Source organism: Siphateles boraxobius, unplaced genomic scaffold (assembly GCF_051911475.1).
Source record: "Siphateles boraxobius isolate OS27281-9 unplaced genomic scaffold, OSU_SipBor_1 65, whole genome shotgun sequence".
Classification (NCBI taxonomy): Eukaryota; Metazoa; Chordata; class Actinopteri; order Cypriniformes; family Leuciscidae; genus Siphateles; species Siphateles boraxobius.
Window position 1 is genome coordinate 5999524 of NW_027509192.1, and position 127184 is coordinate 6126707.

The 127184-nt window shown below is 37.1% G+C and overlaps 4 protein-coding genes and 1 long non-coding RNA gene across 6 annotated transcripts; 2 read left to right on the top strand and 3 right to left on the bottom strand.

Moving 5' to 3' along the window:
* Window positions 1-7291: 7291 nt before the first annotated feature.
* On the top strand, window positions 7292-13190 carry map1lc3b (microtubule-associated protein 1 light chain 3 beta). Its single transcript, XM_077210444.1, has 4 exons — window positions 7292-7581; window positions 9920-9975; window positions 11505-11611; window positions 11716-13190. Exons 1-4 carry the CDS (start codon window positions 7542-7544, stop codon window positions 11888-11890), a joined length of 378 nt encoding a protein of 125 aa, XP_077066559.1. The 5' UTR covers window positions 7292-7541; the 3' UTR covers window positions 11891-13190.
* Window positions 13191-13593: 403 nt separating this feature from the next.
* On the bottom strand, window positions 13594-56461 carry zcchc14 (zinc finger, CCHC domain containing 14). The gene is made up of 13 exons (XM_077210422.1): window positions 55072-56461; window positions 43775-43901; window positions 33748-33818; window positions 33497-33568; window positions 33132-33217; window positions 28702-28796; window positions 27275-27311; window positions 26909-27194; window positions 26637-26725; window positions 18597-18718; window positions 18296-18439; window positions 16736-17845; window positions 13594-15117 (listed from the first exon to the last, which is right to left on the bottom strand). Exons 1-13 carry the CDS (start codon window positions 55711-55713, stop codon window positions 15062-15064), a joined length of 2937 nt encoding a protein of 978 aa, XP_077066537.1. The 5' UTR covers window positions 55714-56461; the 3' UTR covers window positions 13594-15061.
* jph3b (junctophilin 3b) lies at window positions 55541-99434 on the top strand. Of its 2 annotated transcripts, XM_077210426.1 has the most exons (6): window positions 55541-55671; window positions 63856-65703; window positions 75978-76785; window positions 90355-90479; window positions 92300-93276; window positions 96409-99434. In XM_077210426.1, the coding sequence occupies exons 2-6, from the start codon at window positions 65322-65324 to the stop codon at window positions 96487-96489; spliced, it is 2373 nt and encodes a 790-aa protein (XP_077066541.1). In that variant the 5' UTR covers window positions 55541-55671; window positions 63856-65321; the 3' UTR covers window positions 96490-99434. The 2 variants fall into 2 exon arrangements, with proteins under 2 accessions (XP_077066541.1, XP_077066542.1); XM_077210427.1 differs by lacking the exons at window positions 75978-76785; window positions 90355-90479; window positions 92300-93276; window positions 96409-99434 and adding an exon at window positions 66096-66219.
* LOC143720709 (uncharacterized) lies at window positions 63437-87811 on the bottom strand. Its single transcript, XR_013196621.1, has 11 exons — window positions 87406-87811; window positions 80473-80626; window positions 75959-76240; window positions 74238-74443; window positions 73244-73276; window positions 71404-71587; window positions 70778-70962; window positions 68028-68203; window positions 66050-66208; window positions 63628-63701; window positions 63437-63495 (listed from the first exon to the last, which is right to left on the bottom strand). It is a non-coding gene; the product is annotated as an uncharacterized LOC143720709 (long non-coding RNA).
* Window positions 99435-104761: 5327 nt separating the features above from the next.
* On the bottom strand, window positions 104762-116961 carry klhdc4 (kelch domain containing 4). Its single transcript, XM_077210445.1, has 12 exons — window positions 116762-116961; window positions 116583-116674; window positions 116417-116495; window positions 115503-115601; window positions 115155-115291; window positions 110213-110305; window positions 109717-109879; window positions 107193-107271; window positions 106862-107070; window positions 106319-106727; window positions 105772-105882; window positions 104762-105147 (listed from the first exon to the last, which is right to left on the bottom strand). Exons 1-12 carry the CDS (start codon window positions 116858-116860, stop codon window positions 104969-104971), a joined length of 1749 nt encoding a protein of 582 aa, XP_077066560.1. The 5' UTR covers window positions 116861-116961; the 3' UTR covers window positions 104762-104968.
* Between the last annotated feature and the right edge of the window lie 10223 nt (window positions 116962-127184).

Here is a 127184-nt window from a genome sequence, read left to right on the forward strand (position 1 = left end):
TTTTTTTTTAAACACATTTTGAATATTCAAACAGCGCTGTTAGCCATGTCTTTTGTTTTGTATGTGTAAATGCGAAAATATTCATCTGAGAGTTGGAATTTATTTCTGCTGTTGCGAACGTAGCCCTGTAGGACGCGATTGCGCGGACCAACTTAAGGTGAATGTTTTTGTGTAGGAGGGTGATGTGTTTCAAGGCCTCAAGCTCTGAGTTTATCTTTTATTCATGCAAACCTTGTACACTTCTGATGAAGCAATTATCTCAGAAGCAAATCGCTTTTGTTCCGCCTGTTAAACGATATGCAATTGCATCAATATTTTCTTTCAAACTGATTAAAAACGTCATCCTGATACCTGCCTGAGTCCTGAGTTTTTTTTCTTCTCTACACAAGTTTGACTGAAACAAACCACGGAGAAAATGTAATTGTGCTTCCACACAAATCAGATGCACTCCTGTTGCTTTATTAATCAAATCAGCTGAGGTTATTAATCTAGTCCCTCTTAATTAAGAGGCCATAGATAGGTGAATTGCAGCATTTGTAATGGTATTGTGCAGCTGATGGATACACAGACCAATAAAAGCCTTCGGTAATGGCTTCGCTGTGTCTATGAATATGCATTAGCCCAGCGAACGATGAACAATGAGAGTGGGTGTTACCTTCAACTCTCAGCGAATGGTGTAGGATGTTTCCATGGCGACCACCATGGCAACGCTGTGCTGAATTACTAGCCTCGGCCTTGAGAGGGGCTGTTGTCGACAATACTCGCCGCCTGCTTTTATCATGCTAAAACTATAGAGTGCACTAGGTTATTACGACTCCATTACTTTAAGAGTAATTCATTTAATAAGATATTGCTCCTCCCAAAAAAGCCCATTCAGGGTCATCCACGGATTGATCCGAATGAACTCGTTCAGTGTTATTCAAGGGGGAAAAATGGGTTGGAGATTGAGAGAGCGCACAATTTTCATTTGCAATGATGCTTTACATTATGATCAAATCTTTCCCTCTGTCCTCCGGCCCTGGTGATGGGTCAAAGGATTTCAATTACTGCCACACAAGCTCTCAACATCCTGGTCTACAGAGCAGGGTTCAACAGGTTCATCAGCTTATCATTTCCGATTGCACCAATAAGACCTTGCTTTAATATTTTAGGAAGTAAACAGCATTTTCATTCTGAAACGTACTGCACTGGACTTAAGATGACCCTAGAGGTTTATTCGAAATTATTAGATCACAAAGGGAAAACAAAAATGAATAATCCTTTTTACTTCAAAACAATACATGTACACACACACACATGCATATATATATATATATATATATATATATATATATATATAATCTCAATCGCATCTAACACAAAAGTTTGTATGTATGTGTGTATAGCTATATATTTCTTGTTAGAGAGTTGCTCACCTGTCCACTGCAATACAAAATGGTAGCATCACCACTTTCATCAGAAACTTTGAATGCATAAAAAATGCAATCAATAAATGAATTAAAATGATTAAATCATCAAAGGCATAAAACCCCCAATGACATATAAAGAGGATATAAGGGTCAAAGCTAAAGGTTTGTAAGTAAAATCACACTGTACGCATCATGTGGGTTAGCCTACATTTTGTTTCATAGTGCACGTGTAACACTGTGCTTAAGAAAATCTATAATGCATCGTGTTTTTTTCTCCCTTAAAAGATCACAATGATAAATGCTAATAAAATCAGATTGTACAGTTGAGAACAGGGTGCACAATGCCAATAAATTATACGCTGTATGCAAGAACGATTCTACGTTATGCGTTCTGGATCATAAATGTTAGAATTACAGGATTAAATCTTTTGTGTTTCGTGGCAGCTTTTATGTTTCTGAAAGCCGAAAGCAGCCTTGTTGTTTGAGAGGACGTGTCAGAAATAGCAGACTGCCTCTCTCACACACACAGTCCCTTGAGAAGCCTCACTGTAATCCTGACGGGCAGTGATTGTGTAAGAGCGCCACCTGCTGTACGCTGGAAAACCCTACAGCTCACTTATGACGTCATGCCACGCAGACGCCCAAGCCGAGTATGGACAATTATGAGGCTAATTGCGATTTTATAATTAATACAATTACGAAACACCTTATTATGCTGCGATTTAACAAGATTCTACACATTTTTGGATCAACCCGAAGTTGGGACTAAAAACTGAACTCCGAAATATTGAATATGTATACCATGACACGATGCCAAGGCGAGATAACGGAGAGACATCGCAGATAAACCCGTGCCAACTGCACTTCCTACAGGACAGCTGCCATCAGTTGAGTGCCCAGCCGTGAGTGAGCCTGCCCACCATCTGATGACTGGGAGGATGACAGGAACACGGAGTGTGACTGGGAGTGATCCATAATAACACACACACACACACACACACACACACACACACACACACACACACACACACACACACACACACACACAGAGTTGTGTTTTCATGTTTACTTTCCATAGACATAATGATTTAAATACTGTACTAACTCTATACTCTATCCTCTTATACTAACCCAAGCATCACATAAAACTTTCTGCATTTTTACATTTTAAAAAAAAATCACATACTAGGCTATAATTTATATGCCGTTATCCTCATGGGGACCCAAAAATGTCCACACAAGGACAAGGATTTCGTATATTGCCATCTCGATGGGGACTTTTTGTCCCTGTAATGTAGGGTTTATCAGGCCACACACTCACCCACAGATCAATGCACATCTCTTTACATCAATGTCATGTGGTTGGTAAGAAAATTGAGATGTGAATATAAATGAACTTCTTGGATTTACTTCAATTTGCTTTACTGTCATGTTGCTAGTCTCTGTCTTTCTACAATTTTAAATGGAGACTCATAGGCTGTAGACTATACTAAGTGGATTAGATTTTGTTTTAGCCAACTTAATATTCTTAAATTCTAATGCAACGTTTCCGATATAGGCCTACTCTTTATTTTTAAGTCGAACCAACAAGCAAAGCACGTGAATTAGATTCAGTTTTTTTTCAGGCATAAACTGGAAACATTTGTGGAGCCCGATTGCCCCTCTTGAATAATTGGGCATTGTTTGACTGTTTGACAATTTAATTTACACTTTTTAATTTTGTCATCACATTTACTATCGTGTGTGATAACAGAATTGGGTTTTCCTTATAATGCAACCATACATTATAGGTTTTTAGGTGGGTTTCAAACATTTCAGTAAAGATTGTGCATTGAAAATTACTTTTCATTTACTTTTAAAGATTAACCTACCAATTCCTGAGGTTTTTGTGTGCCATTTTAAAATATTCCAACCATGTTTCATCTCAGAAGCCCCTAATAGAAAACCTGAGATTAAAAACATAATATTGAAAAAAATTAGAACAGCTGTTACGCTTTAAAGAATTAAAAGTCTAAAGTGCTATATCTGAATAATTTGTAAGTATTTTTACACAGACGTTGCCAGATATTATTTTCCAGAGGTTCCTCTGAACATCTGGGTGGTTTTAATTTGAGTTCTAACCTCCAAGAAAACAGGTTTTTACAGCAGAAATACTCATAGAATATGGATGACAATGTGTTGGATGGGATTTTTTCCCCAGTCATATCTCACCGATGCATCTGTTGTTCAAATAATGATATAATAGTTATAATAATACTTTTTATGCATTGTCTTTATGCATCTTAAAGTCTCCAAATAGCCAGTAGTTTGAACTGTGGTATGAATTTCAGAAAAACATATTTTTATTTTCCTTTCCTTTGTCAAAAATATATATGCTAATGTGTAATTATAGCACAGATGTTCCAGTTACAAGTGAACCGCATCCAACAAAACAGAAGGTTAATGGGAAAATCTGTGTGAGAGGGGGGAAAAAGCGCTCATATGTTTACCTATTAATAGCCTGTTGGTTAATTATCTTGTCCACTGTGCAAAATGTTTGAGCACTGATGTCATTTGAATCATAAAATGTAAAAAAACAAAATAAAAAAGTAGTCTATTATGTGACTCATGGCAAGTTCAAAACAACAACAACAACAACAAAAAACGTATGGTGATTAGGCCAAATTCCCCTCTAACTCTATTTTGTATTTTTCACATAATAATGCTCCGCTGTTATTAATATTCTGCCGCAATTCATACAATCCACTCAGTATTCAAGAGTTTCAATTTGATTCTATTAATCATTTTACAGCATGGCTCATTGAAGCCTAGCAGCTAACAATGCTGAAATGTCAGTATTGTTTCACTTTCATTTTCAAGGTCCCTCTAACAACACTGATGAACATACCTGGGGCCTATACCATGATGGTAGTTGAACAAACTCAGGGTTACTACAGGATTAGTTTCGAGTTGACAAATCCAAACCAATCCAACCAGGCTTTGTTAGTACCATGATGATGATTTATTTCTTCAACTCAGGCTTTGATCCTGACTTTAGGTAGGAGTTTTGGAGTGACATCAGTAGCGAACAGCCAATCACATGCTAAGAAAGAATGAAACTGCGATTCATTTCCCACGAGAGAAGCAGAGCGATTCACTTGTCTCTTCTGCAGAATATTACAAGATTGAAAAATATTAAGAATTTAAACAAACTTACACAGCAAGAAGAAAAAAGCTGTCTATGAAACACAACAACTAAAAGAAAAAGTTTTGCTATATCAGTGCAAGTAAAAGTTTTGAAGTTAGTTTATACAGTTGATAAAAGTATTTAAGCTCACATGTAGTCATTTATAGCTTTATCTATTGATTCTAAAGTGTATTTATATTACCTTTTATATAAAAAAGGTAATATAAACTAATATTGTACATGTGTGATCAATCAATAATGACATAATATCTAAATCATACAAAATTAATATTCTAAATAAGCGTTACTAAAAGCCAGACGATTTTGTCTTTAAAAATAATTTGCAATGTAGTGACCTTTAATTTGGAGGTGAAACAGGTGGAGTGACTTTATCCTTTGCTCACAGATGATTGGTCCAATTTCGGTTTGAGATCTCTTAACTGGAACATAACCTGCCCCGGACCAGGTTAGCCGTGGAGCATAAGTTACTATGGCGATGAAAACTGCTAAAAGCCAAACCACTTTCATGGAGCCTAAAACCCAGGGTTGGCGCAAACTAAACTGAAACATACCTGGCTATAGGCACCTAAACCGCCTTCATGGAATAGGGCCCAGGGCTTGGCAAAGCAGGCCTTGTCAAGCCCAGTAACTCAGTAACTTTATCACATATGCTAGTTATTTACATCTGTACTACAAAATCTCTAAAAAAAATTACACCAATAAAGCAAAAGTAAAAATAATTGTATACAACAATTTGGCTCCATGTGTTTTTTTAGGCATCAGATCGCTGCTTTTAAAATTTTATGTCATAAGTTAACATAGGGGCTTCATGGCTTTGGTTTAACTACACTAATTCTGTATTATTTGATATTGCTACAGTATTGTTGCTATACACATGTTTACAGTACCAACAAAACATGACATTTATGTCTGGCATTATAAACTAAGCCTATCTATTCTGAAACATTTCTGAAAGACAATCTAATAAAGTGGCTGCTTACATACAAGAAAAAAAGGGGGGAAAAACATAAATAAAAGCCACAAATCTATTTTCTTGAAATTATCTATGATTCAGACTCCACCCCTGTCTGACTCCTCTCTGCACTACTTAAACCACAGGATTATTGCGTAATCTGGAAAAGCATAGGATAATGCACACTATAGCTTGTGTTAACTGTCAAAATCACAATTGTTTTGCTGTTTAAATACTGTTTGAAAAGCCTGTTTCATGGAAAGGCCATTGCAACAAACTGAACCCATATCAACAACATGCCCCAACGTGTTAAAGGGATAGAAATAAGCCCATGATTTACTCACCCTGAAGCCATCCTAGGTGTATATGACATTATTCTTTCAGACAAATACAATCGGAGTTATATTAAAAAATGTCCTGGCTCTTCCAAGCTTTATAATGGGAGTGAATGGGTATATTTTTTTGGAAATCCATTAAAAAGCTTAACCATCCATGATAAAAATGCTCCACACGGCTCTGGAGGGTTAATAAAGGCCTTCTGAAGTGAAGAGATGCGTTAGTGTAATCGACTAAAATAACAAGCTTCCGGCAGACGGCCGTACTCATCGATTTACGGCAAAAGAGTAACCCTTGAACTTGACGCACAACGTAATGATTCGAACACGGTTACCTATCCCTCTTTGTTTGAACTGCGAGAGGAGTCAAAGCTTAAAGTGATAGGACGAGAATACTTTTTGTGCGCAAAAAAAAACAAAAATAACGACTTTATTTCAACTATTAATTTCCTTCTCTCTGGGCCTCGAGTCAATTCACTAGTGTAATACATTACACGCATCACACACATGACCAGCGTCGGCCAATAGTGAGGCTACGTGTGACCTAGCACTATATATACGCTATCACACTAAGTTAACTGACTAAAGGCCCACAGAGAAGGAAATAAATAGTTGAAATAAAGTCGTAATTTTTGTTTGTTTTGCGCACAAAAAGTATTCTCATTGCTTGATAAACTTAAGATTGAGCCACTGTAGTCACTTGGACTATTTTAACGATTTCTTTAATAACTTTTCAGGGCTGGCAAGTTTCAATCCCTTAAAAGCCTATGGAGGAGTGATCCAGCTCTCAGATTTAATCAAAAATATCTTACTTCATGTTCTGAAGATGAACGAAGGTCTTACGGGGTTGGAACAACATGAGGGTGAGTAATTACTAACAGAATTTTCATTTTTGGGTGAACTGTTTGCCGTAAGTCGACTTGCGTATAGGCAGCCTGCCAGAAGCTAGTTATTTTAGTCGATAAATTTTTAAATATGGATATTTTTGTATATTGTATTAAAAAATATATATGGCCAATCACTGCCATTATAATGCTTGGAAGAACCAGGACATTTTTTAATATAGGCCTAACTCCGATTGTAATTTGTCTGAAAGAAGAATGTCATGTACACCCAGGATGGCTTCAGGGTGAATAAAACATGGCCTAATTTTCATTTTTGGGTGAACTATCCCTTTAAGGGAATGTTAAGCTGTCCTGAGAAATATTCAGTTGACAGGCTATTATCTTTCTATAACGACTTGAAAACAGCTTTTGTACAAATCAAGATAATTCAGATTATGAATTCAGTAAGCCTATAAAATAAAAAAGAAATGCCAAAGACACAACATGTCCTAAAAAAAATATGTATAAGTAAATGAAAATATGTATTATGCATATAGACTGTATAAAACCAGCAGTGCGAGATCAGAGAGTGACTAACCTCATCACGGCATGAGCTTTCCTCCATCACGGCATAAGCGCCGTGACGTCATAGACCAGCTGACTGGTTTGTTTTGCTGGGTAAGACAGACTTCACAGGACGAAGCAACGACACGCAACTGAATTATACGATTTCGCATTATAAAACACATTACAGATTAGATCTGTTCAGGGAAATAAAATAAACCAAAGTAGGCAGATTTGCCTAAAAAAACGGTGTCTAATCTAATTTTAAACATGCCTTCGGAGAAGACATTTAAACAAAGGAGGACATTTGGTAAGTGCATCGAGTTAATATCATCACTTTCCCATTTGTACTGTATTTCTTACATAAAACCCTCAGTATTGACTTTACAGCATGACACTTTACATTAGACTATATTCAGGGAAAGTTCATGGTTGTCCTTTATTTATTAACGTGTATAACGTTACAGTAGTACTTAGTCCAGTATTATTATATTGAAGTATTTATAAATGCGATACACGCATATTCTATGATAATCGAATATGAATTGCGCTAAAGAAAAAAAGGTCTTGTTGCTCTGTAGTCGGGTTGTAAGGGTGTCGGCCGGGTATAACAGTCGCTATCTTAATGTTCAGACTGTACAACCATAGAGACTATAGACTCAAAACAAACAACATAACTAATTAATCTTACTTTATTTTCAAGGTACCACCATCAAAACATATGTCGCAATGTCTTTGTTTGTGGGCAGATGTTAGCTAAACTCCGCGCTGCAGGATTGGGGGATGGGACTCGTCGTTTAAGGTTATTTGGAAGGACTCGAGTAAACAATCGATGCCGAATGGTTATTAGGTATATTTCATTTAGCGACTGTTCAAATAACTTCGACAGTTTAAAAAAATAATTATATTATTGCGAATATTTTCATCGTTGCGCTCAGTTACAGGCCTGTTTGAAGGCGAAGTAACGACTTTTTCCTAACCGTTTGGCTACTACGGTCCACTCTTATCATGTTTCTATCCCGTTTTGGGACTGAAGTGGAAAATACCTAGGCTAGTCCGAGACTTAAAAGGATAGTTCACCCAAAAAAGACAATTCTGCCGTCAGTTACTCGTTCATATGTTGTTCCAAACCTGTACGAGTTTCTTTCGTTTGTTGAACACTGAAGAAGATATTTTGAAGAATGTTTGTAACCAGACAGTTGACGGCACCCATTGACTTCCATAGTTTTTTTCCTACTATGGAAATGAATGGCTACCATCAACTGTTTGGTTACAAACATTCTTCAAAATATCTTCTTTTTAGTTCAACAGAAGAAAGAAACCCATACGGGTTTATAACAACATAAGGGTGAGTAAATAAAGACAATTTTCATTTTTGGGTAAACTATCCATTTCATCTGACAACATATTGGGCTTTGCATTCATAATGTAGCCTACTTTTTTGATCGATACTTTTAGAGAATATTTGAGATTTTACAAAGGCTTCTATTTCTTGTTGTAAATAGGTATAAAACAAATAATTTATCAGCCCGTAAATGACCCAATTCATCTCAACCAATGTTGGGATAACCAGCCCAAGCAAGAACATGTTAGCAGCGATGTAACTCACAAATGTAAGCCTTATAATAATGAATTAATTCAATGAATCAAACCAAACTTGATGTTGATGAATCGGACTCAGTAACACTTAATCGAGTCGGTCGAACATGTTTTAACTCGCAGTGATTCGAAAATTCAAAATGTTTATGACTTAATTGTATTACAGTTTTATGAACACGCATATCAAACATAATTTTAATGAATGTCATTTTACCTCAGTAATGTATAAAGGTTCTAAATTGCTTAGTTGTTATAAGAACTGAAGAATCTTGACTTCAACCATCTGAACTGCTCCACATTAAGCTACAGTGAATATACTCTTGTTAATAAAATGTCATCAAAAGGATGAACCAGGTCTTTGAAACGAAACTAAAGGACGAGTTTCACGGAAATGAGTGTGGTTAGTTGTCAAGCCTCCTAAAGTTACCACAGTTGCTCAATGTGCACGTGTCATTAGCAACACGTGCTGTCATGAACATCACTCACACACACATTTCCTAAAATTTTATGGTTGTTGTAGATACTGTCTTGCGATCTCATGCTGAGTCATGTCTTTTGTTCAAAGTCTAGTTAGCATGGTACACAAAGGACTTCCTTGTTTGTTCTTCATTTCTGTTCAACTCATTAAGAGAAAATTATGTGGAACAAATGCTTATACAACACAGAAATAAACTAATATTCTAAGCGATTTAACTCAGAAGAACAGACATAAACACAGGAGTTTTGTTTTTGAGTGTGTCCTTAAAGGGATAGCTGACCAAAAATGAATATTCTGTCATTATTTACACAGTCTTGTATGCCAACAGACCAGTTTCATCTGGATAAGAGCCTTCATTGCATCGATGACCTTACTTGTTCGGTTGAAACTGAACTACAGAAAAGAGTTGACAAGTTTAATGTTGACCTGTTAAACACAATTTAGCTTGGTCCATTAGAGAATGGATTGATACTTGAGACCCATATCCAGCCCAGTAAAATGTCTGTGGTTTAATGCGTCCTGTATTGTGATCTGCCTGTATCTAATATCAGCTCCTACTTATTCTCTACAGAGCAGCGGGTGGAGGATGTTCGGCTGATCCGGGAACAGCATCCAAACAAGATCCCGGTAAGCAGATGTGTGTGTCTGTGGAGCTAGAGATGAAAATTAAACTTGATAACCAATTAAAAAGGCTTCCACACTTAGCATGGGAGACGTTTTTACCAGTATAGATCTTGAAATGATAAGTAAGTAAATGTAAATTTAGTGGAATTGTTATTAGTCTATGGTCACATTTTTCCTGTTTGTCCTAGGTGTGCCTTTTTTGAGGAAGTAAAATAGAATAACTCATTTGCATCCTATCAATTTTTTTACCAACACGAAACACTGATGGATTCACTCACTCAAAAATGAAAATCTGTCATCATTTACTCATCCTCATATGTTCTTTTTCTGCGTAACACAAAAAAGATATAAAGTAAACGTAAAATTAAGTAAATGGCCCAAAACAGATGGCCTCAGGATCAAGGCCATTATGTAAAAGTTTAAAACATGCTCAGCTGTGTGAATTGGACAGAATAGGTTAATCTTTTGGATAATCTCAAAAGGAAGGTTGTCAATAGACCTAGTTAAACAACTAGCATATGAATGGCTGCGTTTGCATGTATGTATAGGGTCTTTATCAACCTCTTAAAGACCAGTCATTGGTATTGTCACCTAACAGCGCCTCAGGGTTACCAGAACCAATTGTTATTCAAGCGGATCAGGATAGAGTGGTCAACTTCCCTTCTGCTGAACACACACAAACCCCCACCCAAAGCAGCTCTTTTCAGTGGGAAACTCTGGACACACAAATATTAAACTTTAAATGTTTCAATGTTTTTTTTTTTTTTAAATGGACCAGAAAGTGTTGTAAAACAGATAACATTATAAATATTTAAATCTAATAAAAAAAATGATGGTTTAAAAGTTTTAGGGTAAGTTTATTTTATTTTAAATAAATTCATATTTTTATTCGGCAAGAGTGCATTAAATTGAACAAATGTGACAGTAAATACATTTATAAAGTTACAAAAGATTTCTATATTAAATAAATGCTATTCTTTCGAACCTTATTGAGCAGCACAAATGTTCTCAACATTTATAAGATAAGAAATGTTTTTTAAGCACCAGATCAGCATATTAGAATGATTCTTGAAGGATCATGTGACACTGAAGACTGGAGTAATGATGCTGAAAATTCAGTTTTGCATCACAGGAATAATTAACATTATTTATATGTATATGTTTATTTATATGTATATAGAAAATTTCAATTGTAATAATATCTCACAATATGGCATTTTACTGAATTCCGGATCAAATAAATGGAGCCATGCTGAGCTTACGACAATATTTTAAAACATTAAAAATCTTACAGATATATACAGTATATATTACATTTTATTAGAGCTGTCAAATCGATTAATCGCATCTACCTTAAAAGTTTGTGTATATATATATATATATATATATATATATATATATATATATTATGTGTGTGTGTGTGTGTGTGTGTGTGTGTGTGTGTGTGTGTGTGTATATATTCCTTCACTATTTAAAAATAAAATAAATTATATTCATGCATATATAATAAGTTTCAAATGATTCTGTTTCAGGTCATCATTGAGAGATACAAGGGAGAGAAGCAACTGCCGATTCTTGACAAAACTAAGTTTTTAGTTCCTGACCACGTAAACATGAGCGAACTTATTAAGATAATCAGGTAATGTCTTTTACTCTTGCCTTTCGTTATTTGTTATATCTCTTTCATTATTTTTTTGGGGGGGAAAAAAATCAACTTTGCTAATGCATTTCTGGTTTTAATAGGAGACGCCTCCAGCTCAACTCCAACCAGGCTTTCTTCCTGCTTGTCAACGGACACAGCATGGTCTCTGTGTCCACTGCCATCTCTGAGGTCTACGAACGCGAGCGAGACGAGGACGGCTTCCTGTACATGGTCTACGCATCCCAGGAGACATTTGGATCTGCGCGTCCTCTGTAAAAAAGGGCAAAACGATTGGCTTTCACTCTTTTGGACAATGATACAACCTACCCTGAACTCTAGACCTTTCCTCGACATATATCCATATCTACTTTCCCGCCTGCCATCCAGACAGGAACCATCTGAACTTTTAGTCATTTGGCTCGAATCCCTCACCAATCCCAGACATTATCCAAAGCGCAATCCCAACTTCCAGTCTCAGCCCCTTAACCTCAACTCCCTTCAGTTCATTTGTGTTTTCATAATGGATGAGGAGTAATTTTGTTTAGGCTGTAGGACAGGTTATGGTAAGATGGACTAATGCTTCAGGTTTACTCAACACAAATCTTGAACGAAAGACTTCTGTGTGTAATGATGGAATCATCTGTTTAACTTAGCGGTTACATTTCCGAAATGGCATCTAGTGTAACGTTAGGCGGCCAAATAGTTTTGAAGGTTATTCGTTAGGTCCATTTCATTACATGTTGCTGCCAGCGCGCTCTGGTGACCTTTAACCCCTCCTGTTGTCCGTCGAATCTCTTTATTTGTGGAGTTTGGCAGTCTTTCCGTACCTGTGTGTTTTCTACTGTTCCATTTTCCTGTTTGAAGCAATTCAGTCTTTTCACCTCCCCCTCGAGCTTTTTGCTAATTGGGTCATGAGCGTGGAGAGGTTCTCAGATTTCACAACTCTTTGGGTAAGTCAAGGTTCAAAACGCCGTCTTACTTGCGTTGACATTTGAAGTATGCTCCAGTGGGACGTACCCGAGGAAAATAAATAGTAAGCAATTTACAATACAAGAAATTCTGCTTTGATTGTAGTGTGAAGCTTTGAAAGTGCAAGCTTAGGAAGGAAAATAGAATTATAATCAATGGTACATTGAGCGAATGAATGTGGCTTTAGCGATTGTGGCCTCAATCCATGGACAAGGGTGCTGCCCGAACATCATTGCTCTTGTAGATGCACGCTTTTTAGACTTTCAATTTTATTAGAAGATTAATTACGCCTTTATAAATGCATAACCGTGAGCTGTCGTACCTCTTTCCATCTGTATGTCTTACAGTAATCTGTACAGATAAGCTTAGATGCCTTTTCTCCTGAGCATTTATTTGCTCTTATTTAAAATGTTTTTCCCCCCCTGTTTTTTTCATGTAAAAAACATTCATATGTGATACTATTGTGCAATTTACGAAAGTGACTGTTTGAATGAGAGTTTAACTCATTATCGAACTAAGCTCATTTCTGTGTTACTCCTGCTCAGATTTACAGCAATATTACACTTCTATTTCTGTTGATATTTAAAAAATAAAAGAGGAATATGCATCCTGTTTGGCCTTTTCTTTGAAGTTTTCCCTCAAAATTATTTAATATGGGAAACGTCACTGCATTTAAAGGTTATTTTGTATTGGTTAGGTATAGGAAAATTATGACTAATTTATTAAGTAAAACATACATACATTACCGTTAAACCAATATTTTGTCTTTTTTCTATTATATACTCTTTTGAAAGAAATTAATACTTTTATTCAACAAGGATGCATTAAATTGATCAAAAGTGACAGTGAAGACTTTTATAATGTAAAAGATGGGGGTGGGGGGGAGGAAATGTGTCCTGGAAAAAAAGAAAAATGCTGAAAACTGTTTGCAACATTGATAAGAAGAAATTTTCTTGAGCAGCAAATCAGCATATTAGATTTCTAAAGGATCATATGACAGAAGACTGGAGTAATGATGCTGGAAATTCAGCTTTATCATCACAGGAATAAATTACAATGTTAAATATATTCAAGTAGAAAACATATTATTTTAAATTGTAATAATATTTCATAATATTATTGCATAACAATGTTTTTACATAACCTTGACCGGTTAAATCAATCTGCTTAAATCGGAATTCTCAAAAACATTTTTAATTCATTTTAAAAAGTGACAAATTGATACAAAAATTCAACAATCAATCTTCAATGAACATTCACCTCTGAATATAAAATGGCTGCGTCAGCATTGTCGTTTTAGGTCAAAAGCTTTCCTGCGATAATAATACTACACATAATATATACAGCACGTAGTAATTCATTATCAGGCAACATGCATATCCAGCAACTGCAAGATCTATAATTAAAAACAGAAATGTGCTGTAAAAGGCAGCTAGACACTGAAAAACACTGATCATAGATATCGCCATTTGCTTTGAAACAGCAACAATGGAATGGCATCTATTGGCTAAATGGGTCTCATTGTGTAAGTCTGACCCTTTTCAATACTGGAAAAATGGTATGCCCATGTAATTGAGAAACAATGTGGAAAAACCCACTGTTTTAACCTTTTAGTGTGACATACTAAAAATGGATTCCTCTAGTGTTCAGTTCTCAGTTCAGAAGCTGAAATTCATACATCTGGGAAGCAATTTCTTCTTTTTCATTACAGTTTTAATACCGCTAGTAAATTAAAAAGTTTGACTTCAATGGTCTCGAGTGCTTTGACTGTATAAACGTCTTTTATTTTAGTGTCACGCTGACATGGCACCTTTATTGCGAAGAGAACATGGAACATGTAATAAAACTACAATTCAAAAGTAGCAAAAACCGGGACATTAACAAATATACCATGATTACAACAAACAGGAACATCACACATGATGATTAAGAAGACGTTCGGAAGTCAAAAGGCTAAAAATTACCTCGTAAGATGGAAAACAACACTTCCACTTCCTCAATTGTCAGTTTGTTCTTTCCTTTATGAATGTACAGGAAAATTTTCCTGTAATTTGGTACAGGAGTATTTTATTCCCAAAGGTTGACTTGTCACACCAAGAGCAAAAAGACTTGGCCATCATTGCACGTTATTTGGCTAGCAGAATCTGTCATTTTACCTCTTTGTTTTGCTTCCAAGAATGACATGTGCGATAAATGTTGACTGATACACTGTAGGATGCTCCACAGTGACTTGATCAAGCGAGTCTTAAGTGAAACAAACAGTGTGAAGAGTATGAAGAACACACTTCTTTGAGCATCCCCTTTACAAAGATCCACTGTGAAGTGATTTTTTGGCACAAGGCTTTCATCGGAAGCCATAAGTGATCAAACTCGGTCTTCCTGTAAAGAGATACTGTCTTTGCTCAGCGGGGGTCTCACATTAAGTATGTTTACACACACTGAGGAAGGTGCATGTCCAAACCAGTCCATACTCATCGTTTAGTCCCCTGAGTCCTGGCTGTCTGATTGCGGAGAATATTTCAGACGAAATGTCCCTGCAAAAACAAAACATGTTCTTTTTTTCTTCAAAAAATAACTATTTTTACAAGTTCTGGAGAATATGTGAGTAATGCTTGTGCGCACACACACACACACACACACACACACACACACACACACACACACACACACACACACACACACACACACACACACACACACACACACACACACACACACACACACACACAGTGTTGTCAAATAGATTTGTGTAACTAAAATATACTGTGTGTGTGTGTGTGTATGTATGTGTATATATGTATATACTCATATATATATATATATATATATATATATATATATATATATTTACTTTTATGTTAGAAGTGATTAATCATGAATCGGTTTGACAGCAATTAAAAATAAATATATATATACCATTTGTTACCAATCAACATTTATTTTTATAACACATAGGAAAGGTTTTTATGTTTCTAAGTTTAAGTATTTTTCCCTATTATATTTATACTTTATTTCAGCTTTATTTTTTTAATTAATAAATATATTTAATTAATTAATATAATAAATGTATAATTATTAATTAGGTTGCAAATGTCTTCTGGATGTTTTTTAGCAAGTTTCTCTGCATTTGTTAGAATGTTGTGAGTGGTTTCCAAGTTGTTTCTTTGTGGTTGTTAAGGATTTATGAATGTTGTTTTGTTTTGTCGTTGTTAGAGTGTTCTGAGTAGTTGCTACAGTTAGGCCCCGTGTCCACCAAAGCATTTTTTAACACGACTGGCGTATTTTTCCAATTGTTTTCAATGGGAGCACCGCGTTTTTAATACGCCAGGAGGGTAACGAGGCGCTAAGTGTCTATTTCACGCTGAAGCACTCTGTGTTTTTTAACAGTTGCCGAAAGTTGAAGAATGTTTAACTTTGGGTAAAACGCAGTGCTCTTCACTGTCACTTTTTACCTAGCTGTCCAATCACAGTAGAGAAGGGGCTGGAAAATACCATACCGACCAACCGTCACATTCTGCTTGTACAACGTCAACAGATGACAACAACAAGCATAATAACGGAACAAATTAATTTAAAACAAGAGCCAGAGCAAATACTTAATCGACATTTTTATATAGAAACAAGACAGAAACAAATTATCTGAAATGAGATACCAGTAACACTTCCGCGGATTTTCCGCATCGTAGCAAGCAAAGCGCCCACAGCTAGGCATTTTCAGCTGGCTAAAAACACTTTGGTGGACACGAGACCTTCTTCTAGACAGTTGCAAGAGTATCAGGATGGCTGCTAGGGTGTTCTGGAGCATTGCAAGGGCTCTTACCTATGTGCTTGCTTGGGTTTTTTGGTACACTGCTCTATGGTTGATAGGGTCTACTATATTGTTGTTAGGGTGGTTCCTGAGGTTTGTGGAGTGGTTTTACAGCACATTCCTCCATTTTTCCTAGTGCGTTTGTAGGTTGGTGCAAAAGGTATTCTGGCTTTTAGCAAGTTGTTCTACATTTGTTGGGATGTTCTAGGCCGCATTTCCTGTGTGGTTTTGGGTGGTTGCATGGGCATTGCTAATTTGATGTTAGTGTGTTCTAGGTCTAGGTTCTAGGCTGCTTATGTGTTAGGAGTCAATTAGCGAGTTGTACTAATAAATAATGCTGTTACCTTGTTGTGCAGAGTCCATTGCTGGCTGCTTGCAGTCTTGTGCACGATGCCCACTCAGCCCACAGTTATAGCAGGATACATTCCCTGTTTTCTTATGCCCAGAGCTTCCGTTTCCCATGATTCCATGGGGCTGATACACACCACCCCCTCCTCCAAGAAAACCCTGCACTGGCGGAAGCACAAGATTCTGTTGAGAGTCATGTGATAGGCTGCTGCTGTAGATAGGCGGGGCCACCACAGGGTAGGAAAAAGGGGAGGCAGTACCACTTCCTGTGAGGAGCGGGCTGAAATGAAGCAAAGGACCTAACGTGAACACTGACGTTCCGGAGAACGGATGTGGAAAGTAGCCGGCGTAGCTAGCTGGAAGTGCCCCGTAGGAGCCACAGTTCCGGCTACACCCGCAAGAGCTACAAACGCACAATGAGGAACCGGAGTTAATGCTGTTGGCTTGCACCGAGGCGTAGACGCTATTCTCTGTGGACACTGGGCTAGAACTGTGCGTGACCACAGGTGTGCTGTTTACACAGTAGGTATTGCCAGGTACTGCCGCCATGGGAACGCTGCTAGCTGGTGAGAAAGAGGGTCTGGTGGAGGAACATGATGACAGGCAGGAGGACGGGGTAGAGAAATGGTACGATCCTGTACTTGGAACAGAAGAAGACACTTGTAAGTGTAAGGGTGGATGAGAGACGTGGTGGAGGGTGTTAGATGTGGCGGTGAGAGCAGTGCTGGTCTCCACCATGAGACCTGGAGGGGAACGAAGCACCGTGAGGGGCCCACGGGGAGACGACATGTCCTGGTGTACTGGGGAACCGTCAAGACTCAGCCCAGGGAAAATGTTCTCAAGTCGGACACCCAGAGCAACCCCGGATCCCACTGGTTTAGGACGTTCTTCTGAACAGAGAGGGGGTGGGCGAGGTTTGCGGGGGGAGTTGAGAACCCGGCCTGGGGAGAGGAGGGGTAGTGAGGGAGGGGGCAAACTCATTTGGGAGGGATCATTCTGGACTGGGAGGACTTGGGCAGTGGGACGGCTAGAACCGGTGGATACCGCATTATTGAGGAGAAAGCATGACCGCTCTTTCTCGCCAGGATCCAAACCAGATTCCAAACCTGATAGAAGATAAAGAACAAAAGTGAAATATGCAATAATTATTTTCAGAAATATCATGATTATAATAATAAAACTAAAAATATTTAAAGTTTTAATATGTATTAATTGTCATTCTTAATAATTTTAATAAATGTATCATTTTCACTGCATGCTAGTTTTCAATATACTTAATAGTCCAATTACCAACTACATTTGCCAAATGTGCAGTATACAGAAGTAATCAGACTAGTGGGTACTGCATCCCATAATCCGCTATTAGATACTTTAAATATCCCTTTCTTGATTTATTATATATTGACACAAGCAAATGTAATTAAAATATGTAATACATAAAAAAATAAATCATAGTGTCATAGTGCACTATATGTACACTTATTGTAGACAATTTAATTTCCGTTCTAAAAATGCTTATGGCAAAAAAAAAAAAAAAAAAAAAAAAGAGTTCTTACGTCTGTGAGGGTCTCTGACCCTGTCGAAGGAAGTGTCACGTGATAAAGGGGTCATTGGACTGGAAGTAGCACTGGAATAGCCCGAGGAGGAACTGCTGTCCCGTGGAATGGGCAACGAGCTGTTCTCGACGTCTACCCGTAACTCTTAACATACACACATACAAAAAAATACAAAATAAGATCAAAACCTCTTGCAGTGTTGAACTTCAAAAAATTAGGTGGCATTACTTTAATCTTTTGGATATTTTCATTTAAATGCAAAACATATTTAATTAGTATGATTTTTCAGGAGTGTGTGTACCAGTGCCACTTCCAGAGTGTATGTGTGTCAGGGGTCCGATGTGACTGGAAGGGGTCACTCTGGCAACCCCACCACATGAAACAGGAAAGTGAGACACCACATATCTTTTCTCCAGCTTCTCTCTGACAGAAAAAATAAATACATTTTTAAATATACCATTTGATTATAAACAATGACTGTATCCTAAATGTCAAAGTTTTTTTTATAGAACATAATTTCCCAGCAATGACACCTAGATGGCGCTGTGTACAAAAACATCCCAGCACTCAATACATGTGCATAATTCTGGCAGTGCATCAGGTTAAATCTGATCATCTATGTAGATACTGACAAATTTGGTTCAAGTGGGATTTTAGAAAGAGTTGTCTGATTTGCAAGACATATTTTTAAAATATAGTCAATACGGCTAGGTATTGTGTCAGTGAGAACTTTTTAATTGAGAATGAGATCCGTGAACCAGTATAACCCTTGCATTTGTTGTTGTTTCCAGGCATGGAAAAGCTGTGGATTATTTCCTGTTATCTGTTTGATATCTTTGCTCCCACACCTCTACCTGAGCAATGGAAACTTGCTGATGTGAGAAATGGAAGAATAATTAGAATGGTGTGTTTTCACAAAGGAGTAGTGGTTTACGCAACTTCCGTGCTGACAGTGAACTCTCAACACCAAACTCTTATCTGAAAACGATCTGCTCTGCAACAGTGTAAGTTGTCCATTTACCAACATGTTAATTGCTTGAAAATTCACAGATTGTTAACATGCTACAAATACGTTTCAACAAACGTGTCATAATTTACTCCCCATCATGTCGTTCCAAACCTACATGCTGTTATTTTTTCTCACTAGGAAAAAAGTAACTATTTCTTTAATGGTACATTAATGTTTTAAATAAAATCTACATGCTTTACTGTTCAAAAGTTTGGGGTTGGTATTGATGTTTTTGAAAGAAGTCTCTTCAGCTCACCAAGGCTGCATTTATATTGATGAGCCAAAAAATTATGACCAGTCACAAGTGAAGCAAATATCATTGATCATCTCCTAACAAGGCCACATATTAAGGACTGTGTAGATTAGATGGAAGGCAAACAATCAGTTCTTGTAATGTCTCCTGCGTCCTGTAGGATAAAGGAGAAATGGGCAGGAATAAAGATCTGAGTGACTTTGACAAGGACCTTATTTTTATGGCAAGGCGACTGGGTCGGAGTATCTCTGAAACAGCAAGGCTTGTGGGTTGCTCCGGGTCAGCAGTGGGGAGAATTAACAAACAGAGGTCCAAAGAGGGACAAACCACAAACTGGTGCCCAAGGCTCATCAATGCATAAGGGCAACGAAGGCTATCCCGTCTGGTCCGAGCCAGCAAAAGGTCTACTTGTGGCATACAGTCAAACAAAATTTGAATGATGGTTATAGGAGGAATGTGTCACAACTGCTGCTTATGGGGCTGCGAAGCCACAGACCAATCAGACTGCCTATGATGACCCCTGTCCGCCGTCGAAAGCGCAGACAATGGACACATGAGCGTCAGAACTGGACTGTGGAGCAGTGGAAGAAGGTCATCTGGTCTTGTTTCCTTTTACATCACGTGGATGGCCGTACATGTGCGCCGTTTACCATGGGAAGTGATGGCACCATGATGCACTGTGGGACAAGGACAAGCCAGTGGAGAAGTGATGATCTGGGACATGTGTTACTTACCTAAACATTGTTGCAGACCAGGTACACCCCTTCATACCAATGATGTTCCCTGGTGGAAGTTGCCTCTTGCAGTGGCCACTGCAGACATTGCTCAGGAATTGTTTAAGGAACATGAAGAAGAGTTCAAGGTGTTGTCCTGGCCTCCAAATTCCCCAGATCTCAAGCATCTGGGGGATGTGCTGGACCAACAAGTTCAAACCAACCTACTGGACTTGAAGGATCTCCTGGTAACGTCTTGGTGCAAAATACCACAGGACACCTTGAGGGGTCTTGTAGAGTCCACGCCTCGGCGGGTCGGCACTGTTTTGGCAGCACGCGGAGGGCCAACAGCATATTAGGCAGGTGGTCATAATATTTTGGCTCATCTGTGTTTGATAAGGTGCTAAATGTGATAACTGGGACTTCCGGTTATGGCGGTGGCGTGACAAGTCGCAGATTTCAACCCTCGTGCATTAGGCTAGAATCAATCCTTCTAAACCCACTTAAGATACTTAATTTAAGTTGGTGGAATAGCTAAAGCAATTACTAAAACAATGCCGTCGAAGAAAAAGATAAAAAATAAAGGGAGATTGGAAGCGGAATCACAAATTATGCCATCCGAACCTGAAAGCCTGAGCGAGCACGAAGAGACGGAGGATGAAGGGGAGAGGCCTCAAACGAGAATCCTAGTAACGCGGAGATGATGAAGGCCTTTAAAGCAAAGGAAGGACAAGTAAGCGGCAAGGTGGATGAAATTCTTTCGGCGGTCGTGGATGTCAAAGTGAGATTGACAGAGGCGGAGGAACGAATTTCAGGGACAGAGGACGAAATCGTCCAACTGAAGGTCAGAAATGATACGCTGGAAAAACAGATGAAATCAATGGCTGATAAGGTAATTGACCTTGGAGAACAGAAGTACGAGGAATAATCTTAGGTTGGTTGGCTTGCCGGAGAAAGAAGAGGGATCGGATGTGTGTGCTTTTCTGGAAAAGTTTCTACCAGAGACTTTGGAGTTGGGAGAAAGCGTTACGTCATTGATAATAGAGAGAGCCCATCGAATACCCAGCTCAGGTCAAAAAAATGGACAAGATGGTAAAGTGCAGCCGAGGACTGTCATAATGAAGTTCCTCAATTTCAAACAGAAGGAACAGGTTCTAAAGGCTACAAAGAGTAAGGGAGAAATTGCATACAAAGGTTCCAATCTTCGTTTTTTTCCGGATTTGTCGGCAGAGCTTCACAGGCAACAAAGAAAGTACGATGCTATCCGTAAAAAATTGCGTGACAAAGGAATCAACCGACACAGAGTAATCTTTCCTGCTCGATTGCTTCTTACACATGGAGACCGTACTGTGATTATGAACAGCCCAGAAGAAGTGGAGAAATGTATGCAGCAGGTCGAGGACAAGTGAACTGAGGTATCGAGTCCAGAAGAAATGGATAAAGAGATGCAACAAATTGAGAACAAGTAAACTGAGGTATTAATGCGAGGTACTGGGGACTAAATTTAAAATTGTAGTTTTTTTTCTTTGTCGGTAGGTTGTAGCCTATATTCATCCAAAGTGGATATTTAGTTTTGTTTTAATAAGGGTAACAAGTTAATTATTTGACGTTTAAGTTAATTCATTTAAGGGTTCAAAAGAGAGCGCTTTTGTTATAATATTTGAAAAAAGAAAAGACACAAAGTGAAAGTTTGACTTTATTTTAAGATAATAGTTTGAAGATATTAGGTTAATATAATGTGTATAGTTGGAAAGATGTTACTTGGAGATATAAGACTGACAGATTGTCAGCGTATTTCTTGTTTTTTTCTTTCTTTCTTTTTTCTTCTTTGAGGTAATAGTATTTTATTGGACAAGTCATGGCTTGGTTAAAATATGTGGGTATAAAAATAGATAAGAGGGTTGAAACGGGAACGATGGATAGAGGTGTTGGTGTTCATTTTTTTTGAACAACAGAACAAATAGGAAAAGACCATTTAAGAAGTAGAGTTTACGGAAGGGGGTTACTGATACAGATGGTATCAGTGAAGCATGGAAAATGCTGGTGTAAGTTCATATTTTATGTTATTAGTTTTGTTTTAGTTATTTTAGGTTTGGCCTCTTATATTTTGGCAAATATATGGTTCAAGGTAATGAGGATGGTTAAAACAAAAAATGGCACAGACAGGAGGGATTAAGCTTCTATCATGGAATTGCAGGGGGCTGGGGAAACTAAAAAAGATTAAACAGGTGATGACTAGAATTAAGCAGATACAGGCAAATGTGGTATTCTTGCAAGAGTCACACATGACTAAGGAGGAAGTGATCAAAATTGGAAGAAGGTGGCAAGGACAGGTATTTTCGGCATGTTTTACTACACAAGCCAGAGGGGTAATTACATTAATATATAAAGCTGTGCCATTTTAAGTAAATAATGTTATTAAGGAACCCAGCTGGCAGATTTGTGATTATTCAGGGAAGATTGGTAACAGAGATAATAAATTTAGTAAATATCTATGGTCCTAATAAGGATGACTCTATATTTTATAGCAACATATTTCTGATGGTGGCTTCATTACCAGGTCAGGTTATAATGGCGGGGGATATGAATTGTACACTTAATCCAGGAAAAGATAGATCTACGGGCGTTGATACCGCACATGTGAATTCTAGAAAACAGATTCTACATTTTATAGAAGAGCTTAATCTAGTGGATATATGGAGGAATCTTAATCCAAAACAGACTGCATATTCATACTATTCGGCAACACACCAAACTTACTCTAGAATAGACTACTTTCTTGTGTCAGCCCAATTACTTTCAAAATGTATAGACTGTCATTACCTTAGTATTGTCATTTCTGATCATGCACCAGTGTCTTTGTCGTATGTCGATTCAAAATTAGTTAAAGATCCCCCTAAATGGCGATTCCAGCAAAGTTGGCTTAAGGATGCGTCATTTGTAGAGTTCTTGAGCAATCAAATTGACAATTACTTTGAAACAAATCAATTGGAAACTTCAGCAGGAATTCGGTGGGAGGCATTTGAATGTTTTATTCGGGGACAAATTATTCGTTTTTGTAGTTCTAAAAGTAAAAAATCTCGACAGGAGTTAAAAGATTTGGAAAAAGAGATTAAAGAGCTGGAAAATGAAGTATATCATAGTAATTCGATATGTGCAGATAAACATAAACAGCTATTAATGCTTCAATCTAAATATAATACACTTTCTGCAAATAAAACTGTAGCTAAGTTATTAAAGCTGAAACAAACATTTTATGATCAAGGCGAAAAAACAGGTAAAGTGTTGGAATGGCAAATAAAAAAAAAGCAAATGGAGAGGGCTGTGGATTCGATTGAAGAGTCAGATGGTAATATCATTGTTGATCCACAAGAAATTAATAATTTATTTAGATCATATTATATGAACCTGTATAATTCTGAATGTACTTCGGGTTCAGAAATACAAAAAGCGTTTTTGGATAATTTTGAGTTACCTAGTATACCAGAAAAACATAAAGATGAAATAGGAAAAGAAATTAGTTTACAAGAGTTGGTAGAGGCGATCGATCTGATGAAAGCGGGGAAGGCGGCAGGACCTGATGTTCTCCCCATAGATATATATAAAAAATGTAAAGATAAATTAGTAAGACCTATGTTGAACATGCTAGTAGAAGCCTTTGCGGAGATTAAACTTCCGATGTCTTTGAATGAAGCTATAATTACCTTATTGCCTAAACCAGGAAAACCTAACAATAAATGTGAAAATTTTCGACCTATAAGTTTACTAAACTCAGACACTAAAATCCTGAGCAAAATATTGGCAAGAAGATTAGAAACTGTAGCATCGTACGTCATAGGGATGGATCAGAATGGTTTTATGATAAATAGACAAGGATGTCACAATGTAAGAAGAGTGCTAAATATCCTGCATCAACAAAAGGGGGGAAAAGATACTGCATTACTAGCACTAGATGCAGAAAAGGCATTCGACACGGTGGAATGGGACTTCTGTTTGATGTTTTAATTCGGTTTGGATTTGGAGAAAAATACTGCAAATGGGTTAATTTGTTGTACCAGAATCTTTCGACAGAGGTCTTAACAAATAATTTTATATCAAAATCATTGAATATTTCTAGGGGATGTAGACAGGGATCGTCTCTTTCCCCTCTCCTTTTTCTGATGGCTATTGAACCCTTAGCAGTTGCTATCAGAAAAGAAAGGGATATAAAAGGTATAGAAATGTTTGGCAGTGAACATAAAATAGCGCTGTTTGCTGACGACGTTATATTATTTTTAAAGAAATTAGACTCAACCATTCCGGCTTTAATTCAAATCATAGAGACATTTGGGAAAATCTCAGGGTATCGGATCAATAATTCAAAATCTTCAGTTATGTTGCTGAATGAAGAAGAAAGGAAAAGTTCTATCAGTAAGGTAGATATGTTTAATAATGTGGAAATTTTTACATATTTGGGAATTAAAATTACTCCAAAACTGGAAGGCATAGTAACAAAAAATTATAATTCAATTTTTGAGAATACAGTGACGCTGGTTGAAAGATGGGCTTCTTTACCGTTGTCTTTAATAGGAAGAATTAATATTTTAAAAATTATAATTATAATATAATATAATTATAATTATAGTTAATTATTAAATTCATATGGAACAATAGAAGATCCAGAATTAGATTATCTCTTTTATATTTGCCATTTGATAGGGGGGGGGGGGGGGGGGGGGGCTTCAATGCCCTAATTTTAAAGGGTATTATACTGCTGCTCAGTTAAGATCTATTATGTTTTTCTTCTCAAACATCTAATGAACAACCCGTATGGGTAGAAATGGAAAAAAACTCTATTCCGAATAAAATACCCTTGGAATCATATTTATATGATTTAGATCGTAAAATTTTACAGAAAATGAAGGGTAATGTTACGAATCCATTTGTTTTAAATATGGTAAGGGTATGGCATGAGACGCAGATATATTTGAATATCTCCTATAAAAATTAGATATCTCGCTACTGTCCAATATGGGGAAATCTTATGTTTAGTCCCGGAAAAGTAGATGTAGGTTTTAAGACGTGGGCAGAAAAAGGTATTAAAAGTATAAAAGATTTATATAAGGAAGACAATCTTATGTAATTTCAAGAATTGAGTAATACATTTGATATACCTAAAAGTCATTTTTTTAGGTACTTACAGATAAGAGGTTTCATTTTATCATTTCAAAAAAGTACTGGAAATATACCACCATAATCAGTTTTGGAAAGAGAAGTCACCAAAGATTGTTATGATAAAGGTCGGATTTCACTTCTGTACAATATGTTGGTAGAGGGCTCTTCTAGCTCTCGTTTAGGAGCATGGAGTAAGGATCTTAACGAGGAGATCACAGCAGGTGAATGGAGTGAGATTTGTCAAGATGCTCAAGTACAAACAGTTAATACAAGATTAAAGTTGTTGCAATATAATTGGCTTATGCGTATATACATAACTCCAGTATTATCAAACAAATTTAATGAAAATATACCAGATACATGTCCCAAGTGTAATGTTTGTAAAGGTACCTATTTCCATTGTAAATGGGAAAGTGAAGAAATATCGAAATTCTGGAAAGAAGTGCATAATATGATTGGTAAAATTATAAATGTGAGTCTTCCTTTTGGACCAAGGATTTTTCTACTGCATTTGTATCCTAAGCTTAAGTCAAAGGAATGTATCTTTATTTCTATGTGCATCTTACAAGCTAAACGCCTCATTGCAGTACAATGGAAGAATCTAGAACCACCCAGCATAAAAAGGTGGCTCAGGGAGATGGTACTGAATATGTCAATGGAGAAAATAACATATATTATTAAAGGAAACGGTAAGACTTTTGAAGAAGTTTGGAATCCCTTTAGATCTTTCATAGAGAAGGAGGATTGTGACATGTTTAAAGAGACAATTGAAGATATGTGAGATTATAGGATGTATTTGTATTAGGAGGCCTTAATAGTTTGTATTTTTTTTTTTTAGTTCATTAGTCTTGAGGATGTGAGTCCTGTACAAATTGAGATATGCTAAGTTGTAATGATGCGAAAGCAATCAATATGTGTCTATACTGCATTTTGTATTTTTGTTCCTGGTGTGTGTGTAATATATGTTGTTAAAAAGTTGATAAATATATAAAAAAAAAAGTAAAAAAAAAAAAAAAAAAAAAAATGTGCTAACCGGTTGCGGTTTTTACACCCATGGAAAACAAATGTAAAAGAGATGTTTGAATGCATTTCCTATTTATCATAGCAATAACTGCGTTTAAACACATCTGAATGTTTCTAAGGTGGTTTATGGCACGATACACACAGATTTAAATGTGTCAGTGTCATATTATGAGCACAAATCACACTCACTTCTGAAGCTCCAGCTGAGTCTTTAGTTTCTTCTTGGCCCCCTGAGTGAGGTCGTACTTGTTGAGATCCTCTTCTGTGAGAGCGAGGAACTGAGAAAGTGAATAAAGAGATCATAATTTAGATAAGTTGTAGAGGGAGAGATTTGTTAGGAAGGACAGATGTATTTCTTGGCTGCAATATCCGAAATCTGTTCCCTGAACCTAAATAAATTTAATCTCTTATCTGAGAGATGATTCTCATACCAAGGGAAAGAGCCACTTTAAGTCACGTACCTCCTCCATGGTTAGCTGTTTGAAGACAGGGTAATATTTATGCAACCGCAGTTTACGGAGCCAGTCCAGGATGCCGTTCTGCTCCGGGCTGGGGTGCTGGGATAGGGGTCCGGGGTTTATGAGGTGCGTCTGTGGTGGACTGCCCTCCCCCATTGGTACAGCAGTGCCGGGGAGGATGGCCACCGCTGTCTGAGGGGGGAGAGGGGGCAGGTGGGCAGAGGTGCTCTGCGGGAGGGGGGCATGGACGCTTAGGACAGGCTGGATGCTGGCGACGCCACAAATGGGCCTGGGACAGAGTGATAGAGGATTATGGATGGAGAGAAGAGAGATGTATTAGTGTTTGGGGTGAGGGGTTGTTAAACTCACCTGCTCGCTCCCCTATACTGAAGCAAACAGCCCAGATCTGAAAAACATGGAAGTGACAAAGTGAGATTAAGGAGTATAGGATGATTTGACATGAAAAGATCCATGTCAAAAAAGAAAAGAAAAATGTCAGAAAAGAAATTGAATGGGAAAATCTCACATACACGTCACTTTTCACATCAAAATGAAAAAATATGTAATTAATTTGAATAATTCTTTTAAATATATATTTATATAAATAAATAAAAATATAATTTTTTTATAGACAAAATGACCATTAATATTTATTTTAAGTTGAATGTATTTTTTAAATGAGATTAAAAATAAAATGAATTAAAAAAAAATTGTTTTCTTAATTTAAAAAAATATATATAATTTGTAACAAAATAATGCCTATTTAGGACCTTTAAAATTAATTTAAAAAAAATATTAATTAAGGACATTTTACCCCCAAAAACCATAATGGACCCAACAGTTTTTTGGATTGTTTAGATTATGATTTTAAAATAGATTTTTTATTAGATCCATATTGAATTCATATAAATTACTGTAATGTAAATAAAAAACAAATACTACAATAATATATATTATTGTTTATATATAAAACTGTTTTTGTTCTTTATATATATTGCTGTTTTAATTTTTTATTTCATATTGCAGTAATGATTTTTTGCATTACAGTAGTGAGAATTGGGGGGTTTATGTCTCCCTAAGATTTTGGGGTGAAATATGAACCCAGATTTTTTTTGACAGGTTTTGTGAGCTTTCGTTTTATCTCGGTATGAAATTGTCTAATCAAATGGCCAGACACATTTTTATTTCCCCTCTTACCATGACTTATCCTTACGTACACAAACTTTTTTTGCGTTTTTTCCCTCATGAGCCCAATTCAAGGGGAAGGCTATAAAACCGACATTTTAAAGCTATAAAAGCGGTACCGGCCCAGCACTGCACCAAATGGCCAATTTGCACTGATATTATTTCAACTACCGGCTACTGAGTTGTAAACAATCGTAATATTAACAATAATAATAATAGTGTCCATAATGATTTGTTTGCTTATTGCAGAGCCCTCTCTTATTGTATTTGATGGCTAATATAGGTGAAAAATGTATCTGCTATGACTATTCTACCACATTATCAAGAAATAAGAATTTTGCACTTATTTCTATCCAGTCTGTCCCTTCCCCCACCACTAAAAATAACATCACAGATACACATCTAGGTCCTAGTGGCCTTTCGCCCTATTAATAGTTTCCCAAGATGAGGTCACTTCTGAAGCATCTCAACACAAGCAGGACAAATCAAATTCCATCTGAGCTGATATAAACTCCAACCCTGTTTCCCCAAGAAATGGTGTGGTCCTGAAACAAACCTCTATGGTGAAGTGGCAGGGATGAACCATTGCAAGGGGGAAATAAGGGGCTTACTTGTGCTAGTAGGGAGCTGTGGTGTGGGCGAAGTGCTGAAGAAGAAACAGACTTTGTCGTGTTTGAGAACATGAGGCGGAAAAGAGGTCAAGCATCTGTGGGATTGAGGAAAAATCCATAAATTTAATACAATTTTGATTAGGTTTTGATATAGCAAAAACCAAGGCTGGACGATCTACAAAACAAAATATGATATACAAAATGAATAAATAAATGTAAAAAAATAAATCAATGATTATGTATATATATATATATGGCTAATCAATAAGCTTTTAACTGTTTTAACCACAAATTATCGGTCAATAATTAGCTAAACTTAAGCAAATGCACTACTTAAAAACCATTGCTGTCTCAGAAAAACAGTTTTTGGCAGAATATAGGAAGTTTGATTCAGAGTGGCTCAGCAGAGTTGTGGGGGGAATTGTGAGAACTTTGATGAATCACAATGAAACATGAGTTAGAAGGTGATTTTTAAAAATCTTGTGAGAAATAGAACAAAAAATGCATCCCTAGCACAGTGAAGCATGGAGGAAGAGTGTCATTATGAGAGGAGCTTTTTAGCTGTTGTTATTGGTGAGCTACTTCAGTGTGAAAAGTAATTTAATACTTTTGGAGTACAGGAGAATATTGCAGAATTGCTTGCTCCTCACAAATGAAAAGTTGTTATCTAAAGAGGAATAATCAGATGCTATTTTTCAACAAGACAATGTTCCTGCCCAAGGCCACGTCCACACGAAGCCAGAGCTTTCCCTATCCGATCTTTTTTTTCCTCGTTCTAAAAAAAATTCCGTAAACATGGCGCCGTCTCAAGAAATATCTGCGTACACACGAAACCACTGAAAACGATGTAGTATACATGCTAGACAAGTATGAGGCGCTGTATTTCTGACACAGATACACTAAAAACAGAGAAGAAGACTTGTGCATAAACCTTGCACGCTGTATACAATAATATTAGGAACTGTTGCTTCTTATTTTTTCTTTTTTTTTAACCAAGAACTTTATTGAACAATATGAAAAACCATAAATGGCCTGGTACAAAATAGGAATGAGTCACGATATTCGATTAGTTAGCAGACGCATAAAGCTTGCCACAAAGAACCGAAAAATAGCCTAATCATTATGAATGTGTCAAATTTAGCAAGGAGACATTTTATTTATTTATTAATATAGCCTACTAGTGTTTTCTGTGACGATGCTGACTCGCCACCTTGGCAGTAGCCTAGGTGAAGGTGCTTATAGAGATAAATGCACACTTCATACGGATTATAAGAGAGTTGTCTGTTTCTTTTCGTTTTGAATTGTTTTGTTTAAAAGTAGACATTTCAAGATTAGATATATTTCTGAGTTTCTGTTCATTTATGAGATAAGCTCCAGTTCACGTGGGATGCAAGTTATATCGCGTCGGCGCCTCCGTGTCCTGATGGCTATTGTCTGCTATATTTGCTTCTTATTTATTAAATCCAGGCAAGTGGTTGATGAAACATTGATTAAAATTAAGATACAATTTATACAAAACAAAATTCACTTTAAAGAAAGGCTTTATATAAAACAAAACTTAATGAAGTGGTCAAAATGATGTGTCTCGATATTGCGCATCTTATGATTAGGCTTCTCACGCTGTTCACTTTTCATATAATCAACATATATGAAATGGAAAAAATAACATATTATTTAAACATAAATATGAAACTAACTTTTCTTTAATGGGTACAAAATGTAGGCCTACAGTACAGAGAAATTTAACATCGTTTCACAAAATATACGGATTGGCCATACACACGAAGACGCAAGGGTGTCGTTTTTAGATTTATCCACCCTGGGACCCGGTTTAAAAAAATAGCGGTTTCGGTCTCCCAAAACGCCGGATCCGTCTGGACGAAACGCCGATCCGATAAAATTTGTTTACGTATACAGCTAAACGCCTCTCCGTGTGGACAGGGCCCAAATTGCAAAGACAATCAAGAAGTTGCATGAGAACAAGTCCATCAGGCTGATGTTTTCGCCTGGTCATTTGGTCTCAAACTTTTGGTCTTAAACGTAAACTGGGAGACATTTTTACCTACTAATGAACTATTTGAAGCCATAAACATGGAGTGGAACAACAATACTGACTCTTCTTCCTGTACACACACACACATATATATATATATATATATATATATATATACAGGTCCTTCTCAAAAAATTAGCATATTGTGATAAAGTTCATTATTTTCCATAATGTAATGATAAAAATTAAACTTTCATATATTTTAGATTCATTGCACACCAACTGAAATATTTCAGGTCTTTTATTGTTTTAATACTGATGATTTTGGCATACAGCTCATGAAAACCCAAAATTCCTATCTCAAAAAATTAGCATATTTCATCCGACCAATAAAAAAAGTGTTTTTAATACAAAAAAAATGTCAACCTTCAAATAATTATGTTCAGTTATGCACTCAATACTTGGTTGGGAATCCTTTAGCAGAAATGACTGCTTCAATGCGGCGTGGCATGGAGGCAATCAGCCTGTGGCACTGCTGAGGTGTTATGGAGGCCCAGGATGCTTCGATAGCGGCCTTAAGCTCATCCAGAGTGTTGGGTCTTGCGTCTCTCAACTTTCTCTTCTCAATATCCCACAGATTCTCTATGGGGTTCAGGTCAGGAGAGTTGGCAGGCCAATTGAGCACAGTAATACCATGGTCAGTAAACCATTTAGCAGTGGTTTTGGCACTGTGAGCAGGTGCCAGGTCGTGCTGAAAAATGAAATCTTCATCTCCATAAAGCTTTTCAGCAGATGGAAGCATGAAGTGCTCCAAAATCTCCTGATAGCTAGCTGCATTGACCCTGCCCTTGATAAAACACAGTGGACCAACACCAGCAGCTGACATGGCACCCCAGACCATCACTGACTGTGGGTACTTGACACTGGACTTCAGGCATTTTGGCATTTCCTTCTCCCCAGTCTTCCTCCAGACTCTGGCACCTTGATTTCCGAATGACATGCAAAATTTGCTTTCATCCGAAAAAAGTACTTTGGACCACTGAGCAACAGTCCAGTGCTGCTTCTCTGTAGCCCAGGTCAGGCGCTTCTGCCGCTGTTTCTGGTTCAAAAGTGGCTTGACCTGGGGAATGCGGCACCTGTAGCCCATTTCCTGCACACGCCTGTGCACGGTGGCTCTGGATGTTTCTACTCCAGACTCAGTCCACTGCATCCACAGGTCCCCCAAGGTCTGGAATCGGTCCTTCTCCACAATCTTCCTCAGGGTCTGGTCACCTCTTCTTGTTGTGCAGCGTTTTTTCCCACACTTTTTCCTTCCCACAGACTTCCCACTGAGGTGCCTTGATACAGCACTCTGGGAACAGCCTATTTGTTCAGAAATTTCTTTCTGTGTCTTACCCTCTTGCTTGAGGGTGTCAATGATGGCTTTCTGGACAGCAGTCAGGTCGGCAGTCTTTCCCATGATTGCGGTTTTGAGTAATGAAACAGGCTGGGAATTTTTAAAAGCCTCAGGAATCTTTTGCAGGTGTTTAGAGTTAATTAGTTGATTCAGATGATTAGGTTAATAGCTCGTTTAGAGACCCTTTTCATGATATGCTAATTTTTTGAGATAGGAATTTTGGGTTTTCATGAGCTGTATGCCAAAATCATCAGTATTAAAACAATAAAAGACCTGAAATATTTCAGTTGGTGTGCAATGAATCTAAAATATATGAAAGTTTAATTTTTATCATTACATTATGGAAAATAATGAACTTTATCACAATATGCTAATTTTTTGAGAAGGACCTGTATATATATATATATATATATATATATATATATATATATATATATATATATATATATCAATTTATTTATTTTGTTAGATTTTTGTTAGACACAAGAAGCATTTCATTATCAATGAAAACAGTGCTACCTTTTTTGTCAGGATTCTTTGATCAATAGAAAGTAAAAAACAGAATTTATTTTAGTTTATATATAAAAATTCTTTAGTCCTTTTTGATTAATTAATGAATCCTTGCTGGATAAAACTATTAATTTCTTTGAATGATAGTATATAGAGAGAATGTTATATCTATATCAATCTATCTATCTATCTATCTATCTATCTATCTATCTATCTATCTATCTATCTATCTATCTATATATATATATATATATATATATATATAATAAAATTAGGTTATTTTATTAAATCGGCATTTTAACTTATAATAATATAGAATAATAAACAACAATAGATCCCCACATATATATTTACTAACCATTTTAAAACATAAAAAATCTCTTTTTTTTGCAACTGCATTTTAAAAACTATCTGTCAGCAAATATATTGCAAATATAACATTTATAACCCATCCCTGATAAAAACATTGTATAAATGAGAATTAGTGTATCTGTTTGCGCATTTCTTGTTAGGATTCAGAAGCAGAAATACCGAGGATCTAGTTCATGAGTGGAATCAAGTCCAGGCATCTGAGGCAGAAGTTTCTCCAGACATTCATCAGGAAAGAGCTGAGAGAGCTGAAAAGAGAGAACAGAGACACAATCACACTTCACAGTTCATTGTTGAGTGCTGACAGGTTGTAAAGATTCACTGGTTTTCAGCTTTACAGCATTGATTATTCTTCAGTCAAAGTCAAAGCATTTTTCGACTACGCAACTTTCCGGCGGTTCCAGTGATGGGCAAGAAATTAGGATGAACAGGAATGCTAATGTTTTATTTTTAAGACTTTTGGTCTTTACACACAGGTTCAACATTTCTAACACGCATGTAACGACACACACATGACTGTCAGTCACCTGGGAGATGAACTCCAGCACTTCCTGAGGGGTTTTGCTGACAGTCGACAAAGTGGAGTCGGACCACAAGGCCTTCAACCAAGACAAAAGTATGACAAACATATAACATGCCAACTACATTTTACATTTTGGCTACAATTATTCTGTAAAACACATGACACAACTATAGAAAGGACCTCTTTTTACTTATAATATGAAGGAGATTTTGATCAGCGGTTACTGTTTTTACAACAAACTGACACAAAACTCACCTCCAGGATGTATTCTGTTGGTTTGTCTGAATTGGGGTTAACTCCTCTTAGTTCAATTCTTTCAACATAAACTGAAAAAAAAAGCACAAAAAAGACAAGAAAGGTTAAAATCTGTTTGGTTACAGAAGACTTTTACATTGTTGCATTAAATGCTGTTCTTTTCAACTTTCTATTAATCAAAAAATCCTTTTTTTTAATGCATCATCTAACACCACAAAATTGTATGATAATAAGAAATGGTTCTTGAGCACCAAATCAGCACATCATGCAGAATATATGAAATCATATTCGCCAACAAAGTTGAGATTTGTCTTGAAATGCTGGATTGTTGCACAAAATATAGTTACATTTACTCAAAATAACAGAATGAGTTACATTCACACCCCAAGCTTTGAATAAGTATTACACACATACTCTCCATAATGAATTATGGTTGTATTATCACAGACTGTTTGGATTCTAAAAGAGGAGAAGAGTATGTGAGAAAATCCTCCAGAACTTAAAAACCTCTCTGACGGTTTCTGGCAGGTTAGAACACATTGGAGCAGATTTAGCTAAGGAGGAAGAACCTGAGAGAAGCCTCCAGGCAGTTCATTTCACAACATATTTTGGTGGCAAACCAGGGAAGTTCAAAACAGACAGTAAAGTTAAACAAGAGCATCAGAGAGAAAAATAAGGAGCGACAGAAGACAATATATATTGTTTCGTAACTTTGTCATATTTAAATGGTTTGATGTTAAAAAGTTTGGGGTTAGTGAGATTCCTTTGAAAGAAAGTTAATACTTTTATTCAGCAAGGATGCATTATATTGATCAAAAGTGAGAGTGAATACATTTAAAATGGTACAACATTTATTTTTCAAATGCTGTTCTCCTGAACTTTCTATTCATCAAAGAGTCCTGAAATAAAATGGATCACAGTTTCTACAAAAATATTAAGCAACACAACTGTTTTCAACATTGATAATAAGATAAAAAGAAATGTTGTTTAAGCAAAGAATGATTTCTAAAGGATCATGTGACACTGAAGACTGGAGTAATGATGCTGAAAATTCAACTCTGCAACACGTATATAAATTACATTTGAAAATATATTCAAATACAAAACCGCTATTTTAAATTGTAATAATATTTCACAATATTACTGTAATATGCTGTTTTACTGTGCTTTTCACTCGAAAAAAAGCAGCCTTGGTGAGCATAAGAGAATTCTTTCAAGTTCAACTCCAAGCTTTGGTATGGTAGTGTTCGTGATATTCACATATTATAAGTGAGACTCAAGTGTCCTGCTTAAGTGTGTACATATGCCACACACACACACACACACACACACGTTCGCACACAAGCGAGCAGGAACACATCCGGAGTCTGCTCACCGTAAACATGGGGGACCGTGTTAAATATACCCTGCAGAGTCAGCACTTCCTGTAGTGTGTGTGTGTGTGTGTGTGTGTGTGTGTGTGTGTGTGTGTGTGTGTGTGTGTGTGTGTGTGTGTGTGTGTGTGTGTGTTTGTGTGTGTGTGTGTGTGTGTGTGGACAAAGAGAGCTGAATGTAATTCTGTGAGTTCTACACATCCAAGAGCAGAAGATCGCCTTCAATTCTCTCATTCACTGAGATAAATATTTTAGACATTTCTAAATATAAGATTTATAAAAAAATGTGTGCTCCTCAAAAAAGAAACTATAAGCCATACAGATTTGAAACGACATGAGTTAGTAGTCGATCGCAGAACTTTCTTTGTTGTTGCACAGACTTTAGGGCTTTCTCATGGTCTCATCTCCGGCAGGCGAGTGTGAGCTCATCTGGAATGTTCTGGAGAGCAAGAGGCTTTTCCCTTCGGCAAAGAGAGATGCCTGTCTGCTCCTCCCAATCCACCCACCAAACCCCTCATTACACTGTGTGTTTTTATATGTGTGTGTGTGTGTATTTGTGTGTGAGTGTGCGCCGTGGAGTGAAAGTGAACCACAAACCCAGAGAGAGGTCAGTGCCAGAGGAGGAAGAGATTTGTGAAGTGGTTTGAGATGACAGACGGACAAAGACAAATGTGTAAAGTACAAACGGGATGAGATGTTAAGTATTTTTAATCTGAAGGGAAAAAATCATTTTAGAGTATTTGCTCAAGTACAATATCACTAAAACATTCCATGCCGGATGTTGCAATTATTACATTCATGTGTTTTGATGATGTTTACGATAAGGATTGCATGGGATTATACACAATATGTGATGCTTAAAAAAGAACGTGATGCTTTCCGTGATAGGTTTTCCTTTAGAAGATGTCATTTTAGAGTATTTTGCTCTGAAACACTCTTCTATCACACTAAAATATTTAACTACATCAGTTCTCCAGTAGGGTATGCATTTTTACACTACTGTTGTAACAAAGCAGACTATAAACAATTTAAATTATTCATGAATCACAGAGCCCAAAATCAGCACATAAAACATGAAAATCCTGAGAACAGAAAGGCAAATTGGTGTAAATTTGACACATTATTGTTGTATTTTATATTCATTTAAAAATATGAATAATAGCAATAATAATATGTTAATGTATAATACATTTATTTTTATATAGAAATAATAATTAATAATTATTATTATTGCTATATAAAAAGCATATATTACAAAAATACATGTTATTAATGATACAATTACTATATTTCTAAAAAAATATATTGAAATAATATATAGTACCAACATATTAAAATATACTATTGATATAAATTATATATAAATATATATATATTAAAATATTATTAATAATAATTATTATTATTATTATTATAATATAGGTCTTTTTCAGTCTATGCTCCAAAACTTTGGAACACACTACCTTTACCAAGCTTCTCCTACATTAAACGTTTTTAAGCATCAATTAAAACCTACCTTTTTTTCTCAAGCTTATTAAAAAAATTGTTTTAATGATCTATGCATTTTGTAAATGCTATGGGGTTGCAGTTTTTGTGATGTTGCCAGGATTGACTTCTTTTACTTATTATACATCTTCTGTTTTATTTTTTTAGGTCTATTTGGTTTGAATTTTTGTTATGTTCTGTTTTACTGTATGTGTATTTTTGATTTACTTGTGAAGCACTTTGGTCAACATCCGTGTTGTTAAAAGGTGCTATAGAAATAAACTTTGACCTTGATTATCATAGCTATTTAAAAATTGGTGTAATATTAAGTGAGTGAAAAATACAGCAATTATATTATTATATTTATATAAAATATATTTAACTAATATATAGTACCAACACATTAAAATATACTACTTGATATATATATTATATGTAAAAGATATATAAATATAAATAAAAATATTATTATATTATTAATAAGAATAAGAATAATTTTTATTATCATTGCTATTTAATATTTGGTGTAATATTAAGTGAGTGAAAGTACAGCAATAATATTCGAGGACACAGCACAAATACATTGTTCATTGTCCTCCCCCTCCCTTTGACCTTTCACTGCAGGCATCATTGCACTTTTCAAGCTTTGCTCACTGCAAAGGGGCATTATGGGAACACACCTGCCATCTCTCCTGTCCTCCCACGTGAGTTTTCAGCACTGGGCTCTAATAACTCATGGATATGCACAGGTGCAGATGACCTGAACAAGTTGTTTTCTTTCATCTGTCACTTTTTGCTTCTTTCTTTCTTCACCTCTCCTTTCTGAACCTCCTGAAATGATAGAGGTTGGTTTTCTATACGGTTATTTCATTTTGCGTTGAATGTTTCAGATAACGTTATGGAAACGTTTCTTGATAAAAACAGCTCCATTCAATGGTTTGATAAAGTAAGACTAAAAAAAATGAAATGTGCATTAAATTGTCAAAAGTGACAGTAAATACTTTTACATGGTTACAAAAAAAGAAAAAAGAAAAATTTTATTTTCAACGTTCGATTTATCAGAGAATTCTGGGAAAATACAACATTGATAACAATAACAAATGTGTCTTGAACATAAAATCAGTATATTATAATGATTATGAAGGATCATGTGACATCTTTGCATCACAGGAATAAATTACATTTTAAAATATTTTAAAATACAAAACAGCTATTTTAAATTGTAATAATATTTCATAATGTTAACTGCATTTTTGATCAAATAAATGCATCCTTGGTAAGCAGAAGAGACTTATTTTAAAAACATTAAAAAACAGTTTTTTAATTATACGTTTCAGTATGAATTATGAATCATACATAAAACATAAATATGATTATATAAATATTAGGAATGCCACCTATAAAAGTATATATTTTATCATTAATACTATATACAGTTCATTATATTTAAAATAATTAACTTTCATTTTATGAGGAAACATTTAATTTCCCAAAAAAGTAATTATCTACACCAAGTTTCTTTGTCAATATTGATTTTAATAAAGTTTGAAAACAATGTGATCTGTTATAAACTTTTTTGATGTGACTGAACTTAGATGAGAGAGAAATATGTATAATCCATGCATACAAAAATATTACAAATATTAAACAAAAAGATAAGAATAATTAGTTAAAACTAATGATGTGATGATTATTTGTGTTTCGTCACAAAACGTTGGAGTAACTGCACTGAATTTCTTTGAAATGAAATTCAGTAATTTCCTTTTCCTTTCATTCGAATTCAAAGTCAACATCCTGTCAAGCCAATTCAATCACTTGTGAAAAGTCTGTTCATGGTCAGAAGGAGGAACTTCAAGTTTTCTTAGAAAACTGCAGGATGGGTTTCCATAATACCACACAAAATAACTATTAGTTTTTTAGATATTGGATTGGGATCTCTCTAGTTTTAATTCTCTTTTCAAATAGCACAAGATGCCTGCAGTGCTTCAAACAATCTGTCAATCAAAAGACAACAAATTTAGCTTTAGTTTCATTCAACAAATGTCAAAGTAAATGAGAAAAAATCTTAAAGAGTCTTAAAGTACATTTGTGAAACTGATCTTTTGAATTCTGCCCTAAAAGTTCCTGTTAACAACCCATCACGTTTGAACATACAGTAGGGTTGTCAAGGTACCGAAATATCATGGTTTTCGGTAACAATTTAGATACCACAGGAAAAACTGTTGAATTAAATACTTTTAAAATGTCCAGTTTGTCTCGTCCGTTGGTTATCACTGTCAATCATCGCAGTTTCTGATTCAATCGCACATTTAAATACGGTTATCAATCCAAAAACTTTGCCTTGTACTTAGCAGCATGAAAAACTAAACTTGTATTCAGATTGTGAATGGTTCATAAACAGAAAGCAAAAGAAGAACCTCCCATTATGATCACTAAGGTTGTCAATCTCTAAAGCGCAAGCTCACTGAATTCTCCACTCTCACGAAAACTCCCATTATAAAAAAAGCGGTCTTAATTGCACAAAGAATCCCTTCTTTAAATCGTGTTTAATCTTTGTTGGTTATAATGAAAGGATTAAGCGGTTAAGGTTAAGCGGATTCCGACTAACGTACTGCCTAGCACCTCTGATTGGCCATTGCGGTCATGAGCTCTACAGATATGATTGTTATTGGCTACAATACTCAACGCTTGTAAAAACACGGTGTAAACAGAAACCTTTGACGCTCAGAGAGTGCTCAAACAAACACGAACGAGAGCGTTTAAAAGCAGCGTCTATCAGCGGTTACCGAATATACCCGGTATTTTGTTGATCCTGGAACAACACTCCTGTCCGAAAATTTAGTCCTAACCTTATCCCTACCCCTAAACCTAACCCTACCCATAACTTATCCCTAAAATCAAAGGGAAATGATAGATGAATAAGAATGGTGTAGAAGCCCCTAACCCTTGCTGTAAGACAAAACTTGACATACACTGTTAACTGATTGGTTGATTGGAATGTTGTTACTTGATGAAATCCCGTTCAGAACCCTAAAACATCTTTCTTTGTCTCTTTGTATCTGACAAACAAAACACATTTCTATACTTTTTTAATACACTCTCACACACATACCTTCCTCTCTATGCTCTGTATACTTTGGATGCCCTGAGGCTTGCAGTTGCCGCATACCTGATGCCAGGCCCGGTAATCCGAGGCATTCTCCCATTCTTACAGCTCTAGTTACCCAGCGAGCATTATAATGCACACATAATAACTCCACACACACGGACAAACATTCAAGAAGAGACAAGCAGATCTAGAGTCATGGATGCATACACATCCTTTCCAACATCAACTCGACAAACAGCCGAACTCGGCCGAGCTTCTGGTAAAATGTCGTTATCATTGTGAGATCCTGTGAAGAACAGTGTATATGTATATAAACCTCACAGGTTTTAACAAAGTCAATATCCAATGGGAATGGAGTATGTTCAATTAAACCCAATAAATATGAATGTGTGTGTGTGTTTGAGGGTGTTGACGGATTGCTACGGCTCGTGCTGAAGGTATGCGGTGAAGCCATGAGGTAATGCAGCAGAGAAGCATTAAATTACCAGCAGACAAAACAACAGTCTATCTCTGCTCTGTTCGATTCCAATGGCCAATGCCTTCAGCACACCCGCTGAGCACAAAAGCCTTCCTGAACTGACATTTACATTACGTTATGGTATAGATATGCAATGAACGGAGCAATATGATCCCAGGTCATAAGAATGAGCTATATACACAACCGATCATATATTTTAACTTCAGGCATCTTAGTTTTATATATACACAAACACATGGTTCAACATGTCAAACGTCACTGACATTTTCTTTTGCAAATGTACACTGAGATAAGCTGAGAATATGCATGACATTCTAGTATGCAAGTGTTTTCTGGGGAAAAAAAGAGCAGTTTGTGTATTCCTGTTGTTTTGCTATCCAGAATCAGGTAACCTGTCTTCCTTTTGTGCTAGTTTTTCAAAGCAAAATTGGATTGGATCACCTTAATCCAGATATATACTTTTTCACATTACCAAATCTGAATTACAGTAAATGGGATCACAATGACTACGTTTACATGGACAGCAGTAATCTAATTATTGACCTTATTCTGAATAAGACAATATTCTGATTAAGGTGTTTACATGAGTTGCTTTTAGAATATTCATGTTCTCGTTTGACATGTTGACCATGCCACCGAGGCCGTCCGACGTTCCGTCCAGAACTTCACGTATCAACATACAGTTCGTCTTCGTTATGGTACCATATACAGATTTGGGTGTTTCATTTTTAATTTCACAAAAGCTTCAAGTGCAGATAATTATTTGTCATGACGTGCTAATAGACGGCGGCAGATACATATTCTGCAGCCAGATTTCTTGTTTGCTGTCAAACGGTTGACAATTTGTGTATGTGTCCTGTCGTAAAATGCGGCGAAAACTCACACACAACGTTGATTAAGGTGTGTACATGTCTATAATGCACTTCGATAATAAGACTAAAATGTCTTAATTCGATTTGTGTTCACTTCGAGTATGACTTTAGCCGGATTAAGGTAACCAGAAATCCCTGTTTAAATGGTAGTTTCTTAATCAGAGTATTGTCTTAATCGGCTTAATATCGTAATATTGTTCTCTATGTATACATACTGAATGTAGGCTACTAACTATGTAAAGAACAACAGGTAGAATAGTCCATGTGGGGTCACTTTAATCTGCCCTGCTGGTGCTACTGTTGCATTAGCCAACAGCGAGACAAAATAGGACCACAAATACACACTTATGCTCACAACAGAGCATAATTCAAGAAATGAGAGCACACATCCCAGAAAAACTTGTGTGGACATGTGAGTCTATGTAAAATGTAGTAGGTTTTGTATCTAATATTCTCCTCAGGATTAAAACCGAAAACTACACAGTCTTTTAATAACACACAAACCAGTCTTGAAAAGTGCCAGGCCAAGATATTCCATTAAACATGAGGCAAACTCTCTCATGTTCCACAAGTTAAGAATGCAAACTCTGGGGACTCATACCCATGTGTATTTAAAGTCTATCTACAATAAGACCCAAAAGTTCACACAGAGTGCAGAGTCCACCTGAGCAAATGATCAAAAATCTCATAACTACAGCTAAAGAACCTATTAAACCTGATAAGCAGACCCTTATGAGTGAGGCTCAATCTTCAACCAGATATGGAATTCATAATAAATGGATTTCATGTAGCATGCATTTCTGTTTTAATAACAATAGAAAAACATTGCATTCCAAACCCCATAAAGCAATGTTAAAACTCTGGAAATGAAAACTGAAAATAAACTATATTGCAGTCGGGGTGAAACCTTGTATCTTCAAAACCTCAAGAAATGGAAAAAACACTGTATATTTTTAAATAATTAAACACTGTGCTTTATATATGTTTAGACACTTGCATTTGTCATTAGATTATTAACATTTTACCGAAATCAAGCTCAAATGGAGTTACGAAGTTTTTGACCAGCACATTTTTGGAGAATTTCGGACATACGCGTTGTTTCCGTCAATAAAATGGCCGCATCTGAGGCACTAAGTGCATTGCGTTTCCATCAACTTACAGGTTATAAAGTTTACTGCAGCTAAGTGGGCGCTCAGTTTTTTCTGTCATTTGGCCAAAATCTCATGTAATAAAAAAGTCCTTCACACAGGCTATTTAAGAGAGAATTGGATATGACTATGTGACAAATCAGACTAAGACACTCTTCTCTGCTCCTCAAATACTTGAGTAAAGAAAACGCAGTACTCATTCAAAGAGTTATTTATTTTCCATTGCATTGCAAACAAGCAAAGACGGTCCAAACAGTGCACTTCACTTCGGCACCTCGGCACTTCATTCAAGATTGAGCTGGAGTCGAGGTTTTACTGACAGTTTGAGGATCCAATGGAGTTACAAAGTTTAGTCACAAGCTCTTTTTAATACTTTTCATTGGTTAAATATTTGTACAAAAACAAACAAAAAAAACATACAGATGTAAAGGGTGACCAATAGTAATGATTTATGAAAGAAAAGAAAAATGACGGAATATGGAGAGCCCAACAGCGAAAAATAAACACAACAACTCTCCATAATCTGTTGTAAATGCAATTTCTTCAACATTATTTAATAATACCTTCTATATTCAGTACAACAAAGCCCTTGCTTCTGAGATACTGCTTATTTAGTCTTTGCAGATCTGTGTGTGTGGGTATCAACTTAATTCTGTTTGGGCACCTGATACAAGCCCCTGCCAGCATCATATAAATCTCCTGTCTGGGAACATTCTTGCTTCCCAATACGTTACATTAGCGATGGTCAAAAACACGTGGACAAAACAGTCACTCTTTGTAAACTTTGTTCGATGCGAGTGCTGCTTGCTCTAATATAACCAGTCATTTATGCCGTCAATCATCACCCGGGTGTTTATAGCTTGCGGACACAGACAGGTGAGGACGAAACAGCACACATTTCCTTCTGTTTAAACAAGCACTCAAGAGTTAATTCGAACAGGCACAAAACAATGATAAAAGCTCTGAGCATAAGGACTGCCCGATGGCCCGTGGCCAGCTTGAAAGATGCTTGGGACAGTTGACGGAGCTGTCACTGCCCGATTTACTTAAAACGAGGGAACGAATTAGTAAAACATGCTGACGTAGTAAGTCGTGGGTGCAAATTGGTAATTCGTGGCCACGATATACATATTTTTTCCTGCATGTTGTCATGTGTTGGCTCCATATGAAAGTACAAAGCATACAAAAAAAATTAACTTCTACTACATATGGACATCACAAGAGGTCACCTCATGGTTGTTCTAGGCCGACAACTACCAATTGAAACGGTTCAGGTCAAAAACTGACTACAGGCTAGATATAACAGATCTTGGATTACAACCTAAAACTAATCTCTTTCTGCAAACTAACTGTCACTCTGATTAATTTATCCTCCTCTGCTGGAAAAGGCCTGAGAGGAGGGGAGAACATATTTTCAACCAGCTGTCTCACATGAATGAAACTTTGGTTTAAAAGATTTTAGCCTGTGCATTCTTGTTCCAGCTTCTGTATTAGCATGTCTTGCATCCAACAACGTGGAGTGCGTTTGTGAATCGTATTGTAACTTAAGTTGTGGAACTCACCTTTGCTGGGTTTTCGGACGTGCACTTTGTGTGGCATTTCCTGGCACAAGAGCGACTGACTTGACGGCACCATTTCAGGACCTAAGGTTTCATCTGTCTGTCCTCCTGTGACCTCTCGTTGTACAGTCTGGAAAAGAAGTCAAAGGTTAAACAACGTAAGTCAGGTTGAACAAGAGCGTACTGTCTAGGCTTGGGCGGTATCCAAATTTTGATACCGTCAAACCTCCTCCCTATTTTACCGGGATATACGGTATTACCGTGACTAATTAAAAATTATGACATAAGGCTCAGACAGCGTCACCAAACTGTTGGCTTGTGCCTACACCGTTCAGAAACTGAATACCAGATCGGGCAAAAAAACAAAACAAAAAAATCAAGGCCAACCCGTGCACGTTGTGTCTGATCGACTATTTTTAATACGTGGGCTGTTATAATATGGTGGCGCCAAATAATTTTTTAACCCAGGTGCTGAGGGGGTGGTAGATATAAATACTATTTATAAATGAGCAAAAATGGGACAATTAATAATATTTAATTATTTTAATTATGACAATTGTATTCATTTTATTAACTAATTTAAATTAAATTAACAAGCAACAAGCAAGAAGTGCATTTGTAAATCCGGTGACACGCGTCCATTGATTTTTATTAATACAACTTTTCTGTCAGTGTCTGTTGCAAAGATTAAGTTGACGATCGCCATCTCCTAGTGAACGCGCATATATAGAGAGAAATGCAAATCATGGATTACATAATCAGAAGGTATAGGCTAGCCTTTTTCTTTTCGTTTTGAATTGTTTCGTTTAAAGAAATTGATGATTGATATCTCCGTAGTGAACGCTCCTATAGAGAGAAATGCACATCATGGATTAATCAGAGAGAATGCTGCCTATATTTCTTTTCCTTTTGAATTGTTTCGTTTAAAGAAATTGACGAATCGCCATCTCCATAGTGAACGATATAGAGAAATACACATCATGGATTACATAATCAGAGAGTAGGCTAGCCTATTTCTTTTCGTTTTGAATAGTTTCGTTTAATTTGATGATCGCCATTTCCGTATGAACGCGCATAGAGAGAAATGCACATCATGGATTAAATAATCAGCGAGGGCCTATTTCTTTTCGTTTTGAATTGTTTCGTTTAATGAAATTTCAAGCTTTATTTAGATATCTGTCATGTCTGTATGACATACACTGGGTTTAGGTTAATTACTGATGAGATTTCAATGCAAGTGACCGCGGCGCGCCAGCGCACGATCATGTCATGATTATGTTGTCTGCTATATTTGATTCTTATTTATTATTGGTTGATAAAAAAATTATTAAAATTAAGATACAATTTATACAAAACGAAATTCACTTTAAAGAAAGGTCTTTTACTAAATGAAACTTAATTAAGTGGTCAATGTCTGGCTCCCGATGCATCCCATCTTACTCGTGCTGTTCAGTTTTCATTATCAACATAAAAAAAAATAACATTATAATATTTTAACAAATATAAACTAATGCGCTTATTTAATGAACTCGGGGCAAAATGCATCCTCGCAGCAGTGAGTGGGTGGTTGTTTCGGAGATGCGACATTAGATTAGAGTTGTTTCCATCTCTCGCGGTCACCTTTTTTATTGCAACATTTACAAATTGCCTCGTCAGTATTTACCGCCTCTCCCTTCTCTCTCTCTCTCTCTCTCTCTCTCTCTCTCTCTCTCTCTCTCTCTCTCTCTCTCTCTCTCTCTCTCTCTCTCTCTCTCTCTCTCTCTCTCTCTCTCTCTCTCTCTCTCTCTCTCTCTCTCTCTTCCACACTGTCACTTGATGACAACTACATAAGCATTTTTAGGCATTGAATAAAATATATTATATATTATATATAAGTGCCGGTAATGACGGTATTGAAACTGATACCGTTGCTATTTTAAGACCCCGCGGTATACGATATTACCGAAATACCGTCCAACCCTAGTACTGTCCCATCAGTGCTGTCACACTTGGGTGGGTGGGTCTTGCATTTAAATGCATTTGCTATTTAAACAGAGTGGCGCAGGACGTGAAAATGATAACTGCGTCAGGCTGAAACTAGCAAAAAAGCATTGTTGAAATTACAATTTGTCACAATTGCAAGATACCAAGTCTAAATGTGACATTTAAATTCATAATTAAGAGATATAAAGTTGCAATTATGGGAAATAAAGTTGTAAACTTTTTTTGTTTTACTATTGTATGTCGTTCAACAGTTTTGTTACTGTGTTTTTGGCAAACATATTCATGTTCAATGAAACAACGACTTCCTGGTAGTAGATGACTGTTCTATAATTATTCATCCTGGTAATCAAGCCAACTCAATACACATGTACCATTATGTCATTTTCTTCTGAAGAGCACATCTAAGAATAAAAAATAAAACATATAGGCCTTGTTTCACAGACAGGACTTAGTTTAAGCCAGGATTAGGCCATAGTTCAATTAGGACATTTAAGTAGCTTTTATAAATGTGCCTTAGAAAAAACATTTCTGATGTGCATCTTGAGACAATACAGTGGCACTGATATATTTTAAGAAATGTCAGTGCAAGTTACTTTCAGTTAAAGCTCAACCATGCATTTTAGTCTGGGACTAGGCTTAAGCCTTGTCTGTGAAACCGCGGGATACATGCACATGTTTCCCATTTTAGCTTTGCTTTATCAGATCATCAGATTACAAATTCCACAACCCATTCTGATTTCTGCTCTGAGGTTTCATCTTCCAGCTTGCTAAAGCAGAGTAGAAGCAAAAGGAGGCCGGTACCACAAATGCTAAGCACAGCAGCTAGTAAAAGCCAGCTCTGAAACCAATTAGGACTACCATACAGTCCACTGCTGCCACATCCACATCCCACGCTGCCAAATCTCCGTTCCTCTCTTTGAAAAACATGCTCTTCTGTTGAAGACTCAGCTGAAGTGTGGATCATAGCACAAAGGAATGAAGTCCTCAGAAAAATACAGCTGAGAAAATCTGTTCATAGCAGACAAAGAAGAGCAAGGCAATAAACAAAAAGTGAATTAGCCTTATTTTAAGGATTATTTGACAAGCTGTGTTTGATGTAACCAAAAATATTGTTTTTGTGTCAGTTTAAAGTCAGCATGATATGGCCTTCACTACTCCTTTTACTAAACAATCTGACATACAGTAATTTAGTGTAAAATATAAGTGCCAATGAAAAAATGTAGGAAGGAACTTGATTTTATCCATCATAATTGACAAGAACGTGAAACATGGGCATTTCATTTAAGAATGCATGGAATTAGCTGGTTAATAAGTAATAAAAAATAATATGAAGATAAGCGTTTATTTATAACAGATTATGACAATTTTGGCAATGTTGTATTATTTTGATTGTGAAATTAAAGCTCTCTAAGATAATGACATTGGTCAATCAAAAAACTTATATCGGTTAACCACAAGTAAAAACAGAAATATTGAAGATTATTTACAATTTAAAACAACTGTTTTCTATTTTAATATATTATAAACTGTAATTTATTCCTGTGATGGCAAAGCTGAATTTTCTGCAGTCATTTCTTCAGTCTTCAGTGTCACATTTAAAAACACAATATGTGGAAAGTGCTCAAATGGGCCCAATTTGGATGTCATGGCATCTTTAAACAGTGCTATCAGACATGTAATTCAAATAAATGTTGGCGATTAAAATCAAAGTATCACAAAAAGATTCTCAAGACAAAAGAGCATGTGTTTTTGTTTATGTTTAGGCTAGTATAAAGGTCTCTTGAACAAGCGAGCAGTCGGTGCTTCCTGATGAATCACAGGAGAGTTACACAGAGGGCTGATTTAAGCATGGAGAAATGTGCTGAGCTTCACTTCATGAAAGCCAAAACCAACAAATCACTAAAGAGAACCGCCTTCCCTGCCTTCACAGGGTACTTTCCCACTTCACCCGCTGAAGCACAGGTCTCGGCAGCATGTGTGCCTCATGGGCCCATGTCAGTACAGATAATACTCCACCAGAGATATTTAGATCTGACAACACTAGGATCACACAATAAAAGGCTCAAAATACATTAGGTGACATTAGTGACATTAGGTGATACCCAAAATGTATTCAAATAAAAAACAATTATTTTTAATTTTAATACTTTACTGTATTATAGACCAATTTCGAGCCAACGTCACAGTTACGTCACGGCGCTAGCTGGAGGCAAAACAAAGGGGAAACTGGAGGCGGCCAATACAAACCAGCACAGATTCGACTACATAATAAGGAGCTTAAATTGTTATTATTATTATTTTTAAATGTCATCTTGTTGGGTTGTTGGGTGCAAGAATCAATGAAAAATGAATATGCTGTATCTGGAATTTTTATTTCTAGAAAATATTCACATCGTTAAAATTGCACCGTAATGTCACTCTTTACATTGTCGTCTTCTTGGTGCTGGCTAGGTAGAACTGCGGATCGTACCACACAAGTCTTGTACGTGACCATTCATCACATAGTTCTAGGCATCTAAAGATTTATATGCCCTCAGTTTCTCTATCGGATAGGTGTAGAAGTCAGGTCACTCAACCGGAGGTAGCCTAGCGTTAACGTTAATCCTGTCAGATCGTCCATCATTGAGTGAGCCAATCTGGTTCCATCCGTTAAAATTAACTTTTGCAAATAACAATCGCAGTCCTGGACAGTGAGTGACCTTGCACATTAAGATCAAATCGGATTTTCTCCAGTCATTGTTAAAAAACAACTTAACAAAACTTGCATACTAACGTTAGGCAAGCGGCCAGAGGGATCGTTCTGCCACCACCTAAACTCCGCCCACAAAAAACGTCACCATGTTTACCAACTGAAAAGGGGTCTATTGGACATAAAAATACTCCCCTGGTGAGCATAAAGCCCAGGACACAACAAGCCGACTGTGTTGTCGCCTCTCATTGGGTGCGTCTCAGCCAAAATGCTGCGCTTGAACACACCAGAAGGACTACAGGCGACTGTCAACTAGCACGTGTTCTGCGCCTGCGTGTAAGGAAATATCTGTCTATATCAGCTGGTATCAATAGTCTATTTTTGTCATTCAAAAAGGGAAACCGAAAATAGGACTGCAGATATACAAACCCGAAAACAAAGCAGTTCTTGCTTACCATTTGGAATATCAGTCATTCTGATCACGTTCTTCATTATACCCAGCTCATGTTATTAAGAAAATATTTGTGTATTCGAATGCTCAGGTAAGATGATGCAAAATTTTAACAGACTTCTGTCTGTGCTTTCATGACTTCTTTGCTCGCTTTCATCATTTTCGCTTTTATTCCTGTGCACTGACTCATTCACTAAGCTGAACAGCCAATCAGAGTTCTCTCTCTTAGCGATGGCATGACGCCGATTTAACTTGCCGAATCGGCCAAAAAAATACCCAGTGGCGTTCGACTAAAGCCAAAGGTACGGAACATACAGAAGAAACTGAGCCAACCAACACTCAAAAACAGAATGAAGTTTTTGGCAGAATATGGGAAGTTGTGTGTGGAGTGATAAATCACAATGAAACATGAGTTGCATAGTGATGCTCCAGAGCGGTGTCTTCAAAAATCTGCTGAGAAATATAATAAAAAATGCATCTCTAGCAGTGAAGCATGGAGGAAGAGTGTCATTGTGTGTCGAGCCTTTTTAGCTGCTGGTATTGGTGAGCTACCAATTGGCTTGCTTCCCACAAATCTCCAAAGAGGAATAATCAGATGTTATTTTTCAACAAGACAATGTTCCTGCCCAAATTGCAAAGACAACCAAGAAGTGGATTGAGTTCATCAGGCTCATGTTTTAGCCTGGTCAGAGTAGGGCTGTCGCGATAACCGCAATATTGTAGTACCGCCGCGATAACCGTAATATTGTAGTACCGTGCTACTGACAGGCCAAGCGCAGTGGAATGCAAGTAACCGCAGCAACCGCGATATTCGCATGTTTTCTTTTTTCATAAGGCTATACCCTTCTTGCTTTGAACTTCGTGCCATGTGTATTGAATGTTAAATAAGTTAATAATGATAACAAGACTGTTTATCATGGTGATTTGTACAGAGGTTTCGTGGATTTCCACTTAAAACAGCACTATGCAGGATTTCTGTTTTTGTCAAACAGTGATCCCTAAAGTCTCTGTAGAGTACTTGTATTTAAAATTACTGTCGTTAATACAACTCACGCAGAGCATATCTGCACTAACGGCCTCTGCACTTCATAATAATAAAGTAGCCTAACGAGTTAGGCTTACCTGAGCCTAAATGCCAGATGACACCAATAAAGTGTATAATGTACATCGCATTATTTCGTAACAATGTCCGTTATGATGTTGTTAGACACCAGTGTTTCCCCTACAATGTATTCAGCAGCGGCGCAGCGCCGCCGCTGGATTTTCAGCGCCGCTACAAAATCTTTCAATGATCAGCAATATCACGACATTCACTTCATTGACTTACCTAAAAACACTGTCATGGCGACCGGAGGCGCTGCATGCGGTGGCTCTGAATCCCCTTTTTAACAAGGAGGAAAGAGCCACATATGGAAATATTTTCGATTAGACTAATGTCACGTTGCCATAAGGGGCCGTTCACATAGCACATTTTTGCGCGTGCTCGTTTTTTCAAGCACGCCTCTGTTCATGGTTGCATAGCAATGACAGACGCCACCGGAGAGCAAGTGCTTGTGGAAAGGAGAAAGCGGTATGAACTGCGCTCTCCATGAAGACGAGGAAGTATCACCTACTGCTCATAGTCCTGATAGTTAAAGTTAAATCATATTTAATTTTTCAGATGAGTCTACTAAACTTGTTGGTGTCCTTCAGAAATCATTCTAATATGATGATACGTGATGCTCTTTTTTTTTATTAATAAAAAGTTAAAAAGAACATCATGTAATAATATTACACTATATTAGGCTATTGTTTTTTCTGTATTTTTGATTAAATAAATGCAGGCTAGATGAGCATAAGACTTCTTGCAAAAACAAAAAAATACCCCCACAATATCATTCAATTACCAAAGCGCCTTAGAGATCTTCTATAAAAAGCCCAGAAAAATTAAGTGCTCACAGATTGGGTGTGGCCTTTCCCATTACGATAAAATTTTCAATAAATTGTAAATAATCTTTTTCTGGGTTGTGCCGTTTCATTTTTCCCCTAAACAATTTCTACACTGAAAAAAATTTGGAGTAGGATTTACTTGAAAAAAGCTAGGCAACTTTTTCCACTCAGAAAATGCTAGTAAATTTACAAAGATTTGCCAAGTAAAAACCTAAACATATTTATCAGTAGCTTTAATTACAAATCTTTAATTTAAAATTTACTTGGAATATGGAATTAAGTAAACTTTACTTAACCTAGTTAAGTGAAAGTAACAAAGAAAATAAGTAATTTTAACTTGGCTAGTAAAAGGTTATTAAATATCAATTTAGTTGAAATTTCCTTTACATTACATTTCATTCAAACAATTTTATTGAATTATACCAGTCATTTATAGTATGTGTTTTACTTAGAGTATCTAAGTAATTTATACTTCATCATGTCAGATGTTAAGCATAATGTGAATGCAAAGACCTCAATACTTGGTAGACAATACACAATGACGGTAACATTTGATGGATCGTTTTTGTGTTTGAATGTCATTTTGAGCAGAAAATTTACTCGAAATGCCACAAAATGGCAAGTTACTAAATCCTGACAACAAAACCAATGACAAAACAGTGTAAATACTGCTGGAAACCAGTGAAAAATGAACCTCATTAATTATTCAAGGTCCAGTGCATGATGGGAACCCCAGTGTCAGAAAAGTTGAGTAATTTTTACTTAATTTTATTGAGTTGATATTTACGCTTTCATTTCTACTCGCTTGAATTAAGTACTGATATGGAATTTACTTAGTTTTTTTTTATTCTTGCCTGAACTAACTTTTTCTTGTAAATTACATTGTTTTTTTTCAGTAGTATTTACCTTACCAAAAAATAATTTTTTACAGTGTACCAAGCTGAAAATGAACACAAAAGAAAACATGAACAATCCTGTCTAAAATTATAAAATGAAGGTTTCTGTTTGTGACTGCAGTTCAAGGTACGTGCTGCAATAATCATGCCTTGAATCAGTTGATGGTATGTCATATTTGTTTTTCTCAAAATGTCCATTTCTATCCACAAAACTTGCCAGAAGTCATGGTTTAAGGGGTTATTTAAAAAAAAAAAAATCTTCCAGGGTGCATGCCCCCGGACCCCACCACGCGCGGCTTGGTAACAACCTCGGGCACATAACAGCACCGCTGCTGGAAAAATTTGTAGGGGAAACACTGGACATGATTATTGCAATTTATAATAATAGTTTGCCAATTGCAAATCATTTATTTGCTAAGTGGATGCTTATTTATGTCCTGATAATTATGTGAGATATTGACAACTGTTCTCATGATAATCGCAGGAATCAACTTTAACAATGAAAGCCTGACTGAGTGGGACTCTTGTCCGGTTTCTCGCGCTGTCAGATTCTTGTTACCTTTTTCTAAACTCTACCGACCGCGCTTTCTTCGTTTTTTTCCGCCATTCTGAAAACGCAGGTCCGATGTTTACTCGTGTCTGACTCCTCGCTCGGTCAGTCTGCCGTTTCCTCTTTCTGTGTTCCTCAGACAATGCTTTTCTAGCTTTTTGCTTCGTATATGCCGGCTTTGCCATGGGATGATAGTTGTTCTTATAGCTAGCCGGATCCTGGATGGGGGCGTGTATGCAGATAATGTGTGCAGAGCCGTAAAGCAATTTGTTACATCGCGAGAGCTGAAATCACGCGATACTTCCTGACGGCGGTCCGCCGGCCCAAAGTTGCAAGTGCGGTTTTTCCACTCACAGGCACCAGAGGGGGGCGAGACGACCACCATTCAACCCGAAAAGAGTCATATAACCATTCCAATAACTCCGAAGCTGTTCAGTTAAGCTAAAAAAACTGCATAGTGCTGCTTTAAGCCTCCTAAACAGACATGAGCGCATGCGATTACCTGCGTCTGTCTTTGAGGTCAAGTCATATATTCATGAAAAGCTCCCCGTGTCCAAGGAACGCCAAATATTTGTCGTATCACCCTTTTAACGTTTAAGGGTATTTACCATGAATGGCGTCAGCATCAACAGCGCGAGGAAGCCGCGGGGAAAAAGTCACGCGTTGAATCAAAGCCATGGTCTCTATTAAATGAAGCATCAGGTTCAGCGTAATCCATGCGACGCATTGCTGGTCAGCTAAGCCTTGAAAAGTGGAGCTCAAAGTTACAAATAATTAATACCTTGTTTCATTAGCTAAATCTATATTTTAATAAATCAGTGTGTTTGAACGTGTTCGTTGAATGAACGGTTTAATGACTCACTCAAAGACAGTCCTTTGCCGTAACAATGCGCTGAGTGACAGCCTTTCAATGCGCAGAGACGCTGTTTAGTTTCGGTTACATTGGTTACTTAAAATGTCCTATTTTTTGTGCATGCTGACCACGTCGTAACACTTATTTATATAGCAACAAATAAATCAAAATTAATAAATAATTGAATAGCGATAATACCGCATATCGCGCTATAGAGCCACTCAAAATCAAACATTACAAAATACAAAAAAGTGGTGTGGTTCTTTTTTAGTCTCAGTCTCACGGTGCTGTGGAGGCATTTCAATCTCTGCTTAGACATATCAAGAACAACACGACATGAAGACAACAAGATGCCATAAAGACAGTCTTGGTGTGGTTTTAATAACACCAGCTAAGAGCAAAAAAACAAAAACCATAGCAGATGATATGCAATATTATTTAGAACTGTGTGTGCATCGTGTCAGCACATTTAATGTAATTTTTACATCTATTTATTCTGGAACTGCTGTATAATATCATATTCTATAATGAAAGGGTTTTGCTGCTTCTGTCAGTTTTTAAAGTCTGTTTGTTGACTCACCAAGCTAACATTTTTGAGTTACATCATAATTATACATTTGCAATATTACATTACACGCCGCGTTTAAGAAAGTGTAAGTGTGAGTCTTACATCATCGTAAAGGCATTGATTCGTTGAGATCACTCCTGCACTTGGAACCCCCATGAGAGGATGGAACAGATTTAAACTGTAAACACTCATTGGTTGTGAGTTGTGTGAGATCTCATGGCTGAATTGTTTTGTCTTTGCCAGATGACCCCAGTTCATTACTGTTGCTCTTGGTGTTCCCCATAGATACTGTAGAATAAATCAGGTCTGATCTGTATATCTTGGGGTGTATGGCCTAGTGCTTAAAAGTTGAGGCTAGTAAGCAAAAAGGTTGCAGGTTCAAATACCAAAAGGGGTTTTATGAACTATCAGCATCGTTGAACTGAGACACTTAACCCCAGGTTGCTCAAAGGTCCATGTTGCTTTGGATAGAAATTTCTGTCCTATAAGGAATTAGTTATAGGCTAAATTAATCACACTAACACTATTTAGCATACATTCATAAACTCGTTTAACACCTTAAAGGGATAGTTCATCTAAAAATAAAATTGTCACTATTTAGTGACATTCATCTTGTTGATTAAACTTATGACTTTCTTTGATTTACTGAAAAAAAAAAAGATTAATTTTGCACATCTATTATTTTCCATACAAGGAAAGTGTGTGGATATTTTTATTTAAAAAAATGTGGTATGGACCATAAAAAAATGCATTCAACTAAAGCAATATTGTATTCTAAGTCTCCTGCAGTTGGAAGCTTTATGTAATATATATATATATATATATATATATATATATATATATATATATATATATATATATAGATTGGTAATAATCAATTAGTCAACCATGTGACCCATTCACTTTCTTTGACATTCAGCAAAATATCTCTTTTTGTGTTATATGGATGAAAGTCAGTTATACGGGTTTGGAAGTCGCAATGAAACGGAAGTTGTGCAGATATTTTTTTTCGTATCTTGACGCATATCCGAGTGTAACAAAGTATCGAAAAAGAAAAATGTAGGGCAGGGAATTGGTTTTATGCATCGGTTGTTGATTGGATTTAAAAAGTGTGGGGCTTTGCACACGAAAGTGTAGACAGATGAACGGGGTTTAAGCAGAATAAATGATTGGAGAGGTCCTCCATACATCACCAGACAAAAGTCTGTCGTTTTCGCTGGAAGATACAATTACGTCATTTTGATGATACTTTTTTCTTTCTTTCTTTTTTTTCTAAAATTAAACATGCATGGATGAATGGTTCACATTATGATCAATAATACGCATTTGAGAGAATATGCAGGGCGAATTCCATTACAAGCAGACTCTAAATGTTTCCCACCTTGCAGCACGGACATCCGGCCTGGCAGGAGCTGAAGGTGGATGAGGTGATGAAGGAAGAGAAGGTCGGGGTCACGCTCACGTTTGGGAGAGCAGCAGCACAAGCCCCGCCCCCATGTGACGTCGACGACAACTCACCAACTGTCACCTGTAGGATCTTCTGGATTTGTGTCAACTCTTGCCTCAGCACCTGCTTTTGATGAAAACTAAAGGCGGGATGGTTCGAAGCCATGGTGAAGAGGAGCAAAAATTGCTCTCCCGTCTGGCCATCGTTAAGCTTAAGTCCGTAGTTATTAATGATGGTGTCGATGTGAGTGAGGGTGCGAAACAAAACTCCGGCCGCTACGCGGTTGTCCGAGCTGAGGAGCGCGAGCGAGACGAGCAGTTTGCTCCTCACCACCACATCCGTGATGTTGGCCAGGTTGGCGAGGTCAGCTGGGTTGTTGGCTTTGATTTCTGCATCCCTCAGAGAGTGGTAGTCTTTTCGGGCTAGGTCTTCCAAACACGAACCGAGGAAGCGCAGCTCAATGGGAACGCATAGATCCAAAAGGCCGCAGAAGAACTCAGCCCTCTGCGCCGAACTCAACACGGAGAACCAGCGGTAAACCTCCTCTCTCTGAACAAAGCATCTGTTCTCAACCATCTTAGACAGCACTTATAAAATGCATCAGATATTAAAAACAAAGTTCATACAGCAGTGGCCAATGTCCTTTACGAACTTTACAAACTTCCAAATCATTCACTGACGTAAACATCCATGAAGTTATAGGCAGTGGTCAGTCTGAGCGTCTCAGAACCCCTACAACAAGACATGCTACATGGTTTCCTTCGTGTTTTATATGCCAGCGATTGCATTATCTCATCAAAGCCATATCAAGTTGTTAAAGAAACAAATTGTGTTTACTGTAATCTCAGAAGCGGCGGCGCAGCCCCTCTGCCCGCCCGTGTCTCTCCTTTTTCGGCAAGCCCCCCTACGTGATCCCCACGTCAGCCAGTTATTCAATAGTCTCCAGGACACATTATAAAACAAGCACACTTCTTTCAGATCTTACAGTATTCGTAAGAACGATTCGTCCAGATGAAATTATCGGCACTGTTGTGCACGCGCAAAGGAACCGTCTTCGGGAAATAAACATTTTGTGTGGAAAACTCCCCGATTTTAACAGTTTGACTGGTCGAATGGACGTCAATATATCCGTATATTCCTTCCTCGGACGATGAAGTAGCGTTTGTTACAGTTTTTTTTTAAACGTGACACTTTACCCGCTGCTTTTGTTTGCACTTCACGCGAGTGAATTAATCAAGGGTTTCGTTGCCTATCATTATCCTGTCTTGAAGTCCAGTAAGGAAAACTGAGTGTAGTTCACTATCCTGAACTTCACGCAAACCCTGCCCACTACTGATTTTTATTGGATGAGCAGCTTGTCAGTCATCACATTATGCGCCGTGATTGGCCAAAACGCCATTCTCAAGCGCCTGCAGTCATTTTTGATGTGGACAGTAAAATATTGTATTATTTAAAGAGATAGGGTACATTCACTTAACATACATCCTTAACTGAATTTTAGACATAAGGTAAATTTATTAAAATTTTATAAAATACTATGAATTATTCCTGTGGTGGTCTTGTACAGGAAAACCCCTTTTCTGAAGTATGCCTTTGGATAGCCACTAGGGCCTATAGGCATATATTGGAAATCTCTGGTTTTGTCATTTAATGATGTCAACTTTCCCGAAGATGGCGCCAGTTGTATCAGGGCTCCACCAAGGACCAAGTCATAATATCCTCACCCACAGAGGTGGAAAGTAACGAATTACATTTACTCGCGGTACGTAATTGAGTAGTTTTTTTGTGTACTTCTACTTTTTAAAGTAGTTTTTAAAATCTGTACTTTTACTTTTACTTAAGTACGTTTTCTTTGAAGTATTGTACTTCGCTACATTTGAAATCATATCCTTTACTGAGTAAAAAATAATAATACAAGGGGGGGAAAAAATATCACACACTCCGGAAACGACTGAAGGGCGGGAGAACAAACGCGCAAAAAAGGTGATGCAGACCCAGCTGAAGCTGAAAGCTAAGCGCCAAGCGAATTGTGGCCAGTATGAAAAGTAGAAAAAAGCGTGGTTGTCCTCGAGGATAGATATCCGATTTGCAAAAAATGTGGACGCAAAGTAGCTGCAAAAAGAGGATTTAGGACACTATCCCTCCTGCAGATAAAGGTATGTCCCGATTTACGTGATGCAAAGGGAATCCCGAAATCCAGTCATGAAAATGGAATTCACTTAATGCAGATGTCACGTAAAACATGCAAAATAATGGATGGATGAATACATGGAAAGTAGAATAAATCCAATCGCGACATGGTCTGTGAATATTTAAGCTAAGCACAAAAATACTGCATGTAAATATATAACCCAATTTGTTCTGCTGAGCTGCGTTTGTCTACTAGGCTACATACTGAAGTACTCGTGACGTTCATGGTGTTTTCAGCGTCTCACAAACAATTTGAGGATATGAATACATGAACATTTCCAGAGCTGCTTCGAGAGAACGCCTAATGAGCATTTTCATAATTTCATTTGAGAAAAACCATTGTCAAATACACTTTGAAACAGGTCTTCACTACAACCCGTCAAAATAAAAGTTCGGTTTTACTAGGAGAAATTATGACAGAAATATATTACTATCGTAGCCTACTTCTCAAAATAATAATAATAACAACAATAATAATACATTTTATTTGAACATTATTTAAAGGAATATTTTTTTTTTTGTCCATGGTTTAATTTAGTAAATCTGTTTTTGCAGCGCTTCCCCAAAAAATAAAAAGACACAAGTTTAAATTTACATTTGATTACCACCGTTTTTGATAATATATTTGGATTAAATCATAAAAAGTAGGGGTGTAACGATACACAAAACTGACGGTTCGGTCTTCCCACGGTTTTGACGTCTCGGTTCGGTTCGGTTTAGAAAGCTAAAAAAAAAATTTAAACAGTGGTTTAATGAAAAAATGATGTCTTTGTCTTTAAATTAATTCAATTACAATTAAACGTTTTGCAAGGATTAAAAATCTGCTAATGCTGTAAACTATATAGGGAGCCGCACATTACTATAACTAGAAATGTTGGGCCCTATGAAAGAATATGAGATGGGCCCCCTACCCCACCCATTCCATTAATAAAATCGATCTCTGGGGGCCCCAAAAGTGTGTGGGCCCTTAGAATCGTCCTAACTCCCCACCCCCCCCCCCCCCCCCCCCCTTAGCGGCACCCCTGGTTAGGCTACAAAACTGAATTCGTTGTGTACACATTCCAGGCAGTGTTGCCAGATCTCGCGGGACAAAAAAAGCAACCAGGCCCGTGAAAACAAGCCCAAAACAAGCGACTTTTTCTCATAGACAGTAAAAGAGCTTTTTCTACGGAGCCCCCCTAGGTTCCTGGAAGAGAAAAATAAATAAACTGTGTGCACGGTTTTACAATCCGTGGTGACAGATAGTTTTAAACTGTGGGTACAGATTGTCAATTTACATCCATGTGGACAGATTGGTAAACTGTGCCTAGTTTTGTAAAACTGTGCACACGGTACAGTTTATTTTTCTTCTGTAATGAAGCTTGGCTGTCCATGTAGTGAAAAATGTTGGTACTGCGGCCAAATAAAATCTTACGGAAAGCTCATTTTTTGAGATATCAACCTAAAATTTGGAACACAACTTCTTCAGATTTTTGGCTTACATTTTCTGGCAGTTTTAAAGTAAAATATATTTTGTAATATATATATTTTATATAAAATATAAATAATTATATTTTTACACTATTCATTTTCATAAACTCAAACTTGTATAACTTTTTTTCTGTTTCACTTTCATCATTTCATAAAACTTCACTTCAACAATAATCTGGCAAATGTCTTCTTTAAAACAAGACCAACCATAGGTCTATATTCCAAAGCATTCTTGAATTACAACCATTTAAGTTTGAATAGTGATTTTCATGTCTATGCGAAAAAAGGGGGAGTGACCGTTAAAGGGTTAAACAATATTAAACTATAATATCTAGATCTATAATATCTAAACTATAATTTATATATAAAAACTCTCCTACAGTCCAGTCACCATCAGTCGCGACGGTCGCGACACGCACGTATTTTCATTTAAACGTCACACACTGACGTTTTCCTAACCAGAAAAAAAAACGATTGCCCTGCTCTGCCTCTGATTGGCTAGTACTCATTGCCATCTGGGTCAGAGCCAATTAGAAGCAGGACGTGGGTGGGAAAAAACTCTGTGTATAGGGAAAGGGGAGAGACAGAGGGAACAGGCAAGACAAACTCCTACGTTTAAATAACATATAGAAAATATCTGCTTGACAACGAGCTGAGAACAAGCCCAAATAAGCAACTACACTTTAGAAACAAGCCCAAAAAAGACGCGACCCGCGACTACCAATATATGTAAGCGACTTTACAGAAAAACAAGCCCAAAGTCGCTTATAATAAGCGGACTTGGCAACACTGATGGCAACACTGATTCCAGGTCCAATCAATGAGCCGAGCTGGGCGGGGCCGGGGTAGCTTGCAGGGCGGGGCGTGTTCGGTACGCCATGAGAGTATCGCCATTCGAATCGTGGGTTCTGTATCGCGGTTCTTCGGTTTGGTTCGAATATCGTTACACCCCTAATAAAAAGAAACATTAATTTTCTGAATAAAATACATTTCATAGGACAATATTATTCTTAAACATTTTAATAAATTATTAATGTTAAAAATAAGTTGTTAATCTAATTCATTATTAATTATCGAATTTAATTGATTATTAATTATCGAATTTAATTGATTAGACATGTTTTATTGAAATTTTAATAAACAAACAAATTATTTCAAGTTTGTTATAATAAAAGCATTTGTTCAACCCAAAAAAGTTCCTGTTTTCATTAATTTAACTGTCATTTTAACTGATGATAATAATAATAATACCCATAATTTAATAATACAGTTTATTTATTTAACAATTGATTAATACTGTAAACTGTGATATTTTCTGAGACGTTACCATACTGTGAAAATCTTATACCATTACAACCCTACACGGGAGGGTCCCCCACCCCACCCCCACCCCACCCCCGCTGTTAAAAAAGTAACTCAGTAACTTTTACTCTGAGTCAATTTTAAATGAGCTACTTTTTACTTTTACTTGAGTAGATTTTTAGACCGGTACTTTTACTTGTACTTAAGTAAAATTTCATTGAAGTAGTAGTACTTTTACTTGAGTAGAATATTTTATTACTCTTTCCACCTCTGCTCACCCAATCTAGTGGATTCTATATTTTCTTAAATACAGTAGTAAAGAAGTTAATCAAAGTTCTCCTAAGACAAGAATGGGTGTTGTTCAAAATTAATGTATAACTTTGATGAAAGGTTTTGAGCCACGTCAAATGTTGACTACCGTACTTTCCACTCTTTAGATTCTCAACCTTTTCTTTGTATACAACCTAGTACAATAGTAACGGTCACTATTTTATTATCCCTAGTGCCTTGTTGTTGTTTATTTTTAATTATATTTTTGTGTTTCAGATTTGGAGCACAATATTGCTTTATATCCTTGCTTCTACAATAAAAATCAATGATTTTGTATTTAAATAATTTAATTAAAATGAAAAATCTTCTTACAATATGCATCATAATTCTTATTCTAGATAAAAAGATGTACTTGCAGGGGTGCAACTATGGTCTGACAAGTGGAATGGCCAAAGTTGAGCATTAAGTGATGATTTGAAATATCCAGAAAACAAATTTTGATACCAAATGTTGTGATTTTTATTTTGAATTATATCACATTGTGATAATATGGCATCATAGGACAATTGGTCACATATCTACAAGTAACTGTAAGGGTGTCAATCAAGGGAGAAACCCAAAATGTGTATTTGTAGTCAGGCTTCCTGCAAAAGGTTTAGATTTTGTGGAACTGTCTGAATTTTGTGCAGAAACAGCATAAAAGTTAAAACTTTACAGTGAAACTAATATGGCTAGTCTCATAAAATTTTGGACCGTTTTGGACAAGCTGCTCAAAAAGTTGTTTCAGAGAAAAAAACTAATTGCACTACAAGCTTTGACTAACATTTTCTACATTCATGCTAAAACAATTAACCAGATACAGGACACATACTGTGGAGACAAAACATCTCAAAAAAGACAATAACATGACAACACTTAATGAATTGAATCTCAAAATCAACCAAGTCATTCATAAATTGCACATGAAGTTGTTGATCTTAAAGATCTTCATCACTGACAAACGATAAGATGCAGTTCAGACTAGTTTTCAATGGATTGGAGATAAATATTCCACGCTATCAATTGTTTTTGTACTTGCGTGTCGTGTTTGTGTCATGTTATAGTTTTATTTCTCCGAAAAGATTCAGTGCATGCATGAATGAACTAAACATAGTGTCACTGTTTATTCATCGGGCAACTTTTTAAATACAGCATACAAAATAGTTTTCTTTCTTTTTTTGAGTCCCCTCATACATTTTCATTGGATCTAAAATGTTTGTATTAGCAATTGTTTTACTCCTCAGAGATATTTATTTACTCTTTATATTTTAGCATATTAGTTGAGCAGAGTGAGTAGCAATTTAAGTTACAAAGAATGTCCACATTAACAAATTCTCGATTTGGTGAACTTTTATAGATTCACAAAAAGCATTGTCACTTGTTGCCATTATTTAATACTTTAGGTATTATAAACTATGAATAATACTTTTACAACATTTATTATTAATCTGGGTACACGTTAATTTCTACATACAATGATTACATTTTTTACATTCATTTGTTTGTTACAATATGACCAAAAATGAACAATGAATAATAACAGTATATTTATAAATGAACATAGATTAATAAATGCTGTAAAAACGGTTGTTCATTTTTAGTTTATGACATCTAATTTAGAACCACTGATATATGAGAAGACCCTACTGGTACATTTTTATAATCAAATACAAATAGGAGATGAGTCAACTTTAGTAACCTAATAAATGTACAGTGCTGACTAATTAAACTGTTGCTGATAAATGATCATAAATGAACACTAGAGGGAGCAGTTGGCTATAACTTTGTGACTGCAATTTGAAAGCTTTTTCTGTGCTCAAGCAAAGGTGACAGGTGATCCCGAAAACAAGGATTGGTCATGATCATGCATGACGTAACTTTTAATGAATTTAAAGTTATACATAAACTTGTCAAATAATGGTGTAATTTAATTTAGTGTCAAGGTATCATTTTCAGTGGTACTTTGTGGACCAATTCATCAGACATTTTGCTCCAAAACTACACAAAGTCAAGCTAATCGCAACGAAAATAGAGGTGCACTATTTATCAAGATAATTATGGTAATCGGCAGGAAAAACAAAGAGGCATTCCATCCCATTGGCAAGTGAATGGGATGCAAAAAATGTTTGTCTGATGTATGTAGAATCACATTTAACATCTATTCAGATTTAAATCATTGCCCTATATATGTACTCACGTGTTTGAGTTGATTTAACATGCTCATTACAAACTCTCCAAAAAAAAAAAAAACCTGAGTTAGCAAATGTCCCTGTTTCTGCTATTGCTGCCCTGTGGTTAAACAAGTAAGGGAAGCTAATTTAATAACTCTCCAAATTTTCAATAACAGCCTTGATTTTTTTCAGTTGTGCTGCAGGGGTGCGTGAGTCATCATCACAGCCTGTTTTGCTAACAAGTCTGAGTGATGTTGTGTCTCTGGGCTTAAACCCATGGTAATGCTCCTCAGGCCTCAACCATAGCGTGTCTGCATCAAATCCTCCATGGTGAAGCAGAAATTATACACAATTACCTTTTCAAAATGTAAGATTTGTGGATCAGAACAGGATAACGCCAATGCAATTACAGGTAATGAATTATAATTCATATGCATGTTTGTTTTTTGGTCAAAAGTATTATTTTAATGGTTAACATGGCAATATTGTTTGGCTTGTGATGTCAAACTGTCAAATTCTTTCTTTCTTGTAGGTTTTTCAAGAAAGGGAGTAGTTGTTTGTTAGAACAACCTTGCAAAATCCTTCAATCTGAGAAGAATGTTCGCACTTCCCCTGCAATCTCTATCTTATACACACACGCATACTCCCACACTATGCCTGCTGATCCCACTTCATAAAATCTCCCTCTCCTACTCTAATACTAATCAACCCAACAGCAGGCTATCACTAAAATAGCCTGATAAGCTAAACCATCAGAAGCAATGAGTTAGCATTGCTCAGTCAAAAACATGTAGTGTAATGAGTCAAATATATGAATCTTCTTGAATCACACTATAGGTGACCTGTGTTCTCAGTACCTGCTGAGCCAAAGCAGCATGTCAGAGTATTTTTACCCAGCTCCGTCAGAGTTGATCCCCTGTAATTGAGAGGATAATTATCCCTCCTCCTCTTTACAAACAGACTGATAAACACAATTGAAATTTAAAACTAATGATATGATAACATCTATAAGTCCCTTGTTTTCGTGTATATAAAGAATTTTACTTACTGTATTTTGAAGTACAGGTACGTCTCCATATACCCTTTTGAATCCTCATTGGCTTCTTTCATTACATGATACTTCTAAGGAAAAGTTGTTTAAAAGAAGGAACATGGAGAAATAATGTAATGCATTGTGTTCTCAGTAATCTCAGTGATATGTCTTCAATTATAATCTATTTTGTCTACAGTATGAGTCATAAGTCGCCACAGTAAAAGAGACCCTTGTGCCTTACAGATACCATGGAATCCAAGGAAGAAAATAGTCAGGATGATCAAGAGCCAAGGTCAACAGAGCAGATTTGATATGATCTCATCTGCAACAAAGAGATTTAATGCACCATCTCAAGCTATATCATTAACTGGCAAATGCTCTAATTATTCTATGAGGGCAAAGCAATGGAGATTTAGTGGGAGGGTAGAGGGAGGACTAAGCCGGGCAATTAGGAAAAGCAATCTTTGCTCCCTAAGGTGGATAGAGAGAGAGAGCGGTGATAGTAACGCAGTACATGTCTCTTTAAGTGAAGGGAGAGCGAGGGAGAGAGAGCATGTGCAAGGGGGAGGGGGAGTTGGCTGCGTTGGAACAGTCCACCTCTAATGAGCAGATTTGAGAGACACCAGTGTAAGAGAGAGAGAGAGACATCATATGGGGGGATAAGATGACGACGGAGTAAAAGACCATCAGCGTCACATGAAAATCATTCCAACAACGTGATTGAGTCAAGGAAGCACAGAAGAAGGTAAATCGGGAACAGTGAATCTGGTTTTCCCACCTGCAAGCAAACCGGAGCACAGGATTTTTATACAGACCTGAAAAGAGAGCAGAGAGGAAAGCAAAGACAACGACGTAACAGTGCCCAGATAAGGAATTAATCACATCAGTTTGTTTACGATCAAGCTGTGCACTCATCCAGTGCTGGTGAGAGTTTGCATATATATGCATGCGATTGTGTGTGGATAGAGACTGCATTGCTGCTAGAAGAAAGAGACTGAAGCTTGCAAAATCCTTCGCTCTTTTTTCTTGTTTCTCTTACACTCAGTCTCCCTGTGGCATCAGCATGTCGGGTGGGTTTGGTACAACAGTAAGTGAGCTCCTGGCAGAGGGGATGTGTTTGTAAATGCTACCTGCTTGCTTCATCTATCGGCCGTCACTCTGAGTTCTCACAGGTTTCTAGGTGGAGCCTGGTGGTCTCAGCAACTGGGAGGGGAAGTGAAACAGCTCAAAGCCCCAGAGAGGGCGAGCGGGAGTGAGGGTAGGTGTGTGCTGGCACAGGTGCCCTCTGTGGAGGCAGGAACGAGGAGGGGCCCAGAGCACCAGAACCGAAAGAATTGTTGCTGCGCTGGTAACGGTAGAACAAGGCGCATGGCTGCTGTGGGCCCACTTTCATCACTAAGAAGCAACTGCAGGAAAGCAACTTGTGAATAAAAAGCTCCACTCCTGGAAGAGGATGGTCTGAGAGGACTCAAGCTGCTCCTGCCTAGTTTGACAGGAGGGGACTAGTGCCCAGGAGGGCACCTCTTTCTTTCTTTTAACTTTTTGCATTGTTTTTTAAAGGCCAATCAAGGGAGACTTTACAGGTTTTTTTCATTCCCCAGCTTTCCACCAACACCCTGGCCCCGTTCCCAAGTCTGATTTTGTTTGGGTCTTACTTCTTTTTCTTTTCTTTTTGAGATTTGGGGTATTTGCCAAAACCTATTTCATGCATGTCCACTGGGGGCAGGTTCAACTTTGATGATGGGGGATCATACTGTGGAGGGTGGGAAGAGGGAAAGGCCCATGGCCATGGCATCTGCACAGGACCCAAGGGCCAAGGCGAGTATGCAGGCTCCTGGAGCCACGGCTTTGAGGTGGTGGGCATCTACACATGGCCCAGTGGGAACACCTATCAGGGGACATGGGCGCAAGGTAAGCGCCATGGCATTGGTGTTGAAAACAAGGGCAAGTGGGTTTATAAAGGTGAATGGACACATGGATTTAAGGGACGCTACGGTGTGCGGGAAAGCACAGGAACCAGTGGCAAGTACGAGGGTACATGGAACAACGGCCTACAGGATGGATACGGAACGGAGACATACTCTGATGGAGGTAAGAGTCTTATGAAATTGTTTTGGTAAAGAGTTTGAGTTAAAGTTTTTAAAAAGTCTTTCAACTAAATGACTAAATAGTGACATCTCTGCACAAGGGATAGTTCACTCCAAATTGAATCACTCTTGTCATTACAAATCCATATGATTTTTTTTTCTCTGGAACACCCTAATGTTGGACCCCACAGTGTTCTTCAAAGTATTTTCATGTGTATTCAACAAAAGAAACTCATACCGGTTTTGAACAACATGAGGGTGAATAAATGCTGATGGGATTTTTGCGTGAACTGTCGCTTTAATGAATAACACAAAATCTATTACAGCAGAGAGAGAGATTTCTAGAATACCTTGTAATTTCCATTTTTGCACCACTCATCACTTTTTTACTTGTAGTCAGATTTTTTTAATTCTTCCTCTACTCATCATTTGGACAAGCGAATTCCTCCATCCTCCACAAGCTGCTGAGGAGATCAATTTGGAGACTCAAATTAAGGCCAATTGGACATCTAGAGAGAGAGAGAGAGAGAAAGACAAAAAGAGAGAGAGAGAGAAAGACAAAAAGAGAGAGAGAGAGGAATAACGAGAGATTACAGTCAACCTACAAGTCTTGTAAAAGCCCTTGACAAAATACCAGAACACCCTATTTGAGCTGAAACAAAGGTTTCCGTTTTACTGTTCTGGAGACATTACAAACTAAAATTGCCAAAACAAAAGTCAAGACGATATGAAGGTCATATAAGTGACAAAGATCAATGGCCATGAAAGTAACAATAGGCTCATTTACTTGAAACAAGCAAAACCACCACTGTAATATATACTTGACATAATACTCATGCAGTGGCTTACCTTTAAGTGGCCCAGAGAATTTTTTTTTTTTTAAATAATAAATTGATCTGTCAGCGATTATTCAAGAAGAATCACAGTTGTTGAATGTAAATGCATACCTGTGCAGAATCACGTGAACTGAAGCCTCAGTTCTGTGCCTTTTTGTAAAATAAATCTCCCATATTATCACCTTTGATAAAGGTATCTTTGTTAGTAAAGGTGCAATATTAATACATAATATGTAGGTAACATCGTAATGCCAAAATATTAGACGGATAGTTCTCCCAAAAATTTTAACTTAAAAACTTTATTTACCCTCATTTTATTCCAAACCTGTAATACTTTATTTCTTCTGTAGAAGACACAGAAATATACATTTTGAAGATTGTTTGAAATCTTTTTGCATAAAATTGGGCTTTCACATGAGAGTGAGTAAATAATAAAATATTTTTTCAATTTTGGGTGAACTGTCCCTTTAAGTAAATAGGTAGAGTAGGAGTGTGACATACTCATATATTGATTTTTGTCTCATTGATCTAAAGGAAGCTGAATGTATATGTGGAGAAACATATCCAAATATGCATCCTCACACTCTCTGAAGATATCGTTTCAGTGAGTGTGAAAAGTAAAATCAGCACCCCTTTGTCTGCTTTAAGTTGAAGAAAGTGTAAATTCTGGCGAATGAGACATACTTGTATCAAGAGTATCTATTTTCAGAGCAGCATAACCTCTCTCTCTTTGTTTCATTTTCTTTGCATTATGGAAGTGTTGCCTGTTAGTCTTTTACATCAAGTTGCTGTAGAAACACACACAGACTCTGGCAGCAGGTCAGCGTGTCACTGGAGACTCAGTGCTCGCAACTCTGATTGGCTGGCTGACTCGCTAATGGCGTTTACTTACTTTGGTACTAATCTGGACCACTTAATCACAACCACAGTAAGCAGTCAGAGAAGACAGAGATTGATAAGAAAAAGAAAGAAAGAAAATGAGCTAAAGAAAGGAGAGACAATACAAGAGGAGGTTAATAGGGCCACAAAGAGGTTACAGTGGCATTATCAGCTCTCAGTGCTGTCTGAGTACACTACAGCTGCCACATATGAAAGCATCTGTTCATATTATGACCTGAATTCCACCATCACACTAAAGAGGACAGGTTTGAAGAGGGCAAGTTAGTTTCCATTAGCTTCTTCTGCTGAAGAAGAGACTCTCATAGTATGCAATATTATAAACACGTCTTTGCTATAAATATAAACGGACATTTCTAGGCTTGCTGTGAATATGTGATATTTCATTACTATTAACGTTACATCACATGCATTAATCTTTGATTCAATAACATGTCTTGTCATGTTTTACCCCTCAGTCGGCCCCTGAGGGATTACTTGTCTACAGAGAATGGCATTGTACAGGATATGGATGATTTTTGCTTTTATGGCTGCTCTGATTTCAGTTTCTGATGTAACTAATGATTATTTAGAAGTCAGGGAGTAAAGTACTTACATACATCGATGTGGAACTCTGTGTTGCTTGAGGCCAACAGTGTCATCATGTCCACTATGTGGGTTATGTACAGCAATTCCCAGCACTTTTACATGACTAAAACTCAAATGCTGATCAATTTGGCTTCTGAAAAGCACCATTCTGCATTGCTCAAAAGCAAATCGAAAGATCTGGAGCTGGCTTGACAACAAAAGGAAGCATACATATTAGTTATGTGGTTCAAATACATTCAGGATGATTTTATATTGTTCAAAATCCTAAAATGGGGACTATTCCACTTCACAAATACATCACCTACATAACATTGAAAAAATAAAAAGTAAAACTGAAATCCCCTTAAACGGATAACCGCCAGCTAGTCTATGTAGGCTTAGAGAGATTTGGTTTTAAGTGTAGCTTTATTTTTTATTGTGGAGCGTTGTCGCAATACCATTGCCCCATATACAGAACACATTGCCTGATTAAACAACACTTTTATGGCATTGTTTATATAAGATTGACATTGCTATAAAAGTGTGTGGTTTGCATTAGGGTAAAGTCACCTTTGGCCTGCCATATGAAGCACTTATTATTTCCAAAGCTATGATAAATGCCCAATGGATGGTTTATCTTAGAGTAGGTTACGGATAAGAGATCTCTTTAGTCCATCTATGGATACAAACACCTGTTTCATTCATTCTAAGAAGTCCACTGTCCTGGATTTAAGGCCACTAGAGATGAGCATGGCCGACAGATGTGTACTCTGCGAGAGTCTGGCCCGCAACCACACGCATGCAACAATTACTCTGCAATTGCTGACTTTGTGAAAAAGACAAGAGATTAATAATTCATGGAAGTCTCAAAAACAGACATTCTGCCTGCTTTGCGGGAGTCTGCCTTTTCCTGGTATGAATTCTAATTAGTATTGTATACGAGATATTTAGGCCAAGTGTGCCACAACGCCATCATTTCTTTAGACAGACCCGTCCCTGATCACGACACATGAAAAGGAAAAAACTAGAAGTATTCAACCTCGAAACAGAACAGCGAGCATTGTTAAAGAAACTATTATAAATTCAACCCGGGGGAAGGCGCGTGATTAAATCTGTCCTGTGATGTTTCCGCGTCTTTGATCTTTCCGCAATAACCGTTTCCGTTCTGTGTGCCCCGCACTGTTGCACAATGCATCTCATAGGCCTCCGGCAGAAACGCAAGCGAATTAGTTTTGACATGTGGGTAGCAGGACTCATAGAAAGCCAATACCGGACCACTAATCACATAACCATGTGACCCATGTGGGATGTCCCATGCTCATACAAGGCTACTGTTGTTTGCATAAATGTCCCATACAGTAAATCATCAAGCTAATGACAGATCGAAGACAACATTTTTGTTTTTTGCTACTGCATTTTCATTTGTGCTGTGCAGTGATTCAATTAGATGTTCCTCTGATTAATACTAACGTCTGCATCCTCAGAGAGCTCCCGCTCTCTATATTGCATATTCACTCTTGGTTTGTTCAAACAGACTTGTTAGATCTCACAAAGCAAGAGATCTGACATCTACCTCATGGAAAGAATACACGTTGTATTGGATATCTGAACATCTTAACCTCCTGAGCCTCAGCAAACAAACAAACACAGGTTTTGTCATTTCGATTATTTCTTCTAACAAGTGACATACATTTGTGCAAAAAATACCAAATGTGCAGTTGAAATACCAAACAGTTTGATCAAACGTGTGGCCTTAAACAGCAAAAAAAATAAATGGGAATCATTTTCACTTCACTTTTTAAAATGTGATGATCCTATTTAATTTCTTTATGAACTAAGCATGGTTTATGGTTAGTTTATTCATTTCAGTTCATTAATTGCATTTTGGATTGCATTTTCCCCTGATGTTTGTGACCTTATAAAAATAGATATATTATAAATAGCTTTACATAATTATATCATATCATTATAACACTGAATATGAAAGAAAAGCCCAGGATGTCCTTTTCATGATATATATGAAACACTTCAAACTGTGATATATGGTCTAAGAGATAATAGCAAACAACTTATGTCCACTACAGTGAACAAAAATGAATTGCTATATCTCAGAAGTATATAAAACTCAACTGAAACAGGCAGGCTATACACCCACTCTTATCTTCAGAACCATGGAGAGCGCCAGCAGCGCGCCAGTGTCGTGACTGTTCTCCCTCTATCTCGCTCTCCCTGAAAGGAGCTTTCCCACGATATCATAGTAATACAAGAGAAGAGCACACCGATTATATAACAAATTCTCTTCATTAGGCCCACCTGTCATGCTGTTTACTTCTAACTCCTCTTTAGCTGCCTCTTTTAATGAGAAGTTCCTATGACTACCTGCAGAATTATCAAAGGACTGGAAGATTGTGTGTGTTTGTACCACAAGAGATCTCACTTTCACTCCCCAGCCTGACCTCATTGGGAAAACATACATAAGGGACCCTTTAGAATTTGTTTTAACTGACAATAACATTTTCTGAACATCAAAGTGTGAAATCGAAAGAACTACATTTGAGTAACACATGTCCAAATAGTTGATTTCTTTATCCTGACTGTTCCTGTTTCAAAATAAATAAAAAAGTTCAGTTATGGATCAGTTCAAGAGAAGAGTGCTAGCAAAAAGTATTTTGACACATTTTGCACTCCTCCAGATGAAGTATGACAGATATTGACGTACATTCCAAGACAAAACAATACTTGAATTTACACAAATTATCCAATCCAAAGTTTACATACCCTTGGTTCTCTATATTGTGTGTTGCATTCTTGAATGACTCTCTGGTTTGTCCTGAACGGTGAAGATGTCCACTTATTTTGAAAAAAAAAATCCTCCAGGTATTGTACGATTACCAGCATGCTTTGAATGGTTGCAGTGGCTATATGATGTTGAGATCCATATTTGCGACTCATACCATAAAAGGCTGCAAAACAAAATCAGTTATAATCAACACGATATTAAAAAATAATCGTGTTTAAAATCTTGAACACGATAATTACACTAAATTATTAAATCTTATCTTTTAATATAAACATCTGCGTAAAGAGTATGCAAATTATGAGCCTTACTGTAAGAACTAAATACTAACAAACATGTAGCCTACTTAATGTTTCATTATTTTGTGAAGCTGCTTGTAAACACACTGGAATATACTTTTGTGTTTAGTTAAATTAACATTACAGAGTCCATAAATATCATCTAACGTAAAGTGTCAGTAATCTTTTGCTCTTCTTGCACATCCTGTAAAAAACAGTGAAGATTGCATCTTAATTTCAGTCACTGTGACTTGGGAATCTGCCCGAGGCCTTCAAGGAACACAGAGCAGTTCAAAGGCTAATCAAGGACAAGTTTCCCCTTCACATACCTCAAACGGGAAGACGTAATGTACAAAACCATTTCAGCCGGTGGGCGTATCTTGTCCTCAGACCGCCAGACTCCCGAGTCGGATGCTTAGTTTCATGTCTGTGCTAACGCTGTGCCCATCAATCAGAGCCCTACTGACATCAGCAGTTTTACATCACTGTCAGGCTGCCTTTATTCTGGAAGGCCTGCCAATGCATCAAAATCAAAAATTCTCTCTCGTCTATAATCCATTGAACTATCTATTAGATTTGCTTTTGTTTTACGGATGCTAATGATGTTACTGATTAATTCGTTTGCTATACAGGTCTGTAGAGATCTATAATTGTGAAAAATGAGAATAGATTTTGTTATTTGTGGCTTGAAGAAGTTACAATGATGTTGGTATGATGAAGATATTTAACTATTGTTTTCTAAAAAATGTTGCTTTATTTTAGCTGTTACGGTTCAATCTGAAGCGAGCAAAAATGTCCAGTAGATAATGAATGGAAGTGTGGGTATGTGTGTGTTTGTGCGAAAGAACTACACTGCGATTGTTTGGGAAGTGTGAACTGATGCCTCTTCTCTTTCTATGTGTCGGTGTGTGTGGGAACTTTCTGAGCTAATCCCATCACTTTAGGTCTGTGTTTGATCTACATATCACACAGCACACAGCTGCTGCCTGACAATATGAAGAAAGCATCAGCAAGATGTTGGCCACTCCGCTGAATGCAGCATCAGAATGACAACAGCTACAGGCCTGTGACAGTGTGTCAGTTTCCTGTTCTCACTTCAATTGCAGTACTTGCTTTCACTCTTTTATACACACTATTTGCCTACAAGAATTCTTCTTCACATATAATTATCAAATCTTTGAAAGGTTTTTCATGAGGTAACTATTTATGAGTTTGCAATTTGGTATTTCTTTGTGTGAACTGTTTCACATGAAGGTCCATCCCAAACCCTGGGGTAAACCTAACCCTTGTTGGGGTGTATGCAAATAGTCAAATAAAAAAAAAATCATATGAATTCATACAAATTTGCCAAACCCAAGTGTTGGGTTTTACTGATTTTTCGGATGGATGGATGGATGGATGGATGGATGGATGGATGGATGGATGGATGGATGGATGGATGGATGGATGGATGGATGGATGGATGGATGGATGGATGGATGGATGGATGGATGGATGGATGGATGGATGGATGGATGGATGGATGGATGGATGGATGGATAGATAGATAGATAGAGGCAGAGCTGTTTGTGAGCCAGGAAAGTATGTATATTGAAGTGGGGGGCTGGGAAAATCCACCGAGCACAGCTCCAGCCCCATTGAGCCATCCAGCGGCCCTCGCTGACATGCCAACCCACAGAGATCAATACAGGCAGAGGGAATAAGGGCATTCGTATGGCTGAATGTGTATGCATGTAGCTAACAGGATGAGAAAGCTGATAATGTAAAGACAAAAGGGATGAGAGAGAAGAAAAAAAGAGTGAGAACGGATAAGAGGTGGGAGAGATGGTGAGATAACGGAAGTAGCACAGTGAGCTGTGTGTGTGTGTGTGTGTGTGTGTGTGTGTGTGTGTGTGTGTGTGTGTGTGTGTGTGTGTGTGTGTGTGTGTGTGTGTGTGTGTGTGTGACTGCCACAGTAATAGTGCCAGCATGTTCTAGAATGTTGGCCAGGATGAATCATCAGCATGTAGGAATAGTGGTTACATCAGAGTTGATCTCATAGAGCGCAAAAAAGTACAGGACAGATCAGGTGGATCATGAATATACACGTTCCGGTATAAAAGATCAATGCTAGATGATTGCAAACTATTAAAGGGATAGTTGACCCAAAAATTGTCGTAATTTACTCACCATCATATTGTTCAAAAATCCCACGACTTTATTCTGTGGAGAACAAAAAGTACATTATTATATGAAAACTCTTTTTAAATACTTTTGAATATAATAATTCACAAGTTGTACAAACCACATTTTTGCACTTTTTGAGCTTGACAGTTCCAGTCCGTATTCTCTTACATTATAAGGTAAATGATGACAATTTTGATTTTGCGGTGAACTTTCCCTTTAAACATAATGTGTGAAAGTGTGTTATCCAAGATTTCAGCACCACGGAGAGAGCAACTCTGTAACTGGACTTGGTTTTAAGTGTGAGATCAGAAAACTTAGAGAGAGACAAAAAAGACGTATGGATTACAGAGCTCATCTCAGTCTGGAATCATATTTTAAGCAATGTCTGTTTGCTTCATTTGTTGATTTTGCTAGCTTAAAGTGACATGGGCAACAAATTACAAATCAGTTATTTTAGAAACCGTAATTAGTAGGGCTGTCAATTTAATCCGTCAATTTAGTGTGATTAACTATTAAGAGATTAATACAATAAAAATAAACAATCAGAAATCTGAAGATGCGTTGTTGTTTTTTTACATTTTAACTAACTTGTAACATATGCATCCAAAAGATATAGTGTTTCACTAATATATTAGCACCTATTCAATGCTTTGCTCAACTATATAACGTCTTAAATTATCTTCGTTCTTGGGCTTCTCTTAGCAGATTTTGATATATGGCATTAGTTGCGATTAATTAGGCACCAGCCCTAGTACTGAAACAACAACTGTAGGGATTAAAACACTGTTCTTATCACGTGTGAGAACTTTAGTGTTATTGGTTACCCATGTCACTTAATGAAGGTTCCAAGATGGTCATCCATCAAGCCTCCTGACAGAAAGATCAGGCTGCCAGAGCCATAAAGGAAATTTTACAGAACGCGACATTCCATTATTTTGTTGGCACATTCACCAATAAATAACACTGCTGGCGGCTAAATAGATGGACATTGTGATACCTCATGGAGATTAAGATCGATGAGATGAACACTTAGTCCTCTGGGGGAACCATCACAATAAATGAAGTAATAGAGCCAGGTCTGGAGATCATGGCTGCCAAAAACACTCTTCCACTGTTGCCAGTATGTCACTTCCTGTGCTTGCCATTGATGAGGTTGGTCATGCTGATGATGGTACAAGCGATCACATGGTGTGCATCGGTGCCCTAAATGAAATGAGACAATTGTAATTCTTTATATTAGTACAGTATAATATGTGTTAAGAGCAGACGCATTTACAGTCCACATTCTCAAAAATCTGAGGATCTGATCAACTTCTTGGTCTAACTCTGCAGGTGGTCTACAATGCTTGCACTCTGTTTAAACATGCAGTTGCTATATTGAAGTATCAGGCACCTTTTACAAGTTATTTTTATGCACTGCCCTGCTACATTTCATTCTTTTTTATATTAAGTTGTTACTCTGCCTCATTGTGTGGCACAAAAGCAATGAGAGAAGCATTTTATTGAGCTCACGAGAATTATTACTGTTTGTGCCTGAAGTAACGCGCACTGTAGTCCTCTCCCAACTGTATTGAGTTACTCAAAAGGCACAAACATATTACAGAGATGTGAATTGCAGTATCATCTCGGTCACTGTGATTTTGCAGAGTAAGACAAGTTCTATTATATTAACAAAATATGTTGATCCTGAAACAACATTCCTATCTGAAAATGTAGTCCTAACCATATCCCTATCCCTAAACATAACCCTACCCATAACTTATCCCTAAAATCAGAGAAAATGTGAATAACACTGATGGTTGTAAGCCTAAACTTGACATAAAGTGTAAGCTTGTTCCTCATATCTGATTGGTTGATTGGAATGTTGTTCCAGGATAAACAAAGATGTTGATCCAAGAACATGTTGCACTTGGTGAAATCGTGTTCCCTGTATGATCTCTCTGGTGGTTAAGTTTATTAGTGCCAAGGCAGGTAAAAGGGCAGTGCCTGCAGCTAAATCGTTGTCTTCACTGTCCTTTGGTTCTCAATCACATTCACATGTTCAAAGGGACTGAAACGCAAAGCACCTGTTTGTCAGTACAAACTGATATCTAATAAGGTCACCCTCCATTGTCATCAGCGATTTAAGTTACGACAGGCATATTTTTTAAACTTTCCATGAATAAGATGTTTAAGTGAAGTGTTTAACCTCCAGAAAATGGTGATGATAATTTGGGACTGGAAAATTTGGGAAAATGGCAATAAATAATGTGTATTATTTTGTAATGTTGTAGCATAAAGAAAATCAATATATAAAAAATAAAAATAAATAAAAACATTTTGAATATAAGAGCGTAACAGGGTTGAATGGTTGAGTTTGACAAATGCGTGAAACCATTGTGCAACTAGCTGTTTAGGAGCTTTTTCAAGTTACCCAAAACCATTAGAGAAGACTGATTTCTTTGACCAGAATTCTTCGCTGTTACCACCGCTGCTAAAAGGTAGCCTGTTCAGACAATTTTTTTTATACGATGCTTTTCTCAGCATAGTCACAGGGCAATTGTGAAGACTACCAGAGCTGAAAACATGAGGCAACTCTCCAAACTGGAGAAACCCAAGGGCAGCAGACACAGCAGGGGAGCCCTGGGTTTTACATCTACTGCAGTTCTGCAAAATCCTGCAACAGACAGCTTCAATCTGAATTAAATTGTCGATTTATTGTGTACAGTTGTCTCTTACCTCCTGTCTTTTCGTGCAGGTACATACCAGGGCCAATGGGTGGGCGGAATGCGGCATGGATATGGTGTACGACAGAGCGTTCCGTACGGCATGGCGGCCGTCATCCGTTCACCTCTGCGTACCTCCATAAACTCTCTACGCTCCGAGCACAGCAATGGCACAGCTCTGCTGACGGGCGATCGGGCACCTGTGGCTGGCGTGGGGGGTGGCGGCGTCCTAGCAGCGGGCAGCCCGGCCGTGTCCCGTGGAGGCTTTGTTCTGATGGCCCACAGTGAGGCAGAGCTGTTGAAGAACAAAAAGAAGGGCCTGTTTCGTCGCTCACTCTTGAGTGGCCTCAAGCTGCGAAAATCTGAATCCAAGAGCTCATTAGCCAGCCAGCGGAGCAAGCAGAGTTCCTTTCGCAGTGAGGCCGGAATGAGTACGGTGAGCTCCGCTGCATCCGACATCAACTCAACCATAAGCCTTGGGGAAGGGGAGGGCGAGCTGCCAGTGGGCGAGGATGACGTAGACGCCACTACCACTGAGAGTTATGGCGGCGAATGGAAAAACGACAAGAGGACGGGCTGTGGGGTGAGCCGGCGTTCGGATGGGCTGCAGTATCAGGGCGAGTGGTTGGGCAACAAGAGGCACGGCTATGGATGCACCACATTTCCCGACGGCACCAAAGAGGAAGGCAAATACAAACAGAATATGCTTGTCAGTGGCAAACGCAAGAACCTCATCCCGCTACGTGCCAGCAAGATTCGCGAGAAAGTAGACAGAGCGGTCGAATCGGCAGACAAGGCCGCTGACATTGCGAAGCAGAAGGCAGAGATTGCACTCTCAAGGTAAGATGCAGGGTTTCACTTTGAATATCTTTGCTTGCTGCTTGTCCTCAAAAAGCACTCGACCAACCTAATGCTAACATACATCCAGTGTTGGGAAGGATACTTTCAAAATGTATTTCGTTACAGAATACAGAATACATGCCCAAAAAATTAATTTGTAACGTATTCCGTTAAGTTACTCAACGTAACTCTGACGTATTCTGAATATTTGGATTACTTCCACATTGAATTGAATTTTATAAGTGTAGGAATGTGGCCATCAAATCCCGCTTACTAAACAGGCCTATTCTGGTGTATTTTTCTGTTCCAACTGGCTGAATGTGTTAGGCCCATGTCTCCCTGAAAGTGCAATATATTATAATTTGCTATAGAAGAACAAAGACTATAAGTGTATGTTGCGGTCACCGGTGCGGTGATGAGGTGGTGACGCGTTAATGTAACATGTAAAGGTGGCGCTGCCAATAAAGCACCTAAAAGCTGTCACAAAGAACCAGCAAAAGTAATGACTGAATATGTTAGTGTCGGCTGCAATTATGAAGTTGAAGATGCTGACTCGCGATCTTCGCAGCAGCCTAATGAACTTGTCAGACAGAAATGCACATTTCATACGGATTAGCCTACATAAACAGAGAGCAGTCTGTTTTCTTTCATTTTGAATTGTTCTGTTTAAAAGTAGACATGTCTGTGAGGCAAGTAGGCTAGCCTGCCTTATACGCCAAGTTTCAGTTCATTTATGAGACGAGCCCCAGTTCACGCACCGGCGCCTCCGTGCCGTGATATCTATTGTCTGCTATATTTACTACTTATTTATTAGTTCCAGGCAATTGGTTAATGAAACATTGATTAATATTAAGATACAATTAATACAAATCGAAATTCACATTAAAGAAAGGCTTTGTGCATCTGTTTGATGTCTCTGTGAACGTTTTAAAGCAGTCTTTTAGTGCCGCTTTCAGAGTGGTCACGTCCGTAACATTGTTTTTTCCTCATAAATGCGAACAAGAAAAATAAAATAAAATGAATATTTTATGTTCTGTGGAGAGCCAACCCTTCTTCATCCGGTGGGTATTACTTTTGGTTTGCGCAGTGTAGCCTAATTCACAGAAGTACTGAAAAATATTTGGCCTAAAAGTTAAATATTTTTTGTGTCACGCATGTTTATTTCCCTCATATTAAATATAAAACGCATGTGTAGACAGATATTTTTCTAATGTCTGGACTCCTTTATAAAGGGAGTATGGATATACAAACAGACGTTTTGATATATTGGTATCAAATGCATTTTTTCGGAGAATTTGTATTTCTGCGGCAGTGGAATATAATTTATATTACTGCAAATCTCACATCCATAACGCAATTGCTAAATTTTAAATAATTATTCCGCAACTAGTTTTGTGGTGTAGGTCTACGTACTTTATAATGTTAACTTCAAATAATACTAATAGTAATTTAAATATGTGGTAGCATTGGATCTGGACGGAAGGATAACTCTGGGAGTTGGAAGGGGTGTGTCGCGATTCTGCCTTCGCACAGAATTCGTGGATCTGAGTGTCGCGATTTCGGTTTCATATCGCATATCGTTACAGCCCTGTAGCTAGTAGCCTACCTGATACAACTATAAAATAGCAAGGTAACTAGTAAAACTACAGCAGAGGACTACCCCTGGCTAATAAAAAAAAAAAAAAACTTAAGACACTTCTTCAGGTTGGAGGTGGAGTCTTTGGACGCTGAAAGGAGGATGGTTGCTTGCAAGCAGAGGTTGCACTGCAAAGTTATATTTGTTCTCCATTCTCTTTCTTTAATGTGAAATGCTGTTTGAATTTCCAAGATAGAAACGCATTCTTGCCCTGGCTCTGTTGTTCCGGCTCCATCTCTACCTCTAGCTCCCGCTGCTCCTCCGACTTCATTGTGACTGATCACGCAAACCGCGCATTTTTTTCGTTTTCATATTGGGGCTTCTGGGAAATGCATGGAGTTGCTTTAATTTATTTAGAGAGTGAATAAACTCATGAAACAGAAAAGTATTGTCATGTAATCCATTGATTTCAACAACGTAACTGTATTCTAAAAACCAACTATTTAAATTGTAACTGTAACGGAATACAGTTACTCATAATTTGTATTCTGAATATGTAACGCCGGTACATGTATTCCGTTACTCCCCAACACTGCATAAATCCTCAAAGCAATATCCTCATTTTGGGGTGAAAATAATGCTTTTAATTTGCCCCCAACTTCATGATTTTAATAAACTGGCTCCTAAATGGTTCAAAGACCAATTTGACAAGCACGGTTTGCGCTTCACAAATGTTAATCCAATCATATGCTAAAGTACTCCTAATAGCACACATACATTTTTTTTTCGAATAGACCAAAAATGTTGATGACTCATTTTGCAATTCATAGATTTTTGTCCAATCAGATGCTTTATGGTAAGTATGTCCTTTTCCTTTAATACCAACCGACTACCAAGTACTTGGATTCATAGTCATAACGTAGCACAATCTTTTTGAAACAGAAAGTTTGGGCAGGACATCCTGAAGCGCTCTTCAAAAACAAATAGCCATTATAATCCTTAGTTACATCACAGCCATGAATCAATGAACCTGGTTGCAGGTGGTAAAAAGCCAAAAGTTACAAATGATGGAAAATGTTGTTGTTTCTTTTTTTCGACTGTGAAACAACGGTCGGGCCTGTGTTGCCACATTATGGACCAACAAATAAATGCATAAAATATGCGCAGGTAGAATATGCGCATACTATACTGATGATGAAATTTATGTCACGCTTCGCGCACTGCACGTACGCTAGGGTAAACTAAAATATACGTTGAGCTTAAGTGGGAGGATCTTTCTTAATTTAGAAAGCATTTGATTGGATAAAATCTGTGTTGGGCAGGATAAGTCATGAATACTTTCGTCCCATTTTCCTGGTAGAAAAAAATCCTGTAAACATGAAACGAGTGTTTGTGCTAAAAGCACATTTTTTCAACCCATTTTAGAGTGCGCAAGCAAAAATGTGGCTTCAGAGCTAACAAACATGGACAAAGTAACCAAAACTCTTTTTGAATTAATGGAGTCTTAAAGTACATTCCCTTAGCATTAGCACGCACACTCAAACAAACATATGCTTGGACTACACAAGTGCTTGTTGACAGTAGTGTATCGTTCTACAACATGTATCCTCTCGCTTTCTTTACACAGCATCCATAGAAAGACATATTTCTAGCGGTTGCTTGGGACCTGTTAAATAGGCCTTGCTGGTGCCGCTATGTGGTGTGGTTGCTAAGGAAACGTGAATGATTTGTGTCGGTGTCAGCGTGGAGAGAGAATACATAAGTCTGGATTCACTTAATGAGAGTCATGTAGATTCTGGGTGTATCAGCAGACTGACTGATGTCTTTATTGATGCAGAGCAACAGTGGCACAATCAATAACATGGACATGTGGAATGCCATAGTCATAAATTGCCTGATGCTGTTAAGGCGTGTCTCTCTCTGTGTGTGTGTGTGTGTGTGTGTGTGTGTGTGTGTGTGTGTGTGTGTGTGTGTGTGTGTGTGTGTGTGTGTGTGTGTGTGTGTGTGTGTGTGTGTGTGTGTGTGTGTGTGTGTGTGTGTGTGTGTGTATGAACAGTATACAATTTGGTTTAATATTGAATGCTAATTGAAAAAATCCAAGCATTTTTCACCTTGTTGTCTGCTATGTCTCTGTGTTGATGTTGTCTAGACGAGCAGTTTTCCAACCTTTGTTGTCTTAGGTAGCACCACAGTCGCATCAGAACAAACGCTCCTTCACTGACACCAAAACGAAAATGTGTTCCAACTGACATTATACTGAATTTCCTTTAAAAGGGGAGGAAGAAAAAAAAATTAATTTCAAAACATTGCTGTTACTGTTAACTGAGACTAAAACGATGCTAATTAATTACATTTAGATAAAGCCGAAATAAAATGTCATTTTTAGAAAAACAAACATGGAAAAACTTACAGAGTTGTATAAGCAACTAACTGCAACAAAATAAGTTGAAGTACTTAAAGTATTAAAATTAAAATATTTTTTTATTAAAATCTAAAACTAATAAAAATTACAAAAATGTAAACTAAAATTAAAATGAAAAATGAAAATATAAAAACAAGCCAATTCAAAAAATGTATAAATACTATATTAGTTTAACTCATACTAAAATCATACTGTTTCAAATTGAAATGAAGTCATCATTTATCTCAATTTGTTCCAAACCTGTATGACCTTTTGAAAAACAGCAATGTGAGATTCATGAAAGAATCTTTTTTTTTTACTCAAGTCTCTTAATTTAATCAGTAGATTTGGTACACAAAATGGGTCTGAATGATTTGTTGACAAATAATTCAGTTTGTCAACAAACAACTGATTCAGTTTATGTTCAACTCACTGACTCGGTGATCCAGCTGCAGCAGTTTACTACTGATATTTATTAAAATAATGATTTAAATTCTTCACAATAAGCTATCAAATGACTTAGGGAGAAAGTCACGTTTCTCATTTAAAGTACCCATATTATGCTATTTTAAAGGTTCCTAATTTTGTTTTGGATGTCTTCTACAACATGTTTAGATGCATCAAAGGTCAAAAAACACTTTTATTTTCTCATAATATACATTAAACATCAACAAATTTTTCAATGATTCTCAAATGACTCGTCAGAAGATTCAGTCTCTCTAAATACCTCTTTTCTGAGAGCCTGCCCTGCTCTGATTAGTCAGATGGCCCAGTTTGTTGTGATTGGTCAACCGTTTACAGCACAAGTCAGAAACAAAACACCCATTACTATAACTGAACTTCAGCTCCAGAGGCTTCCTAAAACTCAGTGATTATACACACTGTAAAGATAGTAACGATAGCGTACATTTTACCATATCAATCCGAGAGTGAGTACGATGATGAAACATCGGAAGAACTATTTATTCAACCCAAACCTCCATCACAAGGACAACTTGAGAAGAACGTTTCTCAGTGATATACTACTCAGTTTGAGGCACATTATGAAATGCTGCATCTGTAATTTCTCACCATCAGCATTAACAAGTGTATGTCCATCAACAAACCGATGTGTATATTTCTAATTTATTGAGGTGTACATGCGGGAAATGCATCATTAACTTTATCAATAACAGCACATATGTTAGCCGAGCACTAAGGTGAATGACTGATGTAACATTAAAGTTTGTAAAACAAATCGTGCGCCATCCTTTATCATTATTAAAAGTAGCAAGAAAAACAGGCATTGTACATTATTGGACACAATTTTTGGTAATATTGGGCCCTCAACTGGAATTCCTGGAATTCCTGACGAGTCCTTTAGGCATTTCAGTGTCGATTCTTTCTTTATGGGAGACAATAACTTTATTTACAGTGCACTTTCGACTTTACAACTTTGCAGACCGTTTACATTCAAATACAGCTGATTGCAAAGAGAAACCAGGAGAAAAACGAGGGTGACAGAGAATCAGAGATTTCCGCATTATGCCAAGAGTTCTGGAGACTTGCCGGTGATAGGCAGGCAAAATTGGAACTAAGCCAGTTTGCCTATTTATTTTTTTTATCACCCTATCCATTTCAAACCCTCTCAAACCCTCACAAACTCACATTACGCGCACTGTGTGCATCCATGTGACCTGCACAGACATGTTAGGAAATGTGTGTGTAAGCACATACGTGAGTTTATATGCTTGCGTCTGTCCATTGATAGCGCCTACATATGTTTGCATTCATACAAACGTGCATAGGTATGCATGTGCTATATTAAGAGCGTCACTCACCCCACAAATCCCACTGACCTCATTATATTCTCAGCAATGCTATCACTACAGCTTAGCACTGCCCCTGCCAACACACACATACACACGTATACACACAGCGCTCTCGCAGCAACCAATGAAAAAAAGCTAGAAATGTAGAAATAAATCATTAAATGATTTACACTTTTTTTCAGGTTCTAAAGGTATTTATTATTACCTAATTTAAAAACTCTTAAGCAAAAAACACAAATTTAACATGTTAAATTGTAAATGAACCAGTGTAATTTTAGTTTTATTTATATACTAGATTTTACCAGTAGTTTTTTGTTTTCATTTTAATTCATTTTAGTTTATGTAATTTACTAAAATGCGCTTTCATTACTATATATATTTATAATTTACTTTTATTTCAGTTTTAGTAGGTTTAGTATTTCAACGACATACTTTTTTTATTTCAGTTTTTTGCCAAAGCAACATTTCGTTTCAGTTTTTTAAGTTTGTTTTTGATCTAAGTTTTATATTTTACTTTACAGTTTTATTTCAACTCAAAAGTGACCCAATTATTTCTTAATGCATGTTTCTCATCTTTATTGTAAATGAATTATTGGTTCATGTTATTAAAAATGATAAAAAATTACTGTTGTTATTGTTAAACAAAATCCTATTCCACTGAAATGAAGACCTTGCCATCCAAGATAATATTAACAGCCAAACAGTTATTCAGCTGAGCTAACCAATAACCATATAGCTACACAATGAAATGGAGTTCATTTATTGTTTTTAACTTTAACTTTATTGTTTATATATATATATACAAATATATATATATATATATATATACATACATTCACACATCAAAAAAAAAGAAAAACACTAACATTTACAAATTGCTTGACGATGAATTGAAGAAAAGAAGACATTCATATTAAACTTGTACTATTGTGTGTTTGTTGATGGAGAGGGTGGATTCTATTTTTTTTAACCATACCTGAAACAATTTACCCTGAATGGATCATTCCTTGGGGTTCGCTGTGTGACCCACGGAGAAGAAAACAAGAAAAGATTGTTTCGAGGAAAAGCCTAATTGCTCTAAAGGGAGTAATAGTTTGAGAAGAAAGGACTGCTAATGGATTCTCAACTATCAAGCTTACTCTAAAACATTGTGTTTCTCAAAAAACCCTCTCAAACCATGATTTTTCCAAAGCAAGGAGTCATGCCATGCATTCCCCCCCCCATAAGATCCATTTAAGCAAAAACAGTCATGATTTAGCTTTTCTTTGCAATTGTCCACCCTCTCTTGGACCCTAAAAATAGGCTTTGACCCTACAAATAAGCCGGGTTTTTTTTCTTTCTGTAAATTCCCTCTTTGCATGTGAAATGAGAAACAGAGATTTGCTGAGCTTACTTTGGGTTTCATGGCCGTGAGTCAAGCTTCTTAACACCGAATAGGCGTCATTGACGTTTATGCACTGAAAAAAAAACTTGAGGTAAAATCACCTTGGCTGTCTCAAGTCAATAAGACTTAAAAAAAAAATCTCGTATAACTTAAAAAATAAAGTTTAAAATGGTTTAAAACATTTTGATGAGTTGAAGTGATGTAAAAACATGCTGCCATGACTTATTGATCATGTCATTTTTTACAATGTTGCCGGTGCAACTTCGTTTCGGGGTGGAACTTTTAAAGAATAATTGATTTCTTTAGTCCAAAAGATTATGAAAAACTTGATTTCTAATGATATGGTCCTTTTAAACTACACTTTTATACATTTAAAAAGGGTAGTCTAGAACAGGTCCATCAAGATTTGCCATACAATTCCAAAATATACAAATCGAACACTTCCTGACAAAATGTACGCAGACACAACACATAACAGGAGGCAGGATAGACTAGTGGAGATCTAAACGACTGAGAAGATCACATAACAGTTAATCTGATTAGCAAGCTAGGGTCAACCTGGTCAAAGTAGCTACTACAGTAGACCTGTGCTGAGGCACTAACACCGGAAGCAACCGTGACTCATCCGCAACTTAAAGCTTTGTTCTGGTGGTCACGGGGCGGCTTATTTGGGCCATCCATTGGATGTCTTAGTTGTCACAAGAAATCCACCTTTGGACTTTGTTACAAATGTATCAGTATGTTATTTGATTAGAAAGTGACCACCCACTTTTTCAGAGGCTCTGGTTCTGGTATCGTTCCCATTTATTTTCTTAACATTTCACACACAAAAAAACAACAACAACAACACAATTTTCAAAACCTTGAATTCATACAATCAGCTCTGAATCACAACATTTAACTCTAAATAAAATGATTCACATTACAACATTTGATTCTGAGTGACATTATTATTATTATATACTAAATTTACATTTAGGGCCTATCCTATGAATCTTTTCGAGTAAGAGAACCAACAAAACCGCTAACATATAAAATCATTGGTCACTGGTCACATATAAAATCATCTATAAGTCATTGTGAACAAATTACCTCACTTATCCTATTAATATTTCTGAATAATGTAAGAAAATAAAAAAGAGCTAACATAAAATCACTAAGTAATTATGAACAAATTAACTGCTCAATGAATATTTTTTTAATAATATAAAATAAAATAAAAAACGCTAACATAAAATCTGGAATAATGTAAGACAATAAATGCTAACATAAAATCTATGCCTATAAGTGATTATAAACAAATTTACTACTCATCTAATCAATCTTTTCGAATTGTGTTATAAAATGAACAAAAAAGGTCAGATCTAAAATCATTCACTGTAAGTCATTATGAACAAATTATCTCTTCATCTCATGAATCATTTCGAATGATGTAATAGAATCAACAAAACCACTAAAATATAAAATCATTGACTATGCCATTATGAACAAATTAACTACTCATCCAATTAATCATTTCGAATGATGTAATAGAATCAACAAAAATTATCATATAAAATAATTGACTGAACTGCAAGTCATTGGCTGAAATTATTAAATACAATTTTTTAGAAATGTGCAGCAAAATTTTCAAATATATACAAATATAAAAGTAAATTGAGATTGTAGAGAGACTGATTTGATTACCTCAATCACAATACTTCACGGGACTGAGTCTCATTTGAGTCAGAATGCCATGATTCCTTCACTAATTGATGGATCTTGTGGTATTTTACTAGGATTTTGACAATAAACAGTTTTAAAAAAATATTGACTTGTGGCTTCCACTGAAGCATATTATCACTGCATGGTAGATCTGAGTTGAAAGTTTTGTATCTTTTGTATGGAGAAAATGAATGAGATTTTTACGGAACCAGATTGTTGTGTTGTGTTGTATTGACATTGATGCTTAAACGTGGATGGTCATGCTGTATGTCAATGTGCTTGTGGTTTTGATGTCATAAACATTGTTTCTAAATGACCCACACCATTATCTCTGAGTGGACTGGGGCGAGAGCTTTGCATTGTGAATATTAGCATATATTAGCTCTTTTTATGTCAAAAATGCAGAAAAAATCCTGTTTACCATTGTAAATGCCTTTAAATTAAGGTGACTGGAAGATTCATCTTTTTAAATTGATAGTTTAGTTGCACTGTAGGTTTTGGATGTGTGAATGTGATCCTAAAAAAGAAGGCCGGGTGTTCAGATCATTTAGTAAAGTCACGCGAGTAGGAGAATGTGAATGAGAGGCAGGGCTTTAGAAAAAAAGATGCGTGTGTATGAAAGAGAGTGAAAGAAGCGATGGGAGGTTCCTGCACGTGTCTGAGTGTTTAGAGGAAGGACGGAAGAAAAAAAGAGAGTGAGAATCTGTGTGTGAGAAGGGTGAGAGAGTTTGCACGTGGATGAGTGTTAAATGTATGTTTAAAGAGATAGTTCACCCAAAAATTAATACACAGTGTGTGTGTGTGTGTGTGTGTGTGTGTGTGTGTGTGTGTGTGTGTGTGTGTGTGTGTGTGTGTGTGTGTGTGTGTGTGTGTGTGTGTGTGTGTGTGTGTGTGTGTGTGTGTGTGTGTGTGTGTGTGTGTGTGTGTGTGTGTGTGTGCGTTTTAAACAATTGTCAATCTAATAATTGACAATTCAAAAAATAATTTAAATATGATTTTTCCACTGACATACATTATTGAAGAAATATACTACAGACCACAAGTTTAATGTTTTTATGCTCGCAAAGACTGCATTTCAAAAACACAGTAAAAACAGTAATACTGTGAAATATTATTACAATAAATGTAATTTATTCCTGTGATGTACAGCTGAATCTTCAGCATCATTACTCTAGTATTTAGTTTTTTCAAAGTCTTTACTGTCATTTTTGATCCATTTAAAGCATCCTTGCTTGTTAAACTTGTTAAAATGCTTGTTAACATTTGTTTTTTTTTTAAACAAACAGAAAATTCTCTGATAACAAGGCTTTTTTTTTTCTTCTTAATTTAATCCATCATGTTTTAAGATATACACTTTTAAAAATGAGCAGCTCCAGCCTCCATTCACTTTCAACGTATGGAAAAGAGTGGCCAGAAAGTTTACTTTATGTGTTCAGTGGGAGAAACTAAGTCAATTGGGTTTAAAAAAACACAAGGGTGAATAAATGACAGAATTTTCATTTTTTGCTGAACTATCCCTTTAACTGTGTGAGTTAGCGGGACTTGCTGTGAAACAACGTTTAGTCTCTGTTTCCATCAGAAAGTGTGTAGAAACATTGCTACTGTTCAGCAGTATATAAATAGAACGGCAATCAGCACAGCTCGACCCAGACTCACAGCGCCTATGGATCAGGATCCAGTGTGTGTGTGTGTGTGTGTGTGTGTGTGTGTGTGTGTGAGTGTGTGTGTGAGTCCATACACTCACCATTTAGAAGCACTGTATCAGTGAATGGACGTTTCTCACATCCAGCCCTCACGCTCTGACTGTATTCTCAACACCTCCAGAAGCATCCCACAATCCTCCTCTCATTCTCCTCTGTTATCTAATTGTTTGTCCTTTTTATGCCCCACGCCATCTTATTCTCTCTATCACTTTCTCTCCTCTGCCGTTGCCAGGACAACCGGCAAGGCACGGGGTGAATGCAATCCTAAGATCTCTTCATCCGACCTGCCTTGCCGTCACACACTCGAACGCTCTCGCGCCCACATGTTCTGACCACACCACACGCAATAACCACATTAAAACACTCACATTTTAAAAACGCACGCACGCACAGGCACACTTTCTTGCACAAACATGCACTTGGTTTGGCTGGCTGGGTGAAGACAGCCTAGAGCAGAGAGGAAGAGGGTGCAATCGATGAGCATCGACATGCAATACTGCAGCAAGACAGCCACTGCACAAACAAGCAGAGAACGAGACCTGGGGAAAAAGTTCTTCATACCTGGGCTTTGTGTGCTCCATTCACACGAGTTATCTCTCGGTGGAAGAATGCAAAACTCCAAGTCTGTCGAAACAACAAATGTCCTTTAAAAATCTGAAAATAAGTACAATTAAGTATTTTTGTTTTATTTTCCAACACAAGTGTCATATTTTAATATTTATTCAAAAGCATTTAATATTTGAATAATTTATTAATTGTCTAATAATATATGTATTGTTATTTTAGTACAATTTAGATACTATTATAGTTATCAATTTTTATATTTTCCATTTAAATTTTATTTTTAGTTATTTTAGTAAATCAAGATACACTAAATTAAAATGTGAAATAAGTTTAAGCTTTATAATTTCAGTTAACATTTATTTTATTTCTATGTACGGTTTTAGTTTTAGTTTGAGTTTTATTGAACTATAATTATTATTATTATTTAATTAAATGAACTACTACAACTAACAAAGAATTTCAAACTAACTCAAATTAAATTATTAATACTCTAATGTTAAAATTTACTCAATACAATTGAACACTTTATTAATAGTTTAATAATATTTTTTATGAAATTAATAATTTTAATAAATACAATTAAAATTAAATGACTAAATAAAAATACTTATAATTAACTAAAAATAAAATAAAAAATAAATTATTCCTATATTATTTTGCCAATAATGTGTCAAAGTAATATTTTTTCTATCGCGCACAATTTTGCCTCTCAAATCAGTTTATCTAATTTTATATTTACTGGAAAACATGGGCAAAAATACTGATTGAGAAATGATTTGTTTTGCAGTACGCAATCCCACATGTCAGCATGATGCTGTGCGTCATCATCATGCAAAGTCGAAGTCTCGATCGCACACAGGTAAAACAGATGGCTGTGATGAATGGGGAATCACACATTAAAAGATGAGGTTGTGAACGCTAGCTCTCTTTTATTCTCTTAGACACAGAGCACATTGATTTCCTCAGTGAATTATTTAGCAGCCGAAGCAAGCACTGTTGCCTGTTCTTAGAGGTCCATATGGGAATTAGAAAACAGTACTTGTGTATTGTAGAGGACAATTGTAACATTTTGGAGGGGTTGGCTTATTTGTTCAGAAAATGTTGTATTAACAAAATGAAAAAAGTTATTGGAGAATTCTGCAACCATTTGACAGCATGTGATATTTACATTTAAATGTGGTTATTTAAACTGCAGTAAAGTTAGTTTTACAGATCATGAAGTAGAGTCTTGGCAAGTTCACAGAGTTAAAACAAGTTAGAATTACAGTGTCAAAAAGGCATAACTCTGTGGAGTCCCGAGAGCGTCTCTCAGAGTGAGGATGTGTGAAGCTGTGTAATTGTTTGCCTTCAGCCTGTATTTATCATCAACCCTTGGATAATCGGAGTGTCAAGATCTTGGTGAAGCATGTCCCTTATAAACTGTACTTATGTGCATTTTGCTGTTGTCTGCCTCATTAAGCAAGGTTTTCCCAGATAAAAACTAAACAACAAAAACACCCATAAAACATGATAAAACTATAATGGTAAGCCAATACTTACGTATACTTTTGCTATAGGATTACTGAAATTTCAGTGTAAAACTTTCTTTAATGTGACATACAAGTTGTGTTCGGGTCATTTTGACCCGGAGAGGATTTTCTTTTTCCCGAAAATTCTATTTAAAGTTATCACGTTGGACTAAAACTTACTGATTTTACTCACTACCTCGCCCAACAATTTTTGAGAATTTTTCTATTTCTTTGTGATTATTCCCCCTTTTGTTTGTTAATGTGTGTTATGTCCCAGAATAGAGCCAGAATGAGAGTTTGCAAAAACCATGCTAAAATATCAGAAAAAGGAAAAAGAAAGACTTTTCAGAGGAAAAGTAATTTAAGATTTCAAAGGCAGGTTTTTTTATTTGTAATCATTCGTCTAATCATTGGTGATTTATTTACAATAAGACCAGGAACCAAATTTTTTTTTTAATTTGCTTTTTGCCTATTCACTTAGAAAATGTTTAGCCTATAAAGATTTAACATTTTGTCTCAAACATCTCTGAAATAGTTTCTGGATAAAGTTTTGATTAAGTATTCTGTAACCACAGCATGTCATATTTACATTAGAACAGGTTTATTATATATTTTAACTTTAATGACAACATACATTTTTTAAAATTCATTTTTTTTTAAATTTTATTATAAAATTGTTTTAATTAATTTTAAAATGAATAAATACACGTGTGTGTGTGTCTTTAGTTGTCAAATATTTGAGTTTAAAACTAAAATGTGTAATTGTTAAAAAGCATCTTTTCAATTCCTTTTGGTAACCCTAGTGGTTCATAAACTACACACTTCAACTTAAATGTAAGACCACCAGCCCTGTCCTTTTCTAACCCTGTCTTTCTCTCTACACCTAAACCGCACTGGCCCGGACCGCAACATCCACAGGACAGCTCACGCCAGAGGGAAAGCCGACGCCGCGACAACGGCAGCGCAGAAAGCCCAGGAAGAGAGCAGGCTGGCACGGATAACCGCCAAAGAGTTTTCCCCTTCTTTCCAGCACAGAGGAAACAGTGAGTGCAACCAGCCGAGTCTGGAGACTAAAAATAACTGGGACTTCAAACTGTTTGACAGTACGACTAAGCTTTTACAGTTCACTGCGAATGCTAAATATGCCAATTAGTTAACTTTAAAAATACTCTCCCACCGTGATTTGAAAGCTGCAAATATTATTCACCGATTCTCTAGATGACTTACAATTTAGTGCTTGCGAGCACCAAGAGGTAGATGTACATGTTAGTAATAGCTCAGGGTAGGAACAACAGAGTGACGGTGAAAGCGTCCATGTGTGTACGTGTAGGTGCCGGATGGGTTCAGGGCTGTAGGGGTCAATGCTCCTACCGTGCCGTGCGGGGGGAATGAGTGATAGAAGAGGCAATAAGAAGATAAGGGGAGGTCAGCGTTGACCTTTCCGACAAGCCCACGCGAAGCTAGCCGACATACACAATGAAATTTATGCATGCACACACAATACCCACACACACACATATTCACACCACCCACACACATAAACACACATACTGTAAACGCAGTCACTCTTTCGGTCGCTGTCACACCCCCACACATTGGCAGAATTTATGCCAATCCCATCACAAAACAACCCTTTACAGGAGAGCTATAAGCACACACGCTGTGCTGGATCAGTGTATGAGACCTCCTGGAACGGTTGATATTTCTAAATGATAAATTTACGTCATATGATGACCTTAGAGATGTTAGGACAAACTTGGCTGAGATGTGCGGACTTGCAACAGATTTGTAAATTATGTTTACAGTTGGAATACAAGCCTTTATAAGGTTAAGTTGAAAGTTATGTACGTACAGGCGCATAGGGATGAAATCTTCATTCTCATTAGCCGAGCTGATTCGTGGTGCTGACTCAGGAAAGCTTTGATAAGTTAAACTGTAATACCAGGAATGGTTCATGTGCTTCAAGCAATCGAGTGAAGTACAGGAATAATTCACCCCCAAAATAAAAATTCTGTTATGATTTACCCTTATGTTGTTCCAAATCCACCAACCAAGCTGTTCTTTTTTTCTTTGGAACACAAAAGGAGAATTACTGAAGAATCTTCTTGCTGTTCTTTTTTCATATATCTACAGCTTATAGTAACCATACCATCAAAAAGACTATAAAAAACATAAGGGATGCACCAATATAAAAATTCTGGCTGATATGATAAGCTGATAGTTGTTTTCATGTCTCATAGCCGTTAACTAATAAATAAATAAAATAAATAAATAAATAATTTGTCTAAATCAAATACTACAAACTCAAAACAATCATTTTAAATCCTAAAAGTTAGGCACCACTGAATTTAGGCACCACAATATTATAATATACAGTATGAAAAATTTATAATCATTACATTTAACAATGCTATTCAATTACTTTTTAAAATATAAAAATACCAAATAACTTTTTAACTTTAGCCTTATATTATAAAATATAAACTTTAGAAAGCAATGCTCCATTTTTGATTTTGAATGTGAACCCAAATGATTACAGACTACAGATTTTCATTTAATAACGACAACAAAAGTCTTAATGAGTCTTGAAATACGTTGCACTGAAAGGAGCAGCATAAAGATTTTAAATTCTGAAATTATTTGTAGACGAATAAGAATTTGATTCAGGTCTGTACAAAACAATTTCTGTTTTATCTTTATTAGCTACATCTTTATTTATCAATTTTGATTAAGACAGATGGAAGCTTCTTCAAGAGCATGTTCCTATCCCATACACCCCCTTTTCAGTACATTTCAAGCATGTGGCAAGACTACATGTTTTAAAATGAAAACTTAGACTTGTTGTCTCTATGTCTTCGTGAAGGAGTGGAGTGCCAGCGACCCAAACAGCAGAACTCGAGTGAGAACGATGTGGAAGTGATCTCCAGTGGGACTGCGGACAGTACTGAGCTCTATATGAAGGGTTCCACACCTCCAGACCTGACCCCAGACGTGAGCCCAAGTCCCAGCCGGCCCTCCACACCTCCCCGAAGCCCGACCACCAAATCTACCCACCGCACCAAAAATGCCCGCTTCCTGCGACAGACTGCGGTGGACGAGGAGCGAGGCGGAACGCAAGAGATCCAGGTGCTGATGGAGGGGAGAGGTGGTGGTGGTTCGGGTGGAGGTGGAGGTGGAGAGTACCTGAGGGCTAACAGCTGGAGTGAGGACAAGCGTGCCTCTCGTGGGGGCAGTAGTAGAGGCGGTAGTCGTGGCAGCAGCCGCTCTACAACCCCTTCTGTACAGGACGAGGTGCGGGTTGGGGCAGCACGGGCCAACGGCGGCAAGCACGCCTCCAATCATAAGCCTCGAGACCACAGCTCCTCCAATCACAAAACGCCACGGGAAAGGAGGCCAGACGGACCCTCTGCTTCCTGGACGTCTCAGCGGGCACACGGGGACAGTTTGGCTCACTCCCGTCTCCTAGAGCAGGACGAGGAAAAACTGAGCAATTACGAAATGGAGATGAGGCCGTTACAGCCAATGGACTCCCATAACTCCCAGAAGCCCTATGGGCATGGGGAGGAGAGGCCTGGTCACTCGGAGTCCCGAGCACATACACTACAGCGACGGGGTAAAAATTGCGACCGGGAGCGGGACGTTCGAGATGCCTCAGGGCCCAGGGATGCCCGGGAGGGGCCGGCTCCAGACTCAGTGCAAAAGTTGGACAGTCTACGAGTGGGGGAAAAGTTAGAGGCACGGCCCCTCCGCAGGGACCTCACGCTCTCCCCCCCACAGAAATCCCCACCTATTGCACTACAGCACGAAGACGAGAATCAGTCTCAGCTCAAAGTGAACTCGGTAAGTAAAGATGCACTACACTGAACACAGGGAGAGGACTTTAAGGAGTAGTTTACCCAAAATTAAAAGTTCTAGTATCATTTACTCACCCTCAAGTCAGTCCAAATCTGTTTGACTTTCTTCTGTGCAACACAAAAAGGCAAATTGTTAAAGACTCAAGCTTTAAAGACAGAAGCTCTAAAGCTTTAAAAAGGATGTTAAACACCATAAAAGTATGGTAAAAGTGGCCCTTGTGTGCTCTGAGTGAGAAACGGATGACGAATCTTATGGTAGGGGTATCCAAACCTGCTCCTGAAGGGCTAATATCCTGCAGTGTTTAGTTTCAACCTGGCTTAACTCACTTGTCTGGACATTTCTAGTAACTCTGAAGACCTTGATTAGTTCAGGTGTGCTTTATTATACCTGTATCTAAGGCCATGTTTACATCTGATATTAAGATTGGACGTGCCAATTTGATGGTGTTTTTGTATCCATTCATTGTATTCGCAAGGACAAAAGTGACAAGTCTTCAGAATGTCTCTTTTTTTGTATTTCATGGAAGAAAGAAAGTGATTTTGGAACAACATGAGAGTGAGTAAATGACAACAGAATCTTAATATTTGTCCGATAAATTGTCCAATAAATCACTTGAATAGTGAATCAAAATGTAATTATACTATTTTAAAACTGATTTAATACATTTCTAATCAAATGCAACCGCACCAGATGTTTTAGTAGGCATCGGTGCCTGAGAACGCATGTGTAGGAAGAATAACCTCCACAAACATAGTGTAGGCGTTCGGAGTCCCAATGGAACATAGGAGGCGACAACAGCCCAAGACACATAACCTGCACACATATCCAAACTTCAAACTGTCCCCTTCCACTGCCTAGCGGCCCTACGATCTCTTGCTGCACTAAGAACACCTTGGTAACAGCAAATTGGCAAAGTGGCTCCTTCCACAACGCAGCCCTGCATTGGCTGTCCCACTCTCTGTTGCTAGGGAACAGCTTATGCCTTGCTCGTGTTGTGGCCAATCAAATGACAAGACTGAGTTCTAGTAAGGAGGGGGTTTATGTTTGCAGCTGCAGAGAGGCAAGCAATGCAGCAGACTTGTGTAAGACAGGTTAACATGAAACAGAAACACATCGGCACAATAGCTAGTCCTACTTCAGGTATTAACAAACACTGTCAATGCTTTTAACAACATTTATATGTTCCGAAGATATCTAAACAACTGGTTAGCTAAGCACAGCAGGAAGAAGAACAGGACCATACAATACAACAACTATGGAGAGCAAAATGTGGTTGGTCAACAGGAAGATGCCCTAAATGTGACTGTGTAAGATATGATTGTCCTAATTCAATGTGCAAAATCAACGCTCACGGCATCTTCTCAACAGTACTGTGTCCGGTTCGCTTGTCACAGCCTAATTTAATTTCTCACATGTGTCTTGCATGTGCAGCACGCGTGTCCCTCTGCTCAATGGTTGTAAACATTGTCCACGTTACGCTTACATGAGCCCATTAATTACAAAAGCGTGCTCGACAAACGGAGCTCTTTGCAAATACGTTTGTCCTTACGAGGGCTGGCACAATGCAGTGCAGATTCTCATTTCCATTCAGATAATACCGTATCTCTCCGGTGAACCGAGGGGAATGGAATAATCATGCAGGCTTTCTTTATACACGCACTGTAGTGTGCAAGTGTGTTTTGAAGTGAATCTAGGACTCTAGTATGTTGACTGCGTAATACACTGAAGAGGAAATTTACTTAACAGTTGCACAACTTTAGCAAGTGATATTTCAGCACAATTTCACTGCGATATATACGCAACAGCTTGAGTATTTCAGTCGTTGTCATTCTTTTTCAGTACAAACACGCTTCCTTTCTATGCAAATTAGGTTTATAGATTGCAGTGTATTCACAAAAGTAAGAACTACTTGCACTAATGTTAACTATCTGCAGCACTCTAAGATTGAGAAGAGCGCTATAACCAACTAATATCCAGACACAGAGTGTAGTCAATTGCACTTTTGGGCATTTTAAAGAGCTTGTTTAGGGGCCTAGACTGTAGTTGTAACGCAATGCTGTAATGTCCCAGGAAAGTGCACCTGACAGCTGCAAAACTCCACAACATAGCAATTTTGGTACATACAATTCTGACTATAGACGTTGATAAAAATCTGTAAGGTTGGCTGTGATTATGTGTAGGGTAAAACCCAAAATATACTTGGTTTTTTATGCATACACTATGGTTTGTGAGTGATGTAAATTTCAACATCAGCATAGTATGCGCATACTGTACATGCGCAGACTGATTTTTCTAATCGCGGATAATCTGTGAGCTCAGCTTGCACCACCCCATTTATTTTTTTAGTTTGTTAGTTAGTTTGTTTACAAGGTGCTAAAATTGTGGCAGCCTATTGTTTCAAGGTTGAAAAAGAAAAGGAAGAGACGGAACGATGTCAACAAACTACTGGAAAAAGCAACAACAACTGACAGCCGCAATTTACAAGAGCTTGTGTGAGGGGGTTAAGAGATACCTGCAAGTAGTTTAAAAGAGTACAAAGAAATTTGTCATAACATCTGGAGAGAAGTAGCGCTGACACTGGACAAGGTTGAAACTTTATAGTGGGCATGTTTCAAGCAATTTACTTAATGTGTTTACTTTGTGATACTTTGAAAAGCTATGTGTTTTGCTTTATCCATACATCAAGCGTTCTCATCAAAACTAAAGTAGGCTATATATTTTAAGCTTAAGCGACTTGTATAGGGTATAGGCTATGCTAGCTGAATACTAAGCTGATGCACTAAGTGATTAGTTCACCTACTACAATTTTTTTTTACTATCTATTGCTTCAGACATTAATTGTCATAAGACTTTAGTTCAGACTAAAGTTCATTTGTAGGATTTCTAATCAGGCAATAAATAGAGTACTAATTAAAGGCTCTTTCAGCAAATAAAATCGTTTTGGGGTCCTTGATGTGTAATTACAAATTGTGTTTACCAGAGATTTTTTAGCGTGTTTGCACTTGTTCTTTAGTGAATCAAGTTAGACAGCATGCCAATAAACAATATTATTTTTGAGTGAAATCCACACTGTATAAACAAATACTGACTTTTCTCTTTTTCTCTCTCACTCAACAGGGCTCCAACTCTATTCTGGTAGTCATGGTGATTTTGCTCAACATTGGAGTCGCCATTTTGTTTGTCCATTTTTTTATTTAAACTCTGCATTGCCTATCAATTCCTCTTGTCCAGCTACACTATCATCAAATCAATACTAGTATCATCACGACTGATCTGGTCCCGGTCCGTTTTTTTTAAACAAACGACCAATGTACTTCTATCGAAGTTACAGCATGTCAGTATGAGGACTGAGGAAGGTAACAAGACAAAACTTGGCTCAGCGGTTCTGTCTGCTTTTCTGTCTCCAAAGAGCTTGTTTTGATTTCTTAATTTCCTTTTTTTTTTTTTATCTGAAATAGTTACAAGCATCCTTTTGAACTTCTAGTTTTATCCTATGTATTCACTCACTCATTAATGCTGATATAAATTGATATAATTGTTTCTCTTTTTTATTTCACATTCTTACTTGCCTTTTTCTTGACAATGCTGGTGGCTTTTCTCGGTTTTCATTTGGTTTTTGGTTTGTATTTGGGTGTTGGACTCATTTGAACGGTGGCTTTGGTGAGGGAGGGTGTGCAAGGTGCCATAAGGGTGAAGGGAGACAACCATCAACATCTTTTCGGGTGATGGCAGCCTTACACAGCTATGATGTCAACAGGTTCAAAGTGATGGGAAACGGCCCCTGTCTAACACCACCCGCCTCCCTCAAGCACCACTCCTTAGCATTGCTTATGTTTTTCCATGTCTTTGTTTTTGTCACTCATCGGAATAACATGCCAAGCGCTCCTCTCATTTCCAGTACACCTCCATTTTCCTTCTGTGTGGTACGTCAAATACCAGTGGACCCCAGAATGTCATGGTGGGCCTGAAATGAGAATTATAGACACGTTTTAATGATAATGGACTTAAACTGAGGCTATAAAGCTTTTTGCTGTCTTAACACCTGTAAATTTGCCTAAATATGTTGCGTATGTCAAAAAGAAATCGGCCAAACAAGCACAACCACACCAAAGTGGGTTAGTAACAGTTCAAGTCTGATGCCTACAGAGACAGTGCAACCAGAGTTTCTGCATTTGCAACATTTGCACTCGGGCGAATCTGACCCATATGCATTTGGAAAAATTCCCAGATGCAAAAGTTCTACGATCTGAAAGGGCTTTGTCATTAATCTTGCTCCAAATTTCAGCTAAATAAATCATAACATAGTTTGACTCATTTATCTTTTCATAAGCAGGTCCTGCATGTTAGATTATACACTGTACATTCAACAAAACGTAGCATGGGTTTGATCTTCGGAAGCACTTTCCTAAGTTTGATCTTTTTTTCGCAGAATTATATGTTATTTAAACATTGTTTGAATGTTGTATGAGGGCTAGCACATGACATTCTGTGAGGTCATCATTATAAACCTCTACACTCTCTTTGATGAAATCACGAGAACGTGCGAGCACCTGCCAACCTCACCATGCACACCTGAAAGCCATGCTGCGCAAGATGCTGGTGTTCCCGACCAGACATTCAAGAGACTGTTAAAGTTTTTTTCCCAACTGCTGCTTTCAAAAAAACTAATATTTATTGATAAAAGGAAAAAAAAAACTTTTTTAGCTATTTGCAAGACGTCTGAAAAATGCCGACTGCCTTGTTTTTCTAAAAGTAAAAGAAAAAAAACAAAGTTGCATGCTAATGTATGTTTTAGTTTTGTATAGATAACCTTATCGGGAAAAAACATACGGAAAAGTGTGATAACAGTTTTGGACACGGTGTAAAAACAGATTTCATTCGGACTTGCATCAAAATGTTCATAAATTCGTGAGTATTGTACGAATTGACGATTTTGTATGAATTCATATGACCTCATTCGTAAATAAATGTATGATTTGTTGGTAAAACTTCACCATAAAGGTTGACCCCTAAAACGAACACTTAAAGGGATAGTTCACCCAAAAATTATTCTGTCATCATTTATTCACTCTCATGTCCTTCCAAACCTGTATGAATTTATTTCGTCTGCTGAACACAAAAGAAGATATTTTGAAGAATGTTCGTAACCAATCAGTTGTGGTCAATGGAGCCCATCAACTGCTTGATTACTGACATTCTTCAATATCTTCCTTTGTGTTCAGCAGAACAAAGAAATGCACACAGGTTTGGAATGATGTCAGAATTTTCATTTTTGGGTGATTGTCGTTTCTTTAAAGGAACGCAAGCAGACCCTTTGAAAATGTACGAATGAGATTATCACCAATTGTCCAACAAACTGTCATAAGAGTGTTGAAATCTTTTACCTTATTGGCCAACGGTATGATACACAATGGAATAGTTCTGATCGGGCATGCCAATGATGAACCCGAGGTCCAAGTGCTGGTCCCCGCATCCAGAGGCCTTTCTGCCCCAAAATCAGAGATGAAACTAAAACAATCAAAGAGAGGTGTTTTCTTTATTTTTTATAGCCAGCTAACAGAACGTAAAGACTGAGATGTTTTTATAGCATGTGTGTATGGGCTTGTACTCTCCCCCTTGAGTCTGTCCTCCTGGCAATGATTCACTCACAGTTTGTGTACTCTTTCTCTATCCCTCTTTCTCGCCCTTCCTTCCCCATATTTCTCCGTTTCTCTATCCAGCCGGTAAAAAAAAAAAAAAATAAATAGTAAAGGTAAAAAAAATGAAATGTACAAATGACAACTTTGCTGATGTAAAGGATGTATGGAGTTGTACATTTGCTCACCTCGAGCCCTTGGGTTGGTCCAGGAAGTTTGTGAATCGCTGACTGGCTCACTTTGAAACCACAACGGCTGTATGTGACTGGGATAGTGGGATTCCAAAGGTTATTTGAAGCAGAGTTGCTGCAGTTGACCCGCACCGCTGGCTCTTGTACCGTTTGGCCTGGATGTATCCGTCACCCTATGCGCCTATAGCATGCCCAAGCATGCCCAGTTCTTTTATCTCTCTCTTTCTCTTCCTCTATCATTCAGTTCTTTACTTTTCCTGGAGGTCTGTTTCTTTATGAGTTATATGGAGAAAATAATGAAAGTGTTTGAAAGTAAGCACTTGTGTTGTGGTTATTGAGTCTGGGTTTTTGTTTCTGCTGTCTTTCTCCGTATCTGTTACAAAAGTAACAAGTGGTCACTTGGTGATGCATTTACAGAAGATGGGAATGATATTGTGGAACTAAAAAAATAATAAAAAAATCAGAGGGTCAAGCTGACAAAAAAGTCATGTTTCACCCAAAATTAAAATATAAAACGAAATTATATATCTGGATACAGACAATGAAAACTATTTTAAAATTGTTAACATATTTGGTAACTTTATTTTACAGTGTCCTTGTTACATATTTTACATGTACTTACCATAGTAATAACAGTATGCTCAAGTACATAAGTACATAGTAATTATGCATAATTACAACTAACCCTCAACCAATTCCTAACCCTATCGTAAGTACATGTAGTTAATTAATATTAGTCAGTACTTAAATATATAATTACACTGTAACAAAGACACCTTAAAATAAAGTGTAACCAGATATTTTAAATGTGAGATAATTTATGGCAATTAAGATATCAATGCACTCTCCCCAGACATACACCTTTTACACCATTACTGTGAAGTAGGACTAAATTAAATTGTACGCTACTAGTAATACTATAGTGTAATATGCCATAAGTCATTTTTTCTTCTGAAAAAAAAGTATTAAATTAAAATTACAACAGCAATGAAACTTATTTAATTACTGTAAGAATTACAAAAAAAAAAGTAAACCATTTGGATGCATTACTGAACAGAGATTTTAGAGGAAAGTACTTAACTGTGATGAAAACAATGCAAAAAATAACAGCCGTAAAATGGCCTTCATTGTCTTTACATACAGTAAAATATAATTTCTAAAAAAATTTCGTGATATGTTATTTGAATTTTACAGCATTTATACATTATTGTATTATGCTTTTACAACCTTTATGTTGATTTTAATAGAAAAATCATTGTATTACAGAATTTATTACAGTCATAAAGTCAAATAAATAATGAGAATCATCAATACGATTTACCAAAAAAAAGGCAATGAGAGAAGGAAAATTTGCTTGAAAATGTTACACTGCAAGAAAAAGCACAGTAATGGTCATTCATTGTCTGGCAAAATATAATTCTTATGTTTTTTCTTTTGATTTTGGGGTAAAATACAACTCAGACATCTTCGTGGGTTCATTTTACTCAAGTTACAGTGAAAGTGATGAAATATTCTCAGTGCAGACGACTGAACAAAAACAGGTAAGCAGGTGATGCATTCAGATTTCCCCGGTGAGTGCGTGTCATCGCAATATAGCAGCCTTAATATGGAATTGTTCTCCAGCAAGCAAGGGGTGTGGCCAATAATTAAGGGCGTGGCCTATTTAACAGGACACTTCACACATATGAAGGTTATCTTGTTTTGAAAAAAGCACTGTACGTATTTGTCAGGACGTCCTCCAGAAAGATTGTCATGAATGTAAATGAACCTACTTGATGGATTGCGAGTGAAAAAAAAAATGAAATGCACTGAAAATATGAAATACAGTCTGTAGGGGCACAAGATCAATTCGTTTTATCTTCAAAGTCTCTCTCATGTCCTTGTTTTGTCTCTTTCTCTCACTTTCATCCTTGTCCTCTCCTGCAGAAACTAACCCCATGTCATCTCTCCTATTGTCACAAAACTGAATCATGGAGGTGGAATGCTTACAAATAAGTGTAAAAATCCACCCCTATAACTGACTTGAGATGGTTCGTAAATGTCCTCAGAGGCACCTGTGCAAAATCTTGATCTTAAAGGAATAGTTCACATGAAAATGAAAATGTCGTCATCATTTACTTACCCTCGTGTCGTTCTAAACCTGTATGACTTTCTTTCTTTTGTGGAACATAAAAGAAGATATTTTGATGACTGTTCTGGCTGCTCTTTTCCATATAATGAAAGTGGATGGGGACTGGGTCTGTCAAACTCTAAAAAAACAAAAAAAAATGTACCATAACAGTAACATAAAAGTGCTAATTTGCTACAATAAAATACAAAATACAATTTAAGCTACTTTTTTATTTTTCGAGAACTATTCCTTTAAAGCTAGCTGGGTACAAGAATAAAGGCCCGTTCACACCAAGGACGATAACTATAACGATACATCTAAATGTAAAAGAATAGAGTCCACACCACAACTATAATGATTAAGACAAAGGGGAACGATAATCGTTGGAATCACTTTAACGATATTTTCCAGCAGATGAACGATAAAAACATTGACAGCCAAACACAATCCATCCGGCTTTTAAGAGCTTGAGCATTTAAAGCGGCAGTACGCTTATAATAAACAGACCGATATCGTGCGTTGACGTGGACGCTAATATAGTTATCGTTACAGTCATCATTATTGGTGTGAACGGGCCTTAACACTACAGCATACCAATAAACCACATATAGTGAACATAATACCGGAATTTCAGCATGGGTGCAAGTATGGGTTAGTTAAAACCTGTGGGATAATCTAATGACATTACGCCAGCGTACTTCCTTTGACCCTAATGGGCATCGGTGGCATTTTTACATGACTGCCTCTTTCTCCCCTCCACATTACTGTGCGCCTGACAGGTTGTCTGTCTGCTAGGATGTTAAGCCAATTTTGTCTGAGATTACTGTAACAGAATCACTGTGTAGAGTTCAGCCTTGTCCCAGCACTAGAAGAGGATTATGAGTGATTTCTTTAAATCTATTGGTAAGACGGAAGTCAAGAAGGAGAGAGAGCGAGAGAAAGAGACAAAGATGACGTGTTCTCGAAACGACCCTTCCAGCGCATTGGCAAATCTCACAAAAACATTTATGGGTTATCTCTAAATCAAATAGAGAAAACAAATATGTTTTGCATAATGAGTTAAGCCAATTATTAGGATCATTAAGATTTTTGCAAATGCAACATTATTTTCATGACAGTTAGGCTTATATTTTTTTACTCTCATTATTGTAATGTGCCCAGATGCTTTAGTTTTACGTTTTTTTAAACTCCCATTAATCAAATGTATTTAAAAAAATTGTCATTATTCTAGTTGTAATTTTTGTAACTATATTACAGTAAAACACACTATAATAAAATAATTTTATTTAAATCAGCATATATGAAAGGTACACCAAATATTACAATAATGTATAATTTAAGTATTTTTGAATGGAAATAAAATGTATTGCATTACATTAATAATTATTTTACTGTATCAAAGTTTATTATAATATAATTATTTTACATTAGCACAAAGACAGTACAACAAATATTATGACAATGTAGACATTTAAAAACAGTAATGAGAATGAGATTTTTTGCATGATGGTGAAGAGAATGTTTTTATGAATGCATTCAATGCAATGCATTCATAAAAATAAAAATAGGATTATAAATGCATGCTATTATTCAGACATTTGAAGCCATTAAGACTTTATTTTTTTTAAAGATGTCTAATTTGCTCACCAAGGTTGCAATTATTTGATCAAAAATACAGTAAGAAATACATTTCTTATTATTATCAATGTAGAAAACAGTTCTGCTGCTTAATATTTTTTGGAAAGCGTGACTTCTTTCAGTATTCTTTGATAAATATAAAGTTTTTAAAAAACAGCATTTATCTGAAATGGAAATATTTGTCTTTAATATTATATATTTACTGTCACTTTTAATCCTTACAATTTATTTTTAAATTAAATTAATAAAGATTACAGACCCTATATACTGAATATATATTTTTTTTTTTTTCTTTAGCTTTTTTTATGAAAAAGAACATTAAATGGCTCCATTTACAAGCCTATTCAAACTGTGTCCAAGCAAATTAGATAATGTGAGGAAAAGTGTCCCCAAGCTATAGAATTAGTCAAGCCTCAATTATGATTCATTATCTTTTATCAAACTCTCTTTCTGATTGGTTCAGCGGACTAATGAGGTCATAAAGACAGCCACTAGGTAAATAAATGGAATTAATCAAGTAATGTGACCTACAAACATCTTAGTAAATCTTTAAGAAGTAGCAATTCTGTCCCCGTTTCTCCTTATTTAAATGTCTTTCTCTCTCACACACACACTCTCTTCTGACATGTCTCTGACGACAGCAGTCTTATGTGCTTCAGGACGTCAGAGCAGTGTTTTAAAAATGGTGACTTTTTAGTTATTTATAAACTCTGTCTTTTTAAAAAAGAAATACAGAATTTTTAAAAAAAGATGGCGAGATGAGAGATGGAGAGAGAAAGAGGGGAGATGAGGAGACAGTTGGCTGCGTAATCGTAACCTCATCCATCTCTCTATCCGCCATATATTATTCATTCGCTTCTCATTCTACATCGCTCATTCTTCACAGCCAACAAAAAAAAAAAATAGGTCAATGTGGGAAGCGCCTTTCATTTGGAAACTGTGATTTCCGCCTGGCCATCCTCTTTAGCTTTCTTTAGCTCAAAGTCTTGAGGAAACTTCTCATTAATGTTTATGTCTTTCACAAAACACAACAAAACCTGTTCTGATATTTGCCGCTATTATCTCTCACGTTTATAAAATTCACTTTTTGCCACCTTATTCTATTGTTTTACTGGCGGCTAGTTTTTTCCAGTGTTGTTATTATTAACTAAAACTGTTAAAATTGTTTTTATTAATTTAAATAAAGCTAAATAAAAAAACTTAAACTTAAAAAAGCGTCAACGAAAAATAGAAATCTTGATCAAATGAAATTCAAAAATATGATAAAATTAAAAAAATTAAAAAACTAATTTAAAATATTAATACATATTATAATAGTATATTAACATCAACACTGCTTTTATCCTTATTACGGTACATTTATTTAGCTTTTTTCCCCCTCTTGTGATTTCATTCATATTAGTTGTGTTTAGAGTGCTCAATCGCAGGAACGTACAAAAACTTTTTATAAATCCCTTTTTGATAATCACTAGTCAGGTATAATGGCACTTAAAGTTAGAAAATGTTTTCTTTTCTCTTTGACATTTGAAACAGGACAGAAAAGAAAGATTATGAATAATCTTTATGATTTCTCTGGTTCAAATCACTAACTATATTGCATGATTACTTTTAACAAACACAATTTATGTTGAGGGTCTATTTTTGCCTGTAATTTGCCTATTGCTTCCGCATTAAAAATAAACTTCTGTTCGCTCATGCTAAATGACAAAATTAATAAAATATTTTGATCAAAATTTATGAAATTTAATAATGCTTAGTATGATTTACAGCTGTGATCACGACCCAAAAATGGCTTCAAAATCTGTTTCAGAAAGCGTCATGGAAAGCAGGGAAAAAACAATACTAAATGCAAATAATAGAACTACTTTGATGAAGAAACAATAATGAGGACAAAATGATGAAAAAAGGGGTAAGGCGGTGTTTTATAAACATTAAAGTCAGAAGAACATGCTTTAGCTGCTTTTAAAACTCAAACACACATCCATTCATTCTCTTTTGTTCACTTTCTCTCTCTCTCACACACACGCACGAGAACACATATACATTCTCCTTCTCACAAACAAACCCTTTAATTATCTTAGCACACACACACTTATACATGTTTAATCTCCTTCCTGATCCTCAAAGACCACCTTTGCCATAGCGTGGCCGACCTTTTGTACTTTCTTCTCTTTGGCATCAGGACCCATGTTTGCTCTGGCCAGACCCAGCCAATACTTCTCAGTCCGTGCTTGATAATCCGCAAGAGCTTCTCCGGGATTTACTGGGGGATGGTCCGCATCTAATAGAGAGATACAGAGAAAATGTCAACACCTGTTCAGATTACCGCTTCCGCTTTTTTTTATAATCTCTAAATATACTTTTTTGTTCACCTCAACAACTTTGGTATTGCCACTTGATGTTCAATGTAAAATCTGGGACCTGAAGTACTGAAATGGAGATACTTTGAACAAGAAACACCCCTGATAGGGATGATGAGGCAACAAAGTATCTTTGTTTAGCATGCTACCCAACCATTATGCAGCCACAAGCTAACAATCAGTGATGTTATTACAACTGACAAGCGAAACAGGCATCTAACAATAATGAATTTAAGCGAGAAGGACCCCAAAGCAAAACACACAGCTCTGGTTGTCAAAGAGGATCAGTGGATGTTGATCTGGGTCTTGGCAGCTAAACCCTTGGTCATGTCTACCTCATGGACCTGACCCAAATCATGGCCTTGATCATTAAAGGAAAATGTGTGTACTGTCACAGGGTTGGGCTTTGAATTGCTTAAACGGGTATGAAACAGATTATTTTGATCAGTTTTGAAAGTAAAACTTACTATCAAAATACTTTCCCCGTGTCATAAATGTGTATGAATTGAACTTCAAAATTAAGTGGACAGTGGCAAAATACATACCTTCTTCACCCTCCTCTTCTTCAGATTCTTCTTCATCATCTTCCTCCTCATCACCTCCCTTTGCCTCTTCTTCATCTTCATCTTCTGATTCTTCCAGCCACTCCTGCGTCTCTAAAATAAGGAATTTAGCGCTCGAGTGTGGCAATATCAAAATACTGTTGGCATACTTGTTGCTACTGAACATTTAATGTATATGTGACGTTAGTTTGAACAGTCTATGAGAAGTTTTATCATTCTCTGAAAACTGTGGATATAAACCTTTCAACAACAGAGCATTTAAAAGAAAAACTGAACAAAATAGAAAAACCATGAAATATACAAAACTATTTTCAACCTATATAGACAAATAGATAAATAAATAGACAAATAGATAGATAGATAGATAGATAGATAGATAGATAGATAGATAGATAGATAGATAGATAGATAGATAGATAGATAGATAGATAGATAGATAGATAGATAGATAGATAGATAGATAGATAGATAGATAGATAGATTGATTGATTGATTAAGGTATGGGAATTTTGGGCCTCTTTCCACTTACTGGGGTCCATTTCCACTAGGACGTCCCACAGGTCCATCTTATGCAGGTCCAGGCTGTAGAGATCACTGAGGGTGAACTGTCGATCTCCCACCTCAAACATTCCACCATACAAGTACAACTTGCCGTGCTTTACTGTTGCCATGGCGCTAGAGCGAGGACAGGGCTCCACCAGGGAAGCCATTGCAGCCGCCTCCACCTCTTCGTCATCCTCCTCCTCCTCGTCCTCAATGTCCTCCTCTGCCTGTGCGGCTGGAATCACTTCCTTAATGGTCATAACCGTTCCGTCCTCGGCGACAATCTCTTTAACAATCTCGGTGGGACCCTGTGCCTCCTCTTTCTCCTCTTCAGTTTCATTCGTCTGTTCTACCTTCGCCCCACGGCGCCTCTTCTTCTTTTCTGACTTGTTCCCCTGCCAAGAAAAGTCAAATATATATATATATATATATATATATATATATATATATATATATATATATATATATATATATATATATATTAATGTCTCTATTCAGGGGCTTAACTAAAGCAAAACGTCACACCAACCTTTAGCTGGGCAGGAAACCACCGATTTTTGTTGATATCATAAAAGTAAAGGTCATCAAAGAAGTCTCCATCCAAAAACTCCTCATCTTCCTCATCGCAGACGCCACCGAAGAGGAGCGCTCGGCCCCCGGGGCCCACAGCCAATGAGAAGCCAGAACGAGGAGGGGGCTTCACTCCTGCAGGGTTCACTCTCGTCCATGTCCACTTTTCTGCAGGACAGGGGCCAAAAATCATGAGCTCATTTTTTTCAGAAATGGGAAAGTGTATGGAGAAATGGAGAGAAAAGCAGCCCACGTTAAACAAGCGATCACTGAGGCTCTAATTACAGTACCTTGCTCCTCTTTGCCTTCCCTCCTCAGCAGGAACATGTCAGAATGGATGGTTCCTTTATCCACATCCTTCTTCGCTCTCTGGAAGAGAAAAGCAGCCATTACCACCTACGTCTGTTTACTCTTGTGGGTTTACTTAAGGACAAGCTCCTGGAAATGACACAATGCTACTCTCTGTGTAAAGCAGTTGAAGCAGGCATCAACATGCTCATGCAGAGCGAGGCTAAACACAACATAGCTTACCTAATGATGGACAAATAAGGCACAAACATACTTTTAAATTAATTACACAAACTTGCATGTTAAAAATGGAGGTGCTGAATATCCCCATTTTAAGCCGTTAAAATGAACAGCCTTTAATTCAATTCTAATGTTCATGTTTTGTTGCATACTTTTGGAATAGTTGGCTGTACAAATTAACAAAATAACTGTAAAATAGTTTATGACCAGAATTCAATAGGATTCTATAATGTGACAAGTTGCTTAGCAACTATTACCATGATTTATTGGACATGTACATGTACAAAAAAAACACAGTATTCCCACAGTACGTATACTATAGTAGTACCCCTATAGTAGAAAGTGAATTTAGTATTTTGATATACATAAAAATACTGTGATCAAAGCTGAACCGAAAGTAACTCCGCTAAACATTTACTCTATACATTTTTGCACCCAGGAACAAGTCGACACCATTATGACTAAAAGTTTGCTAAGAAGTATTTCCTACTAAAGCAAGGCGGTATTTGACTCTGGTCAAGCATATCCATAGCAGTCTGGTGGGAGTGGCCTCAGATGGCAACATGCCCGGTGAATTATCGTTGTTGAAGTTCTAACCTATTTGGCAAAAGGGAAGACAACAGGCTTTTTTCCCTCTGTTGTCTCTAGTCAGGTAGCACAGATTAAAAAAAAAAATTGCATTGCATTTCTTCTCTATATGCAGCTAGGGATGCAGCGATTACCGGATTTCACAATTAACCGCGCTTTAAAACGTCACGGTTAATTAATCGTAAAGACTATGCTACACCGAGTGTTCTGCACGGAACGGAACTTTTGCACCAAATGAAAACAAGGTTACACCATCGGTGCACCAGCTTAATGCCGTGCTCGTCAACCACTATGGCAGGGGGACTAGCAGCGACGCTCTATTTCCACCGAAAAAAACGCCTTGGGGCCTGTTCACAGATCGCGTCTTTTGCGCGCTCAAGTTCGTTATTTCAAATGTAAGCGTGCGGCATGCGCGCTCATAAGGGAAGCGGCGCGCTCGTTTTTTCCAAGCGCGTGCGCGCCGCATCGAGATAAAAACATCTCTACTTTTCAAAATGCCGCAAGCGCACCTTAGGTCAAGTGACAAGAACCAACACAGCAACGACAGACGCCTCCGGAGCGCAACCGCCCTAGCGCTTTGGAAAAAGGAGAACGTGGCGTGCAACTTTCAGCTTTCAGTGCAACGTAAAAAAACAACAACCAAAAAACAGCGGAATGTTTTGGTTACCCAAGTCTGTGGAAAACAGAATGTGACGTGCTCTCAAGAGTTTCAGTCAGTGAACATTTAACTTAATATCCTATTGCTTTCTCCTGTAAATGTTAGGCTTTGTAGTTTTAATATGCCCGGTGTAAAACACTAACATAAGATCAGGGCCGTGTAGACTTCTAGGACTACCAATTAACTGCATTTCAGTTATTAATAACACTACATGAGAGATGTTCTCAGTTTCTTTCTATAATTTTTACTTAAACTTCAAACAAACAAACCAAAATAATGAGATTATAATAGATGATTTTCTAAAGGCACATGTGAAATTTGGATTAATAATTTAAAAAAGAGTATTAAAATAAGTACAATAATATTGGAGTGGATAACATGTGGACTATATTTGTTTTCTTTTAAAAGAAATACATAGTTAATATTTAGCTTACATTTAATTCAATAGAGCCAAATACTTTGTTTATTCTTATTTTCATTGGGATTTATTATCCCTTTATTTGTTTTTAAGTCAAATACCAACAAGATATTGTTTTCATGTTATCAAGTTTTCTACCTCAGGTTGAAAATAAATTTAGAACAAACTAAACACTTAATCATTTTGTGATCTATTTCAATCAAAGAGCCCTGCAGCCATTGACTTAATTTGTTATTTTAAAAGAAAAATGCTGGATGTTTACAAAGCACTTCTCTTTAATTCCAAAGGAAGAGATTGATTATCGTTTGTCATTTTATAATTTTGTACTGTGTTGTGGCAAATAACACATGAAAATCTAGTGTTGAGTGTTCATGTGATATTATACATATAGTGTTGTGAAATTAATTGATGCATAATAATCGTGATAATCGTTAAATCGTGATTATTTCTCAGACAATAATCGTACTTACAAAATCTTTAATCGTTGCATCCCTATATGCAGCCTAGTTTTATTGAAAGCCCATTTTGCCAGCAGTGAAGAACCCCTTTAAGTGTAAAATCTGAGTTATCAATTGCAGTGTGAATAATAAAGGAAAATCACAGTAATATTCAAAACACATACAGATTTGGAGTATCCGCCATAGATGATGACACCATTGCCGTCGGGAGTGGGGGTCATTTGACAGGCTGAACGTGGACAGGGGCCAGTTCCTGTGGGCTGGAGACGGCTCCATGTCAATGTGTCCAGGTTAAATGCATGAATATCATTGTAATAGATATAATCCCTGTAGAGCAGAGAATAGAGAATATTCAAACAGTATTAACGTTCATTTGAATATTGATTTCCAATATACGTGTGTGTATGTATATATATATATTCAAAATATTGATAATTTAATCCAATATTCAAATTAACATACTATATTATTAATAATAAATATTATTTTTTTCTACATAAAGTCACAAATATTAATGTATATACACACTTTTTGGAACCTGTAGCCAGGGACGCAGATCTCATTCCCGGTTCAGGGTACAACAAAAAGTTTAAATTTTCCTTACAATACTGATTTTAATAATGACAAGTTGAAGATGTGGACCTCTGCATCTGCCTGTACCTGGTGCTCTCATGGAAACCTCCAAACACGAGCAGCTGTCGTTTGCTCAGGACCATGCGATGTCCACTCCTGCCAGACGGAGCGCCAGGAGCTCTGAGAGGACAAAGCAAACATATTTCAACAGGTGGTCAGGTTGCCAAATCTAAAGTCAATCCTGTTAGTTTAGGGATAACCTCTATAACCTCTAGTCACAGCATGACGACAAAACAGTGGACAGACATCTTAAAGTCCCTGCTGAGCTTCTATAAAGAGTAAATACAATTAGACTTCCAGTTTGACTTAATGAATACGGTCTTCATAAATGGATTGTGTTAGAGGGCTGCATTGGGATTGAGTCCCGCCGGGTCCCGCGGGACACAACGCAAATCTTGCAGGGAGTGGGCGGTTTGAACTTTGCTGCGGGCGATGATGTGATGTGGAAAAGAAGCTCAAACGAGGTATTTACAGCACAAAACCTAAGCAAGGCAAGTCTGACATTTGGACTACTATTCATCTTCCTGATCACTGCGTCAGAATACATGCAGGCCAGGGAAACGAAACAAACAACCTCATGAATCTCTTTAATAATAGCAATACAAATACGTGTTTTTTCCTGCGGGACGGGAGAAGACACAAAATCAATGCATCTCTATTATTGTGTGGGAATAAATTCTCAGAGTTTTGCGGGTGCGGGCGGGAGTGGACATACATATTGCGGGAGCGGGCGGGAGTGTAACACATACGTTGCGGGAGCGGGCGGTAATGGTCAGAAATTCGGCGGGAGCGGGCGGGAGCGGGATGAAGAAAACAGTCCTGCGCAGGGCTCTAGATTGTGTCAGTGTTTCAGAGTTGGTTTACTATTGAGCAGAGGTGGGAGTAAGTCACACATGTGCAAGTCACAAGCAAGTCTCAAGTCTTAACCTTCGAGTCTCAAGCAAGTCCAAGTAAATTTTTTATAAAGGCAAGTCAAGTCAAGTCAAGTCACTGCCTTATGTCAAGCAAGTCAAGTCAAATCGTAGCTTGGGTCACAAGTCACTGGCAAGTCATACAAACGTTTGACGATTTCACTGAATTTATATATTAAAATAAGTTAAAACTACAGAAGTTGTGGACTATGGTTTTATTTGCAACTTTATTTTTTTTAATATATGCATTTCCACATATAGCTGAGTGGTTACTACAATAAAAATCTAAATGTAACTGAAATTAGGCCAACATTGAAGATTGAAAAAATAAATATGCCTCAAACATTGCAGAAGACCATTAAAAGGTATTTAAACAATTCACAATTCAAGTATAATTCATATGCGACCAAAGGCATTCTTCAAACTGGCATCCCCTTAATACAAGTTATATATTTTTAATTATGAAGTTAAAACCGCCAATAGGTGGCGCCAAATTACCGTATTAATGTACGAGTCATAGAAGCATTCATTTAACTTATGTTCAAAACGGCAGATTCGTTCTGGAACAAAGCAACTAGGTCACTGAATCACAAATACGCATAACTCTTTCTGTGGCTTGTTTGGAACTATTGTCATTGGAGAAATCGAGCAAAAACAGAAAATATTTGGAATATTAGGCTATGTCTAAATGTCACATCACAATATTCACTTTTTGTTTACTGAACTGTTTTATAAAATCATTATCACATTTGCAATCGCGTCAATATTCTGGAAATATTTTTTTAATATACGTTATAGTTATGAAAATAACTCATACTAGGGCATTTTTTTCCACCACATTTTGAATTTTGGGTGCAATATTAATTCTGCTGGCATTTTGATAACATCTAATAGATGTAACCCCTGATAACATCTAAACCTGCTTCAAGAGAAACATAAAACACGACAAAACATTAACAGTTTTCTATGTTGTTTTTTGTCATTGGAAAGAACGACATATTTGGCTTTAAAGCATGATTTAAAAAGAAATGTGGCAAATGTTATACAAAACATATGACATCATTAATTATCATTTGAATATTGACAACATTAAGCTACATTTGAAAACATAATTATGTATAAAGAGGCATGCTGTTTTGACCAATATTCTCGATTTAAAGATAATCAAATTAACTATAACAAACAGGTTAAACAAGCCATAGCTTACTTTTAGACGTGGTGAATGAAGTTCGACTGTTCAAGGTTGTGATGGTCGTCCGATATCCCTTGCCAGTTATTATGCGTACAGCAAATCTTCTTGTATGAATATAGTCAATTTCTAGTGTTTATATCCAAAAGAAACGATGCTGGGAGATGTTTTTGTATTTAGCGCGCTCACCGCGATGTATGTTTTTTCTGGGCTTGTGCAGTGTCACGCAATCGCGCATAATCTGATGACTGGCGTCAATGGTTCCGTTGCTTTCATTTTGTTCATCAATTGATGTTGCGATGATAAATGTATATCAAGTCATTCTCGAGTCATACAGTTCAAGTCAAGTCAAGTCTCAAGTCATTGGATCTCAAGTCAAAGTCAAGTCGAGTAATTTTCTTAATTTAGTCAAGCAAGTCTCAAGTCCTTAAATTTGCGACTCGAGTCTGACTCGAGTCAAGTCATGTGACTCGAGTCCCCCATCTCTGCTATTGAGATACTATTATCGTTTTCTTTAATATTTTATATTCGTTTTTATTTTTCTATATTTTTCTATTTTCCATTTTCATTTTAGTAATTTTGTTGTGTGTTCTGTCATTTTTATTACGTATTGCTTTTTAAAAATGTCTATTTAGTTTTTTTATTTTTATTTTAGGTATTTTTATTTTAGCACATCAAAAGTTATGATTATGAAATCTGATATTTGATTTCAGTTAACATTTATTTTATTTCATGTAAAAAAGTTTTAGTTTTTTTGGTCTTAGTTTTGGAGTCACCATAAAAACAAAAATCAATTCTTTTTTTCTTTTTTTTATCAAATATTGCATTATTTATTATACATTTATAATACATTTTTCTCATTTGGGGAGCCGTTTTACTTGTTTTACGTCAAAAAGAAAAAATAACGTGCCGACTTTAAAGGACCCATAACATGGATTTGTTTTATATTTTAATATTCACTTATAATGTTAATATATAACAATATAAGTTTTGCGATCCATGACACCATTAAAAATAAAGCATCCACTTGTTCCTGACGCTGGTATCATTCTGAAAGTCTCTACAGAAATTAGTAAATGAGCCGTTTAATCAGGAGGCATCAAAGTGAACGTTACTTTAGGCTTCAATTTATTTTTCCATATGTCCTGTCGTTGGCAGACACACGTGCATGGAGTGTGTCAGAATCTAAACAAACATCTTTATACTGTATTCAGTGTCGACACAGCGTCAGTGATAATAATAAGTTATATTTGCATTTGACGTGACACAACGCTCACATCCGGTGTAGGCAAGTGTCGTGTCAGCGATAGTAATGGGTATATTTGCATTTGACGCGACACAACGCTCACATCCGAGGCCTGTACCATGATGGTAGTTGAACAAACTCAGGGTTACAGGATTAGTTTAGAGTTGACAAAACCAAACCAATCCAACCAGGCTTTGTTAGTACCATGATGCTGATCATCAACTTTCTCTGTCAACTCAGGCTTTGATCCTGAGTTTAGGAGTTTAGGTGTGACATCAGTAGCGAACAGCCAATAACACGTTGAGAAAGAGTGAAACTGAGATTAATTTCTCGCGAGAGAAGCAGCGAAATTCACTTATTAAATAAAAGTATTAAAATAGTAAGAATTTAAACAAATTTACACAGCAAGAAGAAAACAGCTGTCTATGAAAGAGGACAACTAAAAGAAAAAGTCTTGCTACTGTATATCAGTGCAAGTAAAAGTTGTGAAGTTATTTTATACAGCTGATAAAGGTATAGAGAGAATTGAACATTTAAGCTCACATGTAATCATTTTATAGCTTCATCTATTGATGCTAAAGCGTATTTATATTACCTTTATATATTTATCGCAGTTTTATTTAAACTGCGTAATAATAATTGATGAACTAAAATTGTACATGTGTGATTGATAAAGGGTATAGTAATTACATATCATATCACACAAATAATATCTAAATCACACAAATGTATTATTCTAAATAAGCATCACTAAAAACCAGACGATTTTGTCTTTAAAAATCATTAGCTATGTAGTGACCTTTAATTTGGAGTAGAAACAGGTGGAGTGACTTTATCGCATCAGACATGTGTCACTTTGCTCACAGCTGATTGGTCCAAGTTCAGTTTGCAACCTCTTACCTAGAACATAACCTGCCCCGGACCAGGTTAGCCGTGTAGCGTAAGTTACTATGGCAATGAACACTGCTCAAAGCCAAACCACTTTCATGGTCCCTAAAACCCAGGGTTGACGCAAACTAAACTGAAACATAGCTGGCTAGCCACCTAAACCGGCTTCATGGTATAGGCCCCTGGTGTAGGGAAGTGTCAGGCGTTAAGAGACTGAACGCCAGAAGGCGGGGCCTATGGTGTGATGATGAAAAACTATTCGCCAATGTCTTGCTCTGGAGGCAGGCATATGCAAATGTATTTGCCCATACGATGTCACAAATCCCACAATATTCGATTTTAAACTGAAAAAAGCTATGATATTTTTGCTTACTATTATGCTATGATATATTATATTATGATGGAAGATTGCAAAAACAAACCTTTTTAGTAGTATAACATGCGCTAAAGAATTTTGATACCGGTATATTATGGAACTGAAAGATTACCTTTTTTTATCAACTATAGTATTGAAGATAATAATAAAAAATAAAAGAAACGTGTTTTGCTTGTGTAAATAGGGTCTTTTATGTCATGTTCTTTTTAAGCACATTTCAACAGCTTTTGGCTTGCAAAAACAAAATATGCGATGATGGTGTCTAGATATTAGCTCAGACTGCATTGTCTTTCACTTGTAATACATTGTTGAGTATTGCATAGGCCACAGTGAGTTGACAAAAACAAAACAATACTAACTTGATTTGCTCCCATGTGCGTGTGGCCAGGTGAAGCACCCACAGATCTTTATAGTGATAGAACTGCTCACCGTCAGGGGACGCAAACTCCCCCCCAAATATCCACATCTGCCCCCCACCCTGGGGAACTATCACTGCCTGCAGGGAGATGGAGAGAGAGCTACAGAAATATGCTGGAGATAAAAGATTATTATGTAAAGACAGTCTGACCCCTGGTGGTGAAGTCTGTAATAACATGTCCTTCATTGCCTAAATATGGTTCCTTTGCTGCATCATGCTTTTTTGTTCATACATTTTCTGTCATAAAATAAATATATTTGTACATATTTCAAGTGTGTTAAAGAAGTACCTGTTGAGCGCAGCGTCTTGGAGGAGGGTTCGGGATGTCTGCCTTCACCCAAGTGTTCTTCTTAATGTTGTAGAAGAATAATTCATTGTATAGAAAAGTCTGGAAGAATGGAAACAGGAAATTTACATGACATCAAGTCAAGGTTTTTTGGGAACGATATGGTTTGCACATAGTAATTATCAACCACAGCCTTCACAGTTTCCATTTACACACATAATATATCAGCTGATCTGTACATTTGTAAATTTTCATTGATGCCACAATCACACTCAAATATAAACAACCTCATGCAAGGGAGCCCCATCCTAAAACTTAAAAGCCAGCTATATATTTTCATGAATAAAGACAAAATTTATACTGTGAAAAATCTATGTGTAAAAATATTATTTGGAAAATATTTTGTTTCTATTATATCATACAATTGTTTTTTTCCCTGCACTTTAATACTGTCCTGTTAGATGTGTTATTTATTTAAATAAATTTGTATCATTTTAATATAATTTTTATTACATTTTATCCATTTTTATTTAGTTAGCCATCTAGTTTAATCTTTTTTTGTGTTATTTTTACTTTTTTTCCCTCACTGTTTTTCTCTACACTTGGGATGCCCTGAACTCCAGTTTGAAACCCCCTGTGTAATGAACAACTGTGGCATTTGCTATAAACTATGGTTTAATTTACAATCGCACCGTTTTGTAAGGGATATATGACCTGTGCTGGAAAATAAATTGGTATCTGGTTTTCTAGTTGGTCATTACCTGGTAGACCATCTTGTACCAGCACCACCAAACCAGAATAAGGTGGTCAAGGTGGTGTTTGGAACATGACAGCTGATTGACCAGCTTAGATCAGCTATAAACCAGCTCCAAAGCATAGCTACACATTCGCCAACAGGGGTACAATCAAAAACCTACTTTCTTCCCATTGAAAAACTCCCCTCCGAATAAAATCAGCTCGTCTTTTTCAGGATGCGCGCATAGAGAGGCGTTCAACCTGCGGAGAGAACGAGCTGTCAGTCAAAGGGCACAGTAATAGTCACGTGATTGATTCAATTTAACACCTGTACACATGAACGCGCACCTGGGTGACGGAGGGTCACACGCACTCTCGATCACCTGCGTCTTTTTCGCGTCCAGAGACTGAAATTCTGCTATTAAAGCCTCTAAATCCTCCTATTTCAATAAAACACATAACAAAAGTATTGTTTTCTGTCATGTACTATGCTGGTTTAGACCGTTTGTGGAAATAAATTCCCTCACCTCTTCTCTTTTCGATCGTTTTGACACCTTCTTCTCCATTTTGGCGGCGGTTTTCACCGCTCCTTTCACTTTCTTTTCTTTTTTACCCTTTTTACCCATTTTGAATGCTTTAGAGAACGCCGACTGAAGTAAGCGTGACAATTACAGCCACATGGAGATTTAAATGAACTACAAGACAGACGTATGATATACTTCCGCCAACAACACGCTCGATGGTTTGTTGTGAACGCTCCTGCTACAGCGACACTTGCTGGTCTGGGTGAGCTGCTGTGAATTGCAGTACACTGTCCAATAGTAACTTTTTTTCACTGATACATCACAAATAGCCTACAACAATGTCTAAAACTAAACATCTCTAAAAATGGTTATAGCACAAAATAAATTATTCCAGTCATGGGCTCTACGTCTTAGAATGATATACTGCACAACATCATGCAGCAAACAGCAGGGGGCTTTGCTCATATTACATGGACATAGTGTTTTATAATTCGCTGACCCAGAAAAGGTCATATAAATGTCAAATCATGTATGAATATGAAGCCTCTACATTCCCCTGAACAATGTGGAATGTGTTAACAGAGTGAACTGAAAAGGTTTACATTTGTTTACCATGGGACCACTCCTACGGGCCCTGACCCACATGAAGATCTGTTTCCCATCCTCCTCATAACTGTGACACTAATTAACATGCATGACCCATGCAAAGCTTTTGGTTTGTACACCTTACAAAAGTTTCCATAATAATATGTGGAATATTAAAAAAATCACATTCATCAAAAGTCACATTCATTATAATGTGTTGAATCAACAAACAAAACAATGACACTACTCTGTTATACGCGGCACATTTCAGTGTTACGTAACGGTCCAGGAGGCCAGAGGAAATTAAAATGATCTGAATCTGTGAGAAATATCCTCCCGTACTGTTGACACTTGGAGCAGAGGAGATATCCTTATCAGACGGGCACTCTTATTTATTACTAGTCAGTTCTATGTATGCAAGAGAAACTATATGAAATGCCAGTGGTTTTCTTTACATACAGTGGAAACAGTTGACCTCAAAAAGTGAATTCGTTTGTGAAAAATGAGACCATGAAAACAGGCTTTAAAGTGACCCCAAAAATTCAAGCAATTTTAGTGAATAGAAACAGTGAATCTGGGTATTTTGCTTTTAAAATCTCCCAAGCAAAGTAAAAAACAAAACAAAAGACAACCTTGGTTAGTAGATATGGCGCACTGTCCCTTTTAAATCTTTCTAACATAAAGGACAAATAAACGTCTGTTGACAAGCACATGACTGCTTGAATCTTTCTTCCAGTCACCTGACCGCCATTGTGAGGGTGGAATTGTGACCTTCAGTGAGATTTTTCTAATTCTGTATGTGTGAGCCTCTCTGCCTCCAGACTTCCAGTCACACCTTTTGACCTCTGTCTTTCCACCCCTTCCAATCCCAGCCTTTTGTTGTTGTTTTATGTTCAGCCATGCATTTTCCATAAAAACAAATGGTGCAGAAGGACACGAGGCCTGTCAGGAGTGTTTTCTCTGCTTCATTTCTTGTATTTGAGTGCACAACAAGCAGGATCACTGAGGAAAGATATGATTAATCAGTGAGTTTAATCTCTAAAATGGATATGGTTTGTATTTGGGCACAGTCAACTAAATCTTTTCTAAAATCTAAAATCTAAATCTCTCAGCATAACAGTTGTTGGTTGCTATAGGACACCATTTGCTGATAATAGTGTTCTCACTTCTTTATTCCAGCTCTTTTCAGCTCTTGATGCTTATAGTTCTTGGTGATTTAAATTGGAATTGGTTGAATTCAGCAACTGATGAATTTAAAACCTATTGCAATGCATTGAATCTTTTTCAGATTGTTGACAAGCCCACTAGACCAAACCTAAAATGACCAAAAAATCATCACTAATAGATCTAATCTTAACAAACACACCCCATAAGTATTCAACTGCATCCATATTTGCAAATGACATCAGTGACCACGGTGTCATCGCAACGGTTAGAAACACAAAAATTCCTAAAACCAAACCACGCATCATAACCAAGCGTGACATAAAACATTTCACAGAACAAGGGTTCCGACACGATTTGAATAATTTGGAGTGGGAACAAAATAAGTTTATTCCTGACTTTGAAATAGCCTGGGAATTTTTTAATGCAAATTATTTCTACTTCAGTCAACAAACATGCTCCTCTCAAAAGGTACAGGGTGAAGGATCGGAATAATGCATGGCTGTCTCATCCTTTATCAAACATGCTTCATGAGCGCAACCTGGCATGGGCGAAAGCTATAGGGAAAACGATTTAAATTCAGACTGACTTGATTTCAGGTGATTGCGCAATGCATGCACGGTTGCAGTCAGAAAAGCTAAAGCTGAACATTTCCTTATACAAACATCTCACAATCTAAACAATTCATCAACATTTTGGGAAAGTGTTAAATCATTAACTGAAAAAAATAAAGTTATATAACTTCCATCATTTATTAATAAGGGCTCTCATATAATCATTGATAGAGTATAAATGCTTAATTGTTTCAGTGCACACTTCATTGCTTCTGTTTTTTTTTTGATTCAATTAATGGTGCTCATGTGAACCCTTCGATTGTTCAGTCAGAGAGCTTTGTGTCTAGTCAATCATTCAACTTTTCACCAATTGCAATCTCTGAGGTTTGCAAAGCCATTTAAAAAATGGCAGGTCCTGATTAATTGGAACCTTACTTTTTAAAGCTAGCCGCTTATGTTATTGCCCCACCTCTGTCTTTAACCTTTCTCTTATCTTAAATGAAATTCCACTTATTGTATATGGAAATCAGCCTTTGTTCTTCCCCTGTTTAAAGGCGGAGATCCCACACACCCAAATAATTAATGTTCTCAAAACATTTGTCAACAATGAATTAAAGGACTCTCTGTCTGTTAATAATACCCTGTCTGGTTTTCAATCTGGATTTAAAAAAACATAGCACAACTACGGCACCCTTAAAAGTACTAAATGATTTTATTGAATTTGTTGATAACAAGAAACACTGCCTTATTCATCGATCTATCAAAAGCATTTGATACTGTTGATCATACCTTACTGATACAACGACTTGTATTGGATTATCTAAACATACTATTGGTTGGTTTAATAACTATCTCTCAAACAGAACTCAAAGTGTATAGGCAGAAGGTTTTATCTCTGGTTCACTCAATGTAACAAAAGGTGTGCCACAGGGGTCAGTCCTAGGACCACTCCTATATTTACTCTCTATATAAAAAATATTGATCAAAATGTTCATCATGTAAATTTTCATTATTACACTGATGATACAGTTATATATATTTCACTATCCACACCCAATCTGGCTCTCTCTCAGTTACAGCTTACATTTAATATTGTTCAGCGTAACGTATTTGAATTAAAGCTAGTTTTAAATGCTGATAAAACAAAATTCATGTTGTTTTCTAAATCAAAATCAATCCCTCATAATCTTCTGCCAACCTTCTTACTACGTCCCGAGGTTCGGAGATTGAGTTTGTGTCTCATTATAGGTATCTTGTGATTTTAAATGATGACGCTCTCTCCTTTGGCCCTCATGTTCACCAAATGGTGAAAAGATTGAAAGTGAAATTGGGTTTTTACTTTAGAAACAAATCCTGTCTTTCCTTTGATTGAAAAAAGAGGCTTGTTGCAGCCACTTTTATGTCTGTACTGGACTATGGTGATGTTATGCATGCATCTTCAGTGTTTACATGCTTTAGACACTGTTTATCATGGTGCACTGAGGTTCATAACAAATCTTAAAACCCTCGCTCATCATTTGTATGCGTGTGTTGTATGCTCTGGTTGGATGGTCTGCTTTGTCCACACGAAGACAAAAACACTGGCATGTTTTTATTTATAAATCTATCCTGGGTCTACTTCCTTCATATCTTTATACCTATATCTATAAAAAGTATGTTTGTAGCTATAGCCTACGGTCCCAGGAATTATTCTTCCTGTCTGTTCCAGTGGTACGTACTGAATTAGGGAAAAAGGAATTTAAATTTTGCTGCTCCCTCTGCCTGGAATAATTTCCAAAGTACGTTGAAACTTAGGGAGCTGGTTTCATTGGACATTTTCAAATTAGTTTTAAACAATTTGGAGAATAAAACATCAGCTGTAGATGTTTTAACTAGTTATGTATTGATATTGAAATTTGATTGGATTTGCTTGTATATGTGTATGTATTGATGGATATTATGTGTTAAACTCAAACCAGCTGTGTCTGTCAGTCTTGGCCAGGACGCTCTTGTAAAAGAGATTCTTAATCTCAATGTGCTTCTTTTCCTGGTAAAATAAAGGTTATAATAATAATTATTATTATTTCCAATATGTTAAAGAGACATGCTGTATACTTGTGTATCCTTTTATTTTTCAACCTTCATCTACTTATCACATTAGTCTTAGTTTTGCACCAAATACAGACATAATTTAGCATTACATGACCATTTGCCACCTCTTTCCTTTAGAAGTAAACGGCTGTACTTTCAAGACTTCTTTATGTAAAATGGTAAATATGGTTGGCTAACTCCCGAACACTGGCATCGTTCAAGTTGCTTATCAGAAACTTGCTAAATACTTAACAAGTGTTGATATGTAAATGTGGGCGGTCATTTGTTAAAATGTCAACATTTAGAGTGGTCTTGTCTCGCGTAACCAGACCTTCAGCCTGATGGCAGAAGGTCTGGACTCCATCGCAGCTTTCATTGGCCAAGGACCACCCAGAAGGCCGTCTGATTGACATGTAAAGCAACCAATCACAGTTCATTTTGTTCGGAAAATATTTGAAAAACAGTTCCCAGATGACCTACTACTTCCATCAAGATTCTAAAGTGTGCATTCAATTGACACTTTAAAATCCCATGAGGCCACATCAACATAGTATAATTATCTTTTTGAAATAAAGTCTTATTATGCTATCTTATTATTGCTAAGCTAACTAGATACTCTAAAATCTATAGAGCAAATGAATGTAGTGTAAAATAGATTTAAATACATTTTACAATAAGGTTCCATATTTAACATTAGTAAACATGACTAACAATGAACAATATTTGTGGGTGACGTGAAGCGGAACTATTTCCCCCAATGTTGTTTTCCTGTGGGAGCGATTTCGATGTAACACCAGGTTCCGGGTCCTTCCGTGTAAACAGTCCGGCTGGGTTTAGCAAATGGGGGAAATGAGCGTCAACTGTGTAACGAGCGGAGATTGAGCCGCGAGAGACATGTATTCGCGAGGGTGATTATAAAAGGAGATGTTTGTGTGGAGAGAGGAAGGACACAGAGCGGGGAGAGACTGCATACTATGGAGAAGGAGCCTAACATCAGCGGTTTGATTAATCTGCTGGAGCGACAAAGGGAGATTATATTAACAGAGGAAGAGAGGCGGTGGGTCTATATTACTTCGTCAAGCAGTTAAGTGTCATCTGTAGTTCTTATTATGAAATCTAATGCCTTCAGTATCCGCTGTCTACAACAGTTTGGTAAAGCTGCCTCGGAGTCTATTGAAACCCGGTTTGAAGCCTCTAATGTCAGTTGTGTTCATGGTACACTTCCCACACAGATTTGGATGTACCGTTTCGTCAAATTGGGAGGAGGGAGTCAGCTGGGACCGCGAGTGGAGACCTTATTCACTGTGAGTTGCAGTGCTTAGTGTGAAGTGCACACGTGTGACCATTTGAAGTGATTGATGCATGCACAGGTGTGGACATTATAAATTTGTGTCCCCAGTTGGGATACTCGTTGGTCTCGAGTGCCGAATTGAAACTAACCAACTGCTGTGTGTTGAGTGTATGCTGTACAGGATTGCAGCTCCATTCTGCCTGATCTGAAGAGGATTTGTTGAATATTCATGCATTGCTATTTGATTCCCTGACTCGGAGTGGAAGCATTATGTGTCTATTGAGGTGTTCACACTGAAGATTATTATTATTGAAGATTATTATTTACCTCAGGCTGTCCGAAGAGGAATCGCTGCGTGAACCCTGTACCAGTGCCCGCTCCATTACTCACCTCTGACTTCCCGAAGAGGAACCACTGTGTGAATTCCTTTCCAGTGTCTGCTCCATTACTCCCCTCTGGCTGTCTGAAGAGGAATCGCTGTGTGAACCCTGTACCAGTGCCCGCTCCATTATTTACCTCTGGCTGCCCGAAGTGGAACCGCTGTGTGAACCATGTACCAGTTTCCGCTCCATAATTACCTATGGCTGCCCGAAGAGGAATCGCTGTGTGAACCCTGTACCAGTGTCTGCTCTATTTACCTCTGGCTGCCCGAAGTGGAACCGCTGTGTGAACCCTGTACCAGTGTCTGCTCTATTTACCTCTGGCTGTCCAAAGAGGAACCAGTGTGTGAATTCCTTTCCAGTGTCTGCTCCATTACTCACCTCTGGCTGTCCGACTAGGAATCGCTGTGAATCTTTACCAGTGCCCGCTCCATTATTTACCTCAGGCTGTCCGACGAGGAATCGCTGTGAATTCTTTACTAGTGCCCGCTCCATTATTTACCTCAGGCTGTCCGAAGAGGAATCGCTGTGTGAATTCTTTACCAGTGCCCGTTCCATTATGTACTCACCTCTGGCTGTGTGAATTCTTTACCAGTGCCCGCTCCATTATTTATCTCTGGCTGTCCGAAGAGGAATCGCTGTGTGAACTTTTTACGCAGCCTGACGAAGAAGAGAGTCTTCCTGTGTTTTTAGTTTAGGATTTAGCCTATCTTTATTCAATAAAACGTTTTATACTGATTACCTTGCCTGGTCTTGTGGTGTCTTTGGGTAACTCCTCGAGGTGGTACGCTTTATAGGGGGGTGTGTGAGATACAGCATCTTAGTTTGTTAATTTCAACATTGATAAACATTATTAAAATCAAAAGTTGTATTAACTGTATCAGTTAATGTACTGTGTACTAGGGCTGGGATAAACGATTATTTTTAAAACTATTAATCTGACGATTCATTTTTCCAGTTCGATTCTCTCATTAATTGACTAATAGCAATTTATACATGTTGATTTACATATCTGAATGAGAAAAAACATGAATTCCTTAACATTGCAATATTTGTTTATTGCTCTTAAAATTCCAAAATAAAAGACTATACAAGTGCAAAGTAATGAGTTCTTAGAGGTAGCATTCAATAAAGCCTTGAAAATAGGCCTAGCTTAATGAAAAGTGCAATCTGTCATGACGCATTAAAGAGCCACAAAATAGTAGGCCTATTTATGGTTAAATTTACCTTGACTGACCAAATTTGAAAGTTGAGAGACTTTATTAAATGTTCCTTCTTGGTCCTGTCTGTCAACGAGTTGTCAGTGTCCTCTGTGTTTTCCACGACATTAATAAGCGCATACGTGCAGCAGTCTCGCACGCGCTTAGAGCTCGTGTGAATTGCACGTAAAAATGAAGTTAAGGAACAACCTCGATCCATCAGCAAACGCCACATACTAGGTCGCTGCATTTCACTGCGCTTCATGACATTTTTTTGCCTTTTGCGCGAAGAAGCCGTTCGCCGGAGATGCGGAGTTCATTCATGATTATTGCTGCCGGTATGATGATTATCCTGGCGCCAGGTCTGAGTGAGTCATATACTCTTTAAAATAAAATACTTTATTTTACTTAAGACTGCTCTTATGAGGACACTCGATAAAACGGACAGTTTGGCATAATTTGTGTGTTATGGTTCGTTCAAGCCCGAAAGAGAACTCGATACTGACGCACATTTTTCTGTGTGTGTGTATGTGTACTTTAGAGGAACGAGTGCTTGCCGCCTTGCACTCGTGTTGCTACTACTCTCCGGCGCCGCCATCTTTGTTTTGGGTCTGACGAATCGACGCGCATATTTTGCGTCGACGTATTTTTGTGTCGACGTAATCGATGACGTCGACGCGTTGTCCCAGCCCTACTGTGAACCTAAAAAAATAATTTTATTTTATTCACTAAAATTATCAAAGATTATGCTCATTGTTAGCTAATGCATTAACTAATATTAACAAATGAGACCTTACTGTAAAGTGTTACATTCCTCATTTGTAAGTGCTTCGTATAAAAGTGTCTGCTAAATGATTAAGTCCCAATGGGGTTGTTTTTTCAGATGTGGCAACTAGATGAAAATTTCTACCTCAGAATGCAGAGAAAGGAAAATATTTATTTGGTCATAGAGGTTTAGTAGTGCTTTGCTCACAGTCAGACTCAGAGCCACGTCAGTCTGCCTGAGGCAAAGAAGAGGTTTGAGATCCTAAAATATATTTAAGGGCCGCCTGTTTGCTAGAAGGTTAGCCAATCACAATAAAATGAATCAACTCACTGAACTCCAACAAAATTGGCAAGATTTTTAAAAGTTTTTGAGAAGTCTCATATACAGTATGGCTGCATTTATTGGACAGAAAATACAGTAAAACTGTAATATTGTGAAATATTATTAAATTTAAAATGGCTGTTTTCTATTTTAATATATTTTAAAATATAATGTATTCCTGTGATGCAAAGCTAATTTGCTGCTCAAGAAACATTACTTATTATCAATAATGACAACATTTGAATAGAAGATTCAAATGAACAGCATTTATTTGAAATAGAAGAACAAAACATTATAAATGTATTTACTGTCACTTTTGCTCAATTTAATGTCCTTAGTTTCTTTTCTTTTTTTAAACATACTTAATATATTATAAATAATATTTTATATAACACAGTTTTGTTTCCCGTGTTGCCTACCATACATTAAATTAATAATTTTCTATATAAAAAGGTATTGCAGTTTTTATTGATATTCTTTGACCGTGTGTGTGTGTGTTTACCTGGGAGAATTAAGTCTGCTTCTTTAGTCTCTTGGCAACAGGCAAATCCTCAGTAATTTCTCTCTGGTTCAAAGATAACATAATTTGTTACCACAGTGTTCAATATTTTCATTATGGTCAATTTCCGATCTCATCTCATTCTTTATATCACAGACATCTCTGTGGTCACGACTCTAATACAGAAGCCTTTTGTGCAGCTGACATCGGGATGGGCTGTTTTCTTTGGTAATGCAGGCTCATTCGCACACAAGTGCACACAGAACTCCATGTTCTCCAAGATGTATATCACAGCAAACACTTAGGTGTAAAATCACATGTGTTCCCTGACACTGAGACCATATAAGTTTTGGCAGTGCAGATAGGGGCGATGAAGGGGTAATATTATCTCTGTTCAAAAAACTATGTGCTGCCTATGTAGGGAGCATTCACCCAGGCTTCCAAAAAGGTATGCTTATTCTTTTTATCAATTAAAAAGGCAGCATCACATATATCCTTAGTGTACATGGCCATCCTAAAATGCATTGTGACAAGAAATGTTGTTGATTACAAAAATACTCACATGTCATGCAATACCAAAAATATCACAAAAAGTATTTGGTAACATTTACATTTTACATGTAACTAACAGGAGCTGTTGATTTTTTTTTATTTTTTACTTCAAACAAGGACATAACTTACCAACAGGTTCTCCAACATTTCATAAAAATTTGGAAAATAGAGCTGCAGATCTGACTCATGTGTCAAGCATCACACCGGTCAGTGGACTAGAGGTGCTGTTGTTGACAGACGACACTCTGTCCTTTCACATGATGAAGCCTGCAGTCAGAAGGAGGTCAGGCGGTGTCTACATGTTACATTTAACAGTATAAAGCTACTCGAAGTTATTACGCAAACGCTTTGTCAAAAATGTAGTTTATAGACAAGCCCAGTGCCTTGAAATTTAAAGGGATAGTTCACCCAAACATTGAAGCTTTACATTTGGAAAATGAGCAAAGCAATTTTTTATGTTTTGATATTACATAACATTACAACTTGATTGTGAATTGTTTTAACAAGTCTAAAAGTGGCAATGCTAATGAAGAGACTAGTTCACCCATAAATATTTTTTTGTCAGCATTTACTCACCCTCATGTTGTTCCAAACCTGTATGATTTTTTTTCTTCCTCTGTCGAACATAAAAGAAGATTGATTGAACATCGAGAATGTTGGTAATCAAACGGGTTGACGTTAGCCATTAAAAATTAGAAAGAAACTCATTTTCCAAATGTAAAGAGCAGAATATATAAAATGTAATTCAATAACTTTTCTGCTTCTGTACAAAATATAGCCTATATATATACAATATAAAGTGGATTTCCTGTTGTTGAAATCAAACGACTAGCTGGGTCTCACTGACATTTCGTACAATTTATTACGTAGCCTATTAATGTGCTTAGACAAGGTTCTCAGACAAAATGTTCACAAATAGCCTACCAGTAGGCCTATATGTTTGCACATAGGCTACATCTACATCGTTTTACCGTTGGTAGATAAAACATACTTTTTATTATTATGCACTGCCACGAAGTCTGAATGGAAGTTTTTGGTGTTTCTT

What these genes read in the sequence shown, in the direction of transcription:
- map1lc3b (XM_077210444.1), top strand. Translation starts at nt 7,542, where the DNA reads ATGCCTTCGGAGAAGACATTTAAACAAAGGAGGACATTTG. An exon ending in AGCATCCAAACAAGATCCCG is followed by an intron (nt 9,976 to 11,504) that starts GTAAGCAGATGT and finishes ATTCTGTTTCAG; the next exon opens with GTCATCATTGAGAGATACAA. An exon ending in GAACTTATTAAGATAATCAG is followed by an intron (nt 11,612 to 11,715) that starts GTAATGTCTTTT and finishes TGGTTTTAATAG; the next exon opens with GAGACGCCTCCAGCTCAACT.
- zcchc14 (XM_077210422.1), bottom strand. Translation starts at nt 55,713, where the DNA reads ATGGTTGAGAACAGATGCTTTGTTCAGAGAGAGGAGGTTTACCGCTGG. An exon ending in CAACAGAATACATCCTGGAG is followed by an intron (nt 33,569 to 33,747) that starts GTGAGTTTTGTG and finishes TCTTGGTTGAAG; the next exon opens with GCCTTGTGGTCCGACTCCAC. An exon ending in ACAGCTCCCTACTAGCACAA is followed by an intron (nt 27,312 to 28,701) that starts GTAAGCCCCTTA and finishes CATGTTTTTCAG; the next exon opens with ATCTGGGCTGTTTGCTTCAG.
- jph3b (XM_077210426.1), top strand. Translation starts at nt 65,322, where the DNA reads ATGTCCACTGGGGGCAGGTTCAACTTTGATGATGGGGGATCATACTGT. An exon ending in GCAGAGATTGCACTCTCAAG is followed by an intron (nt 76,786 to 90,354) that starts GTAAGATGCAGG and finishes CAACATCCACAG; the next exon opens with GACAGCTCACGCCAGAGGGA. An exon ending in CTCAGCTCAAAGTGAACTCG is followed by an intron (nt 93,277 to 96,408) that starts GTAAGTAAAGAT and finishes CTCACTCAACAG; the next exon opens with GGCTCCAACTCTATTCTGGT.
- klhdc4 (XM_077210445.1), bottom strand. Translation starts at nt 116,860, where the DNA reads ATGGGTAAAAAGGGTAAAAAAGAAAAGAAAGTGAAAGGAGCGGTGAAA. An exon ending in GGAAGGCAAAGAGGAGCAAG is followed by an intron (nt 107,071 to 107,192) that starts GTACTGTAATTA and finishes CCTGTCCTGCAG; the next exon opens with AAAAGTGGACATGGACGAGA. An exon ending in GGTTTCCTGCCCAGCTAAAG is followed by an intron (nt 106,728 to 106,861) that starts GTTGGTGTGACG and finishes TTTTCTTGGCAG; the next exon opens with GGGAACAAGTCAGAAAAGAA.